Source organism: Lycium barbarum, chromosome 2 (assembly GCF_019175385.1).
Source record: "Lycium barbarum isolate Lr01 chromosome 2, ASM1917538v2, whole genome shotgun sequence".
Taxonomy (NCBI): domain Eukaryota; kingdom Viridiplantae; phylum Streptophyta; class Magnoliopsida; order Solanales; family Solanaceae; genus Lycium; species Lycium barbarum.
In genome coordinates, this window is record NC_083338.1 from 1,223,876 (window position 1) to 1,368,054 (window position 144,179).

Genomic DNA, 144,179 nt, shown 5'->3' on the forward strand with positions numbered 1-144,179 from the left:
AATCATGTGATCGATTAGATAGAGCAAGAAAAGGACGACTTGTGTATGTCCATTGGAAAAATGAAGGAACAAATTCATGAGACAAACTAACAAAACATCATATTAGAGAGTCAAGTAAGAGGAATTATGGAGTTTCTCTCAAAGGGAAAAGGTGAAGCAAGTGAGTCTTACTTGGAGCTTGAAAATGAGCCGAAGAAAGTAAAATTGTGTCTCATTACCGAGATTGAGAAGAACGAGTAGTTAAAAGAAGACATAAGAAGGGTCGAGTTCGATCTTGACAAAGCTCTCAAATGGACCTGGTCCCCCGACATAATCACCTCCATGTACAAGAGTAAGGGAGGTGGTGGAGAAGGACTTGGTTTTGAGAAGGAGAAGATGCCCTACAACTCCCACGGTAAATATGATTCCACAATAAAAAACTGGCTGTGCACTCATTGTGGGCTAGCAGGCCATTACAAGGAGGCTTGTAAGGTAAGGAGTGAGGCTTTTCAGATAAATGAGAACTACATCAAGAAGGGAGCTGGGATGGAAGGAGTCGGTCCTCAGAAGAGAAGTAGTCAGAAGAGAATGGAGGGAGCGGATCCTCAAAAGAAATGACCTCAGAAGAAAAAACTATGGTGCCCATGTGGTCTAAGAGGAGTTTAATCTATCCTTTCGATAACCACAAGGGACCCAAGTTGGTTTGGGTTCCTAAGTCTAATCAGTGACATTACTCACAGGCTGGGGAGAGAGAGAGGAAGCAGTCAGCGCGATTAACGATCAGTGACAGCTTTAAGATTCATGAACTCAGCTAAAGAAATCTTTTCTCAAAAGCCATCACAAGAGGTTTTTTTTAATAAGCAGTCTTCTAGTGGTACCTAGAGCATCTAAAAGGGAATTGCACATCCTAGACCTTGTATGATGTACTCATATAGATTACTGGAGGGACAAACTTACAGAAGGGGAGGAAATGGTAGCACCTAGGCTTGATGAATTCAATTGCTAAAACATCAGTATGAATAATGAAAATCCTTAAAAGGCATCTAACAAGAATGGCTACGACAGTAGGAAAGGTATACATGCATAACAGGACCAAGATAACTCACGCACAAGCAACGCCGCATACTTCAGAGTCACTGCCTAATAGCTTCAAGAACATCATCCAAAGACCTGGTCTCTGTGACTCAGGTTAGAAGTCTCTTCAATGCTCACATATGATTGTTAAACTGCTAAAAATATATTAAAACAGTCTAGTGACCTCTTTTTTGGTCAAAATTCAAAATAGTGTCCCATCCAATCTGTTGCCGCTCCCCTGAACCAATCAGCTCCTCTTCTTTTCTACGCTAATCGAAATTGCTATATCAGCCTTCATAACACCCTTCTTGTTTCTCTCTATATTCTCTCATACATTTAGATTGTTAGTCCATCTCCCTCTTACACAAGTTTGTCTGAACCACTTTATATTCGCTTTTCGTGTAAATCTTTTACTAAGTATCACTAACTCTCTTCAAACCAGAGCAAATGGATTCCAAGTAATCATTCTCAAAATACCCAACCTCCTCTGATCGAAACACAAATGCATTAAACCCAAAATCCCACTTACCAAGTGCTTTAAAAGAAAAGTTACTCTTGAATACTGACTCTAACGGAGACATCCTACTGTGCTCTATGCGAAATCAGTCCTCCAAGAGCTCGAATCAAAGGGTGAATGAAAAAAAAATTAAAGGGAAAAGGAAAAAGAACGTACTCTGATACAAAACATATTGCTCAGAAGCCTCCTAGAACGAAAATGCTACCCAGACAATTGAGAGCAAGGTCGTCAACAAGTGAAACAAATGAATCTGATGAAGCAAGCAATTCATCCACTCTAGGAAGATAGAGTAATGAGGAAGTTGAGGACAATGAGGAATCTCTTCTGTTGAGAAGTAACTCCAGAAAGGTGACAGAGAGTGGTAGGGAAAGTCATTTTAGCACTATGACTGAGAGCACCCAAGGTAAAAAAAATCAGTAAATAAAATCAGGGAAGAGATGAGAGGAGAGGAGCGTTATACTCAATTTCCTCCATAAGAAAAGATGAAGATGACTACCAATGAGACACCCAATCCTTCCAAGAGACAAAGAAGTGACATAGACACAAAGGGAGGAAAGAATGACTGAAAAAGGAAAGAGTCCTGTTTGGAAAGGTTTTTGATACTAACCTCCTTGAGGAACCAGAAATGAAAGAACTGAAGGAAATAGTGGAATTTCAAAATTGGATACATCTCTTTACTCCACCGACATCCAGTCTATACGAAGCTGAGGTAATTGAGTTATATGAAAAGTTATGCAGGATTAATGACGGTACTCTAGCCCTCACTGTGAATGGGAAAGAGTTTGTATTGACTGAGCCAGTACTTTTGAGTATTTTGGGAGTAAACACTGATGGGGTACGAGTTGTAACAGGAAAGGGATCCATCGAGTTCAAGAATGTGATAGTTAAGGATGTAAAGTTTGCAACCAAAGCAAATCTTTCCAAAAGAGAGCTCAAACCTGAGTACTAACTGGTTTTTGACTTTGTTAACAAGGTGCTCTTGCCAAGAACTGAAGAATGCTCGATGTGACGTTGGCAGACCTTGTCCTTGTGGAAGCTCCGACAACATTTGAATCAATCAACCTGCCAGCCATCATGTTTGAGCGGATGATCAAGGTGGCGAGCATAGTGCAAGGAAAGTATGGTCTTCATTATGGATTATTTCTATATAAGGTACTTGCGCACTTTAAGGTGAGAACGATAAAAGCCACTATAGGGACAAAGGAGCACATGTTCTCTCTGGCCACCTTGGAAGACTGCGAGTTTGTGCCTAAAGAAGTAGGTTTTGACAGTCCTTCCACCATCTCGCTCTTAATTTAAGCCCAAGAGGCCGCAAATGCATAAATCCAACAGCTCAGGGCAGAAAACACCCTTCTGAAGCTCAATTGACCGAACAAACGAAGAACTCTGATTCACAAGATGAAATAAAAAATCTGTTGACTGAAAGGGATCAACTGAGGGTCACAATAGATGCGCTCAAAGATCAGATAACGAAGGATCAGCGCGCCAATAGTGAGAGAATTGACAAGCTCCTTCAAGTACTAAATTAACTGAGTGATCTTTCCTAGTCCTTGTCCTTCCAAACTTGTCATCCTTTCTTCTGAATCTTGCTGTTGATAATGATGTGCCGTGAAATTATGGGATATTCGATGCTAATTTCTTAAGCTTTTGTAACTCTTCAAGCACTTTTTGTGTATTTATGTCGTTTTGTAGGATAAGATGTCCGGAGAGCATAACAGAGCAAAATGGACCAAAATGGAGCAAAATAGAACAAGGACACACTGCACAACATGCGAATCGCATGTCATGCCTGCGGACCCACAATTGCACCGAAAAGTGTGACAGGCCACTGACGAAGAGAGATGAAAGGTTGCACAATCTGCGAGGCCAACATGCGACTCGCATGTTCAACTTGCGGTACAACAATGATCACGCAAATTGTGCCAGAAATCTGGGAAGCCTGAAAGCAAGATCACTATGTGCGGCTGCTGAGCACGCTTTGGGTCTCGTATGTTTGTCTTGCGACACAATATGCAAGACGCATGTTGCATCTACAGGGTTATTTTTGTCTAACTTTGTGCACGTTCAGTTTTGCAAAAAGGGACATCTTTGCAAAACTGAAACTTTGGGGTTTATTTTGTCATATTTTGACTTGGGAAATTTGAGGAGCTACAAAAGAGAGACTTGGGGCATATCATTATCATCTTTGGACATTTCATCAAGCTTGGAGAGCTAGGTTTTTTAATCCACACTTTGGGATTGAAGATTTGAAGATCTTGATAAGAAATTTCTTAATCATTTACTCATTTCTTCTTTTCCTTGCTATGTATTGATTATCTAAGTGTGTAGCTTTCTATTCCATTACTTGAATCTTGTTTATGAAAATATTCTTGATTAAAGTTTGGTTTGAAACTCTTGTTTTGCTTATGTATTGAATGATTTTTATTCCTAATGAAGTGGGTTATTGTTTCTTTAATTAATCTCGTTCTTGAATGTTTCCAAAGGGATTAGCTAACCGTAGGACTCACTCATTTAATTTGACTTGAGCTCGAGAGAGGAAAGTCAATTTGGGAAAGATTAGGTAACAAGGATTTGAGGCATAACCCTCATCTAATGACTTGAGCTCGAGAGAGGAAAGTCACTTGGGATTATATTGATTGTGCCTAATATCACACTTTAAAGCTTGAGAAAGCTTAAAGTAAAATTCATTGATTTGGTTGAGAAACTTTCAATGAGAATTTAGAAATTATTATCTATTAGCATAACCTCGTTCTTAGTTGTAATATCGTAAAATATGTTGGATCGTTACTTGAGTGTAATCTCCTATTATCCATGCTTGTGGCCGTTGATCATTTTTACTTGCTTTCTAGGTTAGTTTACATTTCTGCATTAGTTATAATTTTCTCAAAAATAAAAATATTATCTATCGTTTGGCTTTAGCTTAGTTGGTGAAAGTTCCTTACTTTCTTAATCGCCTAGTATATTGTTCCCTGTGGGATCGACCGCAATCATAGTTGGGTAAATTATATTGCATAAGACCGTGTACACTTTCTCTTTGAGGAGTGGATTTGGACGTTATCAGATAACTCTTTTTAAGGTCTTCCCTGACTTGTGACACAATTGCAGTTTAAACTATCATATTTCTGCACTGAATTGCTTACTTTCCATGTGTTCTTGCTAATCTTTATTAGGCAATCTCTCTATCTTTGTGCTTTATTGCTAGCCTGCTCTTCTCTGCTCTATTCATGCTGTGTTGCCCTAGTGGCTACGAGTTAATATAGTTGAGCTTCTTACTGGCTGTACCTTAATTACTTTTCGATGATGCCAAAAGGGGGAAGATGAGCAATCAATATCAATAATGTGATGTCACAACCCAATTCCATGTACACAACAAGTACCAATACCCTTAATAATTCGGATTCTCTATGATTTCTCACAATATCGTCCTTTTAGTACTTACTCTCCACTTCTCTTATCTACCACACGTAATCACTATACTCGTCGAATCTGGTAATCCCTAGCGAACTCACACTCGTCCTCGCATACCATACTAAAAAAACTTAACCATTGCGAAAACATTGGTCTGCCTTAAGTTCACCTGTGCCACGCATACTATCACAAACCTTATCGAAGTTGAAACCTTCTTCCCAAGCTAGAACTGAACAAGGCCACGCATCTGAACCAAGATGACACCTCTCATACCATACCACCACATAATGTACGAGATCAAACATATGAGAACGATTGTTCGCCATTCAAGGAAGGATAAAACAAGGATACACAGATACCAATTGGAATCGCCAAGATACCAATTGGACCCGCCGAGATACCAATTTGACCGAAGTAGCACAAATAGAAAGAATGAAGGGAGTTTTTCCTAAGATACCTCATAGCCTCTCGCGGATAGCTACAGACGTCTCCGTACCATTCCACTAGACTCTACTACATATTTGTTGTTGTACCTAGTAGACCAGTAACCCAGGCTCTGATACCAACTTGTCACGACCCAATTTAGGATCGCACGGGCACCTACCTTTTCCTCCTCGGTAAGCGAACCCTCAACCAATAACACAATAATCAAGTAAGACAATTTGAATATTCCAAAAACTAAGTACAATTAACAGCGGAAATCAATTGCTTAATAAACTCCAATATTGAAAATATTTACAACTGTTAAATAAATAAGGACTCTTTTCAAGTTCCTATGACCCGGTCTAGACTAGTACAAGAGCGACTAGATAATATGAATTACAACAACACTTTAAGATCCAACGTCCGTCCAGGAATGAAGTGGGAGAAGGCCTTCCGATTAGGCACCGCGTATCTCCGAACATGTTGCAATTAATCACCTAAAACACTCTACACCCCAAAGGGTGTAGCAAGAGCAGTATCAGTACAATCAACGAGTACTGAGTAAGTACCATAGGCCGACAATGGTTAGAGACATATATCAGTAAAAAAAGTCACAAATAAACATGATCAGCAACTAAATCAAGTACCAATATCAATTTACCGCACAATATGACACCAAGACCCTTAACTCATTCATTCCCCGCTACTAACCACAACCCAGATCCACAACAATATCACGACAAATCATATACTATTAATATCATTCGTTTCTAGTCTAGGAATCGACTCTTCACTATGGTATCTTTAGTCTACATCCTTTAGAGGCCAAACATACCACTGATCCTACGAGCGATCCACAAGATAAACCAACCAGTAAAAGTCATAGATAATCTAAGACAAGTACACATCATTGCCTAAGTGGCATCTAATCCCAATTGTGCCAAGTCTCAATAAATCCATCCGAATCCAACATCACAAGTAAACACCAAGTCATCTCAAACAAGCCATAATGCAATGCAATGCAAGATGTATCAATGCAATGCAATGCAAGATGTATCAATGCAATGCAATGCAAGATGTATGAATACAATGCAATGCCATGCAAATGCTATGTACACATGTACTCCGAACGGAAATATCGACATCCCGGAAGCACAACCCAGTGTGACTCGTGAAGTCCAAGTGCCACTCATCCAAGATCTTTGCCCAACAGACAGACGAGACCCAGGATCTTTGCCCATGGGAGGTTCTCACCGGCACCACTCTGGGGGACTCGTGGAGTCCATGCACTCACTCAATCAATGATTCCGGAACTAACATCGGATATCGGTCATATAATCAATGATTCCGGGATGATCATCGGATATCGGCCATATCATATCACTCAAGTAAAAGAGTTTCATCAAGTATCAATTTCACACAATCAACGATTCCAGGATGATCGTCGGATATCGGCCATCTCACATCACTCAAGTAAAAGAGTTTCATCAAGTATCAATTTCACACAATGTATCATGAATGGATGAGAATGCGTGCAATGCATGTGTCAACATCAACAATCTGATCAATATCACAAGCACCAACAATCGGGTACGCCAACAATGTAACATTATCACAAGTACCAACAATCAGGTACGCCAACAATGTATCCGAATCACAAACACCAGCAATCGGTGCGCCAACGATATCTCTAAATCATAAACACCAACAATGGGTGCGTCAACGATATCTTTAAATCACAAACACCAACAATAGGTGCGCCAACAATATATCAGAGTCACAAGTACCAACATGAGTACGCCAACTAAATCATCAATATCTATACAAGTCATACGGAATTCTATCCACGCATCAACATATAATTAGGGTACCACCATAACACAAACAAGTTGTAACAACAATTCTCAATACCAGTTACTCACTCATGGCATCAAGCTAAAACAATAGATCAAATTAGTCGCAATACAATATTACCTCTCTTTCTTTATTAGCCTATTAGCTTAGTACAAGTAAATGCACCTCCTACTCATAAGGTATTCATTCCTACTCAGTCTAGAACTCAATCGCAACCGTTGGTATATTTTATCGTTCCATTATCAACTAGATCCACTATCAATAGCATAAGACACTTAATCACATATTACGGAGGTTCTCATCATGAGATACAGAAAATAGGTATCACCCACTACTCCCAAGTCACATAAAATCCACCGATACTCACAAGAAAAAAGAACCAAATCAAACATCCTAAAGAATCTACAAGCCACAAGCCCGAACATACAAATCACATAACAATACCATCTTAGGATTCCATTCCAGAACTCCAAATTCCTACACATGCATTATCCGTTCTTTCTAATACATGAATATGGGAAACTAACACCAGTCTACCGAAAGGGAAGCCGTAACCTGCCTGGTAGTCGAACATGTGCCACGAACCCACACAGTGCCTTGTCTTTCAAAGTTTTTCCAAATAATAAACTCTATTCACATGTAAATTCTATGTAAGAAACCACGAAGAATGATATCCATATTGACTACTTCTATTCGGATTAAATTCCACCCTTTAATTTAGGAAAAATGGGTCTCAAGGACAAAACGGGAATTTTATGGTCAAAATACCAAAAGGTCAAAACCCATTATTATAATCATAGGAATACTCAATTAATTCTCAAAATCATCATTAATGTGAAAACCCTCAAATTTGGGTCTAAGAACCCTAACTTTAATCCCACAATTTTTATCACTAAAATGAAAGAAACAAGTTTACATAGTTATAATCATCAAATCCATGCTTAATGAAGCTAACCCAACCAATAATACAAGATTCTAATGCCAAGAACTCATTAGGGAGAAAACCCATAAAACCCTTCTTTAAAACTTAAGCTTTTTATGGAAAATATGAATCTAGCTAGTTTGTTCCCAACATATTCAAGCATATTCAACATTAATCTTACTATTTAGGAAGATTCTAGGAACCAAAAATGATTTACATCTTAACTCAAGAACCCATTAGATTCCATGGATTCTAGATTATGCTAGATGATTAAAAGAGGTTAATGAAATCATGATAAGGTAGGAATGTTACCTTCGGGTTGAAAACCCTCCAATTCGCTATCACGCCCCGAACCATGGCCTGGGCGTAACACGGCACTCGGTGCCATACTACATGTGACCGAGCGAACCACATGGCTTGCTGAATCATCATGAGACATACATGAGTGAAAATATATCATGAACGTGATGAGCTTTTATAAATATGAGATGCCATAATAATTTAATGAAATACTTGTTAAAATCATAAATGCGAAAATAACATGAGTTGAGCCAAAGATGGCTAAACACCTTGCTTGTCTAACATAACTAAACTGGCTAGTCAATGAAACCTCTAATCGTGAATCTTGACTGGAAAACGTACTTGCTGGGACAAGGCCCCCCATCATATCTTTAAATTCATGACTATAAAATAAATATAACTGACTAAACCCCGAATGAGATGGGGCTCACCAATGAGCTGATACGAGCAAATCCTACTGGGCAGATGCGACGTCTTGTAAATACGTACCTGCATCGTGAAATGCAAGCCACCGGGTAATAAAAGGGGACGTCAGCACATTGAATGTCCTGGTATGTAAAGAAACTGAATGAAATAACATGACAAGAACTGAAACTGAAAACCTGGACATGAACATGAGCATGAGCATGAGTACATATATATATAACACAAGTAAAACATGATAAGTAGGGAGAGCATTTCATAAATGACAACATGATATCACCACGTGGGTACGTGGAGTCTGGTACCTCGCCTTACCAGCAGAGCCCTCATACCTTGCCAGGGTATAAGGTGGTAACGTGCCTGATGGATCCATTCAGTGTAAAATTAAGGTATCGTCCTAACTGGGCAGAGCGATCCTTGTCTTATGGTGGCTACATAGTTTCAGGCTATCTGAGCCTTCTCGGTAATTCGTGCAACTCCTAAAAACATGAAAATAATATAGTTGGCTAAGAAGCCCATGATTTTCGTAAATTAACTTGTACTTATCTTGTAATCATGATTTCACGAAATAACTTGTAAACATGATTTCATGAAATAACTTGTAAACATGGTTTCATGAAATAACTTGTAAACATGGTTTCACGAAATAACTTGTAAATATGGTTTCATGAAATAACTTGTATTTAGTATGTATGTATCTTGTATCATAGCATGAAGGTAATTATATAATATAGTTTCATGAAAACTTGTAGACATGTAGGATATTCATGAAATAATCATTTTTGCTAAAACATGTATGCAAGAACCCATGGAATACAAGATATGGGTTTTCATGGATTACAGACTGATTCTCAATACTTATATGGAGTTATTAAGAACACAATAATAGAATAATAGCAATTCATACATAATATAATCATGGACATGGACCTAGGGTTGTCATGAGCATGGTATAGAAAACCCTAGTTTTCGTAGAGAATCATAATTTATGGATTATGAGGCGTGGGGAAGAACAATGATGTTCCCACACGTAGATAGTAACTCTACATACCTGGTAATGCTCCAAACTTGAATTAAAGATTTTAACTTTGAAGAAGATTTTCAAAATCTTGAATTTTTGAACCTTGAGATGGGTTTTCTTGAAAACCCTATTTTATGAATAATGATTTCTTGCTTAGATTACAAGGATATATATTAGAATTGACTTGGAATGATTAGAAGGGTTTACATAAGTTAGAAAGAGATTAGGAACTTGAATTCAACCTAGAATCATGATAAAACTTGCCTTGTAGGGTTCTTGAGGCTTAGGACTTGTTTTTCCTGATTTAGGGTAATTTTTCGTGACTAGAGGTGTTAGAGAAATAAACCCCAAGCTTAAATATAACTTAAAACGCGAAATCCCGACCTGTTACGCGATAGGTCCGCGATGCGGGGCCATCGCGCAACATTCTGCAGGTCGATACTCAGATTTTCATGATCGGCCCGCGATGCGGGGCCATCGCACTCGCCCCCACGCGCCCAGAAAAGCGGCGTGTTTTGGTTCTATGCAATGTTCGGTAAAATTGTCATAACTTCTTGTATAGAGCTCTGTTTGGGCTCAACAATATACCTTTGGAAAGCTATTTCAAAGGGATAAAACTTTCATGTTTTAAGTTTCCTCAAATTCCCAATGGATTTTCACGAAATTTGACTGGAAGGCAGACGTATCGAAAACTTAGCCGATTCTATCGAATTTTAAGTGCCTTACTATTAGCCATATTGAGATGATCATATCTCCTTGCTCCGATCTCTGATTGGCTTGGTCCTTATATCGTTAGAAAGTTATTTCTACATACTACAACTTTCATTAAGGGTACTTCCCTAAATTCCCAACTAATCAAGGATTTATGGCTGCCCGAAGTAGGCCTATCAACCATTTTCGCAAAACGTTCAAACCTTTAGTTTTTTCACTAAAACTTTAATGATATGAGTCTAAACTTAGTTTCAAGATACGGAGTGTTACAATATCTCCCCCTTGGGATCATTTGTTGATAATGGATCAGATTGTACCAATATCAACCCCTTTTCTTCCATTTATTCCTATTCCAAGGCAAAAATTCAACAATCTCCTCGAATGATGGGTCTTGGTTAGGTATGGGACTGGGCATGACATGAATACATGGACGTGATGAAAATGACATGAAACATAAGAGCTTGGCTTGATTACATGAAAACATGGTCATGGATCATGAGAACTGAATACGTGATTACATATAAACATGTACATAGGAACATGAAACTGAGTAGCACCTACATGAACTATAATCATGAAACCATTGTCCTCGATTCATAATAATGATTAAGAGTTACTACTAACTCTAGAATATACGAAAATTATGACAGGACTTCCTTCATAATTCGGACTCTCATGACATTTCTCAAACGCCTGTCAGCTAACTAAAGTATCAACATAAACTTCACAGGGTAACTTAATACATATAATGCGGCATAATATTAATTACTGAATCTTGAGTGTGGCTAACATGAATACTGAGCTGGCCTGAACACATGATTATTGGCTGAATGATACATGGGGTTTGGAAGAGAATTTGTAGGCATGAATGACATGAGTAGTGGAAAATAGTCACAAACATGACATGATTACCTTGACGTGAGGAGCATGACATGGGACATAAATAAATGAAGACTGGATGGCATGTAAACATGAGTGCTAAACTTTTATAAGATACAAACACGTGTAAACATGGACATCAACATGAGGTCTGAATGTCGAAAACATGATTGTTACAACATGAGGTTTGAATACTGAGCGCAGGTAGGATCTGAACACTTAGAGACTTGATCATAGATGTTCATGTGTTACCACGATAGACATATGAGATAAGAGTACGACTTAGGCTCTGAATGTAAGTGCAACTCCGTGCGAATGAGATAAAGTTGAGTCATATACTAGGAATATGATTATAACATAGGTATTCATAAAGCTCTAGCGTAGGCATGACATGATACATCAAATCCGAGTAGAATACTTTTGAGATAAGTACCATAGAATATCTGAAGGGATCTCACTATGAACTTGGAACATACCTTACTTCGAACCATACCTTGTTCGCTCTGAAACATAGATATGAATATCTTGGCTTACCTTGCTTATTATTGTAAGCAGATCATTAAGGAGTGAGAGAAAGGGATCATTCATACGAATCAGACACTTCATCTTCGAAGATAGAAGTGGCGTAGGTACATCAGACTGAAGAACATAACATGGAACATGTATACATGGAAATGGGACTAATATGGCATAAAACATGAATACATGAGTAGCATGGCATGGGGAATGAGAGACACGGCGCTTACATAAGTACTTCGAAGATACTGTAACACCCCGTACCTTTAACGAAAGTTTTGACCACGATCCTAGACTTAGAACATCAGATAAAGAATGTGGGAATTGAAATTTTTCCGTTTAGTTGTGATATGGTGGTTTACGCCCATGAACAGTGCCCGTAAACTGAAACCAAGAATTTCTGAACATTCTGGAATTTGACATTTTGAGGTCATATGGTTAAATACGGACCGTAGTTTACTTTATGGCCCGTATTTCAAAACGTGTTTGTAATTTGGGAAAACTTCCTTGATGAAAGTTGTAGAGCATTGAAATACCTTTCCAACGGTATCTTACGGGGGTCAAATGGACATCTGTGCAAAGAGTTATGGCCATTTTACTGAAGAGACGCAGTGCAGTCCGTATTGCAAAATACGGCCCGTATTGCAGTTTACGACCCGTAAACTGAATTTACGACCAGCACTGTTCAGAACGTAAATTGTAATTTCACAGGACAGTATATATTCATCCATACCAGTTCAACTCATTATTTTTCATTCCTTCAAACCCTAGAACGACCTCCTACTCTCCTCCAACATCAAGAACACCAAGGTAAGTTCATTCTAATTATTCCAACTCAATTCTAACATATATCCTTGTAATCTAAACAAGAAATCATCAATCCTAATCTAGGGTTTTCAAGAAAACCCATCTCAAGAATCAAGATTTAGGAAATCTTCTCCAAAATCCAAGTCTTTAATTCAAGTTTTGGAGCAATTAAGGTATGTAGAACTTCCATCCACATATGGGAATCTCTATGTTCTTCCCCATGCTTCGTTTCCTTGATATTCATGAAGTTCAAATTTTAGGGCATTAAACCCAACATATTGGTAGCCCGTATTTATGTATTTATGTACATGAATTTTGTATCTATATTCGTTGTTGTATTCCTAATCTTCTATTACGGTTATTAGGAATCCTAGCTTAATCCATGAATCATGAATTCTTCCTCATGTGTTCTCATTATGTTTATATGAAACATTATGATTTCATCCAGCAAGTTACAAGCATGTTTTCAAGTCAAGTATATATATATGATTATGAACTATTATTATTACTCATGCATCAAAAACATGTTTTGCAAGACTATGACAAGTTATCTTATGAAACTATATTTACAAGTTATGATTTATGAAAACCATGTACAAGCAAGTTATGATTTATGAAAATCATGTACAAGCAAGGTATGATTCATGAAAACCATGTACAAGCAAGTTATGATCAGGAATACTATGTACAAGCAAGTTACGATTCATGATATACCATGGGCAGCAAGTGCCACTATTTTACATGTTCATGTTTTGGGAGTTGCATTAATTACCGAGGAGGGCTTCAGATAGCCTGAAACTATGTAGCCACCGTAGGATGAGGATCGCTCCACCCATGTCCCGGACGATCTCTCATAATGACTGGATCCTTTCATATTTTATTAAATCTCATGTTCCCTGGCAAGGACTGAGTGTTCTGCTGGCGGGACGCAAGCACCAGACCATGGATCAGTTATAAGTTATTGCTCTCCCTACTTATGATATTTTTACTATGTTTTATATATATACATGTATGCACTCATGTTCATGTCCAGGTTTTCAGTTTCAGTTCTTATCATGTTATTCCATGTCCTATGTTATTTCTTTCAGTTGTTTTACATACCAGTACATTCAATGTGCTGACGTCCCCTTTTTATTGCCCGGGGGCCTGCATTTCACGATGCAGGTACTGATATACAGGACGACACATCTGCTCAGTAAGACAGCATTCGTATCAGCTTATTGGTGAGCCCCGTCTCATTCGGGGTTTAGTCAACTTTTGTTTTATGCTTAGTTATGCATCTGAAGGTATGCTGGGGGCCTTGTCCCAGTAAGTACGTTTTCCAGTCAGACTCATGTTAGAGGTTTCATAGACTAGACAAGTCATTTATGTCAGGCCAGACATTCGGAGTCGTATAGCCATTTTGGCTCATTCATGTTATTTCCGCACTCATGTTTAAACAAGTATTTATATTTAATATTATGACTTACTATGTTTTTATAAAGGCTCATCATGCACTTCACGTTATATTTCCGCTCATGTATGCCTCATGATAGTTCAACAAGCCATGTGGTTCGCTCGGTCACATGCAGTCAGGCACCGAGTGCCATGTTACGTCCAGGCCATGGTTCGGGGCGTGACAGATACATACCCTGACATTTGGACATTAGGTCATGAATATTGAAGTGTGAATAAGACATAAGTGTGACTTAAAGGGAGTATAAGTTGTAGGCTTCACTCTTGAGTACTTAGAGACATAGGGATAGATAAGATATCAGTTTTGGAACTTAGCTATACTTATAGAATGGGACATGGTTCAACATAGTTTACTCTTATTACTGTAAGTCGACACCCTCATTATAAAATAAGACTCATGAAGGAAAGGATCACAGGCATGAATACTTCATTCGTCAAGCACCTAAGACATAAGTAAAAAGTCACCTTGAACTTAAACATGGCATAGGTACTTCGGAAAATAAAATGGCATCCTTTGTGCCAAGCTACGAGCTGTTTTAAAATAGTAGCTAGAGGAATATAAGCATGAGTTACGTAGAATCGTGGGTAGGACATCCATCTTGACTTACTCTTATCATTACCTACCAAACCCACTGTTATGTTAGGATTTTAATCCCAAATCCGACCTTTGTAAGCAGGTTCCCAGGAAATATTGGAGGGTCACAGCTGGACCACTTAAATACCAACCTCCTTAGACAGAACCTACTTACGCCGTGATGTAAGCGAAGAATAAATAGCACACAATGATTTATAGTGGTTCACCCTCAATGTGAGAGCTACGTCCACGTTGCTGCTGCAGATCTTATTAAAGAAGAAATATTACAAGTGTTTACAACACTCAACCTCACAAATGAATCTCTCTCTAACTCTTCTCTACTTGAGTTCTTGAGTTATTTTGGTGATGTTTCCAAATGAAGCTTAGAACTCTATTTATAAGCTTCAAAAAAACGCGTGAACAGTACCACGAGTGAACAGTAAATCGCGTTTTTATACACGTGAATAGTACCACGCGTGAACAGTAAACCGCGTTTTTATACGCGTGAACAGTACTCAACAATTCTCCCACTTGAAGGATAATTTTAATTTGTCTTCACACTTTGATCGATGCAGCAGCTCTTTCCTAGTTTCATACTTCGTGCAGGCCAACTGAAGCTGAACATTGCTTCAGTTTGTCTATCGTCACTGCCTTTGTCAGCATGTCTGCTGGATTCTGACTCCCTGCAATATTTTCAAGCACTAACGCTCCATCTTCTAAAGCTGATCTCATGAAATGGTACCGGAGTTGTATGTGCTTCGTTCGAGCATGGTAGACCGGGTTCTTTGCCAAATGAATGGCACTTTGGCTATCACAATATAGCACACTTCCCTCGTGGTCCTGATTCAATTCCCGCAGAAAAGATTGTAGCCACATCATTTCCTTTGTGGCCTCCGTCACAGCAACGTACTCAGCCTCACAACTAGAGAGAGCTACTATCTTTTGCAACTTGGAAACCCAAGAGATTGCAGTACCTCCGAAGGTGTAAACATACTCGGATGTGCTCTTTCTGCTATCAACATCACCACTGTTGTCAGCATCAACATACCCTTGCAATCCTATTTCTGATTTTCAGAAATACAGAGCTGAACTCGAGCTGCCTTTCAGATATCTGAATATCCATTTCACAGCCTCCCAGTGTTGCTTTCTCGGATGGCTCATAAATCGGCTGACAACTCCCACTGCATGTGCAATGTCTGGCCTTGTACATATCATTGCATACATTAGACTACCGATTGCAGATGCATAAGGTATCTTGTCCATCTGCTTCTTCTCATCCTTGGTTGTCGACGACTAATCCTTTGACAACCGAAAGTGTCCAGCCAAGGGAGTGCTGACTGGCTTGGCATCATGCATGTTAAACCTTTTGATAACTTTCCTCACATATTCTTCTTGTGATAGTTTAATGCCCTCCTTGCTTCGGTTGATTCTCATCCTAAGGATTTTCTTTGCAGCTCTCAAATCCTTCATTGCAAACTCTTCTGATAACCCTTTTTTCAACCGATCAATCTCCTGTAGGTTTGCTCCTACGATTAGCATGTCGTTGACATAGAGTAGCAGTATAATGTACGAGTCTTCAAATTTTTTGAAGTAACAACAATGATCTGCCTCGCACCTTGAAAAATCAGCTTTCTTCATAAAGCTGTCAAACTTTAAATACCACTGTCTTGGTGCCTGTTTTAGTCCGTACATACTCTTTTGAAGTTTGCACACCAGATTCTCCTTTCCTTGGACTTTGAATCTCTCCGGCTGTCGCATGTAGATTTCCTCGTCTAGATCACCGTGAAGAAATGCAGTTTTTACGTCCATCTGTTGCAGATGTAGATTTTCCTTTGCTACCAGTCCAAGAACAGTTCTGATAGTCACCATCTTGACTACGGGATAGAAGATATCCGTATAGTCGATGCCTTCTTTCTGTTGAAATCCCTTTGCAACCAGCCTTGCTTTATAACGCTTGCTTCCATTGGGTTCTTCCTTTATCCGATAAACCCATTTGTTTTGCAATGCCCTCTTATCCTTTGGCAACTCGGCTAACTCCTATGTATGATTTGCCGATAGTGAATCCATCTCATCTTTCATTGCCAGCTCCCACTTAGTCGATTCATCGACTTGCATTTCTTCTTCATAATATTCCGGCTCCCCTCTATCAGTGAGTAAAATGTAGTTGAGGGATGGAGAGTACCTGTGAATCGGCTTCCTGATTCTGGATGATCTACGCAGTTCTGTGATTGGCGTTTGTTGATTTGTTTCAGAATCAGCACTTTCATCAGCACCTTCTCGGATTGTTTGTTCCTCTGCCTCGGTTGTACCTGGCTGCGGCTTAGGTGTCGAAAAGTCCCTCAAATCGACTATTTCCGATTCCTTGTCCTGACATTCTGAATTTTTTTGCAACTTGTCTTTGTACAGTACCTCTTCGTTGAAGACAACATTCCCGCTTCGGATGATCTTCCGATTTTGTTCATCCTAAAATCGGTAACCAAGCTCGGTGTCACCATAGCCAATAAAGTAACACTTCTTTGATTTTGGATCAAGCTTGCTTCTAGCCGTATCATCATTATGAACATATGATAAGCAGCCGAACACTTTCAGAAATGAAAGATTTACCTTCTTGCCACTCCAGACTTCTTCTGGAATTCTGAAATCCAAGGGAACTAACGGTTCTCGGTTAATTAAGAAGGCCGCGGTATTGACTGCATCTGCCCAGAATGTCTTGGGCAGTCCAGAGTGTATTCTCATACTCCGAGCACACTCGTTCAACGTTCGGTTCATTCTTTCGGCTATTCCATTTTGTTGCGGCATTCCAAGAATAGTCTTCATCATCTTGATCCCATTATCGGCACAGTACCGTTTGAAATCACCATCGGTGTATTCTCCGCCGTTGTCGGACCTCAAACACTTCAACTTGAGGTTTGTTTCATTCTCAACCATGGCTTTCCATCTTTTGAATACAGTAAACACATCAGATTTATTTTTCATAAAGTAAACCCATACTTTCCTGGTTGAATCATCAATGAAGGTCACGTAGTAGTGTGATCTTCCAAGAGAGGGGACAGTGGTAGGTCCCCACACATCTGTGTGCACCAATTCCAGCTTCTTGACCTTCAACTCCCTGCCTGCATTTGAGAAGCTTACTCGCTTTTGTTTTCCGAGAATGCAGCTCTCACATGTATGAAGGTCCACCGTCTTCAGCTCCGGAATTAAGCCATTTGTCACCAACAGCTTCATCCCCTTCTGGCTGATATGCCCCAGCCGACAATGCCACAAATCTGTCTTCTTTGTATTGTCAACCACAGCAACAGTATCACGACAGCTAGTCGTCATGTAGAGAGTGCCAATCTTCTTTCCTCGGCCAACTACCATAGCACCTTTCGCCACCTTCCAAGACATATTACCAAAGTTGAGATCACATCCCTCATCATCAAGCTGACCTACTGAGATCAGGTTTCGCATCAGCTTTGGAACATGTCTAACTTTTGTAATCTTCCACGAGGATCCATTTGACATCTTCAAATTAATGTCTCCCGTGCCAACAACGTCTAGCGGCTCTCCATCGGCTAAATAAACTTTACCGAAATTCTCAGTCACGTAGTTTGTCATTATATCATGATGTGGGGTGGTATGAAAGGACGCTCCTGAGTCAAGCACCCAAGAGTCTATCGGGCTGTCAACCGATAGCAACAACGCATCGCCAATGTCTTTCGTAGCAGCGTTGATTCCAACCCCCTTGTTGTCCTCCTTCTTTGGCGCCCTGCAGTTCTTCTTGAAGTGACCTGGTTTTCCACAGTTCCAACACTCAAGTGTTCGTCCTGGTCTGGATTGACCCCTGCCATTCCTTGACTTCGATCTGCCCCTATTTCGGTTGTAGTTTCTGTCATAATTTCTGCTTCTGTTTTCGACATTAAAAGCAGAACTAGTCGATGCCTCTCCAGAATCTGTCCTGCGCACCTCCTCAGCAAGGATACGATCCCTAACATCGTTGAACTTTAGTTTGCCACTGCCGATAGAATTACTAACCGCTGCTCTCATTGGCTCCCAGCTATTTGGTAGGGATGCCAACAAAATTAGAGCTTGCACTTCATCATCGAAGTTAATTTTTACCGATGACAATTGATTTACAATGGTATTGAATTCATTTACGTGTGCAGCAACATAAGCATTTTCCATCATCTTTAGATGAAATAGTTTCTTCATGAGAAATACCTTATTATTTGCCGAAGGTTTCTCATACATGTCAGACAATACCTTTATCATATCTGCGGTGGTCTTCTCCTTTGCCACGTTGTGAGCAACGTTCTTCGACAGCGTCAGCCGAATGACTCCCAGAACTTGTCTGTCGAGGAGATTTCAATCTGCTTGCTTCATCTCCTCTGTTTTCGGACTCAGAGGTTCATGAAGCTTTCTACCATATAAATAATCTTCAATTTGCATTCTCCAGAACGCAAAATCTGTACCATCGAATTTACTGATGCCATGCGTCATACCATCTTCGCCTCCCATCGTTTCTAAATCACAACACAACCTGTTGCTCTGATACCAATTGTTAGGATTTTAATCCCAAATCCGACCTTTGTAAGCAAGTTCCCAGGAAAGATTGGAGGGTCACAGCTGGACCACTTAAATACCAACCTCCTTAGACAGAACCTACTTACGCCGTGATGTAAGCGAAGAATAAATAGCACACAAAGATTTATAGTGGTTCACCCTCAATGTGAGAGCTACGTCCACGTTGCTGCTGCAGATCTTATTAAAGAAGAAATATTACAAGTGTTTACAACACTCAACCTCACAAATGAATCTCTCTCTAACTCTTCTCTACTTGAGTTCTTGAGTTATTTTGGTGATGTTACCAAATGAAGCTTAGAACTCTATTTATAAGGTTCAGAAAAATGCGTGAACAGTACCACGCGTGAACAGTAAACTGCATTTTTACCACGCGTGAACAGTAAACCGCGTTTTTATATGTGTGAACAGTACTCAACATGTTATGCTATTTCTATATGTGGATGCTCAAAGAAGTCGGTCGTGGGCATGAGTATGTGAGAACGTAGGTAGCATATCTTTGGAGTTGAAATAAATCATTTACCTAAGGCATTCAAGGACCAGGTGGGCCTTCCATAGGATTCTTAGTCTTTAAACTATTGTGTTACCTTCTCCTCAATCATTATCAAAATCAACATCATATTCGGAAAGCACTTAGAAGCTAGAACGTGGTCATGGGTATAAAAGCACGATAGATACGTGAGACATGAATGCAGTCTTTAACCTTGGACATGAGTACAACCTGATGTGAGAAACATGAAAGAACATTCCCTTGCATAGCTTACTATCGTATGGAGTCTTAATTATTGTATCTTAAACATGGAGTGTAAAGCTTTAACAAGGGTGTAAGATAGGTATGCTAGGCATGTGTAGAGTACATTTGGGCATTGGTACTACATAGTGCATGAATTATTCTCGAATTGGAAACGTTACACCCTTAACCCGCTATTCGATCTAGAACTGTATCTCATAACATAAGTACCTAGTACTTGATCTCAACGGGCATAACAAAAATCGTCTTCTACACACCTTATCTTGGCTACATGAAACTGTGATCTTCTGACATTATCCCCTGATGCCTATCAACTTACGAAACACAACATCTATATCGACACCTCATCATATTATTTCCCCCTTAGTTCAAAAGTAGACGTCTAAAGCCTGTGGATCCCTTAAGTTAGCGATAAGTGGTCATCTAGTGGTTCCGCTAATTTCGTCTAAAATACTGACGACTCATTTATTTAACTTAATTCAAGCAAGTCTTACTTAGTGGGAAAATTGTATTACTTAAATGAATGGGTTTCTAATGTACATAACTGGCATAACCTGGCTTTGTCAGTCTTGGGGAAAACTCTTTTCTGATAATTCTTAAAGGCTCTTCTTCTGTAGCTAGCTCTCGTACTGCTTAGATGGTTTTCTTCTTTCACCCATGTCTATACCTCGAATTTAACTTAAACCCTTTGGGTTCTAACGCGCCTTCGGTGTATTTCGACGGTTGCCCACTCAGTAGTATTAACTTGACTAAGTAGCTCAAATCATACTTCTACTAACTCTGCTGAAAATTTCTAATTCACCGTACCTACTCAAACTTACTTACTAAGCTTCTGTTACCACCTGCTAGTATCATATCCTCTAATTCTTCTCTGAGTACTAAAGTGAAACATAAGGTTATTTCTAACTTTTCTTCCTCATCTGACTCTATTCTTGGATTGTATACTATCTTTTTGAACTATAGACATAGATCACACTTAGGGAAATTTCATCTGTCGCAAACGAGAAATTGGAACAACCCCCACTTTCAAAATTATACCGTACTATACACATCAGGGATAAAATACTTAATAACATAACCCTAAGAGGGAACTGTCATATCTTTTTATCTCATAGTAATATTTTCTTCTTGTAGTAACCTATAACGTCATACTCTCTAGGTCTGATTTGAATAAGCTTAAATAATCTAAAACTATCCCTAGAAATTTAATATCATTTGCTCGTGGTTAACTTCATAACATGTTACCTTGTAGGGTCTTAAATCTGAATTATCATCCTTATACTATAGCTCCATGGTCAAAGAATCCAAATAAACTTACTATGTAAGGTAAATAGCCTACATGTACTACCATACCGAAACTTGTCAAAAAAAAATATTATTATCGTCTGTTAAACATACCAGGCCCATTTGGCGAGTCTTGGTCTTAAATTTCCTTCTCATCGCTTACGCATTCGATACGACCAGAATTCGTTAGAAAAATAAATGTCACTTACTGCTCTAAGCTTCATGGCATGAGTTAGAATAATTCCTGATGACTCCATCTGAAAGCAACATATCGCTAATGATTAGAATTTACATCTCCCTCATCCGTTGAGACAAGGCGTATTCGGTAAAATGGGAAACAATGCACGAGTTCAATTGATTTCTGATAACATAGCTCTATTGCACGATCTAGAGTTGAAAGAAGTGAGACAATCTTAGATGTCTTGGTGGTCAACTATTTATATGTGTGGCGCGCACACAAATATAAAAGTGACCCCAATAGACACGGTTTCATAGACTCCCTAAGACACTTGAACCTCGGCTCTGATATCAAGCTTTGTCACGCCCCGAACCATGGCCTGGGCGTAACACGGCACTCGGTGTCATACTACATGTGACCGAGCGAACCACATGACTTACTGAATCATCATGAGGCACACATGAGCGAAAATATATCATGAACGTGATGAGCTTTTATAAACATGAGATGTCATAATAATTTAATGAAATACTTGTTAAAATCATAAATGCGAAAATAACATGAGTTGAGCCAAAGATGGCTAAACACCTTGCTTGTCTAACATAACTAAACTGGCTAGTCTATGAAACCTCTAATCGTGAATCTTGACTGGAAAACGTACTTGTTGGGACAAGGCCCCCCAGCATACCTTTAAATGCATGACTAGTAAAATAAATATAACTGACTAAACACCGAATGAGATGGGGCTCACCAATGAGCTGATACGAGCAAATCCTACTGGGCAAATGCGGCGTCTTGGAAATACGTACCTGCATCGTGAAATGCAGGCCACCGGGCAATAAAAGGGGACGTCAGCACATTGAATGTATTGGTATGTAAACAACTGAATGAAATAACATGGAACATGAAATAACATGACAAGAACTGAAACTAAAAACCTGGACATGAACATGAGCATGAGCATGAGTACATATATATATATATATATATAACACAAGTAAAACATGATAAGTAGGGAGAGCATTTCATAAACGACAACATGATATCACTACGTGGGTACGTGGAGTCTGGTACCTCGCCGGGCCAGCAGAGCCCTCATATCTTGCCAGGGTATAAGGTGATAACGTGCCTGATGGATCCATTCAGTGTAAAATTAAGGTATCGTCCTAACTCGGCGGAGCGATCCTTGTCTTATGGTGGCTACATAGTTTCAGGCTATCTGAGCCTTCTCGGTAATTCGTGCAACTCCCAAAAATATGAACATAATATAGTTGGCTAAGAAGCCCATGATTTTCGTGAATTAACTTGTACTTGTCATGTAATCATAATTTCAAGAAATAACTTGTAAACATGGTTTCATGAAATAACTTGTAAACATGGTTTCATGAAATAACTTGTAAACATGGTTTCACGAAATAACTTGTAAACATAGTTTCATGGAATAACTTGTATTTAGTATGTATGTATATTGTATCATAGCATGAAGGTCATTATATAATATAGTTGCATGAAAACTTGTAGATATGTAGGATATTCATGAAATAATCATTTTTGCTAAAACATGCATGCAAGAACCCATGGAATACAAGATATGGGTTTTCATGGATTACAGACTGATTCTCAATACTCATATGGAGTTATTAAGAACACAATGATAGAATAATAGCAATTCATACATAATATAATCATGGACATGGACCTAGGGTTGTCATGAGCATGGTATAGAAAATCCTAGTTTTCGTAGAGAATCATAATTTATGGATTATGAGGTGTGGGGAAGAACAATGATGTTCCCACACGTAGATAGTAACTCTACATACCTGGTAATGCTCCAAACTTGAATTAAAGATTTTAACTTTGAAGAAGATTTCCAAAATCATGAATTCTTGAACCTTGAGATGAGTTTTCTTGAAAACCCTAGTTTATGAATAATGATTTCTTTCTTAGATTACAAGGATATATATTAGAATTGACTTGGAATGATTAGAAGGGTTTACTTAAGTTAGAAAGATATTAGGGACTTGAATTCAACCTAGAATCATGATAAAACTTACCTTGTAGAGTTCTTGAGGCCTGGGACTTGGTCTTCCTGACTTTAGGGTAATTTTTCGTGACTAGGGGTGTTAGGGAAATAAACCCCAAGCTTAAATATAACTTATAACGCGAAATCCCGACTTTTTGACCCGAACCCGACCTGTTACGTGATGGATCCGCGATGCGGGGCCATCGTGCGACATTCTGCAGGTCGATACTCAGATTTGCGCAATTGGCCCGTGATGCGGGTCCATCACAAGCGCCCCCACACGCACGGGAAAGCGGCGTGTGTTGGTTCTACGCAATGTTCGGTAAAATTGTCATAGCCTCTTGTACAAAGATCTGTTTGAGCTCCACAACATACCGTTGGAAAGATATTTCAAAGGGCTACAACTTTCATGTTTTAAGTTTTCTCAAATTCGCAATGGATTTTCACAAAATTTGACTGGAAGGTAGACATATCGAATACTTAGCCGATTCTATAGAATTTTAAGTGCCTTACTATTAGCCATATTGAAACGATCATATCTCCTTGCTCCGATCTCTGATTGGCTTAGTCCTTAGATAGTTAGAAAGGTATATTTGTACATACTATAACTTTCATTAAGGGTACTTCTCCAAATTCCCAACTAATCAAGGATTTATGGCTGCCCGAAGTAGGCCTATCAACCATTTTCGCAAAATATTCAAACCTTCAGTTTTTCCACTAAAACTCTAATGATATGAGTCTAAACTTAGTTCCAAGATATGGGGTGTTACTTTCGCCTCTACAAAGCTCTCAAGTCGGAATAGAAATAATGACTTGGGTTTTGGGGTTTTAAACTTATAAAAACTGCTCGTCGACTGCTCCAGCGGTACCGCCCAACGGCTGCGCAGACCGCTACTGTGGTCAAACCCAGGCCTTAACTTACCACTGCAGTGGGAACCACACCGCTACAGCGGTACTGTTACAGCGGTCCTAGTGTCGCTACAGTGGATACCAGACACCAGATTTTTTTTTTCAAGTTTCACAATTTCATCCCAAAATCCGACAATCACCTAAGGCCCGAAACACACAAACCAGATATTCAAACATACATAAAAATGCACTACGAACTCATCCGTGGCCTCAGATTTCCCAACGGAGGTTTCGTTGACCCAGTCAACTCTAGGGTCAAATGGTTTCCGCTTAAAGTCACATTTCTAAAAGGTGTTCCAAGACTCAAAACGACGCCTAGGAAGCTTTGGAAACTATCTTCTCGGGTCCAAATAGGTCTAACGAGACTCAGGAATGGGTCAACGAGGGCAAAAAAAATGAAATAATCACGGTAACGACAAAACGGGTCGTTACATGTGATTATATGGTGTATGCATCACCGCTGTGATTAAGGGGATTGTTCTATGTGCATCACCACTGATGTGTTCTAGTCCTCCAGTTGTGTTTGAATCATGTGTTTGAATCCAATCCTGTTGCTAAGATGTATTATGCTTTAAAACTGGTCTATATTGCAGGAAAAATAAGTGGGATTTGATTCTCAGGGGGAACATTATGTCAAAGATGTGTTATGCTTTAAAACTGGTCTATGTCGCAGGGGAACAGGTGGTATTTGATTCTCAGGGGGAACATTATGCCAAAGTTTGTCATCATCAAAAAGGAGAAAATTGATAGGACAAAGTACATTCTATGTTTTGATGATTGTCAAACTACTAAAGTAATAGAGAGAGACCTAGTTTGCTATCTACTCCTTCTGCACGTCGTACAATCAATAGCAATAGCTGTAAAGCTCACAGCCAACTATACAACTGTACAGCAATGTTGCGGCCCATGCCTTAAATCAAACATAGGATGAGTGGTCTCTATCTCACCCATATGTTCCCCATTATATATACAACCTGTTCCAACATATTGTGCATCATTTGAAAACCTAAACCATCTTGTGCAAATCCTTGCCGCCAAAAGTTCTCAAGTGCTCTCAAGAACAAAACCATTTACCAGCTGAAGAACCTGATCCAGACACCATATTATGCTTATGTAATGTTACACCTCGGCAAATTCCATGTCGTTGCATAGTAAATAGACCAACGCAGTGTGAGAAGTATACGATGTTTCCACAGGTAATAAAGGCTACTTAACTAATCTAATTGAGGTTAAACGAACACTCGAGGTATGAGAAGAAAGTTCATTGAAGAATGTAAAGTACAAGCCGTGTTTTGAAAATGGGTTTACTAAGCACCAAGTTAACGTGAACTTGATGATGTCTTAAAGAAGAGTTGTAATTCCCCTTAGATTGTTAATGAAATGTTGAACAAGTGTTAAGCAGGTTTCATAAGGATTGGAGATCAAACGAGTCGACGAGGATAAGCTTCGAAAAATTATAGATTGTACGGTCCTTTATACGGTCCGTATAAAAGATACTGGCCGTATATCAAACCATATAAGTTGTCCAGAATTGGAGCCTCCACTGGAACAAAGGTACGGTCACACATACGGACCGTATAAATTGTATGGACCGTAGGTGTGTTCGTATAACCGAGTCGGGGCAGATTTTTAAGTTGATATAAGGGACCCCAACCTCATTTATTTCATTTAATTTTTCACTCCACACCTCAAGAATACTCTAGAACCCACCCTCTCCACACTTCATATACAAGAAAACAAGAGAAATTAAGGATAAACTTCATCAAACCAAGAGAGTAAATTGCAAGAAGCTCACTAGGGTTCAGCCAAGACAAGAAATCTCTTTGGAAGTGGAATTAGGATTTTGCTCAAGTGAAGTGTTTCCACCCAAAGTTCATTCTCATACTATCAAAGGTAAGTTTTATAATCATTCCATATTGTTTAAAGTATTGAGACGTTGAAAGACTTGGATTATGGAAGGAAATGGAAAATGGGTTACAAATACAAGAATAATGACATTTTTGAGTAATAGCTTAGAATGAATCATGATTCTTGATGTATTGTGATTATAATTATGTTATAAATGATATTAAGAACATGGAAGAAACATTATATAGTAATGAATGTAATAGTGTATTATGACCATGGTTATGGATGATTAGAAGTGAAATTGGGAGATGGGGGTAATGTATAAACAAAGGAAATACTGCCCAATTTTCTCTAGAATTTGTTCAAGTATGCGTATGTTATTGATTATCTAATATTAGTACGAAATCTCTTGAAAGTAGAGACGTGAATATTGGAGGGGAACGTTCAAGCGATAGGGTAGCTAAACGAAAAGGTATGTAAGGCTAGTCCCTTCTTTCTAAGGCATGATTCTTATGACATGATTTTCCCTATCTATTCATGACTTTCTTACATCCCGAAAACTATGAGTCGATATTGATAAAGAGCTTCACATGAGATAAGATAAGAGATACGTTACGAGTATGACAATGAAGATGATGAGTCTAAGTCTAAAGATTCTAAGGCCCATGATATGATGTTTCTACAAAGCTAATGATCCTAATTACGATTCTTTGATGTTGTTCATTGTGCTACACTCACCTTATATGCTAATTCCTCCAAGGTGAGGCAGAATGCTTATGAAACTCCATAATGGAATCGGGGGTTCATGACCTTATGTCACCCCGATAAAGTAAGTTGTCTTTGAGTTCCTATTCATACATTATGATAAGTACATGATGATGATTTTACATCGCGCCTATATGGCCGGGCAGACATCGCTAAGGCGGGCAGCGTATACACCATGTCCAGATGGCATGGGCAGACACCACTAGTGGGCAGCATGAGATGTTTACCCCGGACGTGGGAGGCCTAGACGCGGGCTAATGATGATCACACCGTACCTATATGGTCGGGCAGCTTATACATATTTGCATACATAATATGATGATGTTTTTGAAGTAAGTTAGCATGCATTATTTCATTCTTGAGCTACAGGTTGCTCTTCCCTCGATGTCTCCTTATTTTATTAATATGTCATTATTGTTTATGCCTTACATACTCAGTACAATGTTCGTACTGACGTCCTTTTCTTTGGACGCTGTGTCATGCCCACAGGTAGATAAGGAGGTGATCTAGATTCATAGGAGCTATGAGCAAATTTACAGGAGCACTCCATTACTCCAGAGGTGCTATTTTGAGATATTGTTTTGTGTACATGTTTAGGCACGACGGGGTCCTGTCCCGTCCTTATGTCTAGTATTCTAGTAGAGGCTCGTAGATGCGTATGTGTGGGTTGTATGGTCTCATGATTTTCCTCAATGTATATATATATATATATTGTGATAGCCGAAGGGCTTATGTATATGAAATTAGATATATTCTTGGAAATGAAAATGGTTTTCCCTATGACTAAAAGTGTGAGAGTAATAAATGAATGCAGGATAAGTATGAAGACTAGTAGAATGAGTGGTGCTCGGTAATCAGCTTCGGGTACCTGTCATGGCCCCTAGTCGCAGGGGCGGAGCTACAGTGATATAGGGGGGTTCGGCCGAACCCAGTAGCTTTTTCGTAGACCCTGTATTTGTACTAGAAAAATTAGTAAACATAGATAATATTTATTTGCGAACCCCCATACATAAGTAAGCAAACGGTTCAATGGATGGGCAGTGCCTAGTGAAGCGCTATCCCACTCGTGATGCAGGTTCGAATCCCACCAGCGCCCTCCGCTTTCTTTTTTGTTTTCTTTGGTATAAAGCAACATTTCCTTTTATAATTCTTTTTTAAAATTAGAAAAAATAAAACAATTGAACCGTACAGTTTTTCCATTAGGATTTGGGGGTACAAAATATAAAATTAACAATCCAAACCCAAAAGCAAAAAGGCAAATGAAGCAGCTTTTTCCATTGGGATTTAGGGGTACAAAATATAAAATTAACAAATCCAACCCCAAAAGCAAAAAACCAAACGACTTGTATACAATAGCTACCATTCTTTTTCATCTTTGTCTTTCACAACAAAGCCAAATCAAAAATAAATTTTCAAAAAGCTAGGGTTTTAGCTTTTGCTTGAAGCTTGCAAATCACCACTTTGTTGTCCCCTTTCCCCGGAGAACGGGACGCCGACGGGCCTCCGATTACTGATTGCCGACTGGTATGTACAAGATAATGAGATATTCTTTCTTTTATGCTTCCTTCCCCCTTTCTTCTTCCTCATTTGTTTGCTTTATAATATTCAAGAATTGATTTTTAATCTTTGATTCTAGGGATGTCCCACACTTGACCTTCTATATTTATGAATTTTTCCTGTTTTGCTTCCCAAATTTCAATACCAAAATCCCAGACAAGCCGACAAGTATGTGGTCCTTTTCTTATTTCTAATTTTTATATAGAGTGCAATATGTTTCTCTTTAAATATGAGACTACACAGTATACAAGCTTAAGATATTTTTTACAAAATAAATTACTTTAAGATTGTGAACTATTATTAATTAAAGAAGTGCAAATGCTGCTTTTAGATGAGTCTACACTAAAATTATTTGATTGTTAAATTTTAATAGCCTTTAAAAGCTATTGTGAACTACAGCAGATTATATATTGCTTTTGTATGCTCTCTAAAATTTGAAGTGCAATTTGTGTTTTTCTTGACTTTTAGGATCTTTAAGCAAAAGTCAAGATGATCACGAATTTCATCAAGCCTCAAGCTCCTTCAAATACTACTCCTAGCTCTCCTTTGACAAGTTCTCATTTGCCAAGTTCTTCGTCGCCTGTCAATCTTTTCAATGCATCGGATAATGACCAAGTGTTGGCCGATTTGGATCTTAAATCAGATCCTGCTAAAAGAAAACAAATGTCGAAATTTTATCCTAATATACGTGACCGAGTGAGGAGATATTACATACTAAAGAAACCTTGCCAACCTGAATAATTTGAATTTCCAACTAGAGATATTGGAGGAGAATTGCGTCGTTTTAATCCCGATTGGTTTGACGATCCATATTCTCCATGGTTAGAATATAGTGTTAAAAAAGATGCAACATTTTGCTTATGTTGTTACTTGTTTAAAAATGAGCTTGGAGGATATCGAAAAAAAGTAAGTGATGCTTTCATAACGAAAGGTTTTCGAAGTTGGAATAAAGGTATAGAAAGGCTTAAAAAGCATGTGGGTGAAGTGAATAGTGTTCATACTCGATGTTTCATGATGATGCTAGATTTAATGAATCAAGAACAATCTATTCTAACTTCATTTGACAAGCCTTTCGAGAAATTTGAAGGTGATTATCGGGTTCGCTTGAATGCTTCGGTTGATGTGATAAGGTATCTTTTAAGAGAAGGAATGCCTTTCCGGGGTCACAATAAGTGTGTAACTTCTACAAGAAGGGGTCATTTTCTAGATCTCTTAAAGTGGTATGCAGATAAGAAGGAAGATGTGAAAAATGTGGTACTAGAAAAAGCTCCAAAAAATAACACCACAACTTCTCCAGATATCCAAAAAGACATTGTGAATTCTTGTGCAAAAGAAACAGTGAATGCAATTATTGAAGATTTGAACGAAGATTACTTTGGGATATTGGTTGATGAGTCTAAGGATGTTTCTCATAAGGAACAAATTGCTCTTGTCTTGAGATATGTAAACAAGGAGGGTAAAGTTATTGAGCGATTTCTTGGTCTTGTTCAAGTGAAAGATACATCTGCAAAGTCATTGAAAGAAGCGATCTATTCTTTGCTTTTAGACCATTCTTTGAGTCGATCTCAAATACGGGGACAAGGTTATGATGGAGCTAATAACATGCAAGGAGAAATTAATGGTCTTAAAACTCTGATTCTGAAAGATAATTCTTCGGCATATTGCGTACATTGCTTTGCTCATCAATTGCAATTGACTCTTGTAGCCGTTGCAAAAAAAATCACGATGTGAATAATTTTTTTTGACATTCTTGCCAATGTTTTAAATATCGTTGGAGTTTCTTTTAAGTGTAGGGAGATGCTTCGAGATGATCAAGCTGAAAAATTAGAGGAATTACTAGTGCTCGGTGAAGTTCATACGGGAAGTGGATTAAATCAAGAACTTGGACTTCAAAGGCCTGGTGATACCTGTTGGGGATCTCATTTTAAGACGGTACGTAACTTCATTTCCTTATTCTCATCAATTGTGCATGTACTTGGAGTTCTTACAAATGAGGGTGCAAATTATCATGAGAAAGCAATGGCAAAAAGTCTAGTGGAAGACATTAGATCTTATGAGTTTATCGACATGTTGCATTTGATGTTGAAAATTTTGGTGATTACATATGATTTGAATATGGCTTTGCAACGAAAAGATCAAGATATTGTTAGTGCTATTAAGCTTGTTGATTTCACAAAAAGAAAATTGCAATCGATGAGGGAATCTAAATGGAATTCTTTTGATAGAAGACGTCTCCTTATTTTGTGAAAAGGATGGTGTTATGATCCCTGAAATGGATGAGAAGTATGGTCTTGGAAAGTCGAAGCGTAAAAGCTCAAGTGTTATCTATTCTCATCATTTGCGTGTGGAAGTTTTTTATGCTGTTATTGATTTGCAACTTTCAGAGCTTAACAATCGTTTTAGTGAAGTGAATACTGATCTACTTCTTGGCATGGATAGTTTGAGTCCCGAGAATTCTTTTGCAAATTATGATAAAAACAGGATCATGAAGCTTGCTACTTATTATCCAAATGAGTTCGGTGCTTCCAAGCTTGATGATCTTAGTTTTGATCTTGACAATTATATTTACTATGTGAGAGAAGTGGACAAAGCTTTTTCAAATTTGAAAGGACTTGGAGATCTTTCAATGGCGTTGGTTAAATCAAATATGCACAAGACATGGGGACTTGTTTGTTTGCTTGTGAAGTTAAGCTTGATATTACCCGTGGCTACAGCAACAGTGGAAATAGCTTTTTCCTTAATGAAGTTTATTAAAAATGACTTGCGAAGTAGAGTTAGTGATGGCCTTTTGAATGATTGTTTAGTTTGTTATATAGAGGATGAAGTATTTGAAAGTGTACCTAATGATGCGATCATTGATCGTTTTCAAAAGATGACAACTCGTCGAGTGCAATTGTAATGATAATGCTTATATTTATATAGTGTATAAGTAGTTTGTCGCCTTTTTGAATATATTAAATAACGATACTTGTTCGTTAGTTTAACGGTTGTTATACATTAGCTTGAGGTCGTTGTCCTGTCTTATGATTCGAACCCCCAGACTTGAAATCCTGGCTCCGCCTCTGCCTAGGCGGGTCATCACAAAAGTGTTATCAGAGCAGTTCAGTCTTAGGGTTTGTCTACGAGCTGTGTCTAGCAGAGTCTCGTTTATGGGTGTAAAGCGCGCCACACTTATAAACAAGAAGCTGCGGGGCATTTAGGAAAAGTGACCATTCTTCTTCTTATGAGATCGTGCGATAAAGCCATGTTATAAGATTTTCTCCTCCCTAACGATGTGTTATGATTTCAGTGATGCCGCCAAAGAGAAAAGCTACAGCCGCCCAGAAAGGCAAGGCTACGATCGAAAGGCGGATATAAAGGGAGCCGCTAACTAATGTAGAAGAAGGTGAATCACAAAATGAGGCTCCATCTAATACCTCTCCCACTTCTAGAACAGGAGGGGGCTTCAGTTCCAGTTCCTATGCCTATCGTTCCTCCACCGGCTGGTTCGGGTCAACAAATGACCGAGGCTATTCATCTATTGACACAGTTAGTTACCGCTCAGGCACAGTGGCAGAGTGCAGGTTCAGGTTACAGGGTGACTAGCACTCGAGCCCGGGATTTTATGAGTTTAAACCCTCCAGAGTTTTTCGGGTCAAATCTGGATGAAGACCCGCAAGGTTTTATTAATGAGATGTTTAGAACATTAAAAATTAGGCCAAACCCATCGATAGACACTGTGGTCATCTACTTCTTTCACTTAAGCACCTAAAGTGACCTTTGTTCCATTTAAACACTTCAGGTGGGTCATTCCTATTCCACTTAGACACTTTTTGCACCGTTATCGGAGCAAAACCAACACCAAAGGGGCACCACCTCATTGCACATCCAACCAGCCCAAAAGCCCCAATTTTAATGGTCAAAACTCCACGAATTTACAAATTAGTAAATTTACAATTAAAATGAGTTAGCACAATTTAATTGAGTTGGCACAATTTAAATGAGCTGGCACAATTTAATTGGCCACTTAATCCACGTAGAAGACGACTGGTGTTGGTTTTACTCCGATAATGGTGCAAAAAGTGTCTAAGTAGAATATGAATGGCCCACCTGAAGTGTCTAAATGGAACAAGGGCCACTTTAGGTGCTCAAGTGAAAGAAGTGGACGACTACAGGTGTTTGTCGATGGGTTTGGCCTAAAAATTATCCATGGCTCCGATACGGAATCCATAGAATTGGCGTCTTATAGAATCCGGGATGTGGCAGTTCTTTGGTATAATAATTAGATATCCTCAAGAAAGGAAAATGCACCTCCTCCAGTTTGGAAAGAGTTTATAGACGCCTTCATTCGTCATTATTTGCCACCCGAGGTTCGAAGGGTCCGTGCTGATAAGTTCTTGAATTTGAAGTAAGGAAATATGAGTGCCCGGGAGTATAGCCTTCACTTTAACTCATTGGCTAGATATGCTCCGACTATGGTGGCCGATATGGGAGATAGAGTGCATAGGTTTGTGAGAGGCTTAGAGCCACATTTGTTCAAAGATTGCTTGACAGCTTCATTACAGGAGGGAATGGATATTTTCTGTATTCAGGCCCACGCCCAGAATTTAGAAGAGCAGCAACATCCGCAAAAGGGTGAGCAGGATATTGATAGAGGGCAGAGTAAGAAATCCAAATCTATGAGTGTCGGTAGCGACTATAGAGGGGGATCGAGGTAGTTACATTGTAGATATTCAGGCCAGTTGGCGACTAGTGCACCCTTCCAGTTTGCAGGCAAGAGATTAGACTGCTCCATTCATTCGGGACAGGGTCAGAGTTCGAGCGTCTCAGGTTCCCAGTTTGGAGGTGATTATAGCCAGAAGAGACCACTAGTACCGCGATGCAGCCAGTGCTGTAAGTTACATTCTGGTCAGTGTCATCGAGGTTCAGATGCTTCCTATGCTTGTGGTCAGATTGGGCATATGATGCGAGATTGTCAGTCACTGAGTGGTAAAGTTGGAGTTCAGCCCACAGGATCAGCGGTTGGTTCTTCTTCTGTGTGCCCCATAGGGCAGACTCCCCAAATTCTCACAGGTCGAGATAGGGGCAGAGGGGGGAGCATCTAGTTCAGGTGGCACTCAGCCCCGTATTTATGCTCTAGCCAGACGTCAGGATCTTGAGTCATCCTCGGATATAGTCGCAGGTATATTATCCATATTCTCTCATGATGTTTATGCGTTAAATGATCCGGGTTTCACGTTGTCTTATATTACTCCATATATTGTTGGTCGTATTGTGGTGAAACCTGAGCCAATTAAACCCTTTGAGGTATCTACTCCGGTTGGTGATCCTGTGATACCTAGATAAGTGTACAAGAATTGTGTAATGGTGGTATGTGATCGCCAAACTAAAGTTGATTTAGTTGAGATGGAGATGTTAGATTTTGATGTGATTATGGGTATGGATTGGTTGGCCTCATGTTATGCCAACGTCGATTTCCGAATGAAAGTAGTTCAATTTCAATTTCCGGAAGAGCCCGTGCTTAAATAGAAAGGTAATACAACATCTCCGAGAGGTAGGTTTATTTCCTACCTTAAGGCAAGGAAGATGATAGCAAAAGGTTACATTTATCACCTAGTCCAAGTTCAGGACACCAAAGCAAAGCCACCGACTTTCCAATCCGTTTCGGTAGTAAAGGAATTTTCGGATGTATTTCCAGATGAACTCCTAGGTTTTTCTCGGGAAAGGGAGGTTGACTTTGCTATTGACGTGTTGCCGGATACTAAACCAATCTCTATCCCTCCTTACCGAATGGCTCCTGTTGTATTGAAAGAGCTAAAGGCACAATTGAAAGATTTTCTCGAGGAGGGATTTATTAGGCCCAGTTCATCACCATGGGGAGAAACCGTTCTATTTGTGAGAAAGAAAGATAGTTCCCTACGGATGTGCATTGATTATAGGCAGCTGAATAAGGTGACAATTAAGAACAAATATCCTCTCCTGAGAATCGATGATTTGTTCGACCAATTACAAGGTGCCAAGTGGTTTTCCAAAATTGATCTAAGATCAGGGTATCATCAAGTGAGAGTTAGGGAAGAAGATATTCCTAAAACAACTTTCAGAACGAGATATGGCCATTATGAATTTCGGGTGATGTCATTTGGGTTGACAAATGCTCCGGCTGTGTTTATGAATTTAATGAACAATTTATTCAGGCCTCTCTTAGATATGTCCGTGATTGTATTTATTGATGATATTCTTGTATACTCTCGGACAGAATCTGAGCATGCAGACCATTTACACATGTCCTTGGGATTCTTCATACTCGTGAATTGTATACAAAATTTTCAAAACGCGAATTTTGGTTAAATTCTGTGACCTTTCTAGGCCATATCATTTTAGCTGGTGGCATTCGAGTTGATACTCAGAAAGTTGAATCTGTGAAGACTTGGCCAAGGCCTACAATGTCTACAGAAGTCCGTAGTTTTCTGGGATTGGCAGGTTACTATAGAAGATTTGTGGAAGGATTTTCCTCTATTTCAGCACCATTAATGAAGCTAATGCAGAAGTCAGCTAAAATTCAATGGACTGATGCTTGTGAACACAGTTTCCAAGAATTGAAGGACAGATTGACTTCGACCCCAGTCTTGACACTTCCAGAAGGGCCAGATGGTTATGTTATGTATTGTGATGCTTCTGGTATTGGGTTAGGATGTGTGTTGATGCAGCACGGTAAAGTCATTGCCTATGCTTCAAGGCAGTTGCGGAAACATGAGAAGAATTATCCGACTCATGATTTTGAATTGGCTGCGGTTATTCATGCACTAAAGATGTGGAGACACTACTTGTGCGGTGTTCATGTTGATATTTATACAGATCACAAGAGTCTCCAATATATTTTCAAACAGAAGGAGCTGAATCTTCGGCAAAGACTGTGGTTAGAACTATTGAAGGATTACAATGTAAGTATTTTATACCACCCCAGAAAGACGAATGTAGTAGCTGATGCACTGAGCCGCAAATCAATGGGTAGCCTATGTGATGTACCTTCAGAGAAGAAAGAATTAATTTGTGAACTCCACCAACTAGCCAGCCTTGGAGTTCGCCTAACTGATTCAGGCAATGCAGGAATTGGTATTCACAACCCAACTGTTTCATCCTTAGATACGGAGGTGAAAGAGCGTCAATATGAAGATCCCTAGTTGAGCCATTATAGAGATACATTTCATGAGAAGGAGAAGTCTCCATTTGAAATTTCTATAGATGGAGTTCTTAGGTACCGAGACAGGCTATGTGTTCCGAATGTTGCTGATCTACGTCGTCGGATTATGGAGGAAGCTCATTATTCTCGGTATTCTATTCATCCAGGAGCGACAAAGATGCATCATGATCTCAAGATAATGTATTGGTGGGATGTAATGAAAAAGGACATAGCAGAATTTGTAGCTCAATGTCCAAGTTGCCAACAAGTGAAAATTGAGCACCAAAAGCCAGGAGGATTATTGCAAGCTATGGAGATTCCAACCTGAAAATGGGAAGTGATCAACATGGATTTCATTGTAGGGTTACCTCGTTCTCGAAGCAAGTATGATTCCATATAGGTGATCGTGGACAGACTCACGAAATTAGCTCATTTTCTTCCAGTCAGAACCACATATTCAACAAAAGATTATATAAGGTTGTATCTTAAGGAGATTGTGCGACTTCATGGTGTCTCGATATCTATTATCACAGACCGAGGAGCCCAGTTTATAGCTAAATTCTGGTTCAAGAAGGTTTGGGTACGCAAGTAAGGCTTAGCACGGCATTTCATCCACAAACTGATGGGCAAGCCGAACGCACTATTCAGACTTTGGAGGATATGTTACGGGCATGTGTGTTAGATTTTGGTGGTAGTTGGGATTACCACTTACCTCTCATTGAATTGGCATACAACAACAACTATCATACCAGTATTCAAATGGCCCCGTATGAAGCTCTATATGGAAGAAAGTGCAGATCGCCAATTGGATGGTTTGAAGTCGGGGATACACAATTAATAGGTCCAGAATTGATTCAACAAGCAGTGGAAAATATCAATGTTATCCGAGATCGACTGTTGACAGCCCAAAGTCGCCAAAAATCTTATACGGACAACCGTCGGCGAGACTTAGAATTCCAAGTTGATGATTGGGTATTTCTGAAAGTATCACCGATAAAGGGCGTGATGAGATTTGGTAAGAAAGGAAAGTTGAGTCCTCAATACATTAGACCTTATAAGATAGTCCACAAGGTGGGTCAAGTAGCATATGAATTGGACTTACCCTCAGAACTTGAAGCAATCCATCCGGTTTTCCATGTCTCAATGCTCCGAAATTGTGTCAGAGATCATACTAGGATCGTGCCGGTAGATGATGTTCAAGTGACAGAAAAGTTGACCTATGAAGAGGTACCTATTACTATACTAGATAGGCAAGTAGACTTAGGAATAAAGAAGTAGCTTCAGTAAAAGTCTTATGAAGAAATAATAACCGAGAAGAAATGACTTGAGAAGCAGAAGAAAATATGAAATCCAAGTACCCGCACTTATTTCAACCCCCGGAAGAGATCTAAGATGAGACATCAACATTATGAGGTATGTATGCTTTATTTTCATGCTTTTGGGTCGTGTGTGGCCAAATTTTATTGCTATTGTGTTGTAGCCCTGTAAGGCATGTTTATTGTGGGCTGTTGTGACAGGATGGTAGTGTCCTATTACAGGGGAAACTCTGGTAAAATTTTCGTAGAATTCCCGAGAACTTAACATTCGAGGACAAATGTTTTTAAAGGGGGGGGGGGGGGGGGGGAGGGGGGAAGAATGTTACACCTCGAAAAATTCCATGTCATTGCATAGTAAATAGATCAACGCAGTGTGAGAAGTATACGATGTTTCCACAAGTAAGAAAGGCTCCTTAACGAATCTAATTGAGATTTCACGAACACTCGAGGTATGAGAAAGAAGTTCATTGAAGAATGTAAAGTACAAGTTGTGTTTTGAAAAGGGGTTTACTAAGCACCGAGTTAACGTGAACTTGGTGATGTCTTAAAGAAGAGTTGTAATGCCCCTTAGATTATTAATGAAGTGTTGAAAAAGTGTTAAGAAGGTTCCATAAGGATTGGAGATCAAACGAGTCGACGAGGACAAGCTTCGGAAAATTATAGATTGTACGGTCCTTTATACGGCCCGTATAAAAGATACTGGCCGTATATCAGATCGTATAAGTTGTCCAGAATTGGAGCCTCCACTAGAACAAATGTACGGTCACACATACAGACCGTATAAATTGTACGGACCGTATGTGTGTCCGTATAACCGAGTCGGGACAGATTTTTAAGTTGATATAAGGGACCCCAACCTTATTTATTTCGTTTCATTTTTCACTCCACACCTCAAGAATCCTCTAGAACCCTCTCCACACTTCATCTACAAGAAACCAAGAGAAATTAAGGATCAATTTCATCAAACCAACAGAATCAAGTGCAAGAAGCTCACTAGGGTTCCTCCAAGACAAGAAATCTCTTTGGAAGTGGAACTAGGGTTTTGCTCAAGTGAAGTATTTACACCCAAAGCTCATTCTCATACTATCAAAGGTAAGGTTTATGATCATTTCATGTTGTTTAAAGTATCGAGAGGTTGAAAGACTTGGATTATGGAAGGAAATGGAAAATGGGTTACAAATACAATAATAGTGACATTTTTGAGTAATAGCTTAGAATGAATCATGATTCTTGATGTGTTGTGATTATAATTATGTTATAAATCATATTAAGAACATGGGAGAAACATTATATAGGAATGAATGTAATAGTGTATTATGACCATGGTTATGGATGATTAGAAGTGAAATTGGGAGATGGGGGTAATGTAGGGCGAATGAAGATTGTTGCTTACGATATTATGAATATTATTATTGACGTTTGGGAGTTGATATACGATATGGAGAAAATTATATAAACAAAGGAAATGCTGCCCAATTTTCTCTAGCTTTAGTTCAAGTATGCGTATGTTATCGATTATCTAATATTAATATGAACTTTTTTGAAGGTAGAGACGTGAATATTGGAGGGGAACGTTCAAGAGATAGGGTAGCTAAATGAAAAGGTATGTAAGGATAGTCCCTTCTTTCTAAGGTATGATTCTTATGACATGATTTTACCTATCTCTTTATGACTTTCTTACATCCCGAAAACTATGAGTAGATATTGATAAAGAGCTTCACATGAGATAAGATAAGAGATACGTTACGAGTATGATAATGATGATGATGAGTCTAATTCTAAAGATTCTAAGGCCCATGATATGATGTTTCTACAAAGCTAATGATCCTAATTACGATTCTTTGATGTTGTTTATTGTGCTACACTCACCTTATATGCTAATTCCTTCAAGGTGAGGCAGAATGCTTATGAAACTCCATAATGGAATCGGGGGTTCACGACCTTATGTCACCCCGATAAAGTATAGTTGTCTTTGAGTTCCTATACATGCATTATGATGAGTACATGATGATGATTTTACACCGCGCCTATATGGCCGAGCAGACACTGCTAAGACGGGCAGCATATACACCATTACTCCAGAGGTGCTATTTTGAGATATTGTTTTGTGTACATGTTTGGGCACGAGGTCCTGTCCCGTCCTTATTTCTAATACTCTAGTAGAGGCTCGTAGATACGTATGTGTGGGTAGTATGGTCTCATGATTTTCCTCAATGATATATATATATATATGTTATTGTGATAGCCGAAGGGCTTATGTATATGAAATTAGATATGTTCTTGGGAATGAAAATGGTTTTCCCTATGACTAGAAGTGTGAGTGTAATAAATGAATGCAGGATAAGTATGAAGACTTGTAGAATGAGTAGTGCTCGGTAATCAGCTCTGGATACCCGTCATGGCCCCTAGTCGAGTCGTGACATCTTTAGGTGGTTGTGAGTCTTTGGTCATTTGTACTTTAAATTGTAAACCTATTCTTCTTTCAAGAAGCTGTTGTAGGTAGCTTAAATTCTCAGTAGTTGTTAGGCAGTCTACCTATTCAATCTATTGGGTGGTACCCTTGGCTAGAGTTAGTCAAACGTGATTGTGTGCTTGGCTAAGGGTAGTCAAGAGTTGTAGCTGACAATAGGTGTATTGTAAGGGTGAGGGATTTATGTGAGTTAAATTCCTAGATTGCAAGAGGTTGTAATTTGAAGTTGTTCAGTGTAGTGAAGTGAAATCCTATGAGGTAGGTTGTGCTTTTTAATCCCTTGAGCAAGGAGTTTTTCATGGTAAAATCTTGTGTTATTTACCTACTGTACTATCTGAGAGAACTGATAGACAACCACGTCTCGCCATATATTGTTTGGTGGACGCACTGCTACTATCAAAGTCTCTATGCCTTTCACATCTTCTGATTAATCATATGTATTAGCCATTGGTTAAGCATTTTTGTGTTATCTATATCTCCTGTTTATATAAATCTTAGTTGGGTTTTGGAATTGTAAGCTCAGGTAATAGCTAATGTTTAAGTTCTGGATTTTACATTGCAATGCTAGATAGCAGAAAAGTTTGAGTTTATTGTTAAGCTTGACTTACATTTCAGATAGTTTTACAATTCAAAAATCACCAAGATTAAGATTAATAAACAAAGAAATCAAAATTGATGTTAGGCAGATTATCATTTTTATTTATTTTTTAATGTTATTCTTCAGCTTTATTTTGTTTTGCTCATAAAAACTGTTAGTAATATTTTGTCCTTCACTTTATAAACAGTGTCCAAAGAAAGAATTACCAGTTGAAAATTCCTTTGTCACATAATTAATACACAACAAAGAGATAGGTAAGTTTATTCATTCTATTGTTAGTTAGCTTTCTTCTAGAAAAGTTCTGTTTTATTTCTTTTTAGTTGGCTTTAATTAAGAGAGAAGTACAATTTTTGCTTATTACCTATAGTGTAGTAATTCTGACATATTTAGCTAGTAATTCTGACATATTTATCTACTTTATTGAGGGATAAATAATTTTTATTTATATGGTACTTGACTTTGTTTAATCAATAGATAACTACACTCGGATATATATAAATAAAATTCAACTAAATAAAGTTTTAGAGCATGAATGAATATGTGTGCAAGGATGCTAGCTTTTTGTGTACTATACATTTTTCATAATCCACATAATAATTCTAAATTATTTATGCTACTAAATCATTATTGTTGGAGAAAAATATTTTAATAGTTGCATGCGACAATAAGAAAGGCGTGATAGTATCGAATAATTATTTGAAAAAATTTTAGGTGACACGTACTTGAAAAAATAAAATTAGTGACGGCGTCCATTGTTCAGAATTAATTTGTAATTGATAATGTTATCATTGAAAATTATAACAAAGATGGAGTAGGGAAACAGCAGGACTTATGACTTCATTGATAAAACGTATTAAGAATATGTAATATGTTAACTTTTTGGATATTGTAATTTCTAATTATATTTCAATTAAAAGTTAGAATATATATGCACAAAATTTTAAATAAAATGATAACAAAGATGGAGTAGGGAAACAGCAGGACTTATGACTTCATTGATAAAAAGTATTAAGAATATGTAATATGTTAACTTTTTGGATATTGTAATTTCTAATTATATTTCAAATAAAAGCTAGAATGTATATGCACAAAATTTTAACTAAAATGATAACAACGATGGAGTAGGGAAACAGCAGGACTTATGACTTCATTGATAAAAAGTATTAAGAATATGTAATATGTTAACTTTTTGGATATTGTAATTTCTTATTATATGAACAAAATCATATATATATATATATATATTATGTAAAATTGATATGGGATACACGTGCAACGCATGCACCCAGAGACTAGTATATTAAACAGTACTATAAAATAACAACCGTGTAAAAAGTACGTTAAAAGCTTCCAATTGGCCAAATTTGTTGGATTGACGTGTACACATCACCTAATTCCCGAAAATTTGATTAGGGTCCTTAAAGAAAAACAATGACGAATAGCAACCACGTGGATGCCTCCAATTGATCAAACTTGTTGGATTAACGTGTACAACTAATTCTAGGGTCCTTAAAGAGAAACAATGACAAATAACAACCACGTGGATACTTCCAATTGGTGAAACTTGTTTGATTGACGTGTACACATCACCTTAATGAGCTTATATTAGAGTTCATTTTCCTCAGATTACAGTTAAGGCAAAAGAAGGATATTAGACTACAGAGATACATTCCTAATTCTAACAAATTACAATCAACAAAATCAGATAAGATCTTTACAAAATAAGATCAAATCAGATCTGAAATTAGCCTGTTGATATTGTTCAGATATCAACTTAAGTTGTTGATATTGTTCCTGTAATTGACACATGATCTATAACATAGGTGTAGGCACTGAAATTTAATCTGACTTACATTCAAAAATTAATTTGAATCATATTCAAAATTCGAAATGTATTGGTTCAAATAAATATTATAGGTTATATAATCAGATCCATCTCTTAAGTCCAACATATATGGATTTAATTGACAGAACAATTCAATTAGGCTAGTCTATCTTGTTGCACATGAGCCCGCTTCATTAGCCTAAGGTTCATGCCAATTGTCAAATGACGTAGCGCGCCAAGTCAAGTCAAAGACCAATAAAATCGTGTCACGTGCGTAAGTGACGCAACATGCCAAGTTAATAGAAGAACCAATCAAATGCCATTAAGTATTCAAATAACATGATTCAACCAATCATATACATACCCTAATTCTCTCCTGCAACTATAAATAGAGGTCTTCATAAAACTAAAAAGTATCAAGAAAAATACATAAAGAAGCTTCAGCTTCAAGGGTGATCCGCAAGTCTTCCACATACAAAGAAGTCTTTGTCTCTAAGTGGTGAGTCGCAAGTCTCCATACCTCCAACAAAGCCCTTGATTGACGGTGATGAGGAGAAGAATCCGAGAATTACATTTTTTTATTTAAGATTTTATAGAAATCGTAACCCCCGCACAAATCTTTAAAATAAATATTATTTTATATCGCTATTTTTCTTGTCTTGATTATTATTTTTCATGAACAAAAACTTACTCGTTGCAACAGGTCTTGTAGGCTATGCAAGTATATCATCCCCTGGTTATTGTTACTATTTCACTTTCTTAAATTTGGTTACATAGAAGTTTCACCTGGTGCTAAATCATTGTACATGTATGATTTTTTGAAGTTTCACCTCGAGATGATGGTTATGAATTAAACTTAATTCTATCTTGGGACGGTGAGATTGTAAATGAAGGTGGTTTGAAATTTGAAGGGAATGTTGAATTACCTTATATAGAGGATGAAAATGTTGATGAAGATCCGGAAATTAGGGTTACGATTAAAGATGAAGGGCAAATTGGGAAGAGATTAAAGGATGCATTTATTGTTAAAGGAAAGCCTTTTGTTTTAATGCTATATCAAAAGTGGTGAAAATAGTAGTCAACGCCGGAGATGTTGGTTCTCCGGCGTTGACTCCGGTGAAGGAGGAGGAGAAGGTGAAAAAGGAGAAGAAAAAGGAAGGGTTTAAGACGATAACGATGACGGAGAAATTTAGTTGTAGGGCTAAAGACTTGTTTGAGATATTAATGGATGAGAATATATGGAAGGGATTTACACAGAGTAATGCTAGGATAAGTAAGGAAGTGGGAGGTGTGTTTAGTATATTTGATGGATCGGTTACAGGGTAATGTGCAGTTGCAAGAAGGGAAATTGATTGTGCAGAAATGGAGGTTTGGTAGTTGGCCTGATGGTATACAGTCCATGGTATGGCTTTTTGACCTTTGCTTTTCTATTTGAGTCTATGTGTTTGTCAAGAATGTTATTTTAATGTTAAGTAAGGCAAATTGTTTAGTGTTGGAATGAAATATATCTGAATAGAGTGGAATGGAAGCTGAAGAATGGTATAATCAATCTCAACTGATTTGGGATTTGAGTTAGTCCAGCGAAGCCCGTGCTGAGCCCGGACCCAAGATCAAGGTAATAATGCACTTCATAGGTTTTAATTGAAAAAATAATAGTTTGTGTATGTTTCTTACAGTCCATGGTATGGCTTTTTGACCTTTGCTTTTCTATTTGAGTCTATGTGTTTGTCAAGAATGTTATTTTAATGTTAAGTAAGGCAAATTGTTTAGTGTTGGAATGAAATATATCTGAATAGAGTGGAATGGAAGCTGAAGAATGGTATAATCAATCTCAACTGATTTGGGATTTGAGTTAGTCCAGCGAAGCCCGTGCTGAGCCCGGACCCAAGATCAAGGTAATAATGCACTTCATAGGTTTTAATTGAAAAAATAATAGTTTGTGTATGTTCTTACAGTCCATGGTATGGCTTTTTGACCTTTGCTTTTCTATTTGAGTCTATGTGTTTGTCAAGAATGTTATTTTAATGTTAAGTAAGGCAAATTGTTTAGTGTTGGAATGAAATATATCTGAATAGAGTGGAATGGAAGCTGAAGAATGGTATAATCAATCTCAACTGATTTGGGATTTGAGTTAGTCCAGCGAAGCCCGTGCTGAGCCTGGACCCAAGATCAAGGTAATAATGCACTTCATAGGTTTTAATTGAAAAAATAATAGTTTGTGTATGTTTCTTAGGCACAACTCTTTTAAGATTATAGATGCAATAGTCGCAGGTGAAGTTATTAGCCTCTCTAAATAAGAACTTATCGGTTATATAGCTGTAAAGTTGGATTTACGGACCCTGCTTTTGAATGGGTGATCAACAATAGTGGGATTTCAGCAGTTGATTATCCCTTAACTGCCTACCATCTCTGGAGTTACTGTGTTTCTGGCTAAGATGTAAGTATTCCTGCTTTGAGGGATTTTAGTTGGCAAGCGTGAGTTATTTTACCTTTACCAAGAACCAGCACAAGGTCATTTGTTCTAATTTTAAGAGCTAACTCAAAATAAGAAACAATTGGACTTATAGAGGCAAACTGATGAAAATCAAGGTGGCCTAGATGAGGAGTGGATAGTTAGACGCCAATCCGTTTGTTCCTAATTCTCTATTCGCAGGATGTGAAACACCTTTTTTTTATTTAAAAAGGTACTTTTTGAGTACTTTATATGTGTATTTTAAATTTTGTTAATTTTTTTCAGCTAATATTGATTTCACTACTAAAATGTTGTAAACTAGATTTGTGATAATAGAAATAAAATCTTCTCTGACTTGGAACCTATGTACTTACATTTAGATATTAGTTTTACCTTGCAATTGAATAAGTTCATTTAGTGTTTGTGTTATTGCAATAACTTTTACCTCTTTTCAAATCATAGCATGTGATGCTCTAAATATTGTTCTTTGATCCAAGAAGGAGCTCATGTTCAACATGAGCTGCTTCTTGGCATTAATTTAAATTAAATCTAAAGACAAATTATGTATTTTGGAATTATATCTACTATGTGGAACTAATTTATGTGTCCTTTAAAGCTGGAAAGAAAGATCTTCTTTAATAAATTTTGATCTTTGACATGATGTATGATTGTCAGATGCTCATTTTACATTTTCAATTCAGAAGGTTGTACATGTTAAATTTGTTGACAAATCACAGTTTGCTCCTCTATTTGCACCTTTCTCTTGCTCTTCTTAGCTTTATCTATTAATCTTTGTAGATTAATTCTGTGTGATAGATTCTAATAGTTCATGTTCTTTTGGTTGAATATTTGTGCCTCATATCAATATGTATGTTGTGTGTTTACTAATGGTGGTCCATAACTTATGCAATCAATGAACCTGTGATGTTTAGATCCACTGTGTTCTCTACATTTATATCTGCTCTTACTTTCAAGTACTTCATAAATGATAGTTCTCCTTTGTGGGAGGTTGATAACATGCTTTGTGGATATCGTCTCTGCAATGGTTGGTCCTCAAACATATTTTTCTCAATTTGTCCTCAGATTGGATACTTTATTCCATGAATTTATCATCGTATTACTGTCGGGAGCGAATCCAACATGGAACATATTGGCTTAAATATCATGGCTGAAGTGTGGCTTCTTTTGTACTTAATCTGTATATTAATTTGACAAAGCAATTCTTAATGAATTCCCCTTGAAATTTTTGTAGATACCTTGATCAAATGTAGCTCAAGGAACCAACGAAGCAATACTTGGCTAATAGCTGATTTAGCTGGTTCAAGGGTTATATAATTGAAGATGACCTTGACTCTCTTAACTCCTTGCTATTCAAGAAATTTTGGGTATGTTTCGTCTTATGTGTATTTTTCTTATAGCAGTTGGCTAAAAAATAATTTATACATTATCTTGGTCTATGCTTTTGTTTAATAGACCTTACTCTTTTCCCTTTCATCTGAATTAGAGGGCTGGATTAGTACATGGTATCACAGTTGTTTTTTGTAGTTGGTTTTACTGTTGAGCTTGGTAACTGGTTAGGCTGCTACTAAGTTCATATTCGTCGAGCTTCAAACAAGATATACTGGACGTTTAGCATTTGTAACCAAAAATATTGTAAAACTAAATTCACCATTTAAAAATCTGCTGACAAAGGACGCAAGTACATTTACCAGACTACAACAAATATGAGAATAATGGGTCACTTTGTATATATCGTCTCATATTCTGAGAGCAGCCATGGTGGTTTAAGGATCTGAAGGCTTGGCTTGCCCTTCTCCGTGTTGCACCGGCAGTGCTCTTAATAAGCTCTCCAAGATAAAGACAGTGTTATCAAGAGCGAAAAGCGCAAAAAAGCTCTAAGGTCAGCTGGGGCTTTAAGGGCAAAGCGCAAATAAAGTGTGGGCTTTAACGAAAAAAGGCGCAATGGCGCAAAAATACAAATATATGTATATTTAGTCCAAGACTAATAATAATAAGCATGAATAACAAATATATAGACAAAGAAATTGTAAAAGAATTACGATAACGTGAAATATCAGTTATCTTGCGTCATCTCTTCAAAAGAGGCTCATTGGCAAAGAAAAGTATGTCTTAGAGCCTTGATGATGACACGAAGCGCACATAAAGCGAGGCGAAGCGCTCAACATGTTGTTGAGCCTCGCTTCAGGGATTAAGCGCGCTTTAAGCGTGCCTTTGACAACACTGGATAAAGATGGTAAGGTTGTTATTATTACTAGATTAGATTAGATTAACAATTTGAGTTTATCTTTGTGTGTGAAGGGTAGCGGGGCAAGCTAATACATAATTGCTTTTTCTGGTGCATCTAAAGAGAACAATACTTTCGACACTTGCATAAGCCTCAATCAGTTTTTGTTTTTTTTTTTTTTTTTTTTTTTTTTTTTTTTTTTGAGAAACTCTGATTTTGTTATATATTGTGCAACATTTTTTTTCTTCACTTGGGCTTTTCCGAAAATTTCTAGATAATATTGACGCCAGCACACTAAATAAAGCTTTCTATACATTTTTCAATGATGTTTGTGCATCTTGGTTGCTCTCTTAAAATGAAGTGCTTTTGTGCATCTTGTTTGCTCTCTTAAAATGAAGTACTTTTGTAAATAGATTGTGAAGTGCCAGTGCTTCGATTTCTTCTAACAGAGCATTGTATTGGGATCAGGAGATGAGGCAATTTAATGATGTTTGTGCACCTGGTTGCCCTCTTAAAATGAAGTGTTTTTGTAAATAGATTGTGCAAAGTGCAAGTGCTTCTATTTCTTTTAACAGGGCATTGTATTGGATTAGGAGATTAGGCAAGTGAAAAGTTCTTGAAAGTGGACCATGATTCTATACTTATAAATTGTCCTATACTGACTATTTTTATTTGTCAAAATGTTGTTTACAGGTAGAAAAGTTGTTGAAAGTGAACCATGATTATTTACTTATAAATTATCCTATCCTGACTATATCTATTTGTCAAAATGTTGTTTACAGGCAGAAATTGCCTTTATATTCATCAATGAAAATACTTACATTTACGGAGACTTCTTTATGCATGTATTATCAAACATACCATATTTTAGGCTCACAGTTTGTGTTTGGAATGGTTGGTGGTTTGTTGTTGATACACATTGATTCATTTTACAAATTCCCTTTTGTTGGAAATTACGTTCTAAAACTAAATGACCAATAACATCTTGCAGGTATGATCTTGCTTAGGTGATGGTGTCAGAAAACCTGAGAAGGTTATGCTCTACATGCTCCATAATGCGAACCAGTGGAAATGTATGTGACAGTCATAGCAACAGAACTATCTCTGACATCAACAAAGAGTTGCTTATATGCCTTTGAAAACGACGTGTTTTGTATTATTAGATAATTTAATTTATACTTTTTCTAGAGAACCTGAGTTGGTTTCTTTGATCTGTTCTAAAAGACTGTGCGACCTTTTTAGTTATGTGGTATTAAAAACTTCCAGGATGTCTTTGAAGATAAGACAGCGTGTAAGGATTGAAACGAAACAAAAACTTAAGATGAAATCTAACTTAGTAATTTCCTATACATACTTCTTACAAATAAATGTTGTAATGCTAATATGATGTTTGTCATTAGCGTATCACCATGTAGTGTGTATATATCGTCTTTTCAAACAACACTAGAATGATAATGATGTCAACAGACGCCTAATTTGGCAATGTCTTTATCATTATGCTTTTTTGCTTGAAATGGTACAATATACTTGATGAATTGCGGGCATACTATCAAACAGGATGTTGTTTTTTTTTCTTTGGCCTTTAATGTGTTGATATTAATATACTATAACACCACTAAACTTGATACAGCTAAACCTCTCTATAACATCACCATTGGGTTCAAAAAAGAGAATGGTTGTTATATATCTATAATAGTATTTTTATTTAAATAATATTTAGCTGTTATTGGTAAAAAAGATGCATAAAATTTAATTTTTATTTTTAATTGCCAAATTCTAATCTTAATCACACTTTGTATAACGAAGAAAAATCATTCATATAATTTTTTTTGTTGTTGTTGTAATAGTGTATTAAATGATCAAATATTTTATTTTTTTAAAGATGGTTAATTATTATATTATCAAAAAAAGAAGATAGCTATTACACGGGAGTAATTTTTACAAACAACGTACTGTTATAAAGTTAATTGTTGCTGTCATAGGTGAAATGTTATTATAGAGAAGTAAAATATAACATAAAAATTCGATTTTAAAAAATATTGGCTATTATACGAACATATTGTTATATGCAGGTGTCGTGATAGAGAAGTCTTAGTATACCATGATGCCTGTAGAGATTGAATTCTTAAAGTAAAAACACAGTGAAACAGGATATCTGCATCGCTTCTGCAAATGTCTTTTCATGATCACAGATCATGTGAACATATCATTATATCCAGGTCTTTCAGTACAGAATGTAATCTTCAAAGATCAAGATACACTGGATGAAATGTTTTTTCATCGTGAAGCTTCCGAACATTGCACCAGTACGAAGACAGAAAAAGTTACACTTATCCCTTTTTTTTAATTATTAAAAAAGAATGTATACTTATCAAATTAATAAATAATTAGTTTTATTTTTTTAAAATTATACTTATTAAGTGTTAAGTGATTAAATTTCAACACCTATTTAATTAGGGATAGTTTAGTCAAATTATTTATTATTATTAGGAGTTAACATTTTTTCAAGGAATGTGCTAATGGTTAAGTGAATACTCTATTTGATGGAGATAGTAACTTATAATAAAGTGAATTCTGCATTACCATATTTATTACCATATTTTTGGAAGTCCAACCGTTGCTTTGGGAATGTGTAAAATTAACCATATTTAAGTGACGCAATACATTTATTAAATCATACTCCCTTCAAATTAAAAAAAATGTCCACTTAGTCATTTGCACCCCCTTTAAGAAAATATTAATTTTTAGATAAAAATAAATAATTTGATTAAACTGCCCCCAATTAAATAGGCATCGGAATTTGTAACACTTAGTAGGGACAAATCTGAAAAGATAAGGTTTCTTCCTTGATTTACTAAGTGGGGACACTCTTTTTGACTCAAGGAAAAACGGTTAAGTGAACACTCTTTTTCACTCAAGAAAAAACGATTAAGTGGGCACTCTTTCTGATCTGGAGGGAGTATCATATCATATCATATCAAAAATGGGAAGCAACAAATTTAAAGGTTGAATTACAAAAATAACATTAATACCCTTAACATGTTGGACATTTTTACCCATTCAGCATGCATTATTCCCTTGGCATTAACGTACGCAAACTAAAGGTAAAATTAAAGTTTAATAAAAAATCCATAACAAATTTACTTTCAATCAAATGACATTTGGATAAGTGAAACGTTTAGGAATCAGATATTTAACAGGAAACCAATAGCAAAGTTAATGTCAGATTATTGGAGTACGTTGTATTTTGTTAAAGCAACAGCTATTTAGCCATTATTTATATTTAATTGGATTCCAAATTAATAGCCAACTTAATTTTTGTGCACTTATCCTGCCAAATAATCCAAATTAATATTTGTGAATCGCGGAAACTAAGTTTACATACCTGAAGGCCGAGAATAATGAGCAGAATGTGAAAAGTTATTACAAATAATTAAGGGAAAAGGACACTATGTGTCCAATGGCCCAAAGTAATGTCACATTTGGTCAATATTTGGGCCTAATACCCTCAGGAGTCCGCTTGGCCCAAAATAATCCCAAAAAATGGTCGGTCGGCCCAAAATAATGTCAAGGCTGACCGGCCCAACAGCCCAGGCTGCTACATCATATATACATATGTTGGATTATATATACACTTTATATACAAGAATTATACATTTTATATACATATGCTGGAATAAATCACACATTTATTTTACATAAATTATACGTTAATTATACATTTATTATACACATACTATGCAATAATGATATGATATTTTTTTTACATATACATACATATTATATACCACAATGATACGGTTTCTATTATACATTGTTTTATACGTATGGTACATTTTCTATACAAGACTGATACAATTTATATACACATGCTGGAATTATATATACACTTTCTATTCCTGATTCAACTCCTGTCACCTTCAAACTTCACGGATGATGAAGACCGCCATCTCCATCTGTGGCTCTAGCCAAGTTTTGTGAGCTACCTACAAGTTCTATGATTGTAGTGCAATCGACTTTTCTATAACAATATTTCACTATAACAGCCAAGTTTTCTTTGGAACCAATTTTTTCATGTTGTGTTATGTCATCTATTCTTTATAACAACATTTCGCTATAACAGCCAAAAAGTATTTGGACAAATGATACCTTTATAGAGAGATTTGATTGTACTTATTTTTGTGTAAATCTTATATTTTTTTGCATTATAGTATTATACTATATGCAGTATAAAACAAAACTGTAGAAAGCAAATGCTCAGATAACTTGTACTCAACGCTTGAGAAGAAAAACTGAAAAACCTTTTAGATCCCAAATGCACAAAGTAGTTCAAAATTGAGACTACCGTCAGTTTTGTTTGCTGCAGCAGAGTTTTGAACTTGCTTAATATTTACCAATAGCGCTTAACCCAATTCATCTCAGCAGTTTGACAAAACTACATGTGTAACTATCACACTTGTATATATGACCTAGTACTACTCATGAAGGTGTATTTGGTGGAGGATTTTTCTGTCAAAACTGTTTTTTCATTGAAGATAATTTTCCATATTTTGGCCTTTAACAAAACATTTCAACAATTCTGGTTAATGCATACATCACAAATGATTTTTTAAAACATTTCAACAATTCTGGTTAATGCATACATCACAAATGAATTTTTACTCAAAAAGATATTTTTTCGGTCCAACCAAACACACCTTTGTCAGTTCAGCATGCTCATTCAAGAAAGAAATTGAAGATTTAATGGAATAGAATTCCAATAACACTACATGGAAGTTGAACTAAACAATTCAATAGTTAAGTTAAGCAAACATCACCAATGATTTTTTTGTCAAACAAATATTTTCCTTCATATCAAACACGCCTTTATCAGTTTAACATGCTCATTGAAGAAAGATTGAATCTTTAATGGAATAGGATTCCGTTAATACTACATGGAAGGGGGATAAGGTCTTGAAAACTTTCAATAACTCAAGTTAAGCAAACATCACCAATGATTTTTTTGTCAAACAAATATTTTCCTTCATATCAAACACGCCTCTATCAGTTTAACATGCTCATTGAAGAAAGATTGAATCTTTAATGGAATAGGATTTCGTTAATACTACATGGAAGGGGGATAAGGTCTTGAAAACTTTCAATAACTCAAGTTAAGCAATCATCATAAATGAATTTTTAGCAACGCGTTTATATTTTCTTCATGCAAAACACATCTTTATCCATTGAGATGAAGGGTATCGACTAACTCGTTTGAGTGTTAAGAGGCTTTTATACCATAAGAGTGTTGAAGATGCATGAGTGAAAAGTTGTGTGAGTGTATTATGATGGTTTCCTATTTATACAGCTGATCTTAGACCTGAATGTCTGAAATTGAATAGCAGTCCTCCAATCGGCTATGTTTGCACTTGCCCCTAAATCGGCCAATTTGATTAGGGTCCTTAAAGAGAAACAATGACGAATATCAACCATGTGGCTGCTTCTAATTGGTCAAACTTGTTGGATTGACGTATACACATCACCTAAGTCCGGCCAATTTCGAGAGTCAATTTGACTAACTTTGAAACTAACTTGGATTATATTAACTCAATTATTTCATATTAAAATTTGGATTTGAAAACTACATAAAAATTACTATAGGTTACAAATTTTTTCATATCAATTTGGTGAAAAAATACATCTTAAAATATTGTTCAACGTTCTTGCACTTTGAATCTGGAGTAGCAAAGAATATCACATAAATTGGACACAGGTAGTAAGATTTTTCATATTTAAACCTAACAATAAAAAAGGGGGCGCACCAGTATGTTAATAGAGGAAGTTTCTGTTAAAAGAGGCGCGTTTTTTGAAAGTCTTCACAGCATAGCAGCCTTTCGTTTGAAAATTCACACAAACAATCCTGTCAACAAATGCTTCCACAATTATTTCCTCTTGTTGACTTCTCTCACAAATAAATAATAATAATAATAATAATAATAATAATAATAATAATAAAAATTGCAATGAAGTAGTAAGTACTTCTTCATTCTTAGTCAAAAATTTAGGTTTTGATCCTAAATGGGTACAGACTACAGTGTCGTTGTCTTTGTTAGGAAATGTTTAAATTCCACTGTAGAACTCCCCGACACGAATTCGAATTTAATCGGACCCCAATAGAAATTCTGGACACCGGGTGGAATATTAAAAAGAAAAAGACTTTTCTCACAAACTTATTACTAATAAAAATCACTCTTATCATTTCCAGTTTGATTCATTCAGCAAAAAATGTATAGTACTTTCTTTTTATTCCTTCATTTTCTTCCCTTTCTTTCTGCCTCATCCCTCTGTTTCTATAACTTTGACAGCAGCTGATCAGTGCTCAGAAGGACTTTGTGAGTGTTCTCTTATGTTTTCATTATGTCTTAGATTCAGCATAGGACGATTATCCAATTTGTTTTTCATTTTTTTTTTTGTTCTGTTTTAGTTTACAAAGAACTTTGATAAGACTATATGTAATATGAACAAAAGATAATATGGTTGTGGTGGGCGGTCAATACTCCTTAATGCTTAATAAGAGGTCACAAATTCTAAGCCTTAAAAATAAAGTCTGTTTGATAGTCGAACTCTTTATTTACATATAGTGGAGGTTGAATTCCTTGTCTTCTTCGTATAATTACTTCTTCAAATTTTGAACCCCTTAGTGAAAATTTTGATTCATTCTGATTCCGCTATTGGTCGTGTGACTTACTGGATTCTTTTATTTTTTATTTTTTTATTTTATAATTACTGGATTCGAAGTTTAGTGTTTGTACATATTTAATAGATATCTTAATAAATATACATGATTTGAGCCAAAACTATTGGACTCAACTTACACTTATTATATAATTACATGTAAACCTATTGATAAACATTAATTTGTAATCTAGTAAAAAGAAACTGGGTTGAAAGTCTATTACATTAGTCAAATAATTTTTTAAGTTTAATTAATGGAGTTTCAAACATATTTTTGTATAAATTTAGCCCAAAATAGTGATCCAAAAAAATTAATGAATTTAAAAAGGTAGAAAAAACTCATTATTAAAAATGTCACGTGGACAAAAAATACCCACGTGGTAGTGAGTGCATTACACCTCATTGGGTAAGGTCATGTAGGGTGTGAAGGCTAACGAATCGCCAAGTATAGGGGGATAATTAGGACCAAGAATAGTTTGAGTGTGCACTAAATTAATGGTGTCAAGTTTAGGGTCGTGAGGTGTATGCCATTCAACTAAGTTGACCAAGGCCCATGGTTTTTATTAAGATTAAGATTAAAACGTCTGAATCTGAATACATTTCTGAATATTAAGATGTTGTATTAAAATTTGAATACTAAATATTTAAGACTGTTTGTTTGCTCAACAGTTGAATGTATAAGACTTGTATATATTTAGACATTCATAAATCATAGACATAAAATTTAGATAAAACACTGATTAATCTAATACTATATCAAAATATTCTTAGAAAATTATATGGTGGTTGATGGTGATGATGACTCACGGTGGTAGTTATGGGTGCCGATTGTGGAGGAGGGTGGTGGTGGTGTGGGTAGTAACTAGTAATGATAGTGGCCACCAGAGAGGTTAACAATGACGGTGGTTGATGGTGGTAGTTGGTGGTACACCAACAACAATAATATATCTAGTATAATCCTACAAATGGGTTTGGGAAATGTGGGCTATACGTAGCCTTATACCTACCGTGTGAAGATAAAGAGGTTGTTTCCGATAGACCCTCGGCTCAGAAGAGCATGTCAAAATCAAGTTGGTGGTGGCTACTGTTAAATGTGGTAGGTGGTAATGCTAGCTAATGGGGGTGACCCATAGCAGTGATTGGTGATACATACAGACGGTTGATGGCGGTGATTGTCAGCAGTGATCGATGGTTATTGTGGTAATGGCAGTTGGTGGTGATGATTGTAAATGATGGCTAATGGTGGATGACGATTGATTGTGGTAATTGAGGGGGATGATCGTTGTGGCTGAGGATGGTGATTGTGGGAGGTGATAATTAATAATGGTGGAAAACAAGATGACAACGATTAGCCGTTAAAAGTGGATTGAATTGTGGAAATGTCATCTTTTCAGAAATTCTTGAATGGATAACATTCTAATAATATTAAAACTTTGTTGTAGGTTTTAATCATTCAGATTCTTTCAGACTCATTAAGTGGTGGTAAAATAAAAAAGAAAGCACTTAATAACTGTTATCTAAATTATTAAGATTTAAACCTTGAAACATGCACTTAATGAGTGGAATTTAAATAATTAAAATTCAAATCTTCATTAAGTGCAAATAAATGAAGTGTAAGCCTCTTCCTCTTTTGCTATAGCTGCCTACATTCAAACACCTCTAACCTTATGAATTGTCTTTGCTTCTTGTTTCTCTTCGTGTAAGTTACTTTTCAATTGGAAAGTTGTATTCATAATTCTCAAATTAATATCTTTCTAAGCTTTTACTCATGTGATCTTTCTACTTTTTCTCATTCTAATAGTACCTCAATTAATCATTTTACATTGTTTTCTATGTTGTACAACTCATCTGGCAAAATGGACAGAGCAACCCCTTCAATTTTATGTAGTTACTTTGTTATTGTGTTGATCCTACTTCTACTAGATACATCAGTGGCTGAACCAAGATCTCAGATAGTCCAGAATATATGTGGAAATGAAACCACGGTTTCCGTCACAAATTTTGTTGATACAATGGAAACTATAAGTCAACAAATGGGTACTAGAGGGTATGGAGTAGCATTTACTGGCACTGGACCAGATACTAACTATGGACTTGGCCAATGTTATGGTGATCTTTCTTTACCCGACTGCATCATATGCTACGCTGAAGCGCGAGCTGTTCTGCCCGAGTGCTTCCCTTTTAACGGAGGGCGAATTTATCTTGATGGCTGTTTTATGCGAATGGAGAATTACACGTTCTATGACCAGTATTTAGGTCCAGAGGACAGGCGTGTATGCGGAAACAGGACCACAAAGGGTTCATTGTTCCAACAGAATGCTAGGCTAGCCATTCAGCAAGCAGTTGCAAACGCACGGAGTAATAATGGCTACGCGGGTGCTCAAGTGTCAGTGCCCGGACATTCCAAAGAGACAGCTTATGTTCTCGCTGATTGCTGGAAGTCGCTAAGCACAAATTCCTGCGCAGCATGTCTGCAAAACGCATCTGCCTCAATGCTGGGATGCTTACCTTTGTCAGAAGGTAGAGCTCTATATACCGGATGCTTCATGAGGTATTCTGATACAAATTTTCTCAATGTTGTTTCTACCAGTGGAGGCTCGTCATCAGTAGGTAACCTTTACTCTTCTTTCGTCCTGGTTTGCCTGTTATTTATCGACTGGAAAAAGCAATTCTAATGATACATGGTTGTTTTTACTTGCAAATGATCATATTGCAGGAAAAGCTGTAGTCATTGTCATTGTTGTTGTTAGTTCTGCGGTCATTTTGGGAGTAGGTCTTGTCATTGGTATTTATGTTTGGAACAACAAACAAATCCAGAAGAAGAGGAAAGGTAAATCCTTGAGTTCATTACTCCTATGGTCACTCAACTAATAATAATCACTTTTCTGCAACATCTAAGTCCAAGGAATTACATTTAGGTAATGACTTGCATGTTGCAGAAACGTGACTTTTAGGGCCGGCACATAGGCCAAGCAGATAAAGCAATTGCTTTGGGCCACAAATTTTTGGGGGGCCCTAATTTTGGTAATAGCAGACCTATAGGTTAAAAAAAGAGTAGGTTAATTTTTTTTTTAAGAAATATTGAGTGCTTTAAAATGGAAAGTAATTCTTTTATAAAAGAATGGAAAATTAACTCTTAAACTTCCATTCTTAGTTCGCCTAAGAGTTTTAAGTTCCCCTTTTAACTTTTCTCATCAGATATGTGTGTTGCAATTGATTTTTCTACTCCCTGCCTTTCTTAATTTATCCAAGTTCATGTCTCGGTTAAGCTTAACCTATATAAGAGTGGTATTTACTAAAAAAAAGAATAAAAAATAAAAAACAAAGTTGTTGAACAGAAATACTGCGCATTTCTTTTGCATGTTTTCTGAGGCTTCAAGCATTGTAATAACTATATTGAAGCAATTTTTATATCGTGATATCAAGTTATTTAAGCTCTTGAATTATGTTCTATTATTCTACAATTCTACTAAAACTCATCTCAAAAGGTGGACCTCAAATAAAAAATATACATGAAGTTTTCAAAAAGAATTTGGGGCCTTTCGTTAAAGTTTGGCTTAGGCCACAAACTTTCTTGAGCCGCCCTGGTGACTTTCTGAGATAATTAACATTCGTTGAGTGACCATCCGAGAAATCAACTCATAAATCCTTTTGTGCCAAAATTAGTGATAAAATTCATTAGGATATCAATGATGAATATATAGTTGGCCCTTTATGCTAAAATCGGTTCAGTAAAAACATAAAATACCAACGTTTTAGCCGAGCATATTGCGTGCGATCCTCTGCACACAACTGTACTGAAAACAATTTTAAATAATTAACTCGAGGCATTATGATCGTCCACTTGTGCTTTTCCTGAAATATTTGAGCTTTTCAGGTTCAAATGACGCGGAGAAATTAGTGAAGATCCTTCATGACAACATCTTGAACTTCAAGTATTCGACACTTGACAAAGCCACAGGGTCATTTAATGAGGCCGACAAGCTCGGGCAAGGTGGATTTGGCACGGTTTATAAGGTACATAATGGCTGAATATAGTATAATTCATACGTTGGTTCGTCGATTGTCCATATAGTAATGCAATACTACAAGTGTTCACGTTAAACTAAGTCCAAGGCGAGATTTGCTGCAGGGTGTTTTGGCAGATGGGAGAGAAATCGCTGTCAAAAGGCTGTTCTCCAACAACAAACACAGAGCTGCAGAGTTTTATAACGAGGTTAACATAATCAGTAGCGTCGAGCACAAGAATTTGGTACGATTATTGGGATGCAACTGCTCAGGACCGGATAGTCTTCTTGTATATGAGTTCCTCCCGAACCAGAGTCTCGATCGCTTCATTTTCGGTAAGTAACTGACTTTGCATTATACTAATAGTTTGTTTGGCCAAACTTGTGGGAAGCCAAAGGTGCTTATTTTTTAGAGTTGAGGTGTATAGCCAAGCTTTTAGGCAAAATTTAAGTGATTTCGAGTAGTAGCAAAAGCTGAAAAAGTAGTTTTCTCCGGAAGCACTTTTGGAACATGTTGGCCAAGAACAAATTGTTGCTCTAATTTTGGCAAAAGTGATTTTCAAATTCATTAGTGAAACACAACAATTTTTTGGCGAATTTATACCACCAGACAGTGGGTCTAGCAACGTTCTATTAATAATAAAAATAACTAACGGGGATAAGTACAAGCACGAAGTGTAGGGCTTACTTCAAAAGTACTTTTCAAAATAAGTAGATTTTGTAAGTTTCGCTAAACAAGCTATAAATGATGTGTTTTCACATAACCATTAACCACCACAATGACTTTGTCACATATCTTGATTCTAACCTTAAAATTTGACAGACCCTGTCAAAGGTAAAGCTCTAAACTGGGAGAAAAGATTGGAGATAATTATAGGGACTACAGAAGGTTTGGTATACCTCCACGAGAACACAAAGACTCGAATAATTCACAGAGACATAAAAGCAAGCAATATCCTGTTGGACGTGAGGCTCCGAGCAAAGATTGCTGATTTCGGGTTGGCCAGGTCATTCCAAGAAGACAAGAGCCATCTAAGCATCACTGCCATCGCTGGCACCTTGTTAGTATTTCTTCGTTTCCTCTTCTAATTTTCCGTGTAAAAGTACACAAAAACGGAAAGACTAATATAGTCCAATAATGGATGATTTACCCTTTTTATGCAGAGGATATATGGCTCCAGAATACTTTGCACATGGCCGATTAACAGAAAAAGCAGACGTTTACAGCTTTGGAGTTCTTCTACTAGAGATTGTTACTGGAAGACAAAATAACAAGAGCAAAAATGCTGAATATACAGTCAGCTTAGTTTCCATTGTAATAACTGATCAATCACTATTTTCTTGATCAAAATTTTTCAATCTTGAAATTTTTTTTGCTCATTGATCTTAACTATATTGGATGAAATTAGCAGGTGTGGGAGCACTTTCAACACGGGATAATGGAGGAACTGTTTGATCCGAATCTCATGTTGCATAACTACCATACCACCAATGTGAAAAATGAGGTCGCAAGAGTTCTACATGTTGGTCTTTTGTGCACTCAAAAGATCCCAACGTTACGGCCGTCCATGTCTAAGGTATTACAGATGTTTGTCGAGAAACAAGAGTTGCCGCCACCTACTAATCCGCCATTTGTAGATGAGAAAATCATGGAACTTCATGACCCCTGGAAGAAGTACTCGCTTGAAGAAGGCAATTCTGCTTCGATTGCCAACTTATCTCACAGTTCTTTTTATCCCAGATGATGATATTCCACTGCCATGAAACCGAAGTAAAAATTATAAAACATTATTTCTCCTCGTGTTCGTGAAGTAGACTTGATCATCATGACCAGGTAGTTGGTTACAACTACTACGCTTCAGTGCAAACAAGTTGAGATCAGCTATGTGAATTATAACTATATATTCCATTTAAGCTCAACTTATGATCAAGCAGTTAGTTGCTTTGCATGACTAAAATAAGAAGTAAAAAAAAAAAAATACTAGAATGCACAATGTTTTTCCAAGGTTAGTAGAAATTGTAGGAAGCTAGCTCAAACACATGGAATTTTTTTAGAATCTAAAGGTACAATTTTGATGAACTTGTGAAAGTGCTAGAGATTAGAAGTTTGGCATTTTATTTTAATTAAGAAAATGTTAGAGGTACTATTGAATAAGAGAAAAATAAAAGACAAAAGTTCAGTCGCACATATCTAAAGATTGAGTTGCTGAAGGCAAAAAAACTTCAATCGCGTACGTCTGAAGTTTTGAATATGGCGGGACGAGTCAAGCTCAAATTCTCCGAGTTTGCTCTTGGACCTCTAGTTGGGCCAGCAGAAGAGAACAATTCATCTTATCCACTCTCTTTTATCTCCTCTTCTTTGAGCCGAAAATCAAGTGGGCCAGTCCATTCCTTTTCTTTAGGCTTTTGGATTATTTTGCTCTTTCAAACTTTAGAGAACTTCATATTTCTACATAATCTCCTTTAAAATTGATAAAATTATTTTCTTAGTTTCAAATTGTAAGTGGCTATTCTATACCATTTCCTCCAAAAAATATTTTTTTTTTAAATTTCCTTCAGTGTTCATTGAGCAATTTTTCCCTTTAATTTTACATGCAAAAATGCAGTGTGGGCTGCGTCTATGTTGTGAAGTATAGGTCACTGGTTTGATGGTAAAAAATTATCTGCATCGGGTGTTTACACAAAATCAATAAATATAAGAAATATGTCTTGTATATACACTTTTTAACACTTAATTATGGTTAAATAATATGCATTTTCACTTTAACTTGTTGATCCTCAAGGTTAATTGTTTAGTCAATAAGATATAGACACTCTGGTGATCAACATATAATGCAACTTTTCTGATAGTCCGATTTTCCCTCGTGATGACTGTTGAAGATAAGGATCCTGATATACAGGATATACATCCTGATATACAGGGATATACCGGATATACACAAAGATATACATTAGTGTTTGTTATCCGGCTACTTGAGTTGTAGTTGTACTCAAATTCTTGTATGTATCTAGTTGTGCCATGATAAGGCTTAGGTAGTATTGTTTGTATTAGAATATAACTCATGTATTTTAAGTGTAGTAGGCTAAGGTCTCCATGTATCTTCACTCCTATAAATGGAGCACATGTACTCGACTATTCTGATCAATAATAACAAAGTATTCCCTCTGAGTAGCTTGAGATTTCTACATGGTATCAGAGCATTAGAACTTTTCTCGCTGCTTAAGTTGTAAAACCTTGAAACTGTCCTTTCTCTATCCACTCTCAATGGCTCCAAACACACCTACGACTAATACCCTCTCAACTTCATCACTGCACCACCCTATTGCCTCATGTTCCATCAAACTTAAGCCAACGAACTACTTGATATGGAGGACACAGATGTTGCAACTTATTCAGGTGATGAGATTGACATATCTCATCAAGGAAGATGCAACAGCACCATCATCTGTGAAGGAAACTGGAAAAACTGCTGAAATCAGTTCTGGAGAAACTGTAGACAGTAGTAGTAATGAAGATTGGGAGGAGAAAGCTGTTTTGCTTAGGAGTTGGATTTCAGGAACTCTGACAGAAGAAAGTATGTACCTTATAGTAGGATGCACTACTGCTAAAGAGATGTGGGAGTGCTTGGAGGAAGCCTATCTACAAGCAACCAAAGATAAGGAGTTTCAACTTAAACAACAGTTGCAGAATGTTAAGTTGGGAATCAAACAGGTTGATGATTACATTAAAGAGTTCAAAGGCATCTGTGATGGACTTGCAGCCATACACAAGCCTGTTGATGAAGACAGCAAAGTGATCAATTTTGCTAGAGGATTAGGCCTGAAGTACAAGACCTTCAGAATTGTCATGTTAGGTAAGGCACCCCATCCTACTCTAAATAAATTTTTCAATGCACTCAGGGGATTTGACATGAGAGAGGATGAAGAAGAAGTGCCTCAACAGAACTTTAACATGGCATTTGGAAGAGGGCACTACACTCAAAGAGGCAGAGGAAACAACAACTTCAACTCAAAGGGAAGAGGTTTCAGGCCTGCTGGCCAAGGAAGCAATAATCAAATAATCAGAACAACTCAGGTGGAACTCAGAACAAAGGGAAAGATGCTTCTGAGTCATGCCAGATTTGTGGTAGAAATAACCACACTGCTTTAAAGTGTTTTTACAGGTGGGATTAATCATATCAAGCAGCAGATGAGTTGCCATAAGCACTGAGTGCTATGAATCTGCAGAACCCAACCAATACAGATGATGCAATATATATAGACTCAGGTGCAACTAGTCATTTGACTAATAACTCAGGTAATCTGTCTGAACTTAAGAGTTATGATGGTTCTGATAAGATTATTGTTGGAAATGGTTCTAAGTTAGATATTAATCATATTGGAAACACAGTTAGAGCAGGACTGAAACTAAAGGAAGTTCTTGTAGTACCTAAGATCAATAAGAACTTACTTTTAGTCAGTAAAATTGCAAAGGATAATTCATGCACTCTTAAATTTGATAAGTCTCATTTTGTTGTTAAGGACAAGAAGACAAGGAGTCTACTGGCCAAGGGAACTAAAAAGGAAGGCTTATATGCATTGGAGGATAACAACTTGTGTGCCTTAACTGCAACACAAGACTGGAAGAAATCAGACACTATTTGGCATACTAGATTAGGACATCCTAGTTTAAAGTCTTTACAAATTTTAAGTAGAAATAGTTGCATTGATGTTAGGAGTTGGAATAAAGTGCCTAGTGTTTGTTCTAGTTGTCAGTTGGGAAAGAGTTGTAAACTACCATTTGGTTTGAGAAATAAAATTGAGAAAGAACCTTTGTTAAAAATTCATTGTGATCTGTGAGGTCCTGCTCTAGTTGAATCATCTCAGCATATGAGATATTATGTGGTGTTTGTGGATGATCATACAAGATATTCATGGGTTTATCCTTTGAGAAAGAAATCAGAATGTTTTGGCATTTTTCTCAAATTCCAGAAAATGGTAGAAAGGCAGTTTTCAAAGGTCATAAACTTTTTTCAGTGTGATGGAGGTGGTGAGTTCATAAAAACTGAATTCATCAAACATTTGGAAGATTGTGGCATCATTAGACCTATTTCTTGTCCTAACACACTAGAACAAAATGGAATTGCTGAGCGAAAACACAAGCATATAGTTGAAACTAGACTAACTTTACTATTTCATGCCAAGTTGCCTTTGTTCCTATGGGTAGAAGCATTCTTGACAGCAGTGTTTCTCATAAATAGATTGCCTTCATCAGTATTGAAAATGGAAACACCTTTTGTTAAGTTGTTTGGTGCTCAACCTGACTATAACAGTCTAAAGGTGTTTAGATGTAGGTGTTTTCCATACCTAAAGGGCAGTACAAAGTTCAGTCCAAAAACTTATCCATGTGTATTCATAGGTTACAACAGTTTGCATAAGGGATATAAGTGCTATCATCCTTCAACAAGAAGAGTATATGTTTCTAGGCATGTGATAATGAGTCTCTACTACCTTATGTCCACTCAGATCCAAGGCAGGTAGCACCTGATGTTTCAACACACTTAGCCACTTTTACTGAATTTTTCTCTAAGTTACAGGTACAAAATTCAGGAGAAGTGCTGCCTAGTGATCATGATGATCATGGTGATCATGACCTTGCAACTACTGATGGTATCACTTCAGGGGAAGTAGTGCCTACTGATGGTGCAACTACTGATGACACTCAACATAACATGTTGCAGTTTACTCAAGCAGCTGAAGATGCAGCAACTAATCTTGATCATGCAGAAGTTCCAGATGATCATAATGTCTCTGATGATCATATTGAGTCTGATGATCACTTTGAGTCTGTTGATCACTCTGATAATCCCATTGAGTCAAGTGCAGCACAGGAAAATACTGTTTCTGTATATAATCCTCAAGGTATACAGTTGGAAGTGGATTTCTCAAAGTGGTTCAATCCTGCTAGTCAACATCAAGAAGTAACAAGTGTTGATCTAGATCATGCCTTAGACTCAACCAATACAGCTCCAGCAGTGTCAATTGTAGATCCTACAACTGATGGTGAACAAGGCCATCACATAGTGACAAGGTACAAGTCTAAGAATGTCCCTATAACTCATGTTTCTCTTACTGCTAGCAGAATAGAGACATACAAGGAACCAACAAATATTAAGCAAGCTTTGAAGAGTCCACACTGGCTTCAAGCAATGCAAGAGGAGATTGATGCCTTGCATAACAACAAGACTTGGATACTGGTGTCTAAAACAACATGGATGAACATAGTTGGCTCAAAATGGGTGTTCAAAACCAAGTTGAAGGCAGATGGAACCATAGACAGACATAAAACAAGACTAGTTGCTATAGTTTTTTCTCAGCTTGAAGGAATTGACTTTGAGGAAACTTTTAGTCATGTGATTAAAGCCACTACCATAAGAGTTGTGTCGTCAGTTGCAATCAGCTCAAATTGGCAGATCAAGCAGCTAGATGTCAAAAATGCCTTCCTACATGGTCATTTACAAAAAGAAGTGTATATGAGCCAACCTCCAGGATTCATTGATCTCAGGTATCCCAATCATGTATGTTTCCTAAAGAAAGCATTGTATGGCCTCAAACAGGCACCTAGATCCTGGTTTGACAGATTCAGCCTACATTTACTTCATCTAGGATTCATTTACAGCAAGGTAGACTCTTCTTTGTTTATACTACATTGCAAAAGAGGCACAATTTTGCTTTTGTTGTATGTAGATGATATCATAATAACAGGAAGTAATTCTGAGCATGTCTCAGAGATCAGTGTTTTAAAAGGTGTTTTTGAGGCGAGCCTCGGGGCGAGCCCCGGGGCGGGGCGTACCAAAAATGCCTCGGGGCGATGGGTCGGGGCGCAAGTCCCCAAAGGCGTACGCCCAGCAATTTGGGGCGTACGCCCAGGCGTTTGGGGCGAGTTTTTTTTTTGTTGGGGCGTAAGCCTAGGCGTTTGGGGCGAGTTTTTTTTTGTTGGGGCGTAAGCCCAGAAAACTTCTTCAAACTAAAATGAAATTTGTTAAATAAGTCCTTAGTATAATGCCCAAATTTTCAAAAGTCAACATGTAATTACTCAAATATTTTAAAAAGGAACTGAAACATTAAATTTAAAAGTCAAGACCTTTTTTTATTGCTAGAATGCCTAATATATGTTCTTTTGCAATTATTTATCTTGTCTTCTACTATCTCAAAAAAGTAACGAGCAGTCACTTATACTTGTAAGTACGTATAATAGATTGTTCTAATTAGTTTTTTTGTGGGGGTGGAGTATGTATATGTGTGTATATATATATATATATATATCACTTATTTATTGTTTTCTTCAATTTTTTTACGTTATTTAACCAATTTAAAAGTATTTATTATAATTATATCATTTTATAAAATACTAAAAATTAAAGTCCCATGAGGCTTACGCCTCGTGCCTCGGGGCTTACGCCTCGCTGAGGCAGACATAAAACGCCTCGCCTTACGCCCCCGCCTTTTAAAACACTATCAGAGATTACCATCACACTAGGCAAAGAGTTTGCAATGAAGGATCTTGGTCCTCTTCATTTCTTCTTAGGCATTGAAGTCAAACAGTTCTCAGGAGGAATTCACTTGAGTCAAAGCAAGTATGCTGCTGAACTTCTGCATAAGTCTAACATGACCCTGGCCAAAGCAGTGCATACACCCCTGGCTCAGAAGCATGGATTACAAGAAGCAACAAGTAGTCATGTTGATGTCTCTTTGTATAGAAGCATTGTTGGGAGTCTGCAGTATTTAACCCTCACCAGGCCTGATATCACTCATGCAGTCAACTTGGCTAGTCAGTTTATGCAGAGTCCAAATAGTGAGCATCTTCTAGGTGTCAAAAGAATCCTCAGATATGTCAAAGGAACTCTGCAACATGGTCTCAGGATTATCTCACAGTCTTCTTGCAGGTTATATGGTTATTCAGATACATATTGGGGAGGTTGTCCAACTACTAGGAGATCAACTACAGTTACAACATCTATCTTGGAGCAAATTGCATTTATTGGGCATCCAAGAATCAATCTACAGTAGCAAGATCAAGTGCTGAAGCTGAATATAGAGCATTAGCATCTACTGCATCTGAGATGACATGGATCACCTACATTCTTCATGTTATTGGCGTGTACATCAAAAGAGTTCCTATATTGTACTGTGATAACTTAAGTGCTCTATATATGACTGTTAATCCTGTGATGCATACAAGGACTCAACGTGTTGAAATGGACTACCACTTTGTTAGAGAAAATGTGGCTAGAGGACAATTGCTAACACAGTTTGTAAGGTCAAAGGATCAGCTAGCTGATATACACACTAAGGCCTTGACAAAGCAAGTGTTTACTGGTTTCAGAAGCAAGCTAGGAGTGGCAGTTCCTCCACCCACTAGCTTGAGGGGAAGTGTTGAAGATATACACAAAGATATACATTAGTGTTTGTTATCCGGCTACTTGAGTTGTAGTTGTACTCAAATTCTTGTATGTATCTAGTTGTGTCATGATAAGGCTTAGGTAGTATTGTTTGTATTAGAATAGAACTCATGTATTTCAAGTGTAGTAGGCTAAGGTCTCTATGTATCTTCACTCCTATAAATGGAGCACACGTACTAGACTATTCTGATCAATAATAACAAAGTATTCCCTCTGAGTAGCTTGAGATTTCTACAATGACAAACTTTTCATGTACTTTAACATCTAAGTTAATTGATTATAGGATATAATCTTTTTGTTCATAGAAAACTTGTTTTGTTAAGAATACTGAAGCAACGTGTAAATTAAGTTGATAAAAGAAACTTGTATTATCGACAAAAACTTGACTTCTCTGCAACATGCATGTCGTGTCATCACATAAATATCCAATTCCTTGGACCAACAGCGTAAGATATACTTCAAAAAAGAGCATATTTATTCAGTCATAAAGTGGAAGACTTTGAAAATATTACACTCTAGCCCCCACAAAATGGTTGACTTGAACATTAATCTCTCAGTTTCATTTTATGCTGTCTTAAGTTGGTTGAATAAGGAATCTAAGAAAATGGAAGATGCTTTTAAATTTTGTGATCTTATACTTAAAAAGAACATATTTATCTAAAGTTCTAAGTGGAAGAATTTGAAAATATTATAATATAGCCCCCACAAAATTAATGGTTGACTTGAACACTATTCTCTCTGTTTCATTTTATGCATCTTAATTTGATTGAGTAGGGAATTTAAGAAAGTGGGGAAACTTTTAAAGTTTGTGTTTCTTATACTTACAAAAAGAGCATATTTATCTAAAGTTCTATGTGGAAGACTTTGAAAATATTATACTCTAGCCCCCACAAAATGGTTGACTAGAACATTATTCTCTCTGTTTCATTTTAAGTGTCTTAATTTGATTGAATAAGAAATTTAAGAAAGTGAGGGAGGAATTCAAATTTTGTGATCGTATACTTACAAAAAGAGTATATTTATCCTAAGTCCTAAAGTGGAAGACTTAGAAAATATTACATTCTAGCCCCCACAAAATGGTTGACTAGAACATTATTCTCTCAGTTTGTTTCATTTTATGTGTCTTAAATTGATTGAATTAGGAATTTAAGAAAATAGGAGAGACTTTTAAATTTTGTAATCTTATACTTAAAAAAAGAGCATATTTATCCAAAGTTCGAAGTGGAAGACTTTGAAAATATTATAATCTAGCCCCCACAAAATGGTTGACATGAACATTATTCTCTCTGTTTCATTTTATGCGTCTTAATTTGGTTGAATAAGAAATTTTAAAAAGTGGGAGAGACTTTTAAATTTTGTGATCGTATACTTACTAAAAGAGTAACTTTATCCGAATTTCTAAAGTGGAAGACTTTGAAAATATTACACTCTAGCCTCCACAAAATGGTTGACTTGAACATTGTTTTCTTTATTTCATTTTATGTGTATAAGTTTGACAGAATAAGGAATTTACCAAAGTGAGAGAGGCTTTTATATTTTGTTATCTTAAATTTAAAATGTTTAATATATCAAAATATTAATTGAATTCTATAATTTTAAACCTACCATGTAGGATATTAAAATTAAATAATTACTAAATATAAAGTGACATTCTTTTTTTAAACAAACTAAAAATAAAAGAAGTAAGACTCACAAACAAAAATGGAGAGAGTATTAACCTTCGCTTTCTATGAACTCTAAAGCAAAGTATAGGGATATATGTGTCTTTAATCAAATAGATCGACCAGCTGATTGGATTAACAAAAGAAAAATTATTGAACATGCAAATTGTTCTTCACTTTGAGTTTATAATTTTCCCCTTCAAATTTATCATTACTGATTATATTGTAATTTTCATATTACATATATGGTCGTAAAAAAGTATATATTAATTGACATGGAAGCACGACGTGCAATGCATGTGCAAAGCACGTGTCCAGAAATTAATGTAAATAAAAGTGGTACCTTCTTAAAGTTAAAATTTTAAATGAATGATATCCATATGTAATATGGTATTAAAGCAAATATAAGTGTTGAAGCTGTATTACAAAGAGAGATTTATCTTTCAAAGTCTTTCATTGCTATTACTGTATTTTTAAGTCTATCTTTTGAAAAAATCACACAAACAATCTTTCCAACAAATCCACTTGCTTCCTTCTTGTTGACTTCTCTCCCATAAACTTGTTAATATAATCACTATTATCATTTCCAGTTTCATTCATTCATCAAAACTTTTACGTCTTTTTTATTCCTTCATTTTCTTCCCTTTACTCTCTGCTGCCTCATCACCTTGTTTCTATAACTTTGACAGCAACTGATCATTTTGCATGGGTGATCTCTGTTTGCGACTCAAAATCTGGCAACTTCTGAGCTCTCAGATCGAACTTTGTGAGTGTTCCTTTTGTTTTTCTCTTCTTATTTTGTTTTCAAGATGTCGACCCCAACTTATTAAGGACTGAGACATGTAATAGTTGTTGTTGTTGTTAAATAATTTACTTGCGATCTTGTGTAGATTGTATGAAGTTTTCCAACAGTTTTCACTGACATGCAATTATGTCTTAGCTTCGGCACAAAACAGTTATCCATTTCTTTTTTCTTTAAAAAGTTCTACTCGGAAGTTTGGTAAGGAATATATGAACAAAAGAGAAAATCATGGGGTGGTAAATAACTATCCGTCCTTAACCAGAAATCTTGAGTTCGAGACTTGGAAAATAAATTCCTTTTGATAGTGAGCTCTGCACTCTCAAAATAGGAGTTCTCAGCACGAATCCGGATTAGTCTTGCTCTCCTTTTTTTTAAAGACGAATTTATACCACTAAATGGCGTGTCTAGCGGCTTTCTATGTTAGATATCCAATTTGTTCTACTTATTTTTCTAAGAAGTATATAAACAAAAGAGAAAATTATCAACATTGTGATGGGTGATAGGTATTCCGTCATCCTTAGCAAGAAATTTCGTGTTCGAGTCTTAGAAATAAAGTTTCTTTTGATAGTGAGCTCTTTAGTCAAAGTGGGACTCCCTGGTAAGATTTCGGATTAGTCTGCGCTCCAATGCGAGTACTGCCAAGTAGAAAACTATGTATAACAAGAGAGAGAAACGATCATTGTATGAAAAACGATCGCTAAGTTCAGTGGTCGTGAAGTGTTTGTATAAAACCTGCAAAAGTAAAGATTAACTATGATCAGGTTGACTTAAAAGAAAGAGGACAAATTTACCCTCTTCTTTTTGGTTGTAAGGGGTTGTTTGGTAGTGTATAAGAATAGTAATGGTGGGACAAGTTATGCTGACATTATTTTTTTATCGGACTAACTGGTTTATTGTACTATTAAATAAATTGTGTATTAGAATGGAATAGTACAGGATAAGGCGTATTAAAATAAGAATAGTACTGGTATTTTTAATGCCATGGTTTACTATGGATAAGAATAGTACTAAATAGGGCTTATAACTAATAAGTAAAGGTTGAAATGGAAAACACTGCCAAACAAGAGATTAAATAATACCAAAGCTAATACCAATATCATTTTCTCTGATAGCTCTACCAAACGATCCCTTAGTGTCTTCCGTCGAGTGGATCATTCGCCTATTAGTTCTACAATATCTAATAGAATCAAGTTCTAAGCTGTGTGGCGACAAATTTAAGATTTGAATCTTAATTCGAGATGCCACTGAATTAATTTACCATTTGAATTACTGGATTCGAAATTTAATATTTTGAAGATCTACGTCAAAAACATTATATTCAGCTGAATCCGTAGTTAATACTATTTATCTGGCCCTAGTGGGTTGGTTGAGTTTTAATTTCTATGCTCTCACTATATAAAAGGTATTTACACATTTAAGTGATTTATTAGGTAATTACAAATAAGTCTGTTGATAAAAATTATTTTATAATTTGGTAAACTTAGGAACTAACTTCTTAGAATATATTAATTGACATGAGACGCACGTGGAATGCGCGTGCAACACACAAGTCCAGAAAGTAGTGAAAAACCGGTACCTTCTTAAAGTCAAAATTTTCAATGAATGACATACATATTCAACATGGTATTAAAGCAGATATAAGTGTTGAAACTGTATTACAAAAAGAGATTTTATCTTTATTTAAACCATGAGAAAAACTTCTACTTACACATGAAAAGGCGTGTTAGAGACCAGCCATACTAGTGTATTGGACGTTTAGATAAGACGGATGGATATTTATGTAATAGTCACCCTTAGTTCCTTCCAGAATGTCTTCTTGGTCGAAGAGCTCCTTTTTGACTAGTAAGGAGACATAAGAAATTCTAATAGTGACATAAATATTATGTCATATTTAAACACACAAGTTCAGAGTTTTATTGTCACACGGAGCATTATGACATGTTTAATATTACTTCATTCTTATAAAATTTTCATTTTTAAGTTTCATGTCAAATCAAATTGTATCATGTTATTAATTAAAATGAATGGAGGATCCTTTTTCTTCTCCTTATTATTTTAGGTTTGGGCAGTAAGTAATAAAATAGAATAAAATCCCTCATCCCAACCAAAGTGATTTTTAGTTGGATCATTGATCTGCATATTTATCAAATCAGTTCATTTTAACCAATTTATATTCAATCCAACCCGTTCATTTGACAAGTTTATGTTAAAAGAGGTGCGTCCTTTCAATGTCTTTTGTAGCTGTTACTGTTTTTAAGCCAATCTTTTAAAAAACTCACACAAATAATCTTTCAACAAATCCTTCACCCACTTCTTTCCTCTTGTTGACTGTTTCCGACCCGAAAGGAATGGAAAATGAAAGAAGAATCTGTGTACACTATCTATGGAGTGGAGTGACTATTTTTAATCTCTTCTTCCCTATCTCCCCCTTTTTTGCCTTCGGCTATTACCGGCTGGCGAGGCTTGGCCCAACATTGGATTTGTTTGAAAACTTGGTCAAAAGCGGCATAGGCTGTGAATCGAATCTCTCTGTCCTCTAACCAAATTAGCACATCTTCCTTTCTCTTTGTTGAATAGTGGAGCTCCACTCCAGTGAAGCAAGACTGAATCCGGAGAGTTCGATCCATGTACTCTGTTCTGTACACTACTTCTCTCTAAAAAACTTTTTAATATAATCACTCTTTATCATTTCCAGTTTCATTCATTCATCAAAAACATTTACTTCTTTTTTATTCCTTCATTTTCTTCCATTTCTCTCTGCCTCATCACTCTGTTTCTACAACTTTGACCGCAACTGATCATCGGTTAGCCTCGACGATCTCTTGTTGCGACTCAAAATTCAGTGAATTCTGAAAGCTCGGTGCTCAGAGGATCGAACTTTGTGACTGTTCCTTTTCTTTTCTTATTCTTTTTTCACTGAGATTCAAGTTATGCCTTTTTATTAGTCATCTATTCTCCATTCTTTTTTTTTTTTTTCAAAAAAAGTTTGGTTGAGATTTCTGTAAGAAGTATATAAACAGAAGATAAAATATTGACGTTGTGATGGGTGATAGGTATCCCTTCATCCTTAACCAGAAATTCCGTGTTCGAGTCTTAGAAATAAAATCTTTTTTGATAGTGAGGTCTTTAGTCAAAGTGGGACTCGCCGTTGAGATTTTAAATTAATTTGCGCTCCAATGAAAGTACTGTCAAGTAATGCACGTGTCCAGAAACTAGGAGGGAATTAAAAGTTTTTATGTAAATACTTTTTATGTCGTGAGCAGAGTAGATTAAAACTCAACCAGCCCACTAGTGGGCGGATATATAGTATTAGCTGTGGATTCAGCCGAATCCAGTGTTTTTGAATCAGATCTTAAAAATATTAAATTTTGACCAGTAGCTCAAATGGTCAATTAATTCTAGGGCTGGGCATAGATACCGAAAACCGAAAAATCGGACCGAACATAATTAATTCGGTTTTTCGGTTTCAGTTTTTGTTTATACCAAATTCGAGGTTTGGGTTCGGTGTTCGGTTTCGGGTCAACGGTTCTTCGGTATTTCGGTTAACCAAAGTTTTTATTTTTATTTTAAAGATTTACTACATGAATAATTTTTTTATATTTTTTACAACACTCTGTCCACTCTCTCAAGCCCAAATTAATGTATCCAAGTCCATCCCTATAGAGTATAGACCCAGCCTAATTTCATTCACTTAACCTAAGCCCTAACTTCATTTCCTCGCTTCCTCAATTCCTCTCCTATGTCCTCAGTTTAATGAAATGATGAATTGCAGTCAGTTTAATTAATGATCAGCTTGACATTCATAATACAAAAGATTACATCACGAATTTAAATTTTCCAGTATTTATTCTTAAATGTGATGTCTGTCTCGAATATAGCTAATATTTACATCTTCAGCTGTTTAGTTTATGTATATTAGAAGTTCAGAACCTTTGGTAACTATTCTTCATGTTGGCCTTTGATAGGCTCTGTTCATGATCCATTTTCTTGTTGCTTCTTAGCTGCTTAATATTATTCTCTATATGATATCAACTTCTATGTTCTCTTATGTTTTTTGACTTTTAAGTTATGTAACAAAACAGTGTGGTATTGGAAGTTAACATAGAAGTCAGTATTTTGGTGATGATGTTTACTTATATATAGGACCTCGTCATATATATGAAGCTTCTCATTTTGAAACAATCAATAAGCATTTAATAATCAGTACTTTGCAGTCTGCACAGAGCCATCCAATTAAATTGACCTTGCTCGATAAAACGATTATTAGCTGATAAAAATGCCCACCCCTAATTTTACAAGCAGAAATTAGCCCATTTCAGGCCCATACTAAAAAAAAAACTGAATTAAAAAAACCGAAACCAAACCGAACTTCAAAAAACCGAACCGAACCGAACTAATTCGGTGTGGTGTTCAGTGTCCACTTTCAAAAAACCAAAAGCGAAAAACCAAACCGAACTTTGAAAAAACCGAACCGAAAAACCGAACGCCCACCCCTAATTAATTCGATAGAATCTCGAATTCATAAAATTCAAATCTTAAATTTATCGCCACACAACTTTAGAACTTGATTCTTGTAGATGTTGTATGAATAATAAATGAATGATCCACTAGACAGAAGACACTAAGGGGAGGATCCTTTTTGGGGTATTAACTTTGGCATTATTAAATCTCTTGTTTGGTAGTGTTTTCAACCTCTATTTATTAGTATTAATATTTAATACTTAGCTCAGTTGGTAGAGTGAGGGACTATAGTGTGTGCCAAAATCCCTAGGTCGCTGGTTCGAATCAGGAGGCCGGATATTATTTTTTTGATGAGCTCTCTAATCAATTTGAAGCTTATTGCTTCTTTGCGGATGTTAAAGAATACAAATATAGAATGCACTCTTTGCAGGCATAAAAAAAAAAGTAATTACAAATAGATCTCTTGATAAACATTATTTTGTAAACTGGAAAACATAGGAACTAACTTTGAAGAATATATTAATTGACATGAGATGCACGTGTTTAGAAACTGGTGTGAATAAAAAATGGCACTTTCTGTAAGTTAAATTTTTTAAATGAATGATACACGTATCTAATATGGTATTAATGCAGGTATAAGTGTTGAAGCTGCATTAAAAAAAATTGTTTGAAACACGAGAAAAATGTATACTTACACACGAAAAGGCATATTAGGGACATAATTAATTGGAAAATAGCCATACTAGTGTATTGAACGTTTAGATAAGACGGATGGCTATTTATGTAATAGTCGGCCTTAATTCCTTCTAGAATGCCTTCTTGGTCGAAGAGCTCCTTTTTGACTAGTAAGGAGACACAAGAAATTCTAATAGTCACATCAATATTATGTCATGTTTAAACACACAAGTTTAGAAGTTTTATTGTCAAACAAAGTATTATGACATGTTTAATATTAAAAATTTATAAAATTCTCATTTTTAAGTTTCATGTAGAATCAAATTGTATCATGTTATTAACTAAAATGAATGGAGGATCCTTTTTCTTCTCCTTTTTTATTTTGGGTTTGGGCAGTAAGTAATAAAGTAGTATAAAATCCCTCATCCCAACCCAAGTGATATTTAGTTGGATCATTCATCTGCATATTTATTAACTCAATTCATTTTAACCAATTTAAATTCAATCCAACCCGTTCATTTGACAAGTTTATGTTAAAAGAGGCGTGTCCTTTCAATGTCTTTCATAGCTGTTATAGTTTTTTAAGCCTATCTTTTAAAAAATTCACACAAATAATCTTTCAACAAATCCTTCATCCACTTCTTTCCTCTTGTTGACTTGTCACTAAAACACTTTTTAAAATAATCACTCTTATCATTTCCAGTTTCATTCATTCATCAAAAACATTTACTTCTCTTTTATTCCTTCATTTTCTCTCATTTCCCTCTGCCTCATCACTTTATTTCTACAATTTTTACAGCAGCTGACATCAGTTTACCCCAACGACCTCTCGTTGCGACTGAAAATTCAGCGAATTTTGAACGCTCGGTGCTCAGAGGAGTGTTCCTTTTCTTTTCTTATTCTTTTTTCACTGGGATACAAGTTATGTCTTATTTTCAGCGCAGAACAGTTATCCAACTTTTTTAAGACAAATTTATACCACTAGACGGCGTGTCTAGCGGCCTTATTTATTAGTCATCCATTTATTCTCCTTTCTTTTCCTTTTTTTTAAAAAGTTTGGTTGAAATTTTGTAAGAAGTATATAAACAGAAGAGAAAATATCGATGTTGTGATGGGTGATAGGTATCCCTTCATCCTTTGCCAGAAATTTCGCGTTCGAGGCTCAGAAATAAAGTCTCTTTGGATAATGAGCTCTCCCTCCTAAGATTTTGGATTAGTCTGCGCTCCAATGCGAGTACTGTCAAGTAATGTACATGCAATGCACATGTCCAGAAACTCGGAGGGAATTAAAACTTTTTATGTCGTGAGCCGAGTAGAAATTAAAACTCAACCAACCCACCAGGGGCAGATATATAGTATGAACTACGGATTCAGCTGAATCCAATGTTTTTGATTCAGATATTAAAAATATTAAATTTCGATTCCAGTAACTCAAATGGTCAATTAATTCAATAGAATCTCGGATTCATAAAATTCAAATCTTAAATAGTTCGCCACACAGCCTAGAACTTGATTCTCGTAGATATTGTAGAAATAATAGGCGAATGATCCACTAGACGGAAGACGCTAAGGGGTCGTTTGGTAGAGGTATTAGTGGTATTAACTTTAATATTATTAAATCTCTTGTTTGGTAGTGTTTTCAACCTCTACTTATTAGTAAAACATTTAATTTCTTAGCTCAATTGGTAGAGCGAAGGACTATTGTGTGTGCCAAAATCCTTAGGTCTCTGGTTCGAATTCGGAGGCCGGATTTTTTTTTTTTTATGAGCTCTCTAATCAATTTGAAGCTTCTTGCTTCCTTGCGGATGTTAAAGAATACAAATATACAATGCACTCTTTGCAGGGAAAAAAGGTAATTACAAATAAATCTCTTGATAAACATTATTTAGTAATCTGGAAAACATAGGAACTAACTTCTTAGAATATATTAATTGACATGAGATGCACGTGCAACGCACGTCCAAAAACTAGTGCAAATAAAAATGGTACCTTCTTTAAGTTAAATTTTTAAATGAATGATATACATATTTAATATGGTATTAAAGCAAAAATAAGTCTTGAAGCATTATAACAAAAAGAGATTTATCTTTGCTTGAACCACGAGAAAAACGCTTACTTACACTTGAAAGGCGTGTTAGAGACATAATTAATTGAAAAATATCCATACTAGTATATTGAACGTTTAGAAAAGACAGACGGCAGTTTATGTAATAGTCGACCTTAGTTCCTACCAGAATGCATTCTTTTAATGGAAGAGCTCCTTTTTTACTAGTAAGGAGGCATAAGAAATTTTTATAGTCAGACAAATATTATGTCATGTTGGAAGACACAAGTTTCAAAAGTTCATTGTCATACAAGATATTATGACATGTTTAAAATCAAAAATGTAAAAAATGCTCAATTTTAAATTTCATCTCGAGTCAAACTGTATCATTTTATTAATTAAAATGAATAGAGGATCCCTTTTCTTCTCCTTTTTATTGTTGTTTTGGGCAGTAAGTAATAAAGTAGAATGAAATTTCACATTCCATCCCAAGTGACTTTTGGGTGGATTATTGATCCGCACATTTATTAACACGGATCATTTTAACCAATTTAAATTCAATCCAACCCGTTTATTTGACAAGTTTCTGTTAAAACAGGCGTGTCCTTTCAAAGTCCTTCATAATTATTAATTTTTTCGTAACTCTATCTTTTGAAAAAATTCATACAAATAATCTTTCCAACAAATCCACTTCTTTCCCTACTGTTGACTTGTCTCTCACAAACTTATTAATATAATCACTCTTATCATTTCCAGTTTCATTCATTCATCGAAAACATTTACTTCTTTTTTATTCCTTCATTTTCTTCCATTTCTCTCTGCCTCATCACTCTGTTTCTACAATTTGTTTTCCCCGACGATCTCTCATTGAGACTCAAAATTTGGCGAATTCTGAACGCACGGTGCTCAGAGGATCGAACTTTGTGAGTGTTCCTATTTTTTCTTATTTTTTTTCACTGAGATTCAAGTTATGTCTTAGTTTTAGCACAGAACAGTTATCCAACTTTTTTTATGACGAATTTATACCACTAGACAATGTGTCTAGCTGCCTTTTATATTAGTCATCCAATTTGTTCTCCTTTTTTTTTTTTTTCCTTTTAAGTTTGCTTGAAATTTTTGTAAGAAGAATATAAACAGAAGAAAAAATATCGACGTTGTGATGGGCGATAAGTATCCCTTCATCCTTAGCCAGAAAGTTCGCATTCGAGTCTTAGAAATAAAGTCTCTTTTGATAGTGAGCTCTTTAGTCAAAGTGGACTCCTCAGTAAGATTTTGGATTAGTCTGAGCTCCAATGTGAGTATTGTCAAGTAGCGCACGTGCAATGCACATGTCCAGAAAGACGTGCAATGCACGTGTCTAGAAACTAGGAGGAAATTAAAACTTTTAATGTAAATACTTTTTATGTCGTGTGCAGAGTAAAAATTAAAACTCAACCAACTCACTAGGCTCGGATATATAGTATTACCTATGGATTCAGCCGAATCCAATGTTTTTGACTTAGATCTTAAAAATATTAAATTTCGATTCCAGTAACTCAAATGGTCAATCAATTCAATAGCATCTCCAATTCATAAAATTTAAATCTTAAATTTGTCGCCACACAACTTAGTACTTGATTCTCGTATATATTGTAGGAATAATAGGCGAATGATCCACCAGTCGGAAGACACTAAGGGGTTGTTTGGTAGAGGTATTAGTCGTATTAACTTTGGTATTGTTTAATCTCTTGTTTGGTAGTGTTTTCAACCTCTACTTATTAGTATTAACATTTAATACTTAGCTCAATTGTTAGAACGAAGGACTATAGTGTGTGCCGAAATCCATAGATCGCTGGTTTGAATTTGGAGGCTCTATATTTTGGTTTTTGATGAGCTCTCTAATCAATTTGAAGCTTCTTCCTCTTGTTGACTTCTCTCTCACAAACTTATTTATGTAATCACTCTTATCATTTCCAGTTTCATTCATTCATCAAATACATTTACTTCTTTTTATTACTTAATTTCCTCCCATTTCTCTGTACCTCATCACTCTGTTTCTACAACTTTGACAACAGCTGATCATCAGTTTGCCTGACGATCTCACATTGTGACTCAAATTCGGTGGATTCTGAGCACCCAGCGGTTAGAGGATCGAACTTTGTGAGTGCCTTTTTTTTTCTTATTCTTTTTTTCCTGAGATTCAAGGGATCAAATAATACCTAACCTAATACATGTATCATTTTCTCTAATACCTCTACCAAACGACCCCTTAGTGTCTCCCATCTAATGGATCATTCGCTTATTATTTCTACAATATCTAGTAGAATCAAGTTCTAACCTGTGTGGCGACAAATTTAAGATTTGAATTTTATGGATTCGAGATACCATTGAATTAATTGATCATTTGAGTTGTTGGATTCGAAATTTAATATTTTTAAGATCTAAGTCACTTAATATACACTTAATATATAATAATAATAAAGCCATTCGAATAAGCTAATTGTTCATCTCTTTGATTTTGAAACTATTCCCTTCAAATTTATCATTATTGATTATATTGTAATTTTCATATTACCTATACCATCGTAACAAGTATATATTAAGTGAATGGCACGAACATACGATGCACGTGCAACGCACATCACCAGAAACTAGTATAATAAAAGGAGTACTTTCTTAAACTTAAAATTTTAAATGAATGATATACAATTTAATATGGTATTAAAGCAAATATATGTGTTGAAGTTGTATTACAAAAGAGATTTATCTTTGCTTGAACCACGAGAAAAATGTTTATTTATACGTGAAAAGGTGTGTTAGAGACATAATTAATTGAAAAATATCCATATTAGTACATTGAACATTTACATAAGACGGATGACTATTTATGTAATAGTCTGCCTTAATTCTACCAGAATGCCTTCTTGGTCGAAGAGCTCATTTTTGACTAGTAAGGAGACCTAAGAAATTTTTATAATTCCACAAATATTATGTCATGGTTAAAGACACAAGTTTCAAAAGTTTTATTGTCACACAAAATATTATGACATGTTTAAAAATCACGAATTTATAAAGTTCTTATTTTTAAATTTCATGTCGAATCAAATTGCATCATGTTATTAATTAAAATGAATGGAGAATCCTTTTTCTTCTCCTTTTTATTTTTGGTTTGGGCAATAAGTAATGAAGTAGAATAAGATTTCTCATTTCAACCCAAGTAACTTTTGTGTGGGTTATTAATCTACCTATCTATTATCTCAATTCATTTTGACACGCTTAAATTTAACTGAATCTACTTATTTATTCCTTCATTTTCTCCCATTTCTCTCTGCCTCATCACTATGTTTCTACAACTTTGACAGCAGCTGTTCATCAGTTTGCCTCGATGATCTCTTTTTGTGACTAAAAATTCGGCAAATTCTGAGCACTCAGTGTTCAGAGGATCGAACTTTGTGAGTGTTCCTTTTTTTTTTTCTTTTTTTTTCACTGAGATTCCAGTTATGTCTTAGTTTTATCCAACTTTTTTGATGAATTTATACCACTGGCGGTTTTTTTTTCTTTCTATTAGTTATCCATTTTGTTCTCCTTTTTTTTTTTTTTTTTTTTAATTTTACTTGAAATTTGGTAAGAAATATACGAACAGAAGAAAAAATCATCGACGTTGTGATGGGTGACATGTATCCCTTCATCTTTAGCCAAAAATTTCTCGTTCAAGTCTTAGAAATAAAGTCTCTTTTGATACTGAGCTCTTTAGTCAAAGTGGGACACCCTCGTAGGATTTTGGATTAGTTGGTGCACCAATGCGAGTACTGCCGAGAAGAAAACTTTAAGAGAGAGAGGGAGAGAGAGAGAGAGAGAGATAGAGAGAGAGAGAGAGAGAGAAAACTGCTCCATTGTATGAAAACCGATAGCTAAAGTTCACTGGTCTTATTTTTCTATGTATTTACACCGCTAGACAGAGTGTGAGTGTCTAGTGGCCTTTTAAATAATAATAAAAACTAATCATCAAAAAGGAGGAGTACAAGCAAGTGAGGCTAGACCTTATCTTACTTTACCTGCAAAAATATTGATTAACTATGATAAGGTTGACTTAAAAGAAGAAGGACCAATTTACACTTTTACCCTTTTTTTTTAGCTGTTAGGGGTTGTTTGGTAGGGTGTACAGGAATAATACTAAATAGGATGCATCAGTAATGCTGAGATCAGTAATGAAGAGACTAGTTATGCTAGCATTATTTTTTATCGACTGTTTGGTTTATTGTATAAAATGAATGGGATGTACATTAAAATAGGAATAGTATTGATATTGTTAATGCCATGGTTTACTATGTCTAAGAATAGTACTGAATAGGGTGTATAAACACAGTTATACATAGGTTGAAAACACTACCAAACAAGGGGTTAAATAATACCTAAGCTAGTACCAGTATCATTTTCTCTAATACCTCTACCAAACGACCCCTTAGTGTCTTCCGTCTAGTGGATCATTCGCCTGCTATTTCTACAATATCTACAAATTTAAGATTTGAGATGCCACTGAATTAATTGATCATTTGAGTTACTGGATTCAAAATTTAATATTTTTAAGATCTAAATCACTTACTATGCACTTAATATACAATGATAAAGTCATTCGAATAAGCTAATTGTTCATCACTTTGATATTATAATTGTTTCCTTCAAATTTATCATTACTGATTATATTGTAGTTTTCATGTTACCCGTACCGTCATAAAAAGTATATATTAATTGACATGAGACGCGCATTTAATGCACGTGCAACACACGTGTCCAGAAACTAGTGTAAATAAAAGTGGTACCTTCTTAAAGTTAAAATTTTAAATGAATGATATACATATTTAATATGGTATTAAAGCAGATATAAGTGTTGAAGCTGCATAACAAAAAGAGATTTATCTGTGCTTGAACCACGAGAAAAACATTTACTTACACGTGAAAAGGTGTGTTAGAGGCATAATTAATTGAAAAATATCCGTACTAGTATATTGAACGTTTAGATAAGACGGATGACTTTATGTAATAGTTGGCCTTAATTCCTACGAGAATGTCTTCTTGGTCAAAGAGCTCCTTTTTTACTAGTAAGGAGACATAAGAAGTTTTTACAGTCACACAAATATCATGTCATGTTTAAAGACATAAGTTTCAAAAGTTTTATTATCACACAAAATATTATGATGGCATGTTTAAAATCACGAATTTATAAAATGCTAATTTTTAAATTTCATGTCGAATCAAATTGTATCACGTTATTAATTAAAATGAATGGAAGATCCTTTTTCTTCTCCTTTTTATTTTTGGTTCGGGCAGTAACTAATAAAGTAGAATAAGATTTCTCTTTCAAGCCAAGTAACTTTTGTGTGTGGGTTATTGTCTTATTGATCTACCTATCTATTATCTCAATTCATTTTGACGCGCTTAAATTTAACTGAATCATCTTATTTATTCCTTCATTTTCTCCCATTTCTCTCTGCCTCATCACTCTGTTTCTACAACTTTGATAGCTGCCGCTCATCAGTTTGCCCCGACGATCTCTTGTTGCGACTCAAAATTCGGCGAATTCTGAGCGCTCAGTGTTCAGAGGATCAGACTTTGTGAGTGTTCCTTTTTTTTTTCTTATCATTTTTTCACTGAGATTCAAGTTATGTTGATGAATTTATACCATTGGACGGCGTGTCTAGCGGCATTTTTTTAATTACTTATCCATCTTGTTCTCCTTTTTTTTTTTTTTTTACTTGAAATTTTAGCAAGAAGTATATGAACAGAAGACAAAATCATTGACATTGTGATGGGTGATAGGTATCCATTTAGGGGGTAAATACTAACGAATAGTCAATTATAGGAAGACAATTAGGATAAAAAATAATTTGAGTGTGCATCAAATAAATGGTGCCAAATTTAGGGGTCTTGAAATATCATGCCATTCGATTAAGTTGGCTAAGACCCCCTTTTTTAAGTAAGATTAAAACGTTTGAATCTGACTATGAGTATTAAGATATGGATACTAATTATTTAAAACTGTTAGTTTGCTCAACCACTGAACATATTAAACTTGTCTATATTTAAAAATTAATAAAATAATATTAATTAATTTATTACTATATCAATGAATTTTTATATATAAAAAAAGAGTTAATGGTTAAAAAACACACCTGAACTAATTAATGATTAAACAACACACCTAAACTAACACTTTTTTGCGAGTTTTACACCCACCTGTCAGTTGTTCCCTTGTCATACCTGAACTATCACCATCTTGTAGATTAATATTCATTTACAGAGTAGTATTCACAATAAACAAATTATAATCTTTCAGAGTTTTTAGTCATTCAATCTTTCTTATTTTTATCATTTTTATAGTACGTCAATTAGTCCTCTCACATTCTTTTCTATGTTGTGCAGTTCATTTGGCAAAATGGAGATACCAGCCCCTTCAGTTTTTTGTAGTCTCTTATTTACTGTGTTGTTCCTACTACTACCAGATATATCAGTGTCTGAGCCAAGATCCCAGACAGTCCAGATCATTTGTGGAAACCAACGCGAGCATAACACGACGATTTTCGTCCCAAATTTTGTTGCTACTATGGAAACTATAAGCCAACAAATGAGAACTAGAGGATATGGAGTAGGATTTACTGGAACTGGACCAGATAATGAATATGGACTTGCCCAATGCTATGGTGACCTTTCGTTATCCGACTGCGTCTTATGTTATGCTGAAGCGCGAACTGTTGGTCCCCAGTGCTTCCCTTATAACGGAGCGCGTATTTATCTTGATGGTTGCTTTATGAGATCGGAAAATTACTCATTCTCTGAACAGTACTTAGGTCCGGAAGACAGGCATGTATGCGGAAATAGGACGACAAAGGGTTTGTTGTTCCAACAGAATGCTAGGTAAGGGTGTTAAATGAGCGAGTTGAGTTGAATTTGGACGGGTCAAAATGGATTGAGTTAATAAATGGGCGATTGATATGGGTTGGGCTAAAAAGTGGGTCATAACCCAACCAAGATCAACTCTTGCTAAATTTTAATTTCTTTGTTTGTTCTTTTATATTTTTTAGTCCCTAATAAAACTATTTTTTTTTATAACATATCAAACGAAATAAAAAATCTTTTGAAATATTTTTGACAAGATTTCTCATGGGTCAATTATGGTACAAATCAGCCCAATTTTTTGATGGGCTGAGCTAATAAATGGGCGGGTCAATTACCAGCCCAAACTTGGGCAGGTTGGGCGGTTCATATTTTCATATGCTAATTTTGCTACTTCTAATGCTAGGCAAGCCGTTCAGCAAGCAGTTGCAAATGCACCAAGTAATAATGGCTACGCGCGTGCTCAAGTGTCAGTGCCCGGTCCTTCCAATGAGACAGCTTATGTTCTTGCTAATTGTTGGAGGACGCTGAGCGCGAATTCCTGCGCAGCATGCTTGCAAAATGCATCTGCCTCCATGTTGGGATGCTTGCCTTGGTCGGAAGGTAGAGCGCTGTACACCGGATGCTTCATGAGGTATTCCGATACAAATTTTCTCAATGCTATTTCTACCAATGGAGGCTCATCATCAGGAGGTACCTTTATGCTTTTTTGTCCTGGTTTACCTTAATTTATCGACTGAAAAACAGTGTTGTCAACAGGCAAGCTTAAACCGTGCTGAAGCCCTGAAGCGAGGCGCAAAGCATGTTAAGCGATTCGCCTCGCTTAATTGATGCTTCATTGTTGTCATCAAGGATCTGGCTCTAAGGCATACTTTTCCTTGCCAATGAGCGTAATCGTAAAAGGGGACACTAAACAACTGATACTTCATTTTATCATAATTTTTATCAATTTCTTTATATTTGTTATTCGTGCTTATAGTTATTAGTCTTGAACTACATGTACATATTTTTGTTTTTTCTCCATTTGAGGCTTCTTCATTGAGGCCCACGCTTTATTTGCGCTTTGCGCTTAAAGCCCCAACGGACCTTAGAGCTTTTTTGCGCTTTTGCTTTGATAACACTGCTGAAAAAGTAATTTTGCTGATAAATGGTCTTTTTTAACTTTTGAATGATCATATTGCAGGAAAAGTTGCAGTCATTGTCATTGCCGTTGTAAGTTCCATGCTCATTCTGGGAGTAGGTGTTGTCATTGGTATTTCTGTCTGGAAAAACAAGCAAATCCAGAAGAAGAGAAAAGGTAAATCCTTCTGTGCCAAAATTAGTTATATAAGTCATTTATGATATCGATTATGAACATATTTTGCATCTTTACACTAAAACTGGTTCAGTAAAAGCAGAAAATAGCAAATATTTCTAGCTGCACACAACTGTAATGGAAACAGTTTCCAAGAATTAACTTGAGGTGTTATGGTCTGCTTTTCCTGGAAACTTTGAACTTGTCAGGCTCAAATGATGCCGAAAAATTAGTGAAGATCCTTCATGACAATAGCTTGAACTTCAAGTATTCAACACTTGACAAAGCCACAGGGTCATTTGACGAGGCCAACAAGCTCGGGCAAGGTGGATTTGGCACGGTTTATAAGGTACGTAATGGATGAATGTAGTGCAAATTGATATGTTTTGAAGTTGTTAATTGTCCATCATACTAATGCAATACTAGAAGTGTTCGCTTTAAAACTAGTCTGAGGCGCGATTTGTTGCAGGGTGTTTTGGCAGATGGGAGAGAGATTGCTGTCAAAAGGCTGTTCTTCAACAACAAACACAGAGCTGCAGATTTTTATAATGAGGTTAACATAATCAGTAGCGTCGAGCACAAAAATTTGGTAAGGTTATTGGGATGCAGCTGCTCAGGACCAGAAAGCCTTCTTGTATACGAGTTCCTCCCTAACCAGAGTCTTGATCGCTTCATATTTGGTAAGTAATCAGACTTTGCAACAATAACAACTACTTCTCAGTCCCAAACAAGTTAAGGGCCGGCTATATGAATCCTCATTATCACACCAACCAAATTAAGTTGAACTCATGTCATCATCACATAAACTAAAAATAAAAATAAGTTAAAGCCAAACCTCCCCGCAAATGTGTCGTTTGTCTGAATTTTTTTTTTTTGTTATAGCGAAATGTTGTTATAGATAACATGTAATATAATATAAAATGAAAAATTGGTTCCAAAGAAAACTTGGCTGTTTTAGTGAAATGTTGTTATAGAGGATGATTGATATAGAGAGGTCTGATTGTATAAGTAACGCACTTTGCCTTAAAAGACTAAATAGTGTGTTTTCACATAGCCACACCAGAATGATTTGGTCGCGTATCTTGATTCTAACATTAAGTTTTGACAGATCCTGTCAAAGGCAAAGCTCTAAACTGGGAGAAAAGATTCGAGATAATTATAGGGATCACGGAAGGTTTGGTATACCTACACGAGAACACAAAGACTCGAATAATTCACAGAGACATAAAAGCAAGCAATATCCTGTTGGACTCAAGGCTCCATGCGAAGATTGCTGATTTTGGGTTGGCTAGGTCATTCTAAGAAGACAAGAGTCATATAAGCACTGCCATTGCTGGCACATTGTTAGTATTTCTTCGTCTCATTTTCTAATTTGTCGCATGAAAGTACACAAAAACACGAAGACCAATATGATTTACCTTTCTAATATGAAGGGGATATATGGCTCCAGAATACTTAGCACATGGCCAATTGACAGAAAAAGCAGATGTTTACAGCTTTGGAGTTCTTCTACTGGAAATTGTTACGGGAAGGCAAAATAACAGGAGCAAAAATGCCGAATACACAGACAGCTCAGTTTCCATTGTAATTTCTGATCAATCACTTTTTTTCTTGAACAAAATTTTCAATCTTGAAAAACTTACCGGTCTTAACTAATATTGGATGAAATTAACAGGTGTGGGAGTACTTTCAACGCGGGATAGTGGAGGAACTGTTCGATCCGAATCTCATATTGCTTAACTACCATACGATCAATGTGAAAAATGAGGTTGCGAGAGTTTTACATGTCGGACTTTTGTGCACTCAAGAGATCCCAACACTAAGGCCATCCATGTCAAGGGCATTACAAATGTTCGTCACGAAAGACGAAGAGTTGCCTCCTCCTACTAATCCGCCATTTGTGGATGAGAAAACCATGGAACTTCATGATCCTTGGGAGAAGTACTTGCTTAAAGAAGGCGATTCTGCTTCGATTGCTAACTTATCCCACAGTTCTTTTTACCCCAGATGATGATGTCCGGCCCGGTGCTCTGAAACTGATGTAAAAATTATAAGCATCATTTTGCCCCGTGTTCTTGAAGTAGACTTCATCATGATCGAGCTGTTAGTTACAGCAACGCCTCAATCCCAAACAATTTGGGGTCTGGCTAGATGAATCCTCATTGTTCCATTTAAGCTTTAATAATTTTGTTCCTAGCTAGAGATGTCTGGATGAATACACAAAGTTTTTCCAAGGCTAGTAGAAAATATAGCTCAACTCAAATAAGTTACAACAACAACTATGCTTCAATCCCAAATAAGTTGAGATCGGCTAGATGAATCCTCACTATTCCATTTGAGTTCAACTTATGATCGAGCAGCTAGTTGCTTTGCATGACCAAAATGGGAAATAAAAATACTGGAATGCACATTGTGTTTCCAAGGCTAGTAGAAATTATAGGAAGCTAGTTCAAACACACGGTAGTGATTTTTGTTAAATTTAAAGGTAAAATTTTGATGTGCGTAAATACTTGGTGATTCCTAATAACTTTTGCACATTGATAATTTCACTAAGCACGTGTTTCTTTCTGCCCTATAAATTGTTGAAAAAACTCATATTGAATCTCTCAAAGTAATTTGAACAAAAATGTATGTAACTTAGACAAACCGATCTTTATAGGATGATGAATAAACCTCATTATAATTTGACATAAGAGTTTAAAATTCTACCGTAGTGCCTCCTCTATGAGGCAGAAGGCATGTCTCTAGTTTAAGAGCTATAGAATAGGAAGATGAATTTCTATTGTGTGTTGTCACATTGGAAATTAAGTTCGCATTGACTAAGGGTCTGTTTGGAAAGCCACCGGGTAATTGGAATTGATGTAATTACTGGGGTAGTAATTACACAGCCTAGTAATCACACAGTATAATAATTATGATGACATATTTGTTTATCATAACGTAATTACAGTGTAATTATAAGCATACTGTTTGGTTGCACAAGTGTAATTACACTTATATCTTACACAAAGTAATATCAAATGTAAAAGTTAATATGATAAATATATCCCTATAAATGATCTTTTTATAAGTATAAATGATATTAGATTTGGTATGTAGGATACATATTTTTTCTTGAAAATACATTAATTAGTAATCATATATTTATAAACAATATTGTAAAAATAATTGATGTATATTTTCCAAATAAATAATATTTTAAATTAAGTAATTATAAAACTAAAAGCACACGTTTTGTAATAAAACAAATTAACATTTATAAATATAATGTCATAATATTATTCAAATGTTTGACAAAACTAATCTATCAATTCTAATTAAAAAAATGAACAACATGGAATGTGAAATAACAAGTCAATACTACTAAAGCAAGTAAATTGGAACCATAATATTACATAATTTCAAAATCAAAAAAAAAAAAAAATTAACATTTGTCAAATTCCAACATAAAATAAAATAAGTTCCAATATAAATTAAGTAAATATAATTCAAAAGAAAAGGAAAACATAATAAGTTTATAACTTCATTCAACAATGAAATTCTACTTTAATGACATCACTCATTATATGTCAAATTTGCTAATTAATCATTATTTCTAATATTAGGAGGTGTACGTTCAAAAAACTATAATAATAACACAGTTACACTAAATGAAGAAAATAAAACAAATAAGAAATAAAAAAATATAAGCAAGTACATGGAATCACAAGAAGTAAAGGTAGAGAAATAAAAGATAAATAATGTAAATTGAAAAATATACTTTGAATTAAAAATAAATTAAAATTAAAAAAAAAAAGATTAGAATAATAGAAATAAAAAAAAATTATAAAGAAAATAAATTAAAATAAAAACAAAAAAGGAAAGAAATTGAAAATTAACCTTGTAACACAGTGTAATTACCACCAATTCTCACCTCCCCCTTGAGAATTGGAGAGTGTAATTACACCCCTCCAATTACATACAATTCCATGCTGATCAAGTAATTACTTAGCTAGACACACATGTCAAACTGTGTAATTACACCCAAATCCAATTCCTAGGTGGCTTTCCAAGCAAGCTCTAAGTCAAAAGCATAATTTATTACTCCTTCTATTCACTTTTACTTGTCCAGTATTCTAAAAATAAATTTTCACTTTTACTTGTCACTTTTAGCATATCAAGAAAAGACAATTTATTTTATCCTGTTTTACCCATAGTATTAAATACTCACTTCAAATTATTTTTCAAATCCAATAAAAATATGCTTCAATTATAGAGTACATTGGTAAATTATGCACTTCATTTATTATTTCTTAAATAGCGTGAAAAGTCCAAAGTGGACAAATAGAAGTGAACGGAGGAGTATGTAGTATGTAATAGAAGCTGTACCTCCTTAAAGTTAAAATTTTATATGAATGAGTCATATACACATTTAATATTGTATTAAAGCAAATATTAGTTTAGAGGCTGTAATGTATTACAAAAAGAGATTATCTATCCTTGAAGCCTTGAACCACGGGAAAAACATTCTCACTTGTAAAAAAGGCGTATTAGAGAGGCGTTTTCTCAAAGTCTTCACAGCAGTCTTCCGTTTGAAATTCACACAAACAATCCTTTCCCTAAATGCTTCGACAACCTTTTTTGAACATAAATTCTCACGTGACAATTTTTGAACATCATTCGCTATTATTTGTCGGGAAATGTTTTACCTCCAATGTGGAACTTCCGGACGCAAGACCCCAATATAAAAAATGGAACCGGGTGGAACATAAAAAAACAAAGAGACTTCTCACAAAATTATTGACAAAATCACTTTTATAAATACATATATATATATAGTACTTCTCTTTTATTCATTCATTTTCTTCCCTTTCTCTCTGCCTCGTCACTCTGCTTCTACAACATTGACAGCGGCTGATCAGACACCAAATCCGGCAAATAGACCGTTCAGTGCTCAGAAGGACAAGGTGAGTGTTCTTTTATATTTTCATTATGTCTTAAGATTTAGCATAGGACAATTATCCAATTTGTGCTTTTTCTTTTATTTGTTCTGTTTTAGTTTACTAAGAATTTTGGTAAGAGTATTTATGTAATATGAAAAAGAAAGATAAAATCTTCCATGGTTGTGGTCAGAGGCGGAGTCAGGATTTGACGTTTATGGGTTTGAAATTTAGTTTTATAAAATTATCGGGTTCTAAATTAATAATTTGTATATGTTCAATAGATTTTTTATACAAATATAACGTTTGAACTAAAGCTACTGGTTCGACCGAACCTGCATCCGATGAGCAAGTTTCGCCCCAGGTTGTGGTGAATGGTCAGTGCTCCTTCATCTTTAATAAGAGGTCTCAAGTTCGAGCCTTAAAAATAAAGTCTGTTTGAAAGTTGAACTCGTTAGGTACATTCCTTGTCTTCTTCGTATGTTTACTTCTTCAAATTATGAACCCTTAGTGAAAATTCTAGTTCCGCCACTAATCATGTGAGTTATTGAATTCTTTTTTTTTTTCCTGAAATACTAGATTCAAAGTTTAATATTTATACATATTTAGTAGATATCTTATGAACATACATGATTTGAGCCAAAACTATTAGATTCAGCTTAACCCATAGCTCATACTAGACATCGCCCACCAGGTAGGCAGGTTGAATTTAATCTCCTTGGACTGACGGTGTAAAAAGTGTTTACATAATCATGTTAACTTATTACGTAATTACATGTAAATCTAGAGAAAAGGATTAAAATAGTACATTATCTTTGGGTTTGGACCAAAAACCATACATGTTCTTTTATATGGAGCATTAATAGGCCGTTATGCCTGCATAAGTGGCACACTTTTAGTCAACTCCCAAAATATTCTGTTAAAACTTTAATGGAAAAGCACAATAATACCCTTGAACTATTAGAAAAGGTCAAAAAATACTCTTCAACCATCTATTTTGCTAAAAATACCTCTCAGTTCAACTTTTTAGCTCATTTATGCTCTTTGATGGTCAACACTAAATTAAAAAAAAAATTACACATGGCATTTTATTACTAGTCCAGTTTTCTAAATCTGAAAAAAATTGATTTTTTATAAAATCTGGAACAACTAATTTTGTTTAAAAAAAATGTGGTAAGCCCTTTTGTTTTGAAAAAAAAAAATCAGGATTGGATTTATATTAACAAATGTAGAAATTTTTAAATCTGGAAAACTATTTTTTTAAATATGGAAAATTGTTTTTTTATTAAAATTTGGATTTTTTAAATCTGAAAAACTGAATTTTTTTAAGTAAAATGTGCAAAACTAATACTCCATAATTTTCTTCTAGATTTGTTTTTTAAAAAAAAGCTTTCTGGGTTATATTTTGTTAAAACATGGTTTTCCACTTTCCTTTTTTTTTAAGTGTCCTAAAAATAAAATCATGAAAATCTAAAAATTTAGGGAAAAAAAATCAATTTTCCTAATTTAAAAAAAAATCATTTTTCCAGATATTTTAATTTTAAAAAATTAGGTTAGTGATTTTTTTTAATCAGTTTTCCTGATTCTAAAAAAAACCATTTTCCGGTTTTTTTTGTCAAAAATAAATCAATTTTCCATTTTCTGTTTTTTTTTTCTAATAGTTCTGGGGCATTTTTTCCCTTTTTCGTTAAATTTTTAACAAACTATTTGGGAGTAGACTAAAAGTGCACCACTTGTGCAAACATACAACAACAACAACAACAACCCAGTGAAATCCCACATCGTAGGGTCTGGGGAGGGTAGAGTGTACGCAGACCTGACTCCTACCAAGGTAGGATGGCTGTTTCCGAAAGACCCCCGGCTCAATAACAACATGATGGAGTATTAATGCTCCATGTAAAAGAATATATATGGTTTTCGATCTAAACCCAAAGATAATGTACTATTTTGGTCCTTTTCTCTGTAAATCTATTGATAAATATTAATTTGTAATTTGGCAAAAAGAAACCAGGTTGAAACTCTATTACATTAGTCAAAAAACAAAACAAAAAAAAATTAGCTTAAATATTGGAGTTCCAAACATATTTTTATATAAATTTAGCTCGAAATAGTGATCCTAAAAAAAATTAATCAATTTAAAAAGGTGAAAAAAATCATTATTAAAAAATGCTATGTGGACAAAAAAACATCCACGTGGTAGCGAGTGCATTACACCTCGTTGGATTAAGGTTATTTAGGGGGTGAAGACTAATGAACAGTCAAGTATAACGGGATAATTAAGACTAAAAATAGTTTGAGTGTGCACTAAACAAACAGTGCCAAGTTTATGGGGTCCTGAGGTATTTAGCCATTCGATTAGTTGACTATGCCCCATTAAGGTAAAATAAAAAGGGCAATTCGCAGGATTGCCCTTCTTTTGGGGTGGTCTTTAATTGTTGCCCCTCAAATTGCTAGTCTTTAATTTTTGCCCTTCACGTAGAAACCCTGAGGTTCGCATAGAAACCCTGAGGTTCTGGGTTCGAACCTCCGCTCCGGCATAAAAATAAAAATAATTTTGCAAGGCAAGGCTTGGGGAAAGTTATGCCGGAGCCGGCATACGCGCGCTTAAGGCATAACTAAAGTCAGCCGGAGGGGGCAGACTTTTCCTTAAAGCATATATTTTATTTTTTTTACATTGCAAGACAAACTTTTAATTATGCCTTAAGGAAAAGTTCCGCCTTATGGGACTTACTTTTAGTTATGCCTTAACTAAGAGTCTGCCCTATAAGGCATAACTAAACTATGCCTTAAGAACTTTTCCTTAAGGCAAAGTCTATGCCTTAAGGAAAGATTCCGCCTTATGGAGCATACTTTTAGTTATGTTTTAACTAAAAGTTTGCCCCATAGTTATGTCTTATGGGGCACACTTTTAGATAAGACATAACTAAAAGTTTACCTTGAACAATTAAAAAAAGAAAATAAAATTAAAAAAATAATATATATATATATATATATATATATATATATATATATATATATATATATATATATATATATATATATATATATATATATGCCTCAAGGAAAAGTCTGCCGGAGGGGGCATAGCGAAATTCAAACTCTTCCTTGTGAATTTTTTTAAAATTTTTGACTGAGTGGGGGCTCGAACCCGGAACCCATTAGTTTTAGCCGAAGGGCAAAATTTAAAGACCACATATATGAGGGGCAAAATTTAAAGACCATCCCAAAAGAAGGGTAATTCTGCGAATTTCTCACAAACTTTCTTGAGCAGCCCCTGGTGTCTTTTTCAGATAATTACCATTAGTTGAGTAACCGTCCAAGAAATCAACTCGTAAATCCTTTTGTGCCAAAAATAGTGATAAAATTCATTAGGATATCAATGATGAATATATATAGTTGGCTCTTTATGCTAAAATCGGTTTAGTAAAAGCATAAAACACCAACGTTTTAGCTGAGCATACAGCGCGCGATCCTCTGCACACAACTGTACTGAAAACAATTTTAAATAATTAACTTGAGGCATTATAATCGTCCACTCGTGCTTTTCTTGAAATATTTGAGCTTTTCAGGTTCAAATGACGCAGAGAAATTAGTGAAGATCCATCATGACAACACCTTGAACTTCAAGTATTTGACACTTGACAAAGCCACGGGGTCATTTAATGAGGCCAACAAGCTAGGGCAAGATGGATTTGGCATGGTTTATAAGGTACATAATGGCTGAATGTAGTATAATTCATACATTGGTTTGTCGATTATCCATGTTACAGAATGTATATAGACTCATTATTGCTAACGTACATAGCCATAGTTAAGGAGCAGATTTTTAGGGATCTGTAGGACAGATTTGTAGGAATCCTTTTTATTTCTTTCCTTAGTTAGCACTGTGATGTATTGTATTTATACTTTGCTTATCTATTGGAATGAGTTAACAACCTAACTTCAATTCGATTACATGGTATCGGAGCCTATAGGATCATCGATCTAGTTTCGATTCTGTTTCAAAGAAAGAAAAAAAATCGATCTTGTTTTGACTTTGTTACTGAAAGAAATTCTGGATTTTGAATCGATCACTTTGAAGTGATCATTTTGTGTCACCTCCACCATAGCAGGAGGTGGATCAGAATTTCCGGCTTCGTCTCGTCATTTCCGGCTTGATTCTAGTGCTCGTCTGTCCTTCAAACCTTGTTTGGAGGCTGTTCTCGAATTTCAGGTGTGCCTATTCCAACTTGTCTGTTCATTTTTTTTTGCTTTTGCAGTTACAGTTTTGAATAAGGCTGGTTAGATCTGTTTGTTTGGCTCAACACTTCATTTTCTGGATACTAGATAATTTTTGGACCTTGTTCATCCGTTGTTGAGATTGATTTGTGACTTATTTGGCTGAGATTTCTCTGGCTATATATCTCTTTCGCTGGTGGTTTTCTACTGTTGATGAAATTACTTCGATTTTGGTTGGGTCAGATCTGACTCACTGGTTGCTTCTGTACTGATTATGGAGTCTATTTTGTTTGGTATCTGCTGGTTCTCTATTGTTGGCGAAATCACTTATTTTGGTTGGGTAAGACAAAGTTGAATTTCTTATCTTTGTCTAGGTCAAATATTTGTTGGGTATTTTTTGGCAGAGCATTGTTGATTTCTCTGATAGTTCATTTTGTTATTACCAGTCTTGTTAGTTTAAAAAAAAATGGCAAGTCCATCTTCTGATAAAATGATTTTGGTTTCGGCGGATGAGTTTACAAAATTTTCTGAATATAAAAAATTACTTAAGGAATCTATTTTAGTTACTACTCTTGACGAGTCAAGTAAAGCATGCCTTGTCTCCTCTACAAATAAGTGGGTCATTGATTCGGGTGCCACATATCACATGACCGGTAATCCTAATGTATTTTCTAGCTTTCAATCACACAAAACACTTTCTCCTGTAAAGGTAGCTGATGGCTCAACCTGTAATATTGTGGGATCCGGGACTGTTAAACCAGCCTCGTCCATTACTCTGTCATCGATATTAAGTCTACCAAAGTTGACCTTTAATTTGATTTCTGTAAGTAAACCTTACCAGAGACCTTAAGTGTTATATTTCGTTCTTTCTTGATTTTTGCCTGTTTCGTGATCTTACGACGCATAAAGTTATTGGTAAAGGACATGTATTTGATCGTCTGTATGTCTTTGATAAATATGAGCCTCGAGTTGCTGCCTACTCAGGTGTTGTGTCTCCATTTGAAGCACATTGTCGATTGTGACATCCTTCTTTACCTATGTTGAAGAAGCTTTGTCCTCAGTTTCAAAGTATTTCTTCCTTGGACTGTGAGTCATGTCAATTTGCAAAACATCATCGCATCATGTTAGGTCCAAGGGTTAATAAACGAGTTGAGTCAACTTTTGAGCTAATTGATTCTGATGTTTGGGGACCATGTCCTATCGTTTCCAAAACTGGACATAAGTATTTTGTCACTTTTGTGGATGATTTCTCTCGAATGACTTGGATTTATTGTATGAAAAGTCGCTCTGAAGTGTTTACTCACTTTTGTGCCTTTTGTGCTGAAGTCAAAACTCAATTCAATGCTACAATCCATACTTTGAGGAGTGATAATGCTAAAGAATACATGTCAGAGTCATTTCCGTCCTACATGAGACAACACGGTATTCTCCATCAGTCATCATGTGTTGATACACCTTCTCAAAATGGAGTTGCTGAGAGAAAGAATAGGCATTTACTTGAGACAACTCGGGCACTTTTGTTTCAAATGAAAGTTCCTAAACAGTTTTGGGCCGATACAGTTTCTACGTCTTGTTTTCTGATTAATCGCATGCCATTGACCGTGCTTGTTGATAATATTCCCTACAGTGTTCTTTTTCCAAACAAATCACTATTTCCAGTGGAACCAAAGGTATTTGGGAGCACATGTTATGTTCGAGATGTTCGACCATCTATAACCAAGTTGGACCCTAAGGCACTGAAGTGTGTTTTCTTGGGTTGTTCTCGTCTTCAGAAGGGGTATCGATGTTATTCTACTAAACTTGGCAAATATTTGGTGTCAAATGGTGTGGTATTTTCAGAGACTACACCATTCTTCTATACACCTCCCAATTCTACATGTCAGGGGGAGGAAGATGAGTGGTTAGTTTATCAGGTTACTCGTGCTGTGGAAAAACAACCGGATGATGTTATTCTTCCATTTCCTAGTTACTCTATTGAGTACCAATCGACTGTTGTGCCTTCAGCACCTACTCCAGCAAGACCGCCAATTGTTCAAGTTTATTCGAGAAGACGAGAGACTAATGATACGTGCCCTGCACCCGTTCCTTTGTCATCAGATCCTCCTCCATCTGATCCTCCAGAAAACCTTGACTTCTCAATTGCTCTTCGCAAAGGTACACAGACTTGCAAATCCACATATTCCATTGCTAATTTTGTTTCCTATGATCGATTATCTTCTACATCTAGATCCTTGATTGCTTCTCTAGACTCTATTTCTGTACCCAAAACTGTAAAGGAGGCTTTGAATTATCCTGGAGGTCTAAAGCGATGCTTGAGGAAATACATGCCTTAGAGGAAAACTACACGTGGGATTTGGTGGATTTACCCGACGAGAAGAAACCAGTGGGATGTAAGTGGGTGTTCACAACTAAAGTTAATCCAGATGGTTTTGTGGCAAGACTTAAGGCCAGGCTTGTAGCTAAAGGGTATGCTTAGACTTATGCAGTGGATTATTTAGACACCTTCTCTCCGGTTGCCAAACTAACTTCTATCCGCTTGTTCATTTCTCTAGCTGCTTCTGAGACTTGGCCTTTACATCAATTGGATATCAAGAATGCGTTTCTTCATGGTGATCTTCAAGAAGAAGTGTACATGAAGCAACCACCCGATTTTATTGCTCAGGGAGAGTATGGGGAAAGTCTGTCATTTGAAGAAGTCCTTGTATGGCTTGAAGCAGAGCCCCCGGGTTTAGTTTGGAAAATTTAGTGAGGCAGTTCAGGAGTTTGGACTGAAAAAGAGCAAGTGTGATCATTCAGTCTTCTACAGGCAATCATCGGCTAGAACTATTCTCCTTGTTGTATATGTTGATGATATTGCTATTACAGGAAGCGATTATGCAGGAATATCTTCTCTCAAGTCTTTCTTGCATACTAAGTTTAACACGAAAGACTTGGGACAACTGAAATACTTCTTAGGAGTGGAAGTCGCTAGAAGCAAGAAGGGAATTTTTCTATCATAGAGGAAGTATATTCTTGACCTCCTTACAGACACTGGAAAGTTGGCAGCCAAACCCTGCAGTACTCCAATGGTTCCCGGTGTACATCTTATGAAAGATGATGGTGATCCTTTTGATGATCCGGAGAGATATAGAAGGTTGGTTGGAAAGTTAAACTACCTTACTGTAACTCGTCCAGATATTGCTTTTGCGGTAAGTGTAGTTAGTCAGTTCATGTCTGCACCTACGATCAAACATTGGGAAACTTTGGAATAGATTCTATGTTACTTGAAAAGAGCTCTTAGACTTGACATATTGTATAGCAATCACAACTATACCTGTACTGAGTGTTTCGCAGATGCCGATTATGCTGGATCCAACATTGATAGAAGATCTACTACAGGCTATTGTGTCTTTGTTCGAGGGAATCTGGTAGCATGGAGGAGTAAGAAGCAAAGTGTTGTATCTCCATCCAGTGCAGAATCCGAATACAGAGCTATGTCACAATCTTCATGTGAGATTATGTGGATGCATCATCTCTTAACTGAAATTGGGTTTAAGCATCATACACCAGCAAAACTTTGGTGTGATAATCAAGCTACTATTTATATTGCCTCAATTCCGGTGTATCATGAAAGAACTAAACATATTAAGGTTGACTGTCACTTTATTCGTGAGAAGATTCAAGAAAACTTGATTTCCACTGGCTACGTGAAGACAGGAGAGCAACTAGCTGATTTGCTCACAAAGGCTTTGAATGGAACTCAAGTTAATTATCTGTGGAACAAGCTGGGCATGATCAATATCTATGCTCCAGCTTGAGGGGGAGTGTTACAGAATGTATATAAACTCATTATTGGTAATGTGCATAACCATAGTTAAGGAGCAGATTTTTAGGGATTTGTAGGACAGATTTGTAGGAATCCTTTTTATTTCTTTCCTTAGTTAGCACCGTGATGTACTGTATTTATACTTTGCTTATCTATTCGAATAAGATAACAACCTAACTTCAATTCGATTACAGTCCATAATACTAATGCAATACTACAAGTGTTCACGTTAAACCAAGTCCAAGGCAAGATTTGCTGCAGGGTGTTTTGGCAGATGGGAGAGAAATCGCTGTCAAAAGGCTGTTCTCCAATAACCAACACAGAGCTGCAGATTTTTATGACAAGGTTAACATAATCAGTAGAGTCGAGCACAAGAATTTGGTACGACTATTGGGATGCAACTGCTCAGGACCGGATAGCCTTCTTGTATATGAGTTCCTCCCTAACCAGAGTCTCAATTGCTTCATTTTCGGTAAGTAACTGACTTTGCATTATACTGATAGTCTGTTTGGCCAAACTTCTGGGAATCCAATGGTGCTTATTTTTTAGAGTTGAGGTGTATAGCCAAGCTTTTAGGCAAAATTTAAGTGCTTCCGAGTAGTAGCAAAAGCTGAAAAAGTAGTTTTTCTCCGGAAGCACTTTTGGAACATATTGGCCAAGAACAAATTGTTGCTCCAATATTGGCAAAAGTGATTTTCAAATTTATTAGTCAAATACAACAGATTTTTATAGCGAATTTATACCACTAGACAGTAGGTCTAGCAACCTTCTATTAACAATAGAAACAATTAACGGGGATAAGTACAAGCACAAAGTGTCGGGCTTACTTCAAAGGTACTTTCTAAAATAAGTAAATTTTGTAAGTGTCGCAAAACAAGCTATAAATGATGTGTTTTCACATAACCATTAACCACCACAATGACTTTGTCACATATCTTGATTCTAACCTTAAAATTTGACAGACCCTGTCAAAGGTAAAGCTCTAAACTGGGAGCAAAGATTGGAGATAATTATACGGAGTGCAGAAGGTTTGGTATACCTCCACGAGAACACAAAGACTCGAATAATTCACAGAGACATAAAAGCAAGCAATATCCTGTTGGACGCGAGGCTCCGAGCAAAGATTGCTGATTTTGGATTGGCCAGGTCATTTCAAGAAGACAAGAGTCATATAAGCATCACTGCCATCGCTGGCACCTTGTTAGTATTTCTTCGTTTCCTCTTATAATTTGCCGCGTAAAAGTACACAAAAACGGATAGACTTTAGAGAACATATGTCTACATAATCTCCATCAAAATTGATAAAATTATTTTCTTAGTTTCAAATTGTAAGTGGCTATTCTATACCATTTCCTCCAAAAAAAAAAAAAAAAAAAATCCTTCAGTTGGCCTATTTTCAGTGTGGGCTGTGTCTATGTTGTGAAGTAGAGGTCACTGGTTTGGTGGTAAAAAAGTATCCGCATGGGATGTTTACACAAAATCAATGAATATAAGAAATATGTCTTGTATATACACTTTTTAACACTTAATTATCGTTAAATAATATGCATTTTCACTTTAACTTGTTGATCCTCAAGGTTAAATGTTCAGTTAATAGATATAGCACCCCCGTGATCAACATATACTGTAGCTTTTCTGATAGTCTGATTTGCCCTCGTGATGACAAACTATATAATCTTTTTGTTCGTAGAAAATTTGGTTTGTTAAGAATACTGAAGCAACGTGTAAATTAAGTTGATAAAAGAAACTTCTATTATGAACAAAAACTTGACTTTCTGCGACATGCATGTTGTGTCATCACATAAATATCCAATTCCTTGGACCAGCAGCGTAAGATATACTTCAAAAAAGAGCATATTAAAGTGGAAGACTTTGAAAATATTACACTCTAGCCCCTACAAAATGGTGACTTGAACAGTATTCTCTCTGTTTCATTTTTGTGTCTTAATTTGATTGAACAAGGAATTTAAGTAAGTGGGAGAAGCTTTTAAATTTTGTGATCTTATACTTAAAAAAAAGAGCATATTTATCCAAAGTCCTAAAGCGGAAGACTTTGAAAATATTACACTCTAGCTCCCACAAAATGGTTGACTTGAACATTAATCTCTCAGTTTCATTTTATGCGTCTTAAGTTGGTTGAATAAGGAATTTAAGAAAATGGGAGAGACTTAAATTTTGTGATCTTATACTTAAAAAAGAGCATATTTATCTAAAGTTCTAAGTGGAAGACTTTGAAATATTATACTCTAGCCCCCCCCCCCCCCCCCCCCCCCAAAACAAAATGGTTGACTTGAACATTATTTTTTCCGTTTCATTTTATGCGTCTTAATTTGATTGAATAAGGAATTTAAGAAAGTGAGAGTGGCTTTTAAATTTTGTGATCGTATACTCACCAAAAGAGCATATTTATCCAAAGTTCTAAGTGGAAGACTTTGAAAATATTATACTCTAACCCCCCACAAAATGGTTGACTAGAACGTTATTGTATTTGTTTCACTTTATATGTCTTAATTTGATTGAATAAGGAATTTAAGAAAGTGAGAGAGGCTCTTAAATTTTGTAATCGTATACTTACAAAAAGAGTATGTTTATCTAAAGTCATAAAGTGGAAGACCTTGAAAATATTACATTCTAGCCCCTACAAAATGGTTGACTAGAACATTATTCTCTCAGTTTGTTTCATTTTATGTGTCTTAATTAAGTTGATTGAATAAGGAATTTAAGAAAATGAGAGAGGTTTTTTATAATTTAAAGAAATGTTCCGATTGCAGTAAGTAATTTCGACAATCTTGGAGAACACCATACCATGGTGACATTGTTTGTAACCTATTGCATTAGTATTCTAACATATATCGATTTGAGAATATCACATTTTGGAGTAGCAAAGCAGCTGGAGACCAGCATCCAACTATGGCATATAGTAAGTGGGTTGGTTCAAATTATAATACATGAGGCTGCAAATCGTAACAAGATTGGTACCACTAGCAAGCATTGGATAAAGATCCGAATTGGATTATTAAAAAAACTCTCCATATGCCTTAATATCATCCTTCGTTAATTGATCTCTGCAAAATCACCATCAAAGCTAAAATTTTAGCAAAAAGTTTCCATAAAAATTTCAAGAGAGTTTGATGTAAATCTTATTATTTATCCATAAATATATTTTTTGCCAGCGAAATACTCATTGAGGGATTTCAGGCCAGCTTTAGTGTGCAGATGTGAGAAGATTATAGTCATCGTTTTTTTAGTGAGATGTGAGTTCAAATAGAGTAAGGCTATAATTTTTAGTCACAAAAGAAAGAGATTATTTAGGAAGAGACAAAACTAGTGAGGTGTTTTTTAACATGAAGAAAAAGACATAAGATATTATAAAAGGCGGGTGGGTTTATTCCAACATGGCAGTCCATGTCACCTGATAAATAAGTTTAAAATGGGTTAAATAATGACATGGAGGTTTGTTAACTTTGGAAAAAGGACACTGTGTGTCCAGTCAGCCAAACTAATCACACATTTGACCAATATTTGGGCTTAATACCACAGGCTGTCCGGGCAGCCCAAATTAATGCCAAAAATTGTCCGGCCAACCCAAAATAATGTCAAGGCTGGCCGGCCCAATAGCCCAGGCGCTTAAAAAAAGACTTTTTGTGGCGACTAAGTGACAATTAAAATTAGGCTTTTTAGTGGCAATTAAAAAAGTCGCCCCTAAAGGTTAAATATCCCAAAACATGTACTCCCTCCATCCCAAAAAGATTATTTTCTTTTGACTTGGTACAAAGTTTAAGAAATAGAGGAAGACTTTTGAAATATGTGATCCAAAATAAGGCTTAGATATTTGTGTGGCTGTAAATCATCTCATAAATTTAAATTGTTTCTAAATATAGAAAGAGTACAATCTTTCTGGGACAAATTAAAAAGGAAAGGAGGACAATCTTTTTGGGACAGAGATAGTATAATATGTGTATATTTAGTAAGAAATATCCCAAAATATGTATCATATGTGTATATTTAGTAAGAAATATACAAGAATGATACATTTTTATATACATATGTTGGAATCATATATACACTTTATATACAAGAACGATACAATTTGTTTATTTACATATGTTGGAATTAATTATACAATTTATATACAAGAATGATGCAGTTTATATATATATATATATATATATATATATATATATATGCTGGAATTAATTATACACTTTATATACAAGAATGATACAGTTTATATACATATGATGGAATTAATCATACATTTATTATACATAAATTATATGTTAATTATACATTTATTATACACATATTATACAATAATGATATGATATTTTTTTTACATATACAATAGTGATACATATTATATACCACATGATACGGTTTCTATGATACATTTTTTATACGTATGATACACTTTCTATACAAGACTGATACAATTTATATACACATGTTGGAATTATATATACACTTTCCATACAAAAATGATACATATTATATACAAAAATGATACATACCTTAGTGATTCATATTTTATACAGTTTCTATACATTACAGATAGGTACTGATACATATTTTTATACACAAATGATACATATTATATACAAAAATCGCCTTAGAGTTTTTTGGGATATTTCTTACTAAATATACACATATTATACGTGTTTTAGGATGTTTAACCTTTAGTGGGGACTTTTTAAATTGCCAAAACGCCTGATTTTTTTGTAGCATCCCTTTAGTCGCCACAAAAAGTATTTTTTTTTTTAAAGCGCCTGGGCTTTTACTGAAGGCTTTTTAAATCTTTTGTGGCAACTTTTAGTCACAAAGTCGCCACAAAAGACTTGCTACAGATTTTGACTAGCGGATGGAAATAGTTTATGGGCTAATTTTTGGGTTTGGGAATAGATGAGCCAGTGCGTGAGATTATTTATGGTCCAGTGGCCATTTGTGTCCTTTCCTCGTTAACTTTTAGGGGTATATGTGCCCTAATTTACTAACGGTAGGGGTATATATGACCCCATTTACAAACGGTGGGTAAAATTGGCCCATTTTCAATAGTTCAGGGCAATTTTGACCCTTTTCTAAATATACAATAATAAAATCATTTGAATAAACTAATTGTTCTTCACTTTGAGTTTATAATTTTCCTCTTCAAATGCAAAGCCAGAAACTAATGTAAATTAAAGTGGTACCTTCTTAAAGTTAAAATTTTAAATAAATGATATCCATATATAATATGGTATTAAAGCAAATATAAGTGTTGAAGTTGTATTACAAAAAGAGATTTTATCTTTCAAAAGTCTTTCATTGCTGTTACTGTATTTTTAACTTTTGAAAAATTCACACAAACAATCTTTCCAACAAATCGACTTCATTCCCTCTTGTTGACTTCTCTCTCACAAACTCATATTAATACATTCACTCTTATCATTTCCAGTTTCATTCATTCATCAAACCTCTTACTTCTTTTTTATTCCTTCATTTTCTTTTCTATTCTCTCTACAGCCTCTTCACTCTGTTTCTAAAACTTTGACAACAACTGATCATTTTTGCAGCGCTGATCTCTCTTTGCGACTCAAAATTCGGCAAATTCAGAGCACTCAGTGCTCAGAGGACTTTGTGAGTGCTCCTTTTTTTCTTTTCCTTCTTATTCTGTTTCGTAGATGTTGACCCCAACTTATTTAGGACTAAGACGTGCAATTGTTGTTGTTATTAAATGATTCACTTGTGATTTTGTGTAGATTATATGAGGTTTTACTACAGTTTTCACTGATATGCAATTATGTCTTAGCTTCGGCACAAAACAGTTATCCAATTCTTTTTTCTTTAAAATGTTCTACTCGGAAGTTTGGTAAGGAATATATGAACAAAAGAGAACATCATGGGGTGGTAAGTATCTATCTGTCCTTAACGGACACTTGGAAAATAAATTCCATTTGATAGTGAGCTCTGCATTCTCAAAATAGGAGTTCCCAGCATGAATCCGGATTAGTCTCTTGCTCTCCTTTTTTTATTTTTTTTTATTTTTTTTTATCCTGAGGAATTTATAGCACTAGATGACGTGTCTAGCGGCCTTTTATATTAGTTATCCAATGTGTTCTTCTTTCTTTTTTCTTTTTTTTTTTTAAGAAAGTTTAATTACTTAAGATTTTTGTAAGAAGTATATAACAGAAGAGAAAATTATCGATGTTTTGATGGATGATAGGCATTCCTTCATCCTTAGTCAAAAATCGTGTTCGAGTCTTAGAAATAAAGTCTCTTTTGATAGTGAGCTCTTTAGTCAAAGTGGTACTTCCCGGTAGAATTTTGGATTAATCTGCACTCCAATGCGAATACTACTGAGTAGAAAACTGTGTGTGTGTCTCTCTCTCTCTCTCTCTATATATATATATATATATATATATATATATATATATATAGAGAGAGAGAGAGAGAGAGAGAGAGCCACTCCGTTGTATGAAAAACGAACGCTAAGTTCACTGGTCTTGAAGTGTTTGTAAAAAACCTGCAAAAGTAAAGATTAACTATGATCAGGTTGACTTAAAAGAAAGAGGACCAATTTACGCTCTCCTTTTCGGTTGTTAGGGGTTGTTTAATTTGGAGTGTATAAGAGTAGTAATGGTGGGATGAGATAAGTTATGCTGACATTATTGTTTTATCAGACTAACTCGTTTGTTGCATTAATTGAAGGGCAAAGGTGCAAATGTACTCCTCAATTTGCGATTTAGAGCAGATATACCCCTCGTTACAAAAGTGGTGTATATATATCCCTGCCGTTACAAAATGACGCAAATATACTCTTTTCGCTGATGAGAGTTTTTTTTTAAAATCATTCAGGTTATTTTTTAATTAAAAAAATGTCACGTAACTTTAAAAGAAGTCTACCTATTTTTTTTTAGTAGACATATTTTTGTAAAGCCATGGTAATTTTTTTTCTTCTGTGTCGGGTATGGTTCGTTTAAGAAAATATCTCTGTGACTTAAAAAAAAATAAGTCTACTCATTTTTTTAAATGAATCAAACGCATCTCATCAGGAAAAAAATTACTATGTGGCTTTAGAAAAGTATGTCTACTCAAAAAAAAAATGGGTAGACTTTTTTTTAAAGTCACATGACATTTTTTTTAAATTAAAAAATAACCTAATTGATCTTTTTTTTTTTTTTTAAAATCAGTCAACCAAAAGGATATATTTGCACCATTTTGTAACGGCACGGGTATATTTGCATCGTTTTATAACAGCAGGGGTATATATACACCACTTTTTTAACGAGGGATATATCTGCTCTAAATCGCAAAGTTGAGGGGTACATTTGCACCTTTGTCCTTAAATGAATATATGGTGTATTAGAATAGGAATGGTATAGGATAAGTCCTATTAAAATAGGAATAGTACTGGTATATATTGTTAATGCCATGGTTTATTATGTATAAGAATAGTACTGAATAGGGCTTATATAACGGATAAGTAAAGGTTGAAAACACTACCAAACAAGAGATTAAATAATACCAAAGCTAATACTAGTATCATTTTCTCTGATACCTATACCAAAAGACCCCTTAGTGTCGTCTTTCATTGAGTGGATCATTCGCCTATTGTTCCTACAATAATATCTACTAGAATCAAGTTCTAAGCTATGTGGCGACAAATTTAAGATTTGAATCTTATGAATTCGAGATGCCATTGAATTAATTTACCATTTGAGTTACTGGATTCAAAATTTAATATTTTTAAGACCTAAGTCAAAAACATTGGATTCAGCTGAATCCGTAGTTAATACTCTATATCTGCCCCTAGTGGGTTGGTTGAGTTTTAATTTCTACGCGCTCACTATATAAAAGGTATTTACACATGTAAGTGATTTATTAGGTATTACTAATAAGTCTCTTGATAAACATTATTTTATAATGAGATAATTATGCTATATGTTAATTGGGGTAACAATGCTATCAAAATTGACCCATATTTCTAAATCTTACAAAAAATGACCCACTCCTTCTCTCTCTCGCTCTCTCTCTCCTCGACAAACCCTAGATCTAGTTTGCCTCCTATCTCTCCTCCGCCTCCTCCTGCTACCGAAACCCTAGATCTATTTTGTCAGAGGTAGCTAGACATTGTTAGAAGCCTCTCTTGGTCTTCTTCACTACTCCGGCGAACAGTAGCAACCTCCGACCACCACTACGTGGCTGGAAAATAGCCATTGACGGCGAATGAGAACCTTTGGTGGGGTTGGGTTTGGTCAAGATTGTTTGGCCGGATATGGAGCAGCGGCAGAGCTCTGATGATGAGTTCCGGTGTGAAATCTCATGTCACGCCGAAAGTGGGCAAGTTGATGGAGGTGGAGAACCCGGTAGGTGTAGGGGTAGTGGTGTATAGTCGCATATAATATCGTATATATGTGTATACACACCTCTTATTCACTATTATACATGTTTATACACCCATATACAAAATGTAACCAGTCCACCCATGTTTATACCTATTTATACAATATTGTATTCATGTGTATAAATATGTATAAGTGCTTTTTTTCGTGTATAATATTGTATAATTATATTTTTTTAGTGGATGTACCTACACATTATACAGTATTTGTGTAATTGTGTATAAATGTGTATACATGCTTATTTTCATGTATAATAATATTTTTTAGTGTATATACCTATACATTATACACCTATATACAAAATATACATGTCTTTATATATATATATAAGTGTATAACACTATATAAAAGTATTTTTGGGCTAAAGCTTTGCCATGTAAGTTTGGGCTTTTTTTTGCAATGTAAGAGAACAAACTATATATTTCTGAATTTTTTCCTTTTATATTTTGGTAAACATAGGAACTAGCTTCTTAGAATATATTAATTAACATGAGACGAACGTGCCATGCGCGTGTAACACACGTGTCCAGAAAGTAGTGTAAAAGCGGTACCTTCTTAAAGTCAAAATTTTAAATGAATGATATACATATTTAATATGATATTAAAGTAGATATAAGTATTGAAGTTGTATTACAAAAAGAGATTTATCATTTCTTGAACCACGAGAAAAACGCTTACTTACACATGAAAAGGCGTGTTAGAGACATAATTAATTGGAAAATATCCATACTAGTATATTGAACGTTTAGATCATCGATCTGCATATATTTATTAACTCAGTTCATTTTAATCAATTTATATTCAATCCAACCCGTGGCGCGCCCTTTCAATGTCTTTCATAGATGTTTTTAAGCTTATCTTTTAAAAAATTCACACAAACAATCTTTCAACAAATCCTTCTTCACTTCTGTCCTCTTGTTGACTTCTCTCCAAAACACTTATTTTTAGCAGCCTTTTTTTTTTATTAATCATCCATTTTTTCTCCTTTTTTTTTAAGGTTTGCTTGAATTTTTTGTAAAAAGTATATAAACAGAAGAGAAAATATCGAAGTTATGATGGGTGATAGGTATCCCTTCATCCTTAGTCAGAAATTTCGCATTCGAGTCTTAGAAATAAAGTCTTTTCTGATAGTGAGCTCTTTAGTCAAAGTGAGACTTCCTGGTAAGCAGGGGCGAAGCTACCCCTTTGGGAGTGAATTCGGCTGAAGCCAATATCTTTGGTCCTAACTATATATTTGTATTAATCTTTTTTGTCAAATATGTACAAATTATTAATTTGAAACCCAGTAATGTTGAAGAATTAGAACCCCGAACCCACAAGCTTCAAATTCTGGCTCCACCTTTGCTAGTAAAATGTTGGATTAGGCTGTGCTCCAATGCGAGTACTGTCAAGTAATGCACGTGCAATGCATGTTTCCCGAAACTACGAGGGAATTAAAACTTTTTATGTAAATACTTTTTATGTCATGAGGAGAGTAGAAATTAAAACTCAACCAGTCCACTAGGGGGCAGATATATAGTATTAGTTACGAATTCAGCATAATCCAATATTTTTACTCAGATCTTAAAAAAGTATGAAATTTCAATTCTAGTAACTCAAATAGTCAATTAATTAAATAGCATCTCAAATTCATAAAATTCAAATCTTAAATTTGTCACCACACAACTTAGAACTTGATTCTCGTAGACATTGCAGGAATAATAGGTGAATGATCCACTAGATGAAAGACACTAAGGGAAGGTATTAGTGGTTTTATCTTTGGTATTATTAAATCTCTTGTTTGGTAGTGTTTTCAACCTCTACTTATTAGTATTAACATTTAATACTTAGCTCAGTTGGTAGAGCGAGGGCCTATAGTGTATGCCAAAATCCCTACGGGCTTGAACCCAGGGGCGAATTTGTGTATAAATTTTGGATCACATGAATATATAGTCACTCGACTAATCTCGATATATTATGTGTATAATTTTGAAAATATATCTAATATTAACTAAGTGAACACATGGTCATAATAGGCTGAGTGGAGCACTGGTCAAAGATTATCTTTGTATTCTGAAGCTCACAGGTTCAATCCTCAGCTCAGGCAGCTTTTTTAATTTTTGCTGCTTGAACCAAGAGAAAAACGTTAAGATCCATGCTAGTATATTGAACGTTTAGATAAGACAGAGGGTTGTTTATGTAATAGTTGGCCTTAATTCCTTCCGGAATGACTTCTTGGTCTAAGAGCTCCTTTTTGACTAGTAAGGAGACATAAGAAATTCTAATAGTCACATAAATATTATGTCATTTTTAAACACACAAGTTCAGAAGTTTTATTGTTACACAAAGTATTATGACATGTTTAATATTACAAATTTATAAAATTCTCATTTTTAAATTTCATGTCGAATCAAATTGTATCCTTTTATTGACTAAAATGAATGGAGAATCCTTTTTCTTATCCTTTTTATTATAGGTTTTGGCAGTAAGCAATAAAGTAGAATAAAATCCTTCAAGTGATTTTTAGTTGGATCATTGATTTTCATATTTATTAACTCAGTTCATTTTAACCAATTTATATTCAATCCAACCTATTCATTTGATAAGTTTATGTTAAAAGAGGCGTGTCCTTTCAATGTCTTTCATGCGCTGTTACTGTCTTTTAAGCCTATCTTTTAAAAAAATCACACAAATAATATTTCAACAAATCCTTCATCCACTTATTTCCTTTTGTTGACATCTCTCTAAAAAACTTATTAATATAATCACTCTTATCATTTCCAGTTTCATTCATTCATCAAAAACATTTACTTCTTTTTTATTCCTTCATTTTCTCCCATATCTATCTGTCTCATCACTTTGTTTCTACAACTTTGACAGCAGCTGATCATAACTCGACGATGTCTCATAATACGAGTCAAAATTCAGTGAATTCTGAATGGTCGGTGCTCAGAGGTCCTTTTCTTTTCTTATTATTCTTTTTTCACGGAGATACAAGTTATGTCTTAGTTTCAGCGCATAACAATTATCAATCTTTTTTTAAGACGAATTTATACCACTAGACGACCTTATTTATTAGTCATTCATTTATTCTCCTTTTTTTTTAAAAAAAAAAACAAAGTTTACTTGAAATTTTTATAAGAAGTATATAAACAGAAGAGAAAATATCGACGTTGTGATGGGTGATAGGTATCCCTTCATCCTTAGCTAGCAATTTCGCGTGCGAGTATTAGAAATAAAGTCTCTTTTGATAGTGAGCTCTTTAGTCAAAGTGGGACTCCCCCATAAGATGATGGGTTAGTCTGCGCTCTAATGCGAGTACTGTCAATTAATGTACGTGCAATGCATGTGTTGAAAAACTAAAAGGGAATTAAAACTTTTTATGTAAATACTTTTTATGTCATGAGCAGGGTAGAAATTAAAACTCAACCAACCCACTAGAGGCGGATATATAGTATGAACTATGAATCAAATGTTTTTTACTTAGATCTTAAAAATATTAAATTTTGATCCCAGTAACTCAAATGGTCAATTAATTCAATAGCATCTTGAATTCATAAAATCCAAATCTTAAAGTTGTCGCCACACAACTTAAAACTTGATTCTCATAGATATTGTAGGAATAATAGGCAAATGATCCACTAGACCAAAGACATTAAGGGGTCGTTTGGTAGAGGTATTAACTTTGGTATTATTAAATGTGGGGACCCCTGATGGGACCCGACCCCTGATGGGCCCATGATCTGACATGCACTGGTATTGTCTGTGCCAGGGTATAGCCAGTTCGCACAGGTACTTGCCCCCATTTGATCCCTCTTCACGCTGCAGCGCTACGGGGTATTGAACCCGAAACCTCAGGCTCCTTTACATTCCCACGAGGGAATCGCCTCTTACCAATTGAGCTGCAGCTCAATTGGTAAGAGGCGATTCCTCGAACCCGGAACCTCAGGCGAATTGCCTCTTACCAATTGAGCTGCAGCTCAATGGGTAAGAGGCGATTCCCTTGTGGGAATGTAAAGGAGCCTGAGGTTCCGGGTTCGATACCCCGTAGCGCTGCAACGTGAAGAGGGATCAAGGTGCGAACAGGTTGTACCCTGGCATAGACAATATCCCAGTATGTAGGACCCACAAGGGGTCTCTACAAAAAGGCGCCTTTTTTGTGGGGACCCCTATTGGGACCCGACCCCTGATGGGCCCATGATTTGACATGCACTGGTATTGTCTCTGCCAGGGTACAACCAGTTCGCACATACTCCCTCTTCACGCTGCAGCGCTACGGGGTATCGAACCCGGAACCTCAGGCTCCTTTACATTCCCCTGAGGGAATTGCCTAAGATGTCAGATCATGGGCCCATCAGGGGTCGGGTCCCACCAGGGGTCCCCACATTAAATCTCTTGTTTGGTAGTGTTTTCAACCTCTACTTATTAGTATTAACATTTAATACTTAGCTCAGTTGGTAGAGCGAAGGACTGTAGTTGTGCCGAAATCCTTAGGTCGCTGGTTCGAATCTGGAGGTTGGATTTTTTTGTTTTTGTTTTTGTTTAGATGAGTTCTCTAATCAATTTAAGTTTCTTGCTTCCTTGCAGATGTTAAAGTAAACAAATAGAGAATGTATGCTTGCAAGGAAAAAAGGCAATTACGAATAAATCTCTTGATAAACAATATTTTGTAATCTGGAAAACATAGGAACTAACTTCTTAGGGCTCGTTTGGTTGGAAATAACTTATCCAGGGATAAATAATCCCGGAATAAGTTATTCCGGGATTAGTTATTCCACTCTCAAGGTGGGATAAAAAAACACTCTGACCCTGGGATAACTAATCCCGAGTTTGTTTTTTCATCCAAACGTTGGATAAGGCAGTACTAATTTTTATCTCAGGACTATTTTTCTCTATCCATCATACCAACCGAGCCCTTAGAGTATATTAATTGACATGAGATGCACGTACAATGCACGTCTAGAAACTAGAGTAAATAAAAATGGTACCTTATTTAAGTTAAATTTTTAAACGGAAAAGGGATAAAATTACCCCTGAACTTTAAAAAATAGTTCATTTATACCCTTCGTTATACTTTAGGGTCAATTATACCCTTATAGTTATACTATGGGGTCAATTATACCCTTATGGCTAACTGCTGCCACGTGGCATCATCCCAACCCTTCAAAATTATTTTACCCTCAAATAATTTTTTACCCACTAAAATAACTCAACAAATCTTTTTCCAGCAAAAATGATACGAAATTATTTTTATTTTTTTTCCTAAAAAAAGTATTCGTATTATATTTGCTGGAAAAAAAAATCGGGTCGGGTTGAGTTATTTTAGTGGGTAAAAAATTATTTGAGGGTAAAATAATTTTGAAGGGTTGGGATGATGCCACGTGGCAGCAGTTAGTCATAAGGGTATAATTGACCCCATAGTATAACTGTAAGGGTATAATTGGACCTAAAGTATAACGAAGGGTATGAATGAACTATTTTTTAAAGTTTAGGGGTAATTTTGACCCTTTTCCGATTTTTAAATGAATGATATACATATTTAATATGGTATTAAAGCAAATATAAATCTTGAGGCTATATTGCAAAAAGAGATTTATCTTTGTTTGAACCACGGGAAAAACGTTTACTTACACGTGAAAGGCGTGTTAGAGACATAATTAATTAAAAAAATATCCATACTAGTATATTGAACGTTTAGAAAATACAGACGAAAATTTATGTAATAGTCGGCCTTAGTTCCTACCAGAATGCATTCTTTTAATGGAAAAGCTCCTTTTTGACTAGTAAGGAGACATAATAAATTTTTATAGTCGCACAAATATTATGTCATGTTGGAAGACACGAGTTTCAAAAGTTTCATCTTGCATCAAATCGTATCATTTTATTAATTAAAACGAATGGAGGATCCCTTTTCTTCTCTTTTTTATTGTTGTTTTGGGCAGTGAGTAATAAAGTAGAATAAAATTTCACATTCCAACCCAAGTGACTTTTGGGTGGATTATTGATCCGCATATTTATTAACACTGATCATTTTAACCAATTTAAATTCAATCCAACTCGTTTATTTGACAAGTTTTTGTTAAAACAGACGTGTCCTTTTAAAATCTCTCATAGCTGTTATTGTTTTTGTAAGTCTTATCTTTTGAATAAATTCACACAAATAATCTTTCCAACAAATCCACTTCTTTCCCTCTTGTGGACTTCTCTCTCACAAACTTATTAATATAATCACTCCTATCATTTCTAGTTTTATTCATTCATCATAAACATTTACTTCTTTTTTATTCCTTCATTTTCTCCCATTTCTCTCTGCCTCATCACTCTGTTTCTACAATTTTGATAGCTGCTGATCATCAGTTTGCCCCGACAACCTCTTGTTGCGACTCAAAATTTGGCCAATTTTGAATGCTCGGTGCTCAGAGGATCGAACTTTGTGAGTGTTCCTTTTTTTCCCCACTAAGATTCAAGTTATGTCTTAGTTTTAGCATAGAATAGTTATCCAACTTTTTTTATGACGAATTTATACCATTATACGATGTGTCTAGCTGCCTTTTATATTAGTCATCCAATTTGTTCTCTTTTTTTTTTTTTTTTTTTTCAAGTTTGCTATAAATTTTTGTAAGAAGTATATAAACGCAAGAGGAAATATCGACGTTGTGATGGGCGATAGGTATCCCTTCATCCTTAGCTAGAAATTTCACGTTCGAGTCTTAGAAATAAAGTCTCTTTTGATAGTGAGCTCTTTAGTCAAAATGGATTCCCTAGTAAGATTTTGGATTAGCTCCAATGCGAGTACTGTCAAGTAGCACACGTGCAATGCACGTGTCCAGAAACGAGGAGGGAACTAAAACTTTTTATGTAAGTACTTTTTGTGTCGTGAGCAGAGTAGAAATTAAAACTCAACCAACTCACTAGGGGCGGATATATTGTATTAACTACGGATTCAACTGAATCCAATGTTTTTGACTTAGATCTTAAAAATATTAAATTTCGATTCGAGTAACTCAAATGGTCAATTAATTCAATAGCATCTTGAATTCATAAAATTCAAATCTTAACATTTAATACTTAGCTCAGTTGGTAGAGCGAAGGACTATAGTGTGTGCCGAAATTCACAGATCGCTGGTTTGAATCTGGAGGCCGAATATTTTGTTTTTTGATGAGATGTCTAATCAATTTGAATCTTCTTTCCTCTTGTTGACTTCTCTCTTACAAACTTATTTATATAATCACTCTTAGTTTCATTCATTCATCAAATGCATTTGCTTCTTTTTTATTCTTTCATTTCCTCCCATTTCTCTCTGCCTCAGCACTTTATTTCTACAACTTTGACAGCAGTTGATCGTCAGTTTGCCTGACGATCTCACATTGTGACTCAAAATTCGGTGAATTCTGAGCGCTCCGCGGTTAGAGGATTGAACTTTGTGAGTGCCTTTGTTTTTTTTTTCTTATTCTTTTTTCAGTGAGATTCAAGGGAACAAATAATATCTAAGCTAATACTTGTATCATTTTCTCTAATATCTCTACCAAACGACCCCATAGTGTCTCCCGTCTAGTGGATCATTCGCCTATTATTTCTACAATGTCCAGTAGAATCAAGTTCTAACCTGTGTGGCGACAAATTTAAGATTTGAATTTTATGGATTCAAGATACCATTGAATTAATTGATCATTTGAGTTATTGGATTCGAAATTTAATATTTTTAATATCTTAGTCTCTTAATATACAATAATAAAGCCATTCGAATAAGCTAATTGTTCATCACTTTGATTTTATAACTATTCCCTTCAGATTTACCATTACTGATTATATTGTAATTTTCATAGTACCTATAGCGTCGTAAAAACTATATATTAAGTGAATGGGACGAATGTACGATGCATGTCCAACACACGTCACCAAAAACTAGTGTAAATAAAAGTGGAACTTTCTTAAACTTAATATTTTAAACGGATGCTATACAATTTAATATGGTATTAAAGCAAATATTACTTTTGAAGTTGTATTATAAAAGAGATTTATCTTTGCTGGAACCACGAGAAGAACGTTTACTTACACGTGAAAAGGTGTGTTAGAGATATAATTAATTGCAAAATATCAATATTAGTATATTGAATGTTTAGATATGACAAATGGCTATTAATTTATGTAATAGTCATCCTTAATTCTACCAGAATGCCTTCTTAGTCGAAGAGCTCCTCTTTGACTAGTAAGCAGACATAAGATATTTTTATAATTACACAAATATTATGTCATGGTTAAAGACAAAAGTTTCAAAAGTTTTATTGTCACATGAAATATTATGACATGTTTAAAAATCACAAATTTATAAAATACTTATTTTTTAATTTCATGTCGAATTAAATTGTATCATGTTATTAATTAAAATGAATTGAGGATCCTTTTTCTTCTCCTTCTTATTTTTAGTTTGGGAATTAAGTAATAAAGTAGAATAACATTTCTCATTTCAACCCAAGTAACTTTTGTGTGAGTTATTAATATACCTATCTATTATCTCAATTCATTTTGGCGGGATTAAATTTAACTGAATCAGCTTATTTGTTCCTTCATTTTCTCCCATTTCTCTCTGCCTCATCACTCTGTTTCTACAACTTTGATAGAAGCTGCTCATCAGTTTGGCCCGACTATCTCTTGTTGCAACTCAAAATTCGGTGAATTCTGAGCGTTCAGTGTTTAGAGGATCGAACTTTGTGAGTGTTCCTTTTTTTCTTATTCTTTTTTTGCTGAGATTCCAGTTAGTTCCAACGCAAAAAAGTTATCCAACCTTTTTGACGAATTTATACCACTAGACGGTGTGTCTAGCGACTTTTGTTTTTAATTAGTTATCCATTTTGTTCCCCCCTTTTTTATTTTTTTAAATTTTACTTGAAATATGGTAAGTAATATATGAACAGAATGTAGGGACCCAGTAGCATAGTTGGTTAGCTACCTGAACTTTGACCTTATTGACGAGGGTTCGAATCCCCACATTGTTTATTGGCGAGGGTTCGAATCCCCACATTGTAAAAACAATATATATATATATATATATATATATATATATATATATATATATATATATATATATATATATATATATATATATATATATATATATATATATATATATAAACAGAAGACAAAATCATCGACATTGTGATTGGTGATATGTATATCATCGATGTTGTGATGGGTGATATGTATCCCTTCATCTTTAGCCAAAAATTGCGCGTTCAAGTCTTAGAAATAAAGTCTCTTTTGTGATCTCTTTAGTCAAAGTGGGACTCCGTCATAAGATTTTGGATTAGTCGGCGCTCCAATGTGAGTATTGTTGAGAAGAAAACTCTAAGAGAGAGAGAGAGAGAGAGAGAGAGAGAAAGCAACTCCATTGTGTGAAAATAGATAGATAAGTTCACTGGTCTTATTTTTCTATGTATTTACACCGCTAGACAGAGTGTGAGCGTTTAGTGGCCTTTTAAATAATAATAAAAACAAATCATCATAAAGGAGGCGTACAAGCAAGTGAGGCTAGACCTTACCTTACTTAATTTGCAAAAATATTGATTACCTATGATAAGGTTGACTTAAAATAAGAAAGGACAATTTACCCTCTTTGTTTTTGGCTGTTAGTGTTGTTTGGTAAGGTGTACAAGAATAGTACTAAATAAGGTGTATCAGTAATGCTGACATCAGCAATGAAGAGACTAGTTATGCTAGCATTATTTTTTATCGACTGTTTGTCGTACCCCCTTTTAAACGGGTTAAATTATGAGTGCAACATATTGGTGATTCCTATTTTTGCTTATTTTAAGGAGTCACCACCTAATTAATTTAACGGTGAATTAGGACACCTAATTTATTAACTAAGGTAAAGCTAACTAAACTTCTGTTAATAGTCTGCTTAATCAGTGTGATTCTAGGCAAGGGTTCTATATTATCCTAAACGGAAGGGGTTAGGCATCCTTTAGAATCCGTTAACTACGGTTATCCGGCCAAACTTAGGTTAACTAATTAAGGATAAAGATGCAAATGTAGGGTTTAAATTTTAAGAAAAATGGCTAAGAGATATTGCTAAAATTTTAAAGAAAAATGTAATAATGTTGTTTAAAAATAAGATTTACAAAAATAATGACTTTCGTAAAATATGACTTTAAATGCTATTTAAAATAATACTTATAAATGTTGTTAAGACTTTAAATAAATATATATGATAGTGTTGTATATAAAATAAGGCTTGTGATTACTTGTATATAAAAATGAGAGGCTTTAAAATGTCATTAAAAATAAAGCTTATAAGTGTTTCTAATGCATCAAATGAAAGTGTAATAATGCTATTTAAAACAAGACTTGCAAAATATGATAATTTGCATGTAAGCAGAAGAAGATGCGGGTTTGTGCAGTGTTTTGCTAAATATTTAAAACAAACTAAACGATGATATATTAATTGACTTTGCGTTTTAGAAGTACAAACAAGATTATGTTTTATTAACTGCATTTGGCTAAGAGTATGCATAATTTGGATAAACCTTAAAAGATGTCTACAAAATATTCTTTAATTCCTCTTTGCGTGTTAGTGGCGTTTTAAAATTCCCAAGGTAATAAGAATAAAATATGATTCATTTAACTCAAATATGAATTTACGATATTGAGAATTAATTATTCCAAAATTAAATATTATAGGTATTATAAATACTTTAATATAAAAAGAAGAAAATGCAACTTACGAAACTAATTATTAGTTTTCCTTAAATTAACTACCCATGTAACACCTCGTAGCTTCGGGCGAAGGTTTGACTCATAAGATGATAATATAATGAAACCAATATGAGGGTTATAGAAAGTGTTTTGAAAACAAATCAAGTCATAAGAAATGTCTTTGGGCAAAGCAAAGTTGGAAGCCACTCTACGGGCGATGTTTGCAAGTGAGTTTATAGAAGGTCTTACTTCCAACGACCATAAACCCTTTATTAATTTGGAATTTGGGATAACGTCCTTGATAAAAGTTGTAGCCCTTTGAAATATCTTTCCAACGGTATATTATGGGCCTTTAACGGAGATATATACAAGAAGTTATGCCTATTTTACCTAACACTGTGCAGAACCGACACCCGTTGTTTCTCTGGGCGCGTGGAATACCACGCGATGGCCCCGCTTCGCGGACAGATCGCGCAAATCTGGGTTTTTAGCTGCAGAATGTTGCGCGATGCACCCGTATCGCGGAACCATCGCGAAACAGGTCGATTTCGGGTCAAAAGTCGGGTTTACGCATTTTTTTTTGTTATATTTGGGGTTGGGGTTTATTTCCCCAACACCCCATTCCCGAAAATTCTCTCTAAACTCATAGACAACAAGTCCCAAACCTCAAGATCTTCCAAGGTAAGTTTTTATCATGATTCTAGGTTGAATCCAAGTCCCCAAAACTCTTCTAATCCGTAGAGTTATGATTGGAACATATTTGTTGGATGTGGACACCCTAGAACCCGAATTCAAGAGGATTGGAATTCAAAAAGGTAATGTTTCTACTCCCTAATCATTTATAGTTGTGAATTGATGAATTCTTGGGAGAATAATAAATGTATTTGATAAGAGAATTATATGAACTATGCTAGAGTTTTTGGATTGTTGACTTGGAATTGTTGTACTCATATGGGTGATGAAGAATGATGTTAATTACATCTAATTGAGATTGTAGAATCATCTAGAAGTAATAAAATGGGGATTGGGTGAATAAAACACCATTAATGAAGGTTGTGGAACTTCATGCCCACCAAGTGTTTGATAAAATGCTTAGATGATCAAAACATGGATATTGTTGCTAATATAGAATCCCTATGACCTGTATTGCTGTAGATTGAAGTTTAAGGGATTAAAGGGCATTGTGATATGCTCAAAAGCAGGAAGTCAAGGTATGTAGAACTTCCATCCACATGTGGGACTCTCTACGTTCTTCCCCATGATCCGTTTCGTAAAATCTATGAAGTTCAAATCCTAGGGCATTAAACCCAACATATTGGTAGCCCGTAATTATGAATGTATGTACATGAATTTTGTATCTATGTTCGTTATTGTATTCATAATCTTCCATTACGGATATTAGGAATCCTAGCTTAATCCATAAATCATGAATTCTTCCTCATGTGTTCTCATTATGTTTATATGAAACTTTATGATTTCATCCAGCAAGTTACAAACATGTTTTCAAGACAAGTATATATATATATATATATATATATATATATATATATATATATATGATTTCGAACTATTGTTATTACTCATGAACCAAAAACATGTTTTGTAAGACTATGACAAGTTATCTTATGAAACTATACAAGCAAGTTATGATTCATGAATAGTTTATACAAGGAAGTTATGATTCATGATATACCATGGGCAGCAAATGCCCCTATTTTACATGTTCATGTTTTTGGAGTTGCATTAATTACCGAGGAGGGCTTCAGATATCCTGAAACTACGTTGCCACCGTAGGATGGGGATCGCTCCACCCATGTCCTGGACGATCTCTCATAATGACTGGATCCTTTCATATTTTATCAAATCTCATGTTCCCTGGCAAGGACTGAGTGTTCTGCTGGCCGGACACAAGCACCAGACCATGGATCGGTTATAATTTATTGCTCTCCATACTTATCATGTATTTACTTATGTTATATATATATATATACATATGTACTCATGCTCATGTTCTTGTCCATCTTTTTAGTTTCAGTTCTTATCATGTTATTCCATGTTCCATGTTGTTTCTTTCGGTTGCTTTACATACCAGTACATTCAATGTGCTGACGTCCCCTTTTTATTGCTCGGGGGCCTGCATTTCACGATGCAGGTACTGATATACAGGATGACACATCTTCTCACTAGGACATCATGCGTATCAGCTTATTGGTGAGCCCCATCTCATTCGGGGTTTAGTTAAATTTTGTTTATGATTAGTTATGCATTTAAGATATGCTGGGGGCCTTTTCCCAGTAAGTATGTTTTCCTGTCAGATTCATGATAGAGGTTTCATAGACTAGACAAGTCAGTTATATCATGTCAGACATTCGGAGTCGTATAGCCATTTTTGGCTTATTCATGTTATTTCCGCACTCATGTTTAAACAAGTATTTTTATTAAGTATTATGACTTATTATGTTTTTATAAGGGATCATCATGCATTCACGTTATATTCCGCTTATATTATGTATCATGATGATTCAGCAAGTCATGTGGTTCGCTCGGTCATATGCAGTCAGGCACCGAGTGTCGTGTTACATCCAGGCCATGGTTCGGGGCGTGACAAAGCTTGGTATCAGAGCCTATGTTCAAGGATCTTTAGGGAGTCTATGAAACCGTGTCCAGTGGGGTCACTTTTATATGTGTGAGGGCCCCACACATATAAACAGTTGACCACCAAGACATTCAGGATTTGTCTCATTTCTTTCTACTCTAGATCGTGCCATCAAGCTTAGAGCAATAAGTAACTTCTCTTCATCTCGAATTACGTACGTTTCGAATGCACAGGAGATGAACAGGTAATTCAAGGTCCAAGTAAGGATGTTTACCCATAGGGGGTAGAATTGTGCAGTACTTACTGGTAACGAATGAGACTTCAAGTGCTATTGAAAGTGGAATACAATGTAAGTTGCCCGAGAAGGGGTGTAGTGGAATAAATGGTATGTTGAATAATAATGATGTTCTTGAGAAAGGACAATGGAATACAACAAGGAGAGGATATAAGAGAAATTAGAAAATGAGCTAAGTCAACAGGAAACAGGTAAATCATGGAGGATCTCAAGGAAGTGGTGGCAGACAGTTTTCTACCAGAGGTCATCAGGACCCACTCCATCTGCAGTTAAAGATTGAAAGGGAAAATAAACAAGAAAGTGTAACAGGTACAGTTTGATTTGGACATATGAGGTAAGTTCATCATTTTTATACTGTTGTTGAAATTGGGAGCCCTGTGTGGCTATGATATGATATGATATATATGTATATATGCTGGCCTTGTGAGGCATTGTTGGTATTTCCTGCGTGCAAGTTTTGGGATAGTAAGAAATACAGAGGAAACTCTGCCAAAATTTTCCTAAAAATAGAAGGAGAATGAGATATAAGTTCGTAATATGTCTGGAAAAGCCATGTCAACAGTAATGATAAGATTTGACTAAGTTACGAGTACGACTGACTTTGAGAAATATGACTTGATTTCCTATTCAGATGAACACCTTGAGTGGGTGACAGTTCGGATACATCCGAATGTGTGTTAGAAACCAAAAGCTTAAGTTAAGTTCAGAGTAGAGTGATTAGTGGAAGAAGAAATCAACTAAGCCGTAAGAGAGCAAACTAAAGAAGAATAGCTTTTAAGAGTTGTCAAAAAAGGGTTGACCTAAGATTTACAATGTGTGCAGAGTAAAGTCATTAAGATGGAGTATGCCCATTATGAATACAGTAGCAACCGTTCATGTAAGTAAATTTAGTTTTCCCCATAAGAAATTGCTCAGATGGGAGTCGAAAGATTCATCAATGTTGTAGAGTACAAAGGAATTACAGAAAATAAGGAATGTTAATTGGATACCATCAAAAGAGAAGAATTTGTAAGTATAAAATGTTAGCCTTGGTCTAAGGGGGAGATGCATAAATCGCCAGTGAGTCCAGTGAGATAATTGAAGACCCGAAGGGTTAGTATGAGATATGAAGAACCTTAATTCAGTTAGGTTGGAATAATGAGATAGTCTCCATAAGGAATATGCTTCATCTTAGAGGAAACCCGAAGTGAGTATAATGATCGTCGAACGAATCGTGTCAAGTTCAATTACTATCGATTAGGCGATCACAGAAAAGCTATAAGATCATGCCCAATTATGTGTCATAAGGGTTGTGCCATTGCATGAGACTCTAATATTTAGGGTGATAGTCATATACTTAGCGCACAACATTACTATGAGTATTTTAGGAAGTACAACTAATGATTTAGGCAGACAAGAGAACTATGGAGAAATAAGTTCACCGTTTATCAAAGCTAGGAATTTGATTTTTTCGGACTCTGAAGTGGGTGGAGTTGTTGCCTAGAACATGGCTTATTCCTCCTTAGTCATCGAAGTTAGAGAGAAGCAGTTTGGTGATTCCTACTTGATACAGATAAAAGAAGGGATTCACGAACAGAAAGCCTTAGCTTTTGAACAAGGGTGAGATAATGGTACCTTGAGATATCGAGGCAAATTATGCGTTCCAGATGTAGATGGACTCAAAGAGCTAATTATGTCAGAAGCTCACCATTCTAGGTCTACATCGTTCGGCTAGGAGGCATGATTTAATTTGGGTGATTGTGGACAGACTTACGAAGTCAGTGCACTTCTTGCCAGTTAAGACCACAGATTGAATAGCAGATTATGCCAAGTCATGTGCTAATGAAATTGCCAGATTGTATGGGACCCTAGTGTCCATTATTTTAGATTTTGGTGCTCAGTTCACAACGAACTTCTGAAAATCCTTTCAGAAAGGATTGGGTATAGAGGTGAACCGTAGCACAACTTTTTATCCTCAGACAGATACACTATTAAGATCTCATGTTATAATATTCATGTTAGTTCAATACTCAGATATTTATGTCAGCTTAGTACTCAGATATCAGTCCAGTACTCGCGTATTCATGTCAGTCCAGTATTTAGCTAATCCAGTATTCAGTTAGCTCAGTATTTAGTCATCCCAGTCTTCAGTCAGTTCAATAGACATTCAGTTTAGTATCTCAGCAGTTTAGTAGTCATGTATTCATTCAGTTCAGTAACCATGTGTCCTTGATTTCAATGGTAATTGGGATGACCACCTGCATCTTATTGAGTTTACTTACAAAAATAATTACCATGCTAGTATTGGGATGACACTGTTTGAAACCCTTTTTGACCAAAGGTGTAAATCACTAATTGGTTGGTTCGAAGTTGGTGAAGCAGAGTTGTTAAGATCAGATTTGGTTTATCAAGCTATGGAGAAAGTTAAGTTAATACAACAGTGTTTGAAAACGGCTTAGAGTCACCAGAAGTCTTACACAGATGTGAGACGAAGGGACTTAAAATTTTCAGTAGATTGGCTGTTCCTTAAAGTCTCACCCATGAAGGGTGTCATGAGATTTGGAAAAAAGGCAAACTCAGCCCCAGATACATTGGACCATACAGAATCTAATGAAAGGTTTGTCAATTGGCTTATGAGCTTGAGCTTCCACGTGATTTGATTATTGTGCATCTAGTGTTTTATGTGTCCATGTTGAGAAAGTGTGTGGGAGACCTATCATTGGTTGTCTCGGCTGATAGCATAGCAGTCAATGATAATTTGACTTATGAAGAAGTCCCAGTGAAAGTCCTTGACCGTCAGGTTCGCAAATTGAGGACTAAGGAAGTAGCCTCAGTGAAAGTCATGTGGAGGAGTCAGAAAGTTGAGGAAGCTACATGGGAAGCCGATGAGGATATGAAATCCATGTACCCGCACTTGTTTCAGCCCGCAGAAGAGATTTATGATGAAACACCAAGATTTTGAGGTATGTAAGCTTTCTTTTCATGCTTTTGGTCGTGTGTGGCCAATTTATAGTGCTATTGTGATGTAGCCCTGTGAGGCAATGATATTATGGGTTGTTGTGACAGGTTGGTAGTGCCATATTACAGGGGAAACTCTGGCGAAATTTTTGTAGAATCCCGAATGTTTAACATTCGAGGACGAATGCTCCAAAAAGGGGAGAGAATGTTACACCTTGAAAATTTTCCCGTTAGCGTACCGTGAATAGACCCACGAAGGGTATGACGTATACGACATGTTGACGAGTAAGAAGTAATATTTAATAATTCTAAATGAGATTTCAAAGTCATTTGAAGTAGGAGACAAAGGTTGTTAAGGAAAGCAAGGTATATGTTGTGTGTCGGGCAAGAATTACGAGTATTGAATTAATGATGGCTTAATTATATTTTGGAGAAGAGTTATAATGTCCCTTATGTATTCATGCCTCACGTTTCACGTTCAAGTTCATGTATTCGCTATTCATGTCTCATCTTTGGGCACTGATGTTTTCATGAAACTATGTCATGTCAGTTTCCATGCCCCATGTCATGTTATGTCTCATGTTTCACGCTCATGTCATGTATCCAGCGCTCATGTTTCATGTCTCATGCTTCAGTATCCATGTTTCCATGTAATCACACATTTAGTTCTCATGATCCATGATCATGCTCCCACATAACCTTGTCAAGCTCTTATGTATTATGTCATCTTTCATTTATGTTCATGTATTAAAGTTATGTTTTGACATATTCTTAACCATGACCCATCATTCGAGGACGAATGATCCCAAGGGGGAGATATTGTAACACCTCGTAGCTTCGGGCGAAGGTTTGACTCATAAGATGATAATATAATGCAACCAATATGAGGGTTATAGGAAGTGTTTTGAAAATCAATCAAGTCATAAGAAATGTCTTTGGGCAAAGCAAAGTTGGAAGCCACTCTACAGGGTATGTTTGCAAGTGAGTTTATAGAAGGTCTTACTTCCAACGACCATAACCCCTTTATTAATTTGGAATTTGGGACAACGTCCTTGATGAAAGTTGTAGCCTTTGAAATAACTTTCCAACGGTATATTATGGGCCTTTAACGGAGCTATGTACAAGACGTTATGCCTATTTTACCGAACACTATGCAGAACCGACACCCGTTGTTTCTCGAGGCGCGTGAGGACGCGTGTGATACCACGCGATGGCCCCGCTTCGCGGACAGATCGCGAAACTATGAGTTTTTAGCTGCATAATGTTGCGAGATGCACCCGCATCGCGGAACCATCACGAAACAGGTTGATTTCAGGTCAAAAGTCTGGTTTACGCATTTTTTTTGTTATATTTGGGGTTGGGGTTTATTTCCCCACACCCCATTCCCGAAAATTCTCTCTAAACTCATAGACAACAAGTCCCAAACCTCAAGATCTTCCAAGGTAAGTTTTTATCGTGATTCTAGGTTGAATCCAAGTCCCCAAAACTCTTCTAATCCGTAGAGTTATGATTGGAACATATTTGTTGGATGTGCAAACCCTAGAACCCGAATTCAAGAGGATTGGACTTCAAAAAATATAATGTTTCTACTCCATAATCATTTATAGTTGTGAATTGATGAATTCTTGGGAGAATAGTAAATGGATTTGATAAGAGAATTATATGAACTATGCTAGAGTTTTTGGATTGTTGACTTGGAATTGTTGTACTCATATGGGTGATGAAGAATGATGTTAATTACATCTAATTGAGATTGTAGAATCAGCTAGAAGTAATAGAATGGTGATTGGGTGAAGAAAACACCATTAATGAAGGTTGTGGAGCTTCATGCCCATCAAGTGTTTGATAAAATGCTTAGATGATCAAAACATGGATATTGTTTCTAATATAGAATCCCTATGACCTGTATTGCTATAGATTGAAGTTGAAGGGATTAAAGGGCATTGTGATATGCTCAAAAGCAGGAAGTCAAGGTATGTAGAACTTCCATCCACATGTGGGAATCTCTACGTTCTTCCCCATGATCCGTTTCGTAAAATCTATGAAGTTCAAATCCTAGGGCATTAAACCCAACATATTGGTAGCCCGTAATTATGCATGTATGTACATGAATTTTGTATCTATGTTCGTTATTGTATTCATAATCTTCCATTAAAGATATTAGGAATCCTAGCTTAATCCATAAATCATGAATTCTTCCTCATGTGTTATCATTATGTTTATATGAAACTTTATGATTTCATCCAGCAAGTTACAAGCATATTTTCAAGACAAGTATATATATATATATATATATATATGATTTCGAACTATTGTTATTACTCATGAACCAAAAACATGTTTTATAAGACTATGACAAGTTATCTTATGAAACTATACAAGCAAGTTATGATTCATGAATAGTTTGTACAAGCAAGTTATGATTCATGATATACCATGGGCAGCAAATGCCCCTATTTTACATGTTCATGTTTTGGGAGTTACATTAATTACCGAGGAGGGCTTCAGATAGCCTGAAACTGCGTAGCCACCGTAGGATGAGGATCGCTCCACCCATGTCCCGGACGATCTCTCATAATGACTGGATCCTTTCATATTTTATCAAATCTCATGTTCCCTGGCAAGGACTGAGTGTTCTGCTGGCGGGACGCAAGCACCAGACCATGGATCGGTTATAAGTTATTTCTCTCCCTACTTATCATTTTTTTACTTATGTTATATATATATATACATATGTACTCATGCTCATGTTCCTGTCCAGGTTTTCAGTTTCAGTTCTTATCATGTTATTCCATGTTCCATGTTATTTCTTTCGGTTGCTTTACATACCAGTACATTCAATGTGCTGACGTCCCCTTTTTATTACCCGGGGGCCTGCATTTCACGATGCAGGTACTGATATACATGACGACACATCTGCTCACTAGGACATCATGCGTATCAGCTTATTGGTGAGCCCCATCTCATTCGGGGTTTATTTAACTTTTGATTATGATTAGTTATGCATCTAAGATATGCTGGGGGCCTTGTCCCAGTAAGTATGTTTTCCATTCAGATTCACGATAGAGGTTTCATAGACTAGACAAGTCAGTTATATCATGTCAGACATTCGAAGTCGTATAGCCATTTTTGGCTTATTCATGTTATTTCCACACTCATGTTTAAACAAGTATTTTTATTAAGTATTATGACTTATTATGTTTTTATAAGGGATCATCGCATTCACGTTATATGCCGCTTATATTATGTATCATGATGATTCAGTAAGTTATGTGGTTCGCTCGGTCACATGCAGTCAGGCACCGAGTGCCGTGTTACGTCCAGGCCATGGTTCGGGGCGTTACAACCCATTACTAAAAAAACTAAACCCCACTAAATTCTCCTATATGTTATGAATCTGGATTGATGTTAGAGACTTTGTAGACAGAGTCACGTATATAGAAAGTCAGTTTTGTAAGCGGCCCTACCAGCCGATATGTCATTATGCATCATGTTCTGAGTTTCGTATGATTACAAATTTTACTTGCAATAAATTCAAAAGTAAAATAAGAATAGAATCCCAAGAAATGTAAATAAATGGGCTCAGCCCCATTTAAAGCTGCCTCGGTCTGTTTTGCTACTGTTAGGCCTTGGCCCAGCAGAAATTGCTGCGGATGGGACTGACGGAAGATGATTGTTGTTGGGCTTCGGCCCAGCACTTTTATATTGCTGCGGATTAGACTGTTCCTGTCTATTGGGCTTTGGACCAAAAAATTTTATGTCTTTCTATTTTTCTTTGCTGCAGACAAGGGCTGGACAGAGAGAGAAGGTTGTTTCGTTGGGCCTTGGCCCAACATCAAATGCGGAAGATGAGTCGCTCGGACTCGTATGCGATGTTCATGCAAAAAAATGGAAAGAAAAGGATTAGTACATAACCAACAAATAAGACTAAACATGTATAATGTAAATGATTCATGTATATACCAGGTATACTCTCATGTATATATTCTAATACATACATGATGTCTCCTAAACTAATTCTTCAGTTTATTTGTTTATAGAGGCCAACAGGCAGAACACAAGGGCCTTCTTTGCGATCGTGAATATAGGGGACAACAGTCATTGAACAATTTTTAGGCAATTATAAGACTTCCTCATATGTATTATGAAAATCCCAAGTCGGAAAAGAAAAACAGAAGATGGAGGAGAAGAATAAAAACACATAAGAAAACAAGTCACAAAGGGGCAGGATTGTTACGCAGAAAAATTAGCAGGAAACAGTAGCATAGGGTAGCATGGGTATGCAGCAACCAAGATGAAAGAGAACACCATGTATGAAGGGAAGAGATTATGCAAAATTTATTCAATGATACATGATGACATATGTAGTATAGGAGAATAATCAACTCTAGATAAAGCACAATCCAAGCAACAAATTGAGTGTGACAGTAGGAATACATCAGGGTCAATTATTACATTCAACAGGATGGAAATAGCCAAGACAAGTCATGGAGTCAATCACTGTACAAAAACAGATGAGTTCAAAAACCATTCCAAAAGCAGATGTGGGCATGAGCAGGAGACAATGCACAAGTACATACATGTGAAATTCTGATCATAAAATACCTTAGTGACACAAACAGTTATAAAGCCAAACACGTACTCATTTGAAAGGGCAAAAACCAGTAAACAGCAGTTGTAGGCAAGGCAAAAGGGAGAAGTATGCAGCTGCTGAGGACAAGCAAAGGCAAATTAGGTTTACAACCAACTCAAAACATTAATGCAGAGCTCAGTGGAGTTTTTCCATACAGTAAGACATAGAGGGAACAATTCAAAGTGGGAAGACACTGCAGCAGACTGACCAAGCTAGGCATGGATCATGTTCAAACAGGCTGTGGACTAAACAGCTTCTAATGAGTACCTCTTAGGACAGTTTTCACTTTAAACAGAGCTTATAGGAATGCCAGTGATTAGATAAATTTATCTTAGCTTAGGTTAGGTTGAAGTAGTAACTAAACCAACTAATGCATACAAACTAGATAACAACATCGCATGTATGATTTCTAAACTAAGCTATATAGAAAAAAGGCAATTGTTAATCAAATTTTGACTTAAAACTCATAAAATGACTAAATTATAAATCAAGCAGTGAGGCATATCAAACAAACAGCGAAACAGAAAAACCTCCCAACAAATATATAAAGGGCCCATTGACAGACTAATTTTCCAGAAGTCAATGAAGTTTCACTAGGAATCATATTAAGCCAACCAAACAACCCTCATATGCATAATTATCAAGCTAATCTAACAACTTAATATGATGAATGTCACACTTATAGATAGTCGGTTGGACCATATCTGATTAATACTGAACATACATAAATTACTAAGAAATGCTTAGTGACTAACGCATACCAACAAAATCCAATTAATCGCTAAGCTAACACTCGACTATCACTTAAGCATAAGTTAAATAGATGGATAAACCACAAAGCAATAGTCACATAGATATCAAATTTCAGGAATTTAAACAGGCCCAAACAAACATGACCATGTCAAATTAGAAACCAAAACGAATCAACGAACAACATTGAAATATCATGTAATCATTTCATCGTATCTAACACAAGCAGATTTTGTTCACGTCAGAGTATATTACTTGAATAAACAGAGTGAAAGAGGGACAGTGTCACCCTGTTTTAATCATATACACAATATACCCAAGGTATATACACCATGGTGTGCATATCAGATGTATATCTTTCAAATTCAATTTAGTAATCAACATCCTATCCTAACATCATCCAAACATCAACTAACAACACGACCACAGAGAAACTACATAGTTAGCTAACTAGAGCAAAAACTAAAGACTGAAAGTAAGCGACGTATCAAGATTTACCTTTTTTGTGTCTAGTGAACTATGGCGTCGGGTCTCGAACCTATACTCGACTGCTACGAGATCTGAGCTTGAATCCACTCAGACCCATTATAGTAGTAAAAAAAATGATTTAATATTTAGACTGAACGTCAAGATAAAAAGCGAAAATTGACGAACCCAGTTCTTTTCTGGGGAATTCGGGGTTCAAGATCTGTCCTTTTTGCAAGGTAATTTTTGGGGGGTTTTAAAACCGGTTGTTGGGGAATTTCATGAATCGAAAAAAACAAGACCTCCTCCTCTTTCGATTCAACTAAACAACTATTTATAGGCTCTTTAGTTTTTGTGTTGAAGAAAGAGAAAGAGAGGAGCCGGGGGGGGGGGGGGGGGGGGACAAGACGAAGGTGGGGAACAGTGGGAAGTGGGAGCGGCGTGGTGGAGACGAGGGAGATGATGATGAAGAAGAGAAGGGAGCGGGGAGGGGGAAACGGTGTGGTGAGGATGAAGATGAAGGAAAAGAGAGAGAAAAAAAAGGGAGACGACGGGGGCTGTGCGGCGGAGATGACAAAAGGGTTCCTTTTGTTCATATGAAAATTGGGTCGTCGGGTCGGGTAATGTTTAAACGGGTATGGGCTGATTTGGGCTGATCATTAATGGACTGGTGATTGTTTTAAATAATAATGGGCTAGTCCAAAAATAATATTGTTGATTGGGCTTTGATTTTGGGTTAGATGAATTAAAATATGGGCTGAATTGAAAGAAATAGTTTGGCTTCTAAATTTAAATAAAAGACTCATTTTAATTAATTATATACTAAGTGGTGCTGAAAATATTCCCTACTATAAAGTATGTGTTTATTAAGATTTAGACGAAAATAAAATGACGTTGTAATAGTTGGGTGATAATATATTTGAGATTCAACAGTGAGTAAACGCTATTATTAAACTACGCGAAGATATATGTGATGCGTGTGCATAAGCTGGTAAAATGCCAAAAATAGATAAAAATTGTTAATTAAAATAATAATAATAATAATAATAATAATAATAATAATAATAATAATAATAATAATAATAATAATAATGGTAGTAGAAACGGTAATAAAAGATAATGACCGGATAATGCAATGCCGGTATTAATAAGGAGTTAATAATTACAGTAAAATATAAATATATTTTTTTTTAATTTGCCGAAAAATATTAGAAGCGTAAACAGGTATTTCGGAGGAAAGGTGGGACAAAATTGGGTGTCAACAACTTGTCCCTCTTTTCCCGGTAATGATGAAAAGAATTTTTGGGCAAAGACGTTGACTTAGTAGCCTATTTTGTCCCGGCTAAAGGAAATCTGAGAGGATCATGCACGAACTCCGGTCTCCGAGTTGCCTGCATATCTCGGGCTGCACGAGAATCAGGCCGTGTGTAGTTCTGGGTGACTACGACCCCCTACGAATAACAAATCCCGATTGGTGCGAATCTTTGCAAAATATTGTCCCAGTGTTGAATTATGATGACACTGGGTATTATGGTAGAACTCGAAAATTCTGCTGGAATGCGAGCGGGATATTTGGGGTTGGAGGCGAGTGTTCGAGGTAGATCTTTGACCCTTGTCGGGAAGTCTGCTTTCCTTCCCGACGCATTGCCCCAGTTCGTTGCCGAAGAAATAGTTCCACGTTGTGCTAAAGCTCCTGCGAAAATTTAAACTAGATAAAAATAGTCAGTAAAAATAAATATCAAAATAAAGCGATGTAAAATAAACCCATAAAAAGCTGCAATGATTTAAATAAATGATAGCTCTTGCCGAGGCTAATGCAAATGAGATTCTAGGCCAATAATTCATGAGAATGACGCCTTTGGCGATGATTAATGAGGCCTTAAACCGGATGGGCTATTTAAGCTGAATGATTCATGATAAATGATGCCTTTAAAGCTGGCATGATGAATGCGTTCTCAGGGTGGCTGAAAGTAATAGTGCAATGTATGTGCGATGCGTTTGCGACCATTCGCAAGGCATTTGAAAGTAATAATGCAATCCAGGTGCGGTGCGTCTGCGAGCATACGCAGAGCATTTGAACATAATAAAGCAATGTAGGTGCGGTGCAATGCGTCTGCGAGCATACGCAAAGCATTTAAAAACAATAAAGCAATGCAGGTGCGGCGCAATGCATCTACAAGCATACGCAGGGCATTTGAAAAAATAATAAAGCAATGCAGGTGCGGTGCAATACATCTGCGAGCATACGCAGAGTGTTTGAAAATAATAAAGCAATACGGGTTCGGTGCAATGCATCTGCGAGCATACGCAGAGCATTTGAAAACAATAAAGCAATGCAGGTGCGGTGCAATGCGTCTGCGAGCATATGCAGGGCATTTGAAAATAATAAAGCAATGCGGGTGCGGTGCAATGCATCTGCGAGCATAAGCAGAGCATTTGAAAATAATAATGCAGGTCCGGTGCAATGCATCTACGAGCATACACAGAGCATTTGAAAATAATAAAGCAATGCAGGTGCGGTGCAAGCGTCTGCGAGCATGCGCAGAGCATTTGAAAATGATAAAGCAATGCAGGTGCGGTGTGATGCGTCTGCGAGCATACGCAGAGCATTTGAAGATGATAAAGCAATACAGGTGCAGTGCAATGCGCCTGCGAGCATACGCAGGGCATTTGAAAAATAATAAAGCAATGCGGGTGCGATGAGATACGTCTGTGAGCATACGCAGAGCATTTGAAAACAATAAATCAATGCAGGTGCGGTGCAATGCGTCTGCGAGCATACGCAGGGCATTTGAAAATAATAAAGCAATATATATATATATATGCGGTGCATTTGAAAGTAGTAATGCATGTGGAGTGTGGGGCATTTGAAAGCAAATAGGAAAATTTGTGCATCGATACGTTTGAAAGAATTTTTGCAAGACTCAAGCATTAATTCATTGCAAATCTTGAAAATTGTAGATACTCGAAAAGCATAATTGTTATAAGAGAGCTCAAACCGTTCGACGCTCCATCCTTGCAAGGCTGTACATATTTTAGCTTCCATAGCTTGGAAATATGCATCCAAAGGAAATTTGTAAGTTTTGGGAGGGGGTTGATTCGCGTTGACTTTGAAAATCTGGCTCTTGGCGCTTCATGGCTCCAACTTTGTCTGGACTTGTAACCTCCGCTCATTCTTAAGTCTTGACCAACTAATAAAACGATCTGATTGAAAATCATATTATTTTAAAAATAAAATATGTATAGTAAAATATGTGTATGGTGATAAATAATTTCTGCTGAACTTGGAACTGTGACACATCGTGAAACAAAGCGAATGCCATTTCTCCGAAGTTTTCCTTTGTTTGCTGACCACAACTCTTCACATCTCTCGATGTCGCTTCTGATGATGCCCTTAAAAAATTGTCCCAGTTTCTAGCATAGGACGATGTGGGACTTTAACAATGAGGAGACCGAGCCTGACATAGGCTACCTACGTATCCCACTAAGGGAATCAGGTCAGGCGTAGTTCATGTTACAAGAAGAAATAAAATTGAGATTTTCTAATAATGTGATCGAGGCCTATGCGGGGCCGCCTACGTATCCCACCGTGTGAATTAGGTCAGGCGTAGTTCATGTTACAAGCAGAAATAAAATTGATATTTTCTAATAATGTGACTGAGGCCTATGCGGGCCGCCTACGTATCCCACCGCAGGAATCAGGTCAGGCGTAGTTCATGTTACAAGCAGAAATAAAATTGAGATTTTCTAATAATGTGACCGAGGCTTATGCGGGCACCGCGGGAATCAGGTCAGGTGTAGTTCATGTTACAAGCAGAAATAAAATTGAGATTTTCTAATAATGTGACCGAGGCCTATGCGGGCCGCCTACGTATCCCACCGCGGGAATCAGGTCAGGCGTAGTTCATGCAATGTTTTAGCAAAAATTACAAGAAAGAAAGCTGATCATGAGGCAAGTGGGTGGAGAATGCTAGTGACGGTAGATCCTTTCAATCATCCTACTTAATCCACGCTTCCTTTTAAAATGTCTCGGTGCCAATTTTGATGGAGCACCAGTAACAATAATTGCATTTGCAACTGGAGGTCCATCATTGTCGCACAATTTATTTTGTTGCACGCTTATCTTATCCTTTTCAATCATGTTCTGTATCTTATGCTTTAGTACTGTGCAATTTTCTGGGTCATGACCTGAAATATTAGAGTGGTAAGCACAACTTTTAGACCAATCAAAATCTGGCGGTAGGATCTTAGGGATCCATCCTTTCTTTGGCTTCAGGATTCCCTTGGCTTTCATTCTCTCAAATATGCTAGTTAATGACTCTTCAAGAGGAGTAAAAGTACGGAATTTCACGTGCTCTGACTGTCGTAAGCTAGATTGTGCTTGATCGGGTTGATATTAAAAGTCTCGTTAATGTCTCTACACGGTTGGATATCCATCAAAGACGGTAAATTCCCCAATGCTCCATGTACTACCCGCTTCCCGTAGTCACCTAATTCGATCCACCATGCTTTTAGTTGAAGAGGAACGTTCAAAACCATGATAAACCTCGGGTAACTGTTGTGTTGACTCATGGCTACCTTTGTTCACAAATAGTTAATTCTACCTAAATAGCACACGGTCTATATAACATACATATTTATCCTTCAAATCAATACACATAACGTGATGACTGTCGCTTGGGGTCATAGACCCACTCGGACATTTGGACAAGGCTAACTAATGGACTTAATACACCTCGGGTAATTTAGTAGTGCACGGCCGCGAACTGCGAAACCGCTTTAAGTGTGTGAATTTGTGTGAATTTTCCAGGAATAGAGGAAATATGAACGGAATGCCAGTTAAAGAAAGCAGCAACACATTATTATATATAAAAAAATTCACATAATAAAACAATCACTTAAAAGCATATAAGAGAAACAAACGAAGCAACAATAAAGGCAAAAAAAAAAAAAAAAAACAACCAAACATCCAACAAATTAATTATTAACCTAAGTTTGTTATGGTTAGAACCTAAAGGTCCCCAGCGGAGTCGTCAAGCTGTCGTACCCCCTTTTAAACGAGTTAAATTAGGAGTGCACATATTGGTGATTTCAATTTTTCCTTATTTTAAGGAGTCGCCACCTAATTAATTTAACGGTGAATTAGGACGCCTAATTTATTAACTAAGGTAAAGCTAACTAAACTTTTATTAATAGTCTGCTTAATCAGTGTGATTCTAGGAAAGGGTTCTATATTATCCTAAAGGGAAGGGGTTAGGCATCCTTTAGAATCCGTTAACTACGGTTATCCGGCCAAACTTAGGTTAATTAATTAAGGCTAAAGATTCAAATGTAGGGTTTAAATTTTAAGAAACACGGTTAAGAGATATTGCTAAAATTTTAAAGAAAAATGTAATAATGTTGTTTAAAAATAAGATTTACAAAAATAATGACTTTCGTAAAATATGACTTTAAATGCTATTTAAAATAATACTTATAAATGTTGTTAAGACTTTAAATAAAAATATATGATAGTCTTGTATATAAAATAAGGCTTGTGATTACTTGTATATAAAAATGAGAGGTTTTAAAATGTCATTAAAAATAAAGCTTATAAGTGTTGCTAATGCATCAAATGAAAGTGTAATAATGCTATTTAAAACAAGACTTGCAAAATATGATAATTTGCATGTAAGCAGAAGAAGATGCGGGTTTGTGCAGTGTTTTGCTAAATATTTAAAACAAACTAAACGATGATATATTTATTGACTTTGCATTTTAGAAGTACAAACAAGATTATCTGTATTTGGCTAATGTTAATCAAATTTTGACTTAAAACTCATAAATTGACTAAATTATAAATCAAGCAGTGAGGCATATCAAACAAATAGAGAAACAGAGAAACCTCCCAACAAATATATAAAGGGCCCATTAACAGACTAATCTGCCAGAAGTCAATGAAGTTACACTAGGATCATATTAAGCCAACCAAACAACCATCATATGCATAATTATCAAGCTAATCTAACAACTTAATATGATGAATGTCACACTTACAGATAGTCGGCTGGACCATATCTGATTAATACTGAACATACATAAATTACTAAGAAATTCTTAGTGACTAACGCATACCAACAGAATCCAATTAATTGCTAAGCTAACACTCGACTATCACTTAAGCATAAGTTAAATAGATGGATAAACCACAAAGCAATTGTCACATAGATATCAAATTTCAGGAATTGAGTCAACCTGAGTCTGATTGAAGAATACGCTGACTTTAAACACTAAAATCACCTTAAGTGATAATCAGCAAATGAATAAGCTAATCTAAACAAGCCAAAACAAACATGACCATGTCAAATTAGAGACCAAAACGAATCAGCGAACAACATTGACATATCATGTAATCATTTCATCGTATCTAACCCAAGCAGATTTTGTTCACGTCAGAGTATATTACTTGAATAAACAGAGTGAAAGAGGGACAATGCCGACCTGTTTTAATCATATACACAATATACCCAAGGTATATACACCATGGTGTGCATATCAGATGTATATCTTTCAAATTCATTTTAGTAATCAACATCCTATCCTAACAGCATCCAAACATCAACTAACAACACGACGACAGGGAAAATACATAGTTAGCTAACTAGAGCAAAAACTAAAGACTGAAAGTAAGCGACGTATCAAGATTTACCTTTTTTGTGTGTAGTGAACTAAGGCGTCGGGTCTCGAACCTATACTCGACTGCTACGAGATCTGAGCTTGAATCCACTCAGACCCATAATAGTAGTAAAAAAAATGATTTAATATTTAGACTGAACTTCAAGATAAAAAGCGAAAATTGACGAACCTAGTTCTTTTCTAGGGAATTCGGGTTTCAAGATCTGTTCTTTTTGCAAGGCAATTTTTGGGGGGTTTTAAAACCTGTTGTTGGGGAATTTCATGAATCGAAAAAACCAAGACCTCCTCCTCTTTCGAATCAACTAAACAACTATTTATAGGTTTTTTAGTTTTTGTGTTGAAGAAAGAGAAAGAGAGGAGCCGGGGGGGACAAGACGAAGGTGGGGAACAGTGGGAAGTGGGAGCGGCGTGGTGGAGACGAGGGAGATGATGATGAAGAAGAGAAGGGAGCGGGGAGGGGGAAACGGTGTGGTGAGGATGAAGATGAAGGAAAAGACAGAGAAAAAAAAGGGAGACGACGGGGGCTGTGCGGCGGAGATGACAAAAGGGTTCCTTTTGTTCATATGAAAATTGGGTCGTCGGGTCGGGTAATGTTTAAACGGGTATGGGCTGATTTGGGCTGATCATTAATGGACTGGTGATTGTTTTAAATAACAATGGGCTAGTCCGAAAATAATATTGTTTATTGGGCTTTGATTTTGGTTTAGATGAATTAAAATATGGGCTGAATTGAAAGAAATAGTTTGGCTTCTAAATTTAAATAAAAGACCAATTTTAATTAATTATATACTAAGTGGTGCTGAAAATATTCCCTACTATAAAGTATGTGTTTATTAAGATTTAGACGAAAATAAAATGACGCCGTAATATTTGGGTGATAATATATTTGAGATTCAACAGTGAGTAAACGCTATTATAAAACTACGCGAAGATATATGTGATGCGTGTGCATAAGCTGGTAAAATGCCAAAAATAGATAAAAATTATGAATTAAAATAATAATAATAATAATAATAATAATAATAATAATGGTAGTAGAAACGGTAATAAAAGATAATGACCGGATAATGCAATGCCAGTATTAATAAGGAGCTAATAATTACAGTAAAATATAAATATATTTTTTAAAAATTTTCCAAAAAATATTAGAAGCGTAAACAGGTATTTCGGAGGAAAGGTGGGACAAAATTGGGTGTCAACAACTTGTCCCTCTTTTCCCGGTAATGATGAAAAGAATTTTCGGGCAAAGACGCTGACTTAGTAGTCTATTTTGTACCGGCTAAAGGAAATCTGAGAGGATCATGGCCGAACTCCGGTCTCCGAGTTGCCTACATATCTCGGCCTGCACGAGAATCAGGCCATGTGTAGTTCTGGGTGACTACGACCCCCTACGAATAACAAATCCCGATTGGTGCGAATCTTTGCAAAATATTGTCCAGTGTTGAATTATGATGACACTGGGTATTATGGTAGAACTCGAAAATTCTGCTGGAATGCGAGCGGGATATTTGGGGTTGGAGGCGAGTGTTCGAGGTAGATCTTTGACCCTTGTCGGGAAGTCTGCTTTCCTTCCCGACGCATTGCCCCAGTTCGCTGCCGAAGAAATAGTTCCACGTTGTGCTAAAGCTCCTGCGAAAATTTAAACTAGATAAAAATAGTCAGTAAAAATAAATATCAAAATAAAGCGATGTAAAATAAACCCATAAAAAGCTGCAATGATTTAAATAAATGATAGCTCTTGCCGAGGCTAATGCAAATGAGATTCTAGGCCAATAATTCATGAGAATGACGCCTTTGGCGATGATTAATGAGGCCTTAAACCGGATGGGCTATTTAAGCTGAATGATTCATGATAAATGATGCCTTTAAAGCTGGCATGATGAATGCGTTCTCAGGGTGGCTGAAAGTAATAGTGCAATGTATGTGTGATGCGTTTGCGACCATTCGCAAGGCATTTGAAAGTAATAATGCAATCCAGGTGCGGTGCGTCTGCGAGCATACGCAGAGCATTTGAACATAATAAAGCAATGCAGGTGCGGTGCAATGCGTCTGCGAGCATACGCAAAGCATTTAAAAACAATAAAGCAATGCAGGTGCGGCGCAATGCATCTACAAGCATACGCAGGGCATTTGAAAAAATAATAAAGCAATGCAGGTGCGGTGCAATGCATCTGCGAGCATACGCAGAGTGTTTGAAAATAATAAAGTAATACGGGTGCGGTGCAATGCATCTGCGAGCATACGCAGAGCATTTGAAAACAATAAAGCAATGCAGGTGCGGTGCAATGCGTCTGCTAGCATACGCAGGGCATTTGAAAATAATAAAGCAATACGGGTGCGGTGCAATGCATCTGCGAGCATACGCAGAGCATTTGAAAATAATAATGCAGGTGCGGTGCAATGCATCTGCGATCATACGCAGAGCGTTTGAAAATAATAAAGCAATGCAGGTGCGGTGCAAGCGTCTGTGAGCATGCGCAGAGCATTTGAAAATGATAAAGCAATGCAGGTGCGGTGCGATGCGTCTGCGAGCATACGTAGAGCATTTGAAGATGATAAAGCAATGCAGGTGCGGTGTAATGCGCCTGCGAGCATACGCAGGGCATTTGAAAAATAATAAAGCAATGCGGGTGCGGTGCGATGCGTCTGCGAGCATACGCAGAGCATTTGAAAATAATAAATCAATGCAGGTGCGGTGCAATGCGTCTGCGAATATACGCAGGGCATTTGAAAATAATAAAGCAATATATATATATATATATATATATATATATATATATATATATATATATATATATATATATATATATATATATATATATATCTGTGTGTGTGTGTGTGTGTGTGTGTGTGTGTGTGTGTGTGTGTGTGTGTGTGTGTGTGCGGTGCATTTGAAAGTAGTAATGCATGTGCATTGCGGGGCATTTGAAAGCAAATAGGAAAATTTGTGCATCGATACGTTTGAAGGAATTTTTGCAAGACTCAAACATTAATTCATTGCAAAACTTGAAAATTGTTGATACTCGAGAAACATAATTGTTAAAAGAGAGCTCAAACCGTTCGACGCGCCATCCTTGCAAGGCTGTACATATTTTAGCTTCCGCAACTTGGAAATCTGCATCCAAAGGAAATTTGTAAGTTTTGGGAGGGGGTTGATTCGCGTTGACTTTGAAGATCTGGCTCTTGGCGCTTCATGCCTCCAACTTTGTCTAGACTTGTAACCTCCGCTCATTCTTAAGTTTTGACCAACTAATAAAACAATCTGATTGAAAATCATATTATTTTAAAAATAAAATATGCATAGTAAAATATGTGTATGGTGATAAATAATTTCTGCTGAACTTGGAACTGTGACACATCGTGAAACAAAGCGAATGCCTTTTCTCCGAAGTTTCCCTTTGTTTGCTGACCACAACTCTTCACATCTCTCGATGTCGCTTGTGATGATGCCCTTAAAAAATTGTCCCAGTTTCTAGCATAGGACGATGTGGGACTTTAACAATGACGAGACCGAGCCTGACATAGGCTACCTACGTATCCCACTAAGGGAATCAGGTCAGGCGTAGTTCATGTTACAAGCAGAAATAAAATTGAGATTTTCTAATAATGTGACCGAGGCCTATGCGGGGCAGCCTACGTATCCCACCGCGGGAATCAGGTCAGGGGTAGTTCATGTTACAAGCAGAAATAAAATTGAGATTTTCTAATAATGTGACCGAGGCCTATGCGGGCCGCCTACGTATCCCACCGCGGGAATCAGGTCAGGCGTAGTTCATGTTTCAAGGAGAAATAAAATTGAAATTTTCTAATAATGTGACCGAGGCCTATGCGGGCCGCCTACGTATCCCACCGCGGGAATCAGGTCAGGTGTAGTTCATGCAAAGTTTTAGCAAAAATTGCAAGAAAGAAAGGTGATCATGAGGCAAGTGGGTGGAGAATGCTAGTGACGGTAGATCCTTTCAATCATCCTACTTAATTCCACGCTTCCTGTTCAAATGTCTAGGTGACAATTTTGATGGATCACCAGTAACAATAATTGTATTTGCAACTGGAGGGCCATCATTGTCGCACAATTTATTTTGTTGCACGCTTATCTTATCCTTTTCAATCATGTTCTGGATCTTATGCTTAAGTGCTGGGTAATTTTCTATGTCATGACCTGAAATATTAGAGTGGTAAGCACAACTTTTGGACCAATCAAAATTTGGCGGTAGGCTTTTAGGGATCCATCCTTTCTTTGGCTGCAGGAGTCCCTTGGCTTTCATTCTCTCAAATATGCTAGTTAATGACTCTTCAAGAGGAGTAAAAGTACAGAATTTCACGTGCTCTGACTATCGTAAACTAGATTGTGCTTGATCGGGTTGATATTGAAAGCCTCGTTAATGTCTCTACACGGTTGGATATCCATCAAAGACAGTAAATGCCCCAATGCTCCGCGTACTACCCGCTGCACGTAGTCACCTAATTTGATCCACCATGCTTTTAGTTGAAGAGGAACGTTCAAAACCCTGCTAAACCTCGGGTAACTGTTGTGTTGACTCATGGCTACCTTTGTTCACAAATAGTTAGTTTTACCTAAATAGCACACGGTCTATATAACATACATATTTATCCTTCAAATCAATACACATAACGTGATGACTGCCGCTTGGGGTCATAGACCCACTCGGACATTTGGACAAGGCTGACTAATGGACTTAATACACCTCGGGTATTAAGCCTCCTAGGTTCGTGCATGTCCTTAAAAGGGTTTTGGTTTAGCTCTATCTTAGGCTGACTAAGAGTTGGCTTCCTATGACGCAAGGTTCCCCCCAAGCGGACAACTTGGGGGTGGAAAATCCATGGCCGTCGACTGCACCGCCGATCGACTAAATCCACAAGATCGATCCAACTAAAGGGTAATTTAGTAGTGCATGGCCGCGCACCGCGAAACCTCTTTAAGTGTGTGAATTTGTGTGAATTTTTCAGGAATGGAGGAAATATGAATGGAATGCCAGTTAAAGAAAGCAGTAACATATTATTATATAAAAAAATTCACATAATAAAACAATCACTTAAAAGCATATAAGAGAAACAAACAAAGCAACAATAAAGACAAAAAAAATAAATAAAGAAAAACAACCTAACATCCAACAAATTAATTATTAACCTAAGTTTGTTATGGTTAGAACCTAAAGGTCCCCAGCGGAGTCGCCAAGCTGTCGTACCCCTTTTAAACGGGTTAAATTAGGAGTGCAACATATTGGTGATTTCTATTTTCCTTATTTTAAGGAGTCGCCACCTAATTAATTTAACGGCGAATTAGGACACCTAATTTATTAACTAAGGTAAAGCTAACTAAACTTCTATTAATAGTCTGCTTAATCAGTGTGATTCTAGGCAAGGGTTCTATATTATCCTAAAGGGAAGGGGTTAAGCATCCTTTAGAATCCGTTAACTACGATTATCCGGCCAAACTTAGGTTACTTAATTAAGGCTAAAGATGCAAATGTAGAGTTTAAATTTTAAGAAAAACGGCTAAGAGATATTGCTAAAATTTTAAAGAAAAATGTAATAATGTTGTTTAAAAATAAGATTTACAAAAAAAAATGACTTTCGTAAAATATGACTTTAAATGCTATTTAAAATAATACTTATAAATGTTGTTAAGACTTTAAATAAAAATATATGATAGTGTTGTATATAAAATAAGGCTTTTGATTACTTGTATATAAACAAGAGAGGCTTTAAAATGTCATTAAAAATAAAGCTTATAAGTGTTGCTAATGCATCAAATGAAAGTGTAATAATGCTATTTAAAACCAGACTTGCAAAATATGATAATTTGCATGTAAGCAGAAGAAGATGCGGGTTTGTGCAGTGTTTTGCTAATTATTTAAAACAAACTAAACGATGATATATTAATTGACTTTGCGTTTTAGAAGTACAAACAAGATTATGTTTTATTAACTGCATTTGGCTAAGAGTATGCATAATTTGGATAAACCTTAAAAGATGTCTACAAAATATTCTTTAGTTCCTCTTTGCGTGTTAGTGGCGTTTTAAAATTCTCAAGGTAATAAGAATAAAATATGATTCATTTAACTCAAATATGAATTTACGCTATTGAGATTTAATTATTCCAAAATTAAATATTATAGGTATTATAAATACTTTAATATAAAAAGTAGAAAATGCAACTTACGGAACTAATTATTAATTTTCCTTAAGTTAACTACCCATTACTAAAAAAACTAAACCCCACTAAATTCTCCTATACTCCATTTAAGAGACAGATAAAATAAAATGTTAGTCGAAAACAACACAATTTAAATGCAATAAATGCAAAAGTAAAATAAGAATAGAAGCCCAAGAAATGTAAATAAATGGGCTCAGCCTCATTTAAAGCTGCCTTGGTCTGTTTTGCTGCTGTTGGGCCTTGGCCCAGCAGAAATTGCTGCGGATGGGAAGATGATTGTTGTTGGGCTTCAGCCCAACATTTTTATATTGCTGCGGATTGGACTGTTCCTATCTATGGGCTTTGGCCCAGAAAATTTTATGTCTTTCTATTTTTCTTTCCTGCGGACAAGGGCTGGACAGAGAGAGAAGGCTGTTGGGCCTTGGCCTAACATCAAATGCGGAAGACGAGCCGCTCGGACTTGTATGCGATGTTCATGCAAAAAAAAAATGGAAAGAAAAGGATTAGTACATAACCAACAAATAAGACTAAACATGTATAATGTAAATGATTCAAGTATATACCAGATATACTCTCATGTATATATCCTAATACATACATGATGTCTCCTAAACCAATGCTTCAGTTCATTTGTTTACAGAAGCTAACAGGCAGAACACAAGGGCCTTCTTTGCGATCGTGAATATAGGGGACAACAGTCATTGAACAATTTTTAGGCAATTATAAGACTTCCTCATATGTATTATGAAAATCCCAAGTAGGAAAAGAAAAACAGAAGATGGAGGAGAAGAATAGAAACACATAAGAAAAAAAGTCACAAAGGGGCAGGATTGTTACGCAGAAAAATTAGCAGGAAACAATAGCATAGGGTAGCATGGGTATGCAGCAGCTAAGATGAAAGAGAACACCATGTATGAAGGGAAGAGATTATGCAAAATTTATTCAATGATACATGATGACATATGTAGTATAAGAGAATAATCAACACTAGATAAATCACAATCCAAGCAACAAACTGAGTGTGACAGTAGGAATGCATCATGGTGAATTATTACATTCAACAGGATGGAAATAGCCAAGACAAGTCATGGAGTCAGTCACTGTACAAAAATAGATGAGTTCAAAAACCATTCCAAAATCAGATGTGGGCATGAGCAGGAGACAATGCACAAGTACATACATGTGAAATTCCTATCATAAAAGAGCTTAGTGACACAAACAGTAATAAAGTCAAACACATACTCCTTTGAAAGGGCAAAAACCAGTAAACAGCAGCTGTAGGCAAGGCAAAAGGGAGAACTATGCAGCGGCTGAGGACAACCAAAGGCAAATTAGGTTGACAACCAACTCAAAACATTAATGCAGAGCTGAGTGGAGTTTTTCCATACAGTAAGACATAGAGGGAACAATTCAAAGTGGGAAGACACTGCAGCAGACTGACCAAGCTAGGCATGGATCATGTTCAAACAGGCTGTGGACTAAACAGCTTCTAATGAGTACCTCATAGGACAGTTTTCACTTTAAACAAAGCTTATAGGAATGCCAGCGAATAGATAAATTTATCTTAGCTCAGGTTAGGTTGAAGCAGTAACTAAATCAACTAATGAATACAAACCAGATAACAACATCGCATGTATGATTTCTAAACTAAGCTATATAGAAAAGGGCTAATGTTAATCAAATTTTGACTTAAAACTCATAAATTGACTTAATTATAAATCAAGCAGTGAGGCATATCAAACAAATATAGAAACAGAGAAACCTCCCAACAAATATATAAAAGGCCCATTGACAGACTAATCTGCCAGATGTCAATGAAGTTGCACTAGGATCATATTAAGCCAACCAAACAACCATCATATGCATAATTATCAAGCTAATCTAACAACTTAATATGATGAATGTCACACTTACAGATAGTCGACTGGACCATATCTGATTAATACTGAACATACATAAATTACTAAGAAATGCTTAGTGACTACGCATACCAGCAGAATCCAATTAATCGCTAAGCTAACACTCGACTATCACTTAAGCATAAGTTAAATAGATGGATAAACCACAAAGCAATAGTCACATAGATATCAAATTTCAGGAATTGAGTCAACCTGAGTCTGATTGAAGAATACGCTGACTTTAAACACTAAAATCACCTTAAGTGATAATCAGCAAATGAATAAGCTAATCTAAACAGGCCCAAACAAACATGACCATGTCAAATTAGAGACCAAAACGAATCAGCGAACAACATTGACATATCATGTAATCATTTCATCGTATCTAACCCAAGCAGATTTTGTTCACGTCAGAGTATATTACTTGAATAAACAGAGTGAAAGAGGGACAGTGCCGACCTGTTTTAATCATATACACAATATACCCAAGGTATATACACCATGGTGTGCATATCAGATGTATATCTTTCAAATTCATTTTAGTAATCAACATCCTATCCTAACAGCATCCAAACATCAACTAACAACACGACGACAGGGAAAATACATAGTTAGCTAACTAGAGCAAAAACTAAAGACTGAAAGTAAGCGACGTATCAAGATTTACCTTTTTTGTGTGTAGTGAACTAAGGCGTCGGGTATCGAACCTATACTCGACTGCTACGAGATCTGAGCTTGAATCCACTCAGACCCATAATAGTAGTAAAAAAAATGATTTAATATTTAGACTGAACTTCAAGATAAAAAGCGAAAATTGACGAACCTAGTTCTTTTCTGGGGAATTCGGGGTTCAAGATCTGTTCTTTTTGCAAGGCAATTTTTGGGGGGTTTTAAAACCTGTTGTTGGGGAATTTCATGAATCGAAAAAACCAAGACCTCCTCCTCTTTCGATTCAACTAAACAACAATTTATAGGTTTTTTAGTTTTTGTGTTGAAGAAAGAGAAAGAGAGGAGCGGGGGGGGGGGGGGGACAAGACGAAGGTGGGGAACAGAGGGAAGTGGGAGCGGCGTGGTGGGGACGAGAGAGATGATGATGAAGAAAATAAGGGAGCGGGGAGGGGGAAGCGGCGTGGTGCGGATGAAAATGAAGGAAAAGAGAGAAAAAAAAAAGGAGGGAGGTGACGGGGGTTGTGCGGCAGAGATGACAAAAAGGAACCCCTTTTGTTCATATGGAAATTGGGTCGTCTGGTCGGGTAATGTTTAAACGGGTATCGGCTGATTTGGGCTTGTCATTAATGGACTGGTGATTGTTTTAAATGATAATGGGCTAGTCCGTAAATAATATTGTTTATTGGGCTTTGATTTTGGGTCAGATGAATTAAAATATGGGCTGAATTGAAAGAAATAGTTTGGCTTCTAAATTTAAATAAAAGACCCATTTTAATTAATTATATACTAAGTGGTGCTGAAAATATTCCCTACTATAAAATATGTGTTTATTAAGATTTAGACGAAAATAAAATAACGCCGTAATAGTTGGGTGATAATATATTTGAGATTCAACAGTGAGTAAGCGCTATTATTAAACTACGCGAAGATATATGTGATGTGTGTGCATAAGCTAGTAAAATGCCAAAAATAGATAAAAATTGCGAATAATAATAATGGTAGTAGAAACGGTAATAAAAGATAATGACCGGATAATGCAATGCCGGTATTAATAAGGAGATAACAATTATAGTAAAATATAAATATATTTTTTTTAATTTGCCGAAAAATATTAGAAGCGTAAGCAGGTATTTAGGAGGAAAGGAGGAACAAAATTGGGTGTCAACACTGTTTGGTTTGTTGTATAAAATGAATAGGATGTACATTAAAATAGGAATAGTATTGATATTGTTAATGCCATGGTTTACTATGTGTAAGAATAGTACTGAATAGGGTGTATAACCACACGTGTATTAGTTATACATAGGTTGAAAACACTA

General features: G+C 35.9%; 3 protein-coding genes and 2 pseudogenes across 5 annotated transcripts; all 5 read left to right on the forward strand.

Moving 5' to 3' along the window:
• Positions 1–29,767: 29,767 nt before the first annotated feature.
• On the forward strand, positions 29,768–30,985 carry LOC132624280 (uncharacterized). Its single transcript, XM_060339085.1, has 2 exons — positions 29,768–30,403; positions 30,527–30,985. Exons 1-2 carry the CDS (start codon positions 29,768–29,770, stop codon positions 30,983–30,985), a joined length of 1,095 nt encoding a protein of 364 aa, XP_060195068.1.
• A 25-nt stretch (positions 30,986–31,010) lies between these two features.
• Positions 31,011–31,637, forward strand: LOC132624285 (uncharacterized). Its single transcript, XM_060339092.1, has one exon. It carries the CDS (start codon positions 31,011–31,013, stop codon positions 31,635–31,637), a length of 627 nt encoding a protein of 208 aa, XP_060195075.1.
• Positions 31,638–42,920: 11,283 nt separating this feature from the next.
• On the forward strand, positions 42,921–48,152 carry LOC132625656 (uncharacterized; annotated as a pseudogene).
• A 4,796-nt stretch (positions 48,153–52,948) lies between these two features.
• LOC132625663 (cysteine-rich receptor-like protein kinase 2) lies at positions 52,949–59,435 on the forward strand. Of its 3 annotated transcripts, none has more exons than XM_060340278.1 (8): positions 52,949–53,171; positions 55,379–56,124; positions 56,231–56,344; positions 57,392–57,531; positions 57,647–57,857; positions 58,345–58,582; positions 58,686–58,836; positions 58,934–59,435. In XM_060340278.1, the coding sequence occupies exons 2-8, from the start codon at positions 55,527–55,529 to the stop codon at positions 59,264–59,266; spliced, it is 1,785 nt and encodes a 594-aa protein (XP_060196261.1). In that variant the 5' UTR covers positions 52,949–53,171; positions 55,379–55,526; the 3' UTR covers positions 59,267–59,435. The 3 variants fall into 3 exon arrangements, with proteins under 3 accessions (XP_060196261.1, XP_060196263.1, XP_060196257.1); XM_060340280.1 differs by having other exon boundaries at positions 55,438–56,124; XM_060340274.1 differs by lacking the exon at positions 52,949–53,171 and having other exon boundaries at positions 53,189–56,124.
• Positions 59,436–68,095: 8,660 nt separating this feature from the next.
• LOC132629199 (cysteine-rich receptor-like protein kinase 2) lies at positions 68,096–86,137 on the forward strand (annotated as a pseudogene).
• Positions 86,138–144,179: the final 58,042 nt, after the last annotated feature.

Coding starts and splice junctions, on each gene's coding strand:
- LOC132624280 (XM_060339085.1), top strand. CDS start 29,768: ATGAATCAAGAACAATCTATTCTAACTTCATTTGACAAGCCTTTCGAG. Junction 30,404..30,526: donor ATAATTCTTCGGCATATTGC/GTACATTGCTTT, acceptor GTTTCTTTTAAG/TGTAGGGAGATGCTTCGAGA.
- LOC132624285 (XM_060339092.1), top strand. CDS start 31,011: ATGGATGAGAAGTATGGTCTTGGAAAGTCGAAGCGTAAAAGCTCAAGT.
- LOC132625663 (XM_060340274.1), top strand. CDS start 55,347: ATGTTGTACAACTCATCTGGCAAAATGGACAGAGCAACCCCTTCAATT. Junction 57,532..57,646: donor GATTTGGCACGGTTTATAAG/GTACATAATGGC, acceptor GATTTGCTGCAG/GGTGTTTTGGCAGATGGGAG. Junction 58,837..58,933: donor CAGTCAGCTTAGTTTCCATT/GTAATAACTGAT, acceptor TGAAATTAGCAG/GTGTGGGAGCACTTTCAACA.